Below are 144,179 nucleotides of genomic sequence, written 5' to 3'. Positions count from 1 at the left end.
TAGCCTCTCCTGTTGCGGAGCACAGGCTCTGGACGCGCAAGCTCAGCGGCCACGGCTCACGGGCCCAGCCGCTCCGCGGCATGTGGGATCTTCCCGGACCGGGGCACAAACCCGGGTCCCCTGCATCGGTAGGTGGACTCTCAACCACTGCGCCACCAGAGAAGCCCCGAAGACACTGTCTTTTAATGAAGTTCAATTTAATCATTTTTTCTTTTATGGTTCATAATTTTTGTGTCCTATTTAAGAAATCTTTGCCTAACCCAAGATCGTTAGGGTTTTATTCTATATTTTCTTCTAGAAGTCTTTTAGTTGGCTCTTACATTTAAGTCTAGGATCCATTTCATGTTAATTTTTGTATATAGTGTCACATAAGGGTCAAGGATTGTGTTTTTGCACAATATCCAACTGTCAACCCTTCTATTCTTGAGGCTCCTGATACTGAAAAAAAAGAAGCTACACCAAAACAGAATCTTAAAATATTCTCAAGTATTTTAAGTGGTCACATTTAATAAGTTAGTACTCTTAACCTCAAATTATGATGAGACAGTGATTATATGTAAAATCTCATTTGCTCAAATTATCTCGAGGTCCCTGAAGACAGGCCCCACCCACAAGCCTTCTTCCATCAGTCAACCTGTAACTCCCCAGGGCCTGAGCTATTATCTTCACACTCCCTACACTCTTCAGAAGGACTGAAGGGCAGGCAGGGACTCACAAGAGATGGATAGATGTGTTACCCATATCCATATTACACAGCATGTACAAATGGAAATAACATGCTACTGTCCTCATTTTACAGTTGCAGAAACTGAGGCCCTGAAGTTTTAAGTTCCTTAGCCAACGTCACTGAATGATGAAACAGCAAGGGAGCTGGGATTTGAGGCCAGATATGCAGAGACTAGAGCTCTACTCCCCACCCCTAACCATCTCTCCACAGATCCAGGCTTGATACTTGTGATCCCATTCATGTGGCTTCCTGAACCCCTGCTCACGTGATCATTTCAGTTGGATGGAAGTGACTTTTGCCAGTTTTATGGGAATAAAGGGAAGAGGGTGTTTCTTCAATAAATGAAGGATATAAAACCAGGCTGTAAAAGTAATCTTCCTTCAGACTTTTTATTTTGAAAAATTTCAAACAGAATACTGAATGAGGATGACTGTCGTGTTATACACCTAGATTAACAACTGTTAACATTTCGCCACATTTGCTTTACTTTATAGACTTTTTCTCGGAATTATTTGAGAGTAAGTTGCAGACATCACCCTTAAGACACTTCACCCTTATATAGTTCAGCATGTATCTCCTAAGAACAAAGATGTTCTTCTACAGAATGATGATACCATGATTACACCTAAGGAAATTAATAATTTCTTGGTGTCTAATATCCAGTTCGAGTTCAGATCTCCTCAAATGTCTCCAAAATGGCTTTTATAACTTTTTAAAAATCAGGATCCCATCAAGGATTGACGCATGGTATTTTGTTTTATGTTTTTACGACATTGACTTTGTAAAGAGTCCAGGCCAATTTTCTTGTAGAACATTCCACACTCTGGATATGTCTTGATGTTTCCTGGTGGTATGCTTTCACTTACTCCTCTCTCTGTAGAGGAAAGAGTTTTCAGCTTAGACGTCCTGGTTCCTTTAACCAGCCTCATCTGCATTTGAACCATTATTATGTGAATAAGAAATACATTGTACTTACAAGAGCTCTGGCTGTCCACACCAGCTGAAAAATGAGATGATTTACTTTTATAGTCATATAACAGCAACAATAACGATAACCTAAAGGTTTACCTTCCCAAACGATTGACTGCTTGCCAGGAGCTGGGTAAGACGCAAAGAGCCACCAGAGGCCAGTCCTCCATGGCACTTGGCTCCAGGAGTTGTCAGGCGTAAGTGGAGAGAGAGCCCTGGCTCCCAGCCTCCCAGTGACAGGCTGAGCCCTGGGAATCAGAAATGGGAGGGATGCCTGGGATTACATGAATTTCTTGGTAAACGAATGCTGTGAAGTGCAGAGAGGCAACAGGTCCCTTGGCAGAGAGCAGGACAGGCATTCAGGAGACCTGGCTTCTCAATCCAACCACCCCTAACAGCAGCCTGCCTTCTCGGACCTTCCCCCCAGTGTATGATGGGGTATATGACCAGGTGATCTCCACGGTTACCAGATATGACCTTATGGGAGGGCTCAGAAAAAAATGGGGCACGTGACAAGACACACCACCAACCTGAAGGCAACCCCATCGGCCAAAACTGGAACAAAATGAGAAATAAGCAAGGACTGTGTCATAATCCATAAAATAAAGTAAACATCCATGATTCCATACTGATATAAATTTTCAATTGCATAAATAAATGGGGAAGAAGGGACAGCTCTTCCTTAAAGAATTCCAAGAAATAAATGTAGAAGAAATGAGAAATGTAAACATTCATGATTAGGCAAACACCACAGTGATAGTTATCACACGCAAAACCTACAGAAGGATGCTCAAATTAGGATGAGAAGGTTTGAGGAGAAACAGAATAGTTGCAGAGTTTCAAAGTATTTCCCCCGAGATGTTTATTAATTATAAAGGGAAAATAACAATTTTACAGTAGAGAAACCCAGCAGACACCACCTTAACCAACTGCTCAAGGTTAATTATCACCAGTAATAAGGCATATTGACATCATCTACCCCCACTATGTATGCTGAGAAGGTCACATCCCTCTGAGATAGTCCTGCCAAAAATCCTTAACCTCAATCTAGTAGTGAGAAACATCTAACAAACCCCAATTGACAGATATTCTATAATATAACTGACCAGTATGCTTTAAAACTGGCAAAGTCACCAAAGTCGAGGAAAGACTAAGAAACGGTCACAGGTTGGTAGAGACTAGGAGATGCGGCAACTAAACGCAATGTGAGAGCCACATCAGTGGAAGAACTGGTGAAATTCAAATCATAATAGTGCTAATAATAACATTCATAGTACCACTGTTAATTTCATGGTATTGATCACTGGACTACGGCTAGGTAAGATGTTAGCATTTACTTCCAGAGGAGCTGAGAGATGGGTCCTTTCGGGGCAACTTTTCTGTAAGTCAAAATTCATTTCAAAATAAAAAGTGAAAGAAAAATACTGCTGTATACTTAAGTGAAGTAAAAGTTCCCTTAGACACTGTGGTCTGAGGGACACAGGTAGGAGTCCCCTGCTTTCACGTTTTCCTCTCCAGCCTGTCAAGATGTCTGAAATTCCATCAGTCAAGACGCATGCCTTTCAACTAAGGTCCAAATAGTCATGCAACAGATATTTATTGAACACTTTCTACGTTCAGGCAACTGTTAGGTACTAGGGATAGGCGGAGAAAAAGACAGATGAGACGCCTCTTCCCCCGGAGCTTATAAACAGTCATTAGCATCTTAGTATGAATTAGTTGGTTTGCTCCATTTTCTACAGCAGCTACAAATCAGGCTACTAAGGAGGGGGAAATTTCAACAAGTAAAAGAGGGAAGGTTTAGAGCATGGGGCAGGTGCCGTATGCAGAAGGTAGGTCTGCATAGGGACTTCTAGAAGTTCCAAATCTGAGCATGGCACTGAGACAAACAGGTTGGGGCACTGGGTGGCAATACAGCCCCTACCCTGGGTGTGAAGGCCAGCGAAGAGGTGAATGCACATGAGTCCTGAATTGAACCTGAAATAATAGGAGTAGCCAACACCTGCAGAGCACTAACTATGCAGCAGGTACTCTTCTCATGGTTTTAGAAATGATGACTCATTCGACCCATCTAACAACCCTATGAGACAAGGTACTATTACTATCCCCTTTTATAGATAAAGAAACTGAGGCACTAGGAGTTTAGGAATTTGCCCAAGGTCCCACAGCGGATATGTGGTGGAGCTGGGCCACGGACCGGGGCTGTTTGGCTCCTGAGTCCATGCACTTAACATCCGTGCTCTAATGCTTCTCCCAGAGCTAAGGGGAAACACTTTGGCACAGGGCAGGAAGAAGAGTGCCACAGAGCCAGGACAAAGGCCTTCTCTGCCTCTAAAGGAGCAAAAAGAAAAAACCCCGAATCTTGTTTTATATGAGTGCCTGCTATTTGTTAGACGATGCCCACGGCTTTTCATGTATTCGACATGTAACACTCATACTTCTGAGGTCCTATCATTCCTTTTTTACAGATGAGGAAGCCGAGGCTTAGGGAGGTTAAGTGTTTTGCCCAAGGTCACATAACTCTAGTATTAAGTGAATCTAGGATTTCGTGGATTTGTGGAAAGAGACTTGGAGGCTATCAGTCTCACCCATGGCCTAGTACTAAATAAGCCCCCCCCCCCCGTCTCTTTCTCTCCTCCTCTCTTCTTCTCTCCCTCTCTCCCTCCCCTTCACACGATAAAGTTTATTATTTGATGCCCACAATATAGATCTTGAGTATGGCATTTTGCAGCCCTGAGCTTTAACAGTGCATGTTTAAATGCATTTAATCCAATGAATATTTCAAGGTAATTAATCTCCATGCAGTGAGAGAATGCTCAGGTTTCCCAGCACATCATAATACATCTGAATCAGCAGAGGGAATGATTTGCTCACTCTGCAGTAGGTTGAGAAAGAAAGATTCACTTAAAGGCTTTTAGAGCTGACTCCCTGGTGTTGACAAGCAAAAATGCTGCCACTGAGGAGAACTAAAGCACTGTCTAGTGGCTGAAACTATTTATGCAGAGACAGAATATGGCTAACAATTGTAGGACAGGATACCGGCTTGTTTGCTTGGGGTTTTTTGGAGCGGATGCCCTGCAAATACCTGTTGAAAATTATATATATATATATATATATATATAAAATGTATCAAATAACATGACCACTTTTAAAAATAAATTTACTTATTTATTTATTTATGGCTGCGTTGGGTCTTCATTGCTGTGCGCGGGCTTTCTCTAGTTGCTGCGACTGGGGGCTACTTTTCGTTGCAGTGTACGGGCTTCTCATCACGGTGGCTTCTCTTGTTGCAGAGCACGGGCTCTAGGCGTGCGGGCTCAGTAGTTGTGGCTCACGGGCTTAGTTGCTCCGCGGCATGTGGGATCTTCCCAGACCAGGGTTCGAACCCGTCTCCCCTGCATTGGCAGGCTGATTCTTAACCACTGTGCCACCAGGGAAGTCCCCATCACCATTTTTTATGGAGATGAGAATGGGATGGGGATAAGAGTAGGTGAGAATTATGGTCACACACCCACATGTCCCTGCCTGGATCCTGTAACCCTTCTGTGAGGCGTTGAAATGACTGTGTTTGTTGAAGGTTGAGTTTGAGGCCACAGAATTCCATGGAGTTTATAGACCTTCAGTGATTTCCAACCCATGACATTAGTAGTCGTAATAGCCGCCAGCAACTGAAGGCTTATGGCTGTGACCATGTGTGTATATAAGTATGTTGTATGCCATGTATATATATGGCTCAGAACTTAAGCAACTTGCCCAAGGTCACACAACCTGTCAAAACCAAGCCTACTAACTCCTGAACGCATGTTGTTAACCTCCATATTACACTGCCTTTGTGGCACATATTACACGGCAGTGAGCTTGTGTTACCGGCATCCAATCAACTAATATTGTATGTCCACTTGATGCATGGTACTGTGCTTGGTACTGTTGAGAGAACACACATACACACACATACACACACACACACTCACACACAGAGTATGATGCCCATCCTTGAGAATTAAATAGTTTTATTGGATAAGGTAATGCATAATTGGTTAAGAAGTTAAGTAATCTCAATGTATATATGCATATGTATTCAAGCCGACAGAACAACCTTAGAAGATAAGACATTAAGACAATGCTTGTTTAATTGCCAAATAGTATTGACAAGAATTGTCATGATAAAGTTTAATTCAGGGGACATATGGGGGGGTGGATTTGAAAGCTGGGTAAGATTTAAGTGGGCTGCGGGAGCAGGTAGTGCTTTCCCAGGTGGAGGCTACCCCAGAGGGTCATGAAATGTGGTGAAGTAGCCAGAAAACACTGGGATGGGGGCTCAGAGACCCAGAGACTCAGTCACTGGCTTGCTGGGCACGCTTAGACCAGGAATCCTTCTCTATTTGTGCCTCAGTCTCTCCACTTGTAAAATCTTTAGGGTGTTGGCTCCTCTAGGAACCTCCTTGGTCTGAAATTCTATCATTCCACAAGCCTGGAAGTCTGAGTCCCAGTCCATAAAGAGCTGCAGGGTGTTAGGGAGTTTTGTTGGTGGTGAACTGGCTGAGCTGTCCCTTCAGCGGCTCATCACTTGGGTGAAGGAGAGGCAAGTCGCCCCACCCACACTCATAAACGTGCTGAGGGCGCCCCCTCATGGTCAATGGCAGCACACCCTCTGGGATGGTCTGGAGAACCAAAGACATGCAACACCATTGTCCAGATAGTAGGTATGGCATTTCATAAAAAAGATGTTCTTCCTGGCATCACAACTTGGTGCATTGCACCCATGTCACTGTGTAAAAGAAGTAACACAACACAGTATAGATAAGAACCCCACTTCAATTTTGATGAAGTCCAATTTATCAGTTTTTCCTTTTATGGATTGTGCTTTCGGTGCCAAGTGTAAGAACTCTTTGCCTAACTCTAGATATGAAGATTTTTCTCCTATTTTTCCTCTATAGTTTCATGTTTTACATTTAAGTCCATGATCCATCTTGAGTTTATTTTTATGCAAAGTATGAGACTTAGCGTGAGGTTCTCTTTTTTCCCTCTATGGATATTCAACTGCTCCAGTACCATTCGTTGAAAAGCCCATATTTCTTCAATTGAATTGTGTTTGCACTTCTGTTAAAAATCAGTACAGCATCTATGTGTGCATCTATTTCTGGATTCGCTATTCTGTTCCTTTGATCTATGTGAATATCCCTCTTCCAATACCACATGGTCTTGTTACTGTAGCTACATAATAAGACTTAAAAAGACTATTCCTCTCACTTTTCCTTTCAAAATTGTTTTAGCCATTCTAGTTCCGTTGCCTTTCAATATAAATTTTAGAATAATCTTGTCTATATGTACAAAATACTTTTCTGGAATTTTGATAGGAATTGCAAATATGTACAAATCTCTGCATCAATCTGGGGAGACTTGACACCTCTACTATGTTGAGTCTTCTAATCCGTGAACAAGAGCTGTCTCTCCATTTATTTTAGATCTTCTTTGTTTTATCAGTATTATGCAGTTTTCAGCATACAAGTTTTATACATGTTTTGTTACATTTACATCTAAGTATTTAATTTTTAAAGCAATTGTAAATGGTATTGTATTTTTAATTTCATTGTCTACATGTTCATTGCTAGTATATAGCAATAAATTATTCTTGTATGTTTATCTTATATCCTGCAAATTTGCTAAACTCACTTATTAGTTATAGTTATATGGAGAATACTTGAGATTTTCTATGTAGACACCCATGTCATCTGTAAATAGGAACCGTTTTATTTCTTCCTTTCCAATATGCATGCTTTTTATTTTTCTTTTCTTGCCTTATTGCATGAGTTAGAACTTCTATCACTATGTAGAATAAGAGTGATGAAAGTCGACATCTTTGCCTTGTTCCTGATCTTAGGGGGAAAGTATTCAATCCTTTGCCATTAAGTATAATGTTAGCTAAAGGTTTTTATAGATGCTTTGTAGCAAGTTGAGGAAGTTTCCCTCTATTCCTACTTTTCTGAGAGATTTTATCATGAATAGGTGTTACAATTTGTCACCTGCTTCTTCTGCATCAACTGATACTATCATGTGATTTTTTTGGCCCATTGATGTGGTGGATTACACTTTTTTCAAATATTGAAGCAGCCTTGCATTCCTGGTAAATAAACCCCACTTGGCCCTGGTGTATAATTATTTTTATGTATTGCTGAATTATATGTGCTAATATTTTTTGAGACTTTTTATTTCTAAGTTCATGAGGGATATTGGTCTGTAGGGTTTTTACTTTTATTTTTGGTACTATCTCTGCCTAGTTTTGGTATTAGGGTAACACTAGTTTTATAAAATGAAGTGAAAAGTTCTCTATTTTCTTTTCTGTAGAAGAGACTGTGTAGAATTAGTGTTAACTTGTCTTTAAACATTTGGTAGAATTCTCCAGTGAAATCACTGGGGCCTGGAGAGTCTCTTTGGAGAGTTTTAAAATTATAAACTCAATTTTCTTAGTAGTCATAAAGCTATTCAAATTTTCTATTTCATATTAGATGAGTTGTGGTAATTTGTGTTTCTTTTAGAAATTGACCCATTTCATCTAAGTGGTCATATTTATGTAGAGTCACTTGTAGTATTCCTTTATTATCCTTTTGATGTCTGCACAGAGTCTGTATTCATTTCTGTTATTGGTAATTTGCGTCTCCTCTCTTTTTTGTTCCTTTGTCAGTCTTGCTAGAGATTTGTCTATTTTATTGATATTTTCAAAGAACAAGCTCTTTGCTTCATTGATTTTCTCTATTATTTTTCTGTTTTCATTTCACTGATTTCTGCTCTTATCTTTATTACAGTTGACCCCTGACCAATGCGGGGGCAGAGGGCGCTGACGCTTCGCACAGTAAAAAGTTCCCATATAACTTTGCAATCGGCCCTCCACATCTGGGTTCCACATCCACAGATTCAACCAACCACAGATCGCGCACTACTGTAGTACATACTGATTGAAAAAAATCTGGACCCACGCAGTTCAAACCCATGTTGTTAAAGGGTCAACTTTTTTTTCTTTCTGCTTAAGCGTTTTGGGTTTATTTTGCTCTTCTTCTTCTAGGTTCTTGAGACGGGAACTTAGGTAATTGATTTGAGATTTCCTCTTTGCTAATGTAGGCATTTAGTGCTATAAACGTCCCTGTCAGCACTGCCTTAGCCGTGATCCACAAATTTTGATACGTTTTATTTTCATTTTCATTCCTTTCAATGTATTTTTTTCTTTCCCTTGAGATTTCCTCTGTGATCCATTGATTATTTAGATGTGTATCATCTAGTTTTCAAGTGTTTGGAGATTTTCCTGTTATCTTTCAGTTATTGATTTCTAGTTTGATTCAATTGTCATCAGATAACACACTCTGTATTATTTAAATTCTTTAAAAAATTTTTCTTTAGAATTTTTGTTCTATGGCCCAAGATATGGTTTATCTTGGTGTATATTCTGTGAGCATTTGGAAAGAATGTGTATTCTGGCATTGTATGGTAGAATGGTCTATATATGTTGATTAGATACTGTTTGTTGATAATGTTGTTCAGTTCATAGAGTTCTCTTATGTCCTTGCTGACTTTCTGTCTAGTTGTTTTTACCAGTCATTGAGAGAGGGGTGTTGAAGTCTCCAGCTATAATTTGTTTAATTCTCTGTTCAGTTCTGTCACTTTTTGCCTTACATAGTTTGTGGCACTATTTTTGGTACATACACATTTGGGATTGCTGTGTCTTTTTTATTGCTATTATCATTATATAATTTCCCTCTCTGTCTCTGGAAATTCTTTGCTCTGAAGTGTATTTAATATAATATAGCCATCTATGCTTTCTGTTGACTAATGTTTGTATGATATATCTTATCCCATCCGTTTCCTTTCAATCTGCCTGTATCATTATATTTGAAGTGAGTTTCCTATAGATAACACGTAATTGGGGCAGTTTTTAATCCACTCTGCCAATTCTTGTCTTTTAATTAGTGTATCGATAGTCAGACCATTTACATTTAGTGTAACTATTGATCTGTCAAGACATAAGTTTGTCATTTTATTTTTTGTTTTCTATTTGCTCTGTTTTTCACTTCTGTTTCCTTTTTCCTGCCTACCTGTGGGTTACCTAAACTTTCTAAAGAATTCCATTTTAGTTTATCTATAGTTTTTTTAGCATATCTCTTTGTATAGCTCTTTTAGCAGCTGGTATAGGTATTACACTATATGTATGTAACATCAAAGTCTACTGATATTATTTTACCAGTTCGAGTGAAGTGTAGAAACTTTATCACCCTTTACATATTTTCACCCTCTCTCACCTATGATACTGATATAATTGTCTTAAATATTTCCTCCACATTCATTAGAACCATATTAGACAATGGTATACTTTTTGCCTAATTATTAAACATAGTTAGAAAACATAACAGGAAAAGGAAAGTCTATTGTATTTACCCAGATTTTGCTTTCAAGTTTTTGTTTCACTCTGATGTTTCAAATTTCCTTCTTTTATCATTTCCTTTCTGTTTAGAGAATTTCCTTTAGCCATTCTTTTAGAGCAGCAGTCCCCAACCTCTTTGGCACCAGGGACCGGTTTCATGGAAGACAATTTTTCCATGGAGTGACGGTGGGTGGGGCGGAAATGGTTCAGGCGGTAATGCGAGTGATGGGTAATGATGGGGAGCAGCAGATGAAGCTTTGCTCACTTGCCCGCTGCACACCTCCTGCTGTGCAGCCCGGTTCCTAACAGGCTGAGGACTAGTAGCAGTCCATGGTCTGGGGGTTGGGGACCCCTGTTTTAGAGCAGGTCTACTGGTGACACATTTTCTTAGTTTTCCTTCATCTGCAAATGTCTTGAGTTTCCCCTTCAATCTTGAAGGTTAGTTTTGCTTGATACAGTGTTCTGAGTTGACAGTGCCTTCTTTCAGCATATGAAAAATATTATGCTACTTCCTTTGCCTCCATGGTTTCTGATGAGAAATCTGCCATCCAGATGGTTTTCCCCCTATAAGTTGCATTTCTCTTGCTGCTTTCAAGATTTTTTTCTTTGTCTTCAGTTTTCAAAAGTTTGACTATGATATAGTCTTGGTATGGATTTCTTTGGGTTTATCAGGTTTGGAGTTCTCTCAGCTTCTTGAATCTGTTGGTTTATGTCTTTTGCCAAATTTAGGAAGTTTATGGTTATTATTTCTTTGAAGATTTTTTCAGCCTCATCCTCCTTTTCCTCTCCTTTCAGGACTCTGATAACACAAATATTCTTCTTCTTATATATTTTGTTTCTTTGCTGAGACTTTCTTTTTACTTTTCATTTATTCAAGCATGTTCATAATCCCTTGTGAATCATTTTTAAGATGGCTGCTTTAAAATCCTTTTCAGATAATTCTAACAATTCTGGGATATTGGTGTTGACATCTACTGATTGTATTTTCCCCTTCAGTTTGAAATCTTCCTGGTTCTTGGTATGATGAGTGATTTTTAATTGGAATCTGGACATTTGGGGTATTATGTTTGACTCTTGACCTTATTTGAACCTTCTGTTTTAGCTGACTTCCTCTGACACTGCTCTAGTGATAGGGGGAGAAGAGGGGCATCTCATTGCCAGATGCAGATAGAAGTTCACGTTCACTATGTAGCCTCCTTTGACACCTAAAAGCAGGATGGGGGGAGATCCCTGTTACTGTTAGGTGGAGGGAGGCCCCACTAAGCCTCCAATGATACCTCTCTATCTGGGAGGGGTAAGAGTGTCTCATTGTTTTTCCCCACGTGGCCTCCACTAACATCCCAGTGGGGGAGGGGAAGGTGGTCTCCTTACTGCTAACTCTCCACTGATATCACTCCAGCAGAATGGAGGGGTACCTCCTTACTAACAGGTAGAGGGGGAAGTCCAGGCTTCCCACATTGTCTCCACACTGTGGAGAGCTGGGCCTCCTTATCATCCAGTGGGGATGAAGGATCCAGCTCTGTGCTGGCCTTCTCTGACACCACTGCAGCAAGAGGGTTGGGACATCTCATCATAGTCTGACCAGGGTGGAAGTCTAGGCTCACTACTTGGTCTTTGCTGTCATGAGTGGGGTGGGGCAGCATTTTTTTCTGTGGTGTTTGGCTAGAGTTGAGTGTTTATCATCTAAAAGCTTTCTGTCTCTCTAGACTGCCTCTTTCCTGGTCCATTGATTAGTAAGAACAGGCTCTTATTTGGGCTTTTTTGTTTGTTTGTTTGTGCCCATCAGTGTTTCCAGATTGCTGGCTTCTTCAGCTCCAATTCTGGGATGTATAGTAAATACAAAGAGAGAAGCCAGGGAACTCACCATTGTGCTGTTATTTGGGTCTTGGGGTCCCTAGCTGGTGTCTTACACTTAGGGAGAAGACTAGGGAAAAATCCATCTATTTAATTTTCCTGGAGGTGGAAGTCAAGTACTGATATTTACAAATTTTAAAACATCCAAATTGTTGAGTTCTATGATCTATGCCCTGTGTCCTTTCTTTTCTCATCTACACCTACTCAGTGACTAAAAGGGACTTCTGTTTTTATACAGTACATCTCATCCCTGTGGTAGTAATCATATGAAAAAGGGGATGGGGGTGGGGAATTTTAGCACACACAGAAAAAGGAAATATGAGGTGCAAAAAAAATGAGTTAATATTTTTAAAATGGTATCCTCATTTCAAATATATTATCTTTATAACTCTTGCAGCAATCCATGAGTTAGGTATTATTATCAGTTTACATTGAAAGGGCTGAGGTTGCTAGAGGTTGCGAACTTCCCCAAGTTAAGAAAAAGATGTGAAGAGACAGAGCCAGCTATGTCTGTCCCCTTTATTAGTAAAAGCAAAGGTTTTCCCAGAACCTTCAGAACCTGGCAGACTTCTATTTGCATATCACTGGTACAATAACTATGTAACATGGCCATTGCTCACTGCAAGGAAATCTGGAAAATCTGGTCACTGTTTCAAGTGGATGGCTATAAGGAGAAGGTTGAGAATGGCTGTTGGATCCCCACCCTGCAGGTCTGCCATAATCCATAACTGTTAACCAAGGGCCTCTCCCTATGCTAGCGGACCCAAATCTCCAGGGAATCTACTTCATTTCTAAAAGGCATATTCAATATGCTTCCATATTTGGGAAGTTTTAAAATAAGTGATAGGTTTAAAGAAAATTAAACTTAACATCTTCTTCACATCCGGGAATCTGTGAAAGATGTAATGACCAATATATGGTATGGGAGAATTTTTATATTTAACCAAAGAGGGCATGAATTGAAGCAGGTTAAAAAACACGATATCAGGAAGTAAGCACTATGGGCACTATTAAGAGACACCACCTGTATTAGGGTCCTTCATGAAACAGAACAAATACGTGTGTGTATGTATATATATATATATATATATATATATATATAAAATGAAATTTATTATGAGGAATACAGTTATGGAGGCTTAGAAGTCCTGTGATCTGCCATCTGCAAGCTGAAGACTCAGGTAAGACAGTGGACAGTGGTGTAATTCAATCTGAGTCCAAAGGTCTGAGAACCAGGGAAGCCAAAGGTCTAAGTCTCAGTCCAAAAGCAGGAGAAGACTGATGTCCCAGCTCTAACAGGCAGAGAGCAAATTCTCCCTTCCTCCACTTTTTTGCCCCTCACTGGGGAGGGCCATCTGCTTTACTCAGTCCAACTCAAATGCTAATTTCATCTGGAAACACCCCCGCAGACACCCCCTCCCCCCAAGATAACATTTAATTAAATAGCTGGGCACCCATGATCCTGTTAAGTTGACCCATGAAATTAACAATCACATTACCCTACCCTGAAAGTTACAGGAACTCTAATAGCCATATACAGAGATGAAGTGACTTCCCTCTATGTCAGCTTCAACACATCTATTGAAAGGGGCCAGTGTGTTCTCTGGACCTGTCTAGAGTCAAGCTGCAAGTTGTCACAAATAGTTTGGTGACAGTGTCACCTGTTCCTAAAGTGCAAGGAAGATCCACAGGGGTAGGGAGAAAAGGAGACACCTGCTGTAAACCACGGCCAGGGCTAAGTGCCTTGTTTGGCTATGTTCTCCTTCAGGGTCACTTGGCATAGAGAACGGTCAAGCTCACGATTTGAGGAAAAGCTCTTCCACTCTACATGATTTTGCTAATTGTCCAAGGAGAAAATCACAGTAGAAATAACAGGCAGACACAAGACTCCAAATAACAGGCAGACACAAGACTCCAAATAACAGGCAGACACAAGACTCCAAATAACAGGCAGACACAAGACTCCAAAAGTTGGTGATAACCGTATTTAACCTTTCCTAAAGGAACGTTAGAGGGGCTTTAATACTTTGGTTGGGGGAACCCCAATGTGTGAAAAAAGAAACAGCAATGGCTGACAGAGTCACTTTCCACCTGAAGGAACCATGCCAGAACCAGTTTCTAATAGGAGGGAAGGGTAACGAGAGTGCATTGTGGATAACAGTCACATTCAACATCACGTTCTACATCTCTAAAAGCTTCTCTGGACAGACTGTAAATTACTCTGACCTTGCAGAAAATGTTCACACTAAGGCTTTGGTTTTTATGAACATTCCACCTGGACAGTCTGACCTGGCTTCTGATAAAATAAGAAACCAACCAAGAAATCAGCTGAGCCACACAGAGCCGAGGGTCAGGCCTGGTTTGATGGTTGATTCAGACTGTTTTCTTACCACCCATATATCTAAGAGAGAAAAGAGCATAATTTCCATAAATGATAACCAAACCCAGGGCTAATTTGGAATGGCTACTTGCTACCCCAAACTTGCTTTGGCTATTGTTAAAATCAACGTGACATCTGGGGCTTTCTTTCAGGTTTCAAAACTACAGTTGAGAGGACCATACCATCTTTTGTTTGTGGGCAGGTTATTGGATACTGTACTACGCAGGGCTCTTTATTGAAAACAACAGACACTAACTCTAGGTTTGTATCAGATGCATATTTGCTGGGGAACAAGGCCCACCCATGGTTCCACCAAGGATCTGTGTATGCAGCATAGTGCCATGGGCACTGCATAGGCATCATGGTCCTGCATCCTGTCCATTGGTGCTACTGCAGCTTATCACCCTGGACACGTCCTCTATACTGTTGGATTCCACTGTGAATTATCACCAGCTGACCAGTCTCTCAAGATTCAGCTCGGACAGGAACACTCTGACAGTTTGTACCGAGGCCACATGGCCATGCTTAAGTCCAAGCTGCCAGGGGATGGGGAAATACCCCGCATGGGAAGGACGTACTGAGCAGACAAACAATAATGCTCACTGTAGATGAGTTAGAAAAAAATAAAAATAGCTACTCTCACATGATATCCAGATAGATAGATAAATAGATATGGTGTATTAGATATATACCATATATTAGTGTGTGTGTGTGTATTTTTTCTGGAAATCAGTCAACAAATATTTATAGATAGTAGGTTTAGGTGTCCTCGTGAAGATCTTATTTTCAACTCCTTAGCAATAGAAGACCAGCTAGAAACCTTTACATGGGATTTGCACTGGGTCCTCTTCCAGCCTGCCAGGCCCCAATGATTTGTACCAGTTTCCTGCCCTACACACCTCAACCCCATCCTCCAGCCCATTTTTTCTTGGTCCTTTTCTTAAACATTTACTTCTGAGCTAGATGCTGTAAAGGGACACAATATAGAATGATGGGAAGGGAACTAACATTTACCAAGTGCTCGTTTATTATTGAGTGTTCTGGGACCTGGTTAAGTTAACATTATCCTTATAATAGGTAGGGCCGTTACCTTCCAAGACGCATCTGGATTTGAGGCCCAGCTCTTTCACATACTGTGACCTGGAGCAAGTTATTTAACCTTTGCAACCACCAGATTTCTCATCTACAAAATGGAGATACTTTCAGGATTGCTGGATGAAGCGCCAAACCCTGTGGCAGATGGCCAACTGTTGTTACTAGCCAGCAGCTGAAATCTGGACTATGCTTGCTTAAGTGTCTCCTCCTCCCAGAAGCCTTCCTCAATCTCCCAAGGCAGATGGTATCCCACCCTCCTCCTTTTGTCTTTGGTTTTCACCTTCTCGGTGAAGCTCAATACAGGCAGTTAAAACTATTGAATACCAGGCATCTTCACCAAATCCCCAGCAGCACCTAACAATGCTTTGCACACAGTAGGTCTTCTATAAAAAGCCATTGAATTGAAATAGTCAAACTAAATTCTTCATGGCAAGCTATCCTTTTAGCAACCTAAATGTGCTAGTTAGTTGTCTAAATTGCTCTTTCTCAACAAAAAAAGGAGACGTTTCGCACTTAGAGTCACACCAGCAAGGTTTGGATTCCACATTTAGCATATTATACAAAATCATGACAAAATAACCCTTAAACACATCCTTAGAAAGGAGCCATGCTGGAGACTGACATATGGCCTTTCCATAAATCCAGCATAGCCATTTTCCACTTTGATTACTGTCAAGTACTAGAGGACACAGATGGATTGCATTTAAGGACAAGTGATAGGAATATCACCTGTTTTTAAACCCCAGGCTCTCATCCAGTGAGGGAACAGGTTCTCATCATGGGCGGTACAAAGGAACTGAGGTGTTTGGAAGGAAAGGCAGATTCACTTCTGGCTTGTGTTCATTCCAAGAGGAGAGAGGTACTGCTAACATCATTTAAATTATTTTTTTTATTTCTGAGATCAAATAGCTGAATTTGTATAAATTTAAGTGCGTGATGCAATTTCACTATGCAGTCACAGACTAAGGAACTCACTCTGTCTTAACTCACTGTTGAATCCTACTCAGGGTTTTGTTGTACACATTAACCTTTCAGCAAATTGCAAAGAAAATGGTAGAGAATAAGACAGAGGGAACATATTTGATCTGAAAATGTCCTAAAGCTTCATTAAGAGCCCTCTTCACTGTAATCTTGACTGTTGGAAGGTGTGGCTAAATTCCTAGTCTTTCTGCCTTCTCCCCTAATATCAAATACAAGATTGATGCTCCTCCTTATCCAGGGCTCTTAGGGGCTGTGTACACCTTGCATTTCTCGTTGGTGTCCCATGGATGCCCTCTTACCACTGCCATTGGTCCCAGCTCCGTATGGAACATGGCCTTCCATGTCCAGGGTACAGTGGGGAGGAGCCTCTTGTGTAAGCACTGCTGATTCCTGCAGTGTGACCACTGCACTGTGTCCTTCATTCTTTCCTTGTTTAGCCATGTGGCTACAAGCCACTAAAATCTGTAGCTAGCCCCCTACTCTTTCTGCTGTAATTGGAATTTATAGTGCATCCAATCTTCCTGGGTTTTGGCGTTTTTTTTAAGCAGGCAAAATAATTGTATAAAGTCCTTTAAAGAGTACTCCTCCTGGATATGTTTGTGAGGACAGTGTTTTTATTATATTATCGCAGTAAGCTCAAGCACCTTTAGGATAGGACTGGTGTCTCTTTTATCTAGATCTAGAACTCTGCATGATTCCTAGCACATAACAGGTCATCAGGAAATGTTTATTGAATTTGATTGCATTGTCTGCATCATAGTCTTGGTGCTTGGATTTTTTACACGGTTTCCATGAAATCTTGAAACTGTATGAAAAGTACATGTATATATACCTTTTTTTCCCGTTGGGAGAATATTCTACTGTAATCTGGGAATTCTAGTGACTGCTGTGAACCTTTCCCTCATATTCTGACCCAGGTAAGAGAGGCAGCAGTGGTGGAAAGAATGGAGGGAGAACCTGAGACAGATGATTGAACAGAGGTTGTTGGAGAGTCAAGGCTGAGAGATGCTGGCAGAAAGTAGGCACATGAAGGAACGTGGGGAAAATTCTCATCAAATATGTCAAAATGTTTTCCTGCCACATCACCCATAGTGGGGTCAGTTTTCAGGAGTACTGTGAAGGGTTCTATCTCACCTCCTTTAAAAGCATAGAGTTGGCATATGCTCCTTGCCATTTCAGCCTAGATCTCTTTCCTCCATTCTAAATCGGGATAATTTCTCATCGTTTTTGTTTTTCATGCTCAAAATGCCTTCATTAAGACCCAATTATAAACTCTCTCGAGGCTTCTGGTTTCTGTTAATCGCAAGCTGGTTTACTCAGATCAAAACTCTTGCTGAAAACAACAGTAAAAACTACTGCTAAAATAGATTTAAATAAACACCACTACCTTAAAATAATCAAAGATTTGAAAACACAATAAAGAACTTCCAGGTCAGTATCTGGATGAAAGCCTGCTCTAGAAATGGCGGGAAGACTATTGGATGATCAAAACCCCTAAGATCATCTGTCATTACTGCTGTGGCCACAAGGGGCTAGATGGGCACAAGTCAAGGCCTGGAACCCACAGAAACTGAAGAGTCTTATAGGACATAAGTCTTATAATTTCCCCAAATTAATAGACACACAGATTGAGGCTAAACCAGATCTAAATCTGCCTTCCCTACCCCTCAACATCAAGGGACTGCAGGAAAGCCTGCCATGGCAATAAACAAGGCAAAAGAAAAGGGACAAAAAGTCTTCAAGAATTTGTAGCCACAGAATACCCTGTTGTGGGTTTGTACTGTGGGTACACTTAGCCTGGGTGGGCCAGAGGCGTTTAAGCCATGAATTCGCTGTGAAGAGATCTAAATTGTTATCAGGTGCCTGGAAAAACCAAAATGAAACCTCTCTGGAGGGGGACACATTCAAACTAGGCTTCAGAGTACCCCCCAAAATAATTGAAAGACAGTGACCAGTTATCCAATCAAAGATAACTAAGCATAAAGGGAACAAGAACCAGCAAAACGACAGACAGAAGAAATATACCCGCAGAGACTTCTGCTGTTAGAGCCAGGTTTAAAAACCCAGGTTTCCATGTTTATGGAAATGACAACCTTGAAAAGAACTGTAAGGAGACTATGAAAAGTTACATACTATATCTGAAAAAAAGAACCAAACTAAAAATAAAGATAGTAATTGAAATTTAAATTAATCACATTTGCAACATACTGACACTATAAGGGAGAAATAATGAACTGGAAGGTGGGGCAGAAGACCTTATACAGCATGCAGGACTGAGAGAAGAAAATGGAAAAAATACACAGAAGTGTGTAGAAGATGTGGAGAATGCGGTACAAAGTTCTAACTTTGGCGTGCCAGGAAGAGACAAAAGAGGGAAAAGAGGATAGGGGTTGGGAATTTCTCAGAACGGATGAAAGATACCTATTCACAGATTTAAGACACTCAGTGGATCCGAAGCAGAATAAAATAAAACCCATGCCTCAACAACTCATAATGAAACTTAAGAAAACCAAGACAGAGAGAAAATCTTAAAGCAACCAGAGAAAAAATTTATCATCAAAGGAGGAACTGACAAAGGACTTTTAACAGCAAGTCAGAAAAGGGTAGACTGATACAGCTTCAATGTGCTCAAAGAAAATTAGTGCTAACCTAGAATTCTATTATACAACCACAAAAAAAAGCACCATTCAAAAATGAATTTGGTCCCCTTTCCTACAGTGTGGTCCCCTGTAAAATTCTGGACACTCTGAGAGAGGCTTGAAAAACCCATGTTGATTGATTGCACTTTAAAGTAATGGGCTAGGTGATGAGTTTATCAGTCCGATATTTGAGAAAGTCATAGAGCAATCCTCGTAACCACACACAGAGTTGGTGGGAAGGGAGAAGAGGGTACCTGAAAGGTTGGAAGTGGTTGCCAAAGACCAATTACGCTTATTTGCCCTACCGTGAAGATAGCTCGTCAGCGTAAAATACCTGCCTTCTCCTTTCATTGATTCCTCAAATAGATGCATCAAGGACCAGTTCATTATCCTTACCTCACAGGCAGGGTTGATGCTCAAAATACTTAACAGTACTCAGGCACCAGCACTCATCAATCAGAAGAGTTGTCTAATCTCAGACTAGATGCTGGCTGTTGCACAAGATCAGGGGCCTGGGGGCCTATTGCAGTGTAAATTGTTATCCCTTTCGTGGCCACAATAGGGAGAAACCCAGGGGAGAGACCTGATCCGCTTCAGCTAGGATGGTGGAGTCAGTCAAGGTAGCAGCTATCTAATAACTGGTACATGAATACATTTGTCGACATACAAATACATACCTGCTGAACATGAGCCCTTCCAGCCCTTCCACCAGTCTCCTTAGTGGGTCTCATCCTTCCCCTGCTCCCTGATCACTGCCTCACCTTTCTCCCTTGCAACTTTAAACCTTTCAACAAAGCTGCCTTCTTGTCTAGTTTTACCAGGAACACACCTTACCAAAAAAATCCTTTCTCAAAACCCTCAAACAGGGATTGCATGTTCTACCTTGGTAACTGTTCACTCCTGGATATGACCATACCATTTTGTTGCACCTCAAATGGGCTTTATAAAATGAAAATCGAGATTTATGCAGAAAATAAGAGGTATTTCTTTGCTTTATAGTCAGATTCAAACTAAGCTTCCTTTAAATGACAAGCTCCTTTGCTACATTTTATATTTGCATAAAGTAATTTATTTTCTTTATTATAGTATATGTTTATAATAGAAAAGTTAGAAAATATAACCAAAAGCACCTGTAACCTTTTTCTACCTCCCTCAGATATTGACTTTACCTATATATGTATGTCTGTATGTCTGTATGCATGGATATATATATATATATGATCCAATTAACATTCACTTTATGTATAAATCTTTTCAGGATAAAGTTATCTCTGTATTCATTGTCACTGTCAGATGCACCAAAGTATGGCCATATTTAGCAAAGAAAACACTTTCTTCTTCCTATATTTGGATTTTAATGACTGGATCAAGCATTATCAATATGAAGTTGCTTTGACATCAAGTGAAAAGTCCTGTAGCAGCACAGCTCAGTATAATTTGGATTATCATCTTCAGGTACAAAACCATATCATGAGTTCAGAGCTCAAGGACTTTAAAACTTGGAGCTTGAACTACATTTGAATTCAAACTCAGTAATGCCCTTAGATCAACTTGGGCTGACAAATTCTTTAGAAGACAGTGGAATAAGGCAATTTGATCGAAATTATACTGTGCAGTGCCTTGTCACTCCAGATATTTCACTTTTACATTAAATTTTTTTCAATTAATTTAAAGGTAACTGCTATGTGCCAGATATCCAGGCTATTTGTCATTATTATTCATTTATTTATATGCAGCACTATCATTTACAAGCACATAATTCTTAAGGAAACATCATTGCTCTAAACCTCTCAATTTGCTTATATAAAACTTTGTAAAGTCTTTTCTCTGGAAAGAAAGTTAAGCATTGATTGTCAGAGAATGTCCCCCCAGGACCTCTGCATACCATGCACACTTGGGCCTCTGTCGCTGGTCGCCTCACACCCACCAGGCTCCTTGCCCTGAGTTCCAGGACCCTCAAATTTATACAGCACTGTTTCAAGCATAATAAAGCCTCAACAAACATTCGCTGATTTAAGGTGGTTTCCTGAGAAAAAGAGCAATGCATACTATAAAATATGCAGGAAGAACTACTTCACTGGCACATGAATGAAGTAAAAAATGTCTAATATATCCTGCAGCCACTCCCTTTGCCCATTGCATTTGACGAAAATATAGAATCACAGACTCAAAATTCTAAAGAAACTTGGAGTAGAAAGGGACTTCAGAGTTCATTTTTCCAACATTATCTTGTAGGTAATGAAACTGAGACCCAGAGAGTTCATTCCACAAGACAACCCTGAGTCAAAGAAGTCTCCAGAACCTGCTGGGCATGACTTAACCACAGGTTGTCTTAGCACTCCACATGTGAAGAGTTGGATATAGAATGTCCAGGGTGTGGACCCTTATGGAGGTCACTAAATGACCAAGTCCCAAAACTCTGCTGCCATATTTACAATGTCCAGCAATTGCTACCTATGAAATCACTGCCTTCATTCATTCAAAGCTCACTTTAAACCCTGCCTCCTCTAAATAGGTTTATTAAAAAGACATAGAGTGAATGCCATTTTTAAGAAGGTAAAGTATACTCGTGTCAAAAACATGACTAACAATCTGGATATTTACACTTTCAAGTACACAAAAGTGAACATTCCCTCTATCCCAAATCCCACGTCAAACTCACACGGAGTAAATTTAACAGATTTTAAATTCTGAGAACGTAATCATACAAAGTGTACAGCACATTGTAGTTGATCAGTGCTTTTCAATCCATCAAAGCTTTGCCTCCGTCAGGCAACCTTATTAAGCTTCATTCTTCTTGGAAGACAACTCAGTGGTTCTCCAATTCAATTCGGTCTCCTGCTGGTTAGTATGTGATTATGTGGTCAAGACTCCCACTTTCATTCACTTCATGCAGAAATCCAGCTGAGAACCTTAACATTTCCTTTAATAGGGAAAGTAACTGACATGGAATGATGAATCAATAATAGAGCATGAAGATTACCCCACTTAACATTCTTCAGTGCTTCCCTAGGTCCTTCAGGGTAAAGTCCAGACTTCTTAAACTGGCAATCATGGACTTTCAAGGATCTGAGCGTCATCTATCTTTCTAGTCCCATTTCTCACTCCTCCCCCTTCTTACTCTCTGGTCCAAGCATGCCAAACTACTTTTAGTTCTCTGGAAAAATCGAACTCTCAAGTCTCTCCACTTAAAATGCCCTACATACACCCTCTTGACACTTGTCTGGCTAGTTCCTAACTCATACTGTAAAGGTCCATTCAGTTGCATGCATCCATGTGGAGTGTCATCATGAAGTAATTAACGTCAACTATACCCCAAATATAGGAACAATCAATCCACTTTCAGTAGGACATCAACATTTGTCTTTCCATGACTAAACTTTTGGTAAAATAGTTTATACCCACCACTTCCACTTCTTTATCATCCAATCCTTTCTTAATCCCTTGCAAACCTGCTTCCCCTAGCATTACTCAACTGAAAAAAAAAATTTTTTAAGGCTACTAGTGTCCTCATAATTATCTAATTCACTGACAATAGTTTTTTTTCTCCAAATACCAAGTTTCCTTAAGTTCTCTAAAGCCATCTAGACTGCTAGTCACCCTATTATATTCTACCTCCCTTCCCTTCTGTGGCACACAGTTTTCCTTGCTGCCTTATTCAAATTGTTCCTTTACTGTGTCATTTACTGGCTCCACTTCTTCCTCTAATTAAAGATATTCCTCTGGGTTCACTATTTTCAAAACATGAGCATTAGGATGCCTCCCAATTCCCTAACTCACAAAACAAATGCAAATTATTTGTGTACCCTGTTGATTCTAGCTTCTTAGTGAGAAAGGAAGAACTCACAGTCCAGTAAAAAGAGCATTCATTTTGGAGATAAACTTGGGTTCAGATCCCAAGTATGTCACCAACTCTTGAGCAGTGTGGCATGGAGCATATCTACTCAACTCATTTGGGCCTCAGTGTTTCATCTATAAGTTGAAGAAAATAATGGCTATCTTTCAGTATTACTATATGAATTGCAGTATGCAAAGTGCATATTTCAATGCTGGGTACAAAATTGGGCACTCAATGAAATCTATTCAATATTATTATTTCCACACCCAATTCCTCCAAACTTGTATAGTATCTCACTGTTCCAATCCATTTCTTCATACGCATCAACAAAAGATAAATCTTATAGAGGGCATATATGAACATGTTTTTTTTCTGGCTTAATTGTTCCCGAGTGCTTACTGAATCAAAGCCCGATTCCTCCCTATTAAAGTAAATTTTCAGATTTTAGCCCCAGCCTTCTCCCTCACTGCCATTCTAAATGAATACCATTTTCCAAACAAACTGGATTTTTGTGGTCCAAAGGTCCACCTCAAATTCTGCCTCCTTTATGAAAATTATCTCCCCAGCTGGTTATTTTATCCTGAGTATTTTATTGGTACTTCTTATAAATTGTAACCCTTTTGAAGGGAGAAACTAGGTTCTTATTCATTCTCCTACTCACCACTTTGCTAAGTGATGAGACATGTATATATTTTAAAAATACCAACTAGACTTTTCCTCAAGGAATTATTTTCACTTCCTCAACTTCTCATGAAAGGGTGGGAATAGAAAAGGGAGGGAAGGGTGTATGTAGAGTACTGACAGAGACACTGCTGGCTGAACTTCCACTTGGAATTCTCCCAGCAGCAGCAAAAAGGCAGGGTTGAAACAGTCATCCTAGAAACTGACCAGGTAAGACTTTAAGATCTGTTAATCAATTGCACTCAAATTCTTGGGAAACCCTTTCCCAATTTGCTAAGCTTGTCCATATTTCTTTTCTTTCCCAGACTTACTTTTCTACCTTCTAGTCTTCTCTAACCTGAAGAGTAAACAAAAGATTTTATTTTAAACCCACAGTTGAACACACAGGAATATAAACACATATATTTAATGTTATTTTATGTATTAGTTCATATTTGAGAATCTTATTTCTTTAAAGTGAAATTTCTTTCAACCCAAATCCAAGACTAAATTTTTACAGGTATAATCTTCAGGCAGCACCTAGTATAGTGCTTTGGATACAGTACAAATTCATTATGTAATATCTGAAAGAAGAATGAATTTATAATGCACAACTCCAGAACTTAATGTTGGTTAACTGCCATGGAAAAAAAATGAGAAAATATATAGTCAAAGTGAGTGTGATACTTCGGGACTCAGCATCTTGGGTGCCTAGCGGTGTACAAAGATTTTTTTTTTTAAGATGAGGAAAACTAAGACCCACAAAGAGGTCACATTGGCAACAAACTCCTGCTAAAGGCAAATTACTGAAGGCAAATTACCTGATGCAGAGTCCATATGTCTCCCTCTGAATATTACTTTCCACACACACACACACACACACACACCTTTTTTTTTTTTTCTTTCCGATAATCTAGAGGTCTAAAAAATCCCCAAGGCTACTCTCAGGCCTGAGGTACACGTTTATATGTAGCAAAAGGGCAAGTGTTACTTGGCCCACAGTGTTTAAAAAATAAAATTTTAAAATAAATAAATTTATTTTAAAAAGTGGGAAGGGATTTCCCTGATGGCGCAGTGGTAGGATCTGCCTGACAATGCAGGGGACACGGGTTTGAGCCCTGGTCTGGGAAGATCCCACATGCCGCGGAGCAACTAAGCCCGTGCGCCACAACTACTGAGCCTGTGCTCTAGAGCCTGCGAGCCACAACTACTGAGCCTGCATGCCACAACTACTGAAGCCCGCGTGCCTAGAGCCCGTGCTCCGCAGCAAGAGAAGCCGCCACAGTGAGAAGCCCAAGCACCGCAACGAAGAGTAGCTCCCGCTCGCCGCAACTAGAGAAAGACAGGGTGCAGCAACGAAGACCCAACGCAGCCAAAAATAAACAAAATTAAAAAAAATAAAAATAAAAAGGCGAGAAGAGGGTGCGGGTAGGCAAATGCTCCAGCACTTTACTTTGCAACCGCTATGGCTCAGGCCCTTATTCTAGAGTTCAACTACCTTAATGAAGATATACTTCGGTGTAATAGAGCACAGGACTTGGAGGACTTATCAGTCTGGTATCAAATCCTGACTCTACCATTTAGTGTGGCCTTGGCGGGGACCCTTAACTTCTTTGAGCCTTAGCTTCCTCATCAGTAAAATGGAGATAATTCAGATTCGATGTGAAGATTTGAGAGGAAAGTATTCTGGCACACAGCCGAAGATCAATAAATAGTTATAAATGAATGAACAACGCGGTCGACGCTCAATAGAAGGAGATCCTGCAGGGTCGGATACTCCCATATCCTGGGGAGCTCCAGAGCTGAAGACTCTTCGCAGCCCTCAGACCACCAATGCCTGAAGCTCAGGCCAGAAACCGGCCCACATCCTTCCAGCCTCAATCAGGGCCCCGAGCAGGCCCCGCAGAGGACTCTCTGGGCCTCGTTCTCAGGTCCACCAGAGTACAGTAGGCTTAGAGCCTAGCTTCGCCTTCCCTTCTCTTCCCCGCCCTCTCCTCAGAGCCAGAATCAGAGGAAGCTTCACAGCGCTTCTCAGCCCCTGCGACACAACTCCACTATAGGGGAGTTTCTCCGGCCGTTAGCATTCGGATGAAGCATTTCGGTTTTCCTCATCTCATTTAACTCGCGGTTTTCTGATTCTCGTACAAGCTCAGCAGCCCCAGGACACTGCAGCGGATAGTGGAGGCCACACCCCCACTTCCCCAGCAGCGGCAGGTGGGCTCGAGGCCATTTAGGGGGCCCTGTTGCTTTGGAAATTGGGGCGGGGCTTGGGAAACGTCAGTCCCCCCGCGCCGCGTTTGCGCAGGCGCTCGGGCCCTGGACTCGAGTTCTATCGCGAGAACTCCTCCCGGAAGTTCCACGTCAAGCAGTCGGCCGGTCGGCTGGTCGGTGGGTCTCTCCCGGGCTGCTTCGTCCGCAGCGAGTAAAGGCGCCCGGGCTCGGACCAACGGAGCCATGGTAGGTCCAGGCCCTGCAGGAGGGAGTGGGGCCCCTGCGGCCAAGGCCAATTCCTGGGGCTCCTGGCCTGAGGACCGTAGTCAGCAGCGGCCTGGGCTCCCGCTGCGGCCGCCGCCTCAGGCCTTGCGGGGTCTTGGTCCAGTTTGAACTCTGGGAGGGAGTGGTTTGAGGAGGCAGTGCCTGGAATTGAGGGGTCCCTGACTCCTCCGGTGCTTACGGCGTTTGCCAGAGGTCGTGCGGTCTGCAGCGGGATCCTTGGTGTAGGGAAATAGAAGAGACCGAAAACGTTGAACTCCGTAGAAGGCTTTGGCGAAACTGCCTCATTGTGCCTTTAAAACGACGACAGCTGATTTTGCAGTCATGTTGGGTTTGTTCTGGTATAGTATGTGCTGACCGCAAACTACGAACTTAAACAGGCAAGCCCCTCCCCAAAAAAGTAAATAAAATGCATAGAGAGTCAAGAGTGGAATTTCAGATGCTTTGGGACCCCAGCTTAAGTTTCTAGGGAGAAACGAAGAGTTGGGGAGTTGTTTATAAAACTGGTTGGCGTGCTTTTCTTCATTTGCAAATATAGCGGCTGATAAGAATGACAGTCATGACAGCATTTTTTATTATCACCCCCAAATATGCTCTAAAATACTTTTGCACAAAAAGAGTTATAATAGTAAGAAAAACAGTATGATAGTGTGAGAATTTCTTTCCAAAAAGATGTAAGAAATTCAATATTTTGTATTTAAACATTTTCCTGCTTTTCTTCACTTGTTAGGAAGCACAGGTTCGAGGATTTTGGAGCTTGAAGACCGTAGGGATTAATAAGTCCAAGTTCCTCGCCTTGCTGTTAAAGGAAAAAAAATAAATAAAAACTTAAAATCAAGTTAAAGGCTCATTGCTGCAGAGTTTTAACTACAACAAGTTGATTTCCTGGGGAAACTTGTGAACATTATGGATACTTCCAGAAAAATGCATAGAGAAGCACGCTGTGTTTTAGTGGGTTCCCTCACAGATACCGCCCCCCCCCAATCCTCATCCATGAACTTTATTGGGTTCCCAGGTTAAGAGCCTCTGAACAATACTGAAGTCACTTAATTATGCCCCCTCGTATTACCAACCACCTGCTCTGGGGTGTGCTGTGCTTTCAGCACTGGACATTTTTGGAAACAGCCCTTGCATCTGCCTAATTTAGTTTTCTTTTGCAATGTTTAAGAGTATTTTTATAATTACATATTTCATTCTTTAACACATTTAAAATCTTTTATATAACTACAAAATGTGAATTTATTTATTCACTCATTTACCATAGAGTGTTTGCTATGTGCCATGGATTTTGCTAAACATTTGCCTCCTAATTCTCACAGCACCTGGGAGAGTGAATTATAAATGCTTATGGAGTGGTTACAATAGGCCAGGCACTGTTCTGTTTAACACTGAATTTAATTCTCATTATACTAAGCGGTAGATAATAGTCAATGGTTTTACATTTTTCAAACCTGAGAGTTAAGTAAATTTACCCACTGTTGTACGTTTGAAATGAGTAGTGGAACTGAAGTTTGAGTCCATCATGATTCTTTAGACCTCGATTATACTGTCTGTACTTAAACCTCTATACCCAAATATATAAGATGCTGTGGAGATAAACACATGAATAAGCAGTGACCCTGCCCTTAAGTAGCATCTGTTCTAGAAAGCAAAAACAGACATGTGCACAAATGTTAAATGTTAAAATTAAAACCTGTAAGATCCCGTAGGAAAGGATGCTTCTGGTAGGGTAATCTGAAAGATCATAGTAGTGGCAGTAGCATTTAAGCTGAGTCCTAAATGCATCCAGCTTTTGGGAGATATAAGGAGACATTTAGAGTTAAGGCTGCAGTATGAGTACCTTACTCATTTTGTATTCCACAGTGCCTAGTACAATGTCTCATTCAAAGTAGGCACTAAAATCTTGGGAGAAATACAGCAGGAGCTCTTGGCTGTGCTTTTTGAACTGAGATTGTGCATTGGGGGTATGTAGAGTTATACTGGGGTTGCTCAGTCCCCTGGACCACCTTCCTGAAGCATCACTTTTACTCAGTAATCAAGCATTTAAAATATTTTTAATGGTAAAATATACATAGTTTATAAGTGTACAGTTTCCTCATTTACTAGAGGAAAAAGCCTCCACCGTGCTTCCTGGCATATAATAGACACATAATGTTTGCTGACTCTGAAGAGACCAGAAAAAAAGAGTTAACATTTGTGATGATAATTAATGGGACAAAATTCAGAAATGGGTGAAGTAAGAGGTCCTGCTTCAGCAAGGTATGTGAAGATGATGGTTTGAAAGTAGCAAGTTTGAGATGGAGAAGAAGGTAAGACAGTGGAAACATTTTTGTGGCTATTGAAGAGAAGAGCCAGAGAACTCGGATCTTTTAAAGGGAAGTAAGAGGTGTAGGTTGTTGCCAAAAGTGAGGGAGGCCTGTATAGAAGTCAGAGCAAGGTTCGAAGCAGTCAGTGACCCAGATTTGATAGAGATCCAAAACGATGAATAAAAGCCTTGTGAGGTGTTTGCTTTGTCTCAGGAAATTATCTCTGCGGAAATTATGTAGCAGTCTTCATTTGTGTAGAAAAGTAACGTTAAATTTCTGTCCAATTCATGATCATCATGGAAGATCGCAAAAATAAAAATTGGATGATAACGCAACTTGCCAAATAAACTTTTAGGTTGTGTGTAAAACCTGTTGAAGGAGAAATATATTTTAAATCAGTCTTCCTCAGGTCTGCTTCCAAGAGAGAATTAAGACTACTGCCCTAAGCCATCATTATATATAATGAGTTAACTTTTCTCCTAGAGAGGTATCCTTGGGAGAATTGAGAAAGTAGTTATTCAGATCATTTTCTTTCTGTGGTTTAGATGAGGAATCCAGGTTGAAAAAGGCTGTTTTAAACTATTAGTATTTTATGACTCGAGAGAGTATTTTAGCTTCGGTTTAAAATTGTAATTTCCGTTTGGTTCTTGTAACTTAAATACATTAAAACATTATAAACATTCCCATTTGGCTCCAAAGCCCTTCATGGACATGGATATAACCCCTATTGATCCCACATTACATTGCCTAGCATTTACTGATATTATTGCCAAAATAAATCTAATACTTTTCTCTGAAGAACTCAATTTTTTAAAAAAATAATTGAGGTATAATTGACATATGACATTATATTAGTTTTAGGTGTCCAATATAATGATTTGATATTTGTGTATATCGTGAAACAATCACCACAATAAGTCTAAACACCTGTCACCATACATAGTTACAAAAATGTGTTTTTTCTTGCAATGAAAACGTTTAAGATCTACTCTCTTAGCAACTGTCAAATATGCAACACTGTATTATTAACTACTGTGCTGTACATTACATCTCCATGACCTACTTATTTTATAACTGGAAGTTTGTACCCTTTGACCCCCTTCACCCATTTCTCCCTCTTCCACACTCCACCTCTGGGAGTTACCAATCTGTTCTCAGTATCTGTGAGCCAGGTTTTTGTGTTTTGTTTTTTTTTGGTTTTTTTCATATACATCAACCAAAACAATATATCACAACATATTGAGGGCCGAAGCAGATATGGGAAAACAAATGTCCTCTATTAAGTCAGAATTTAAAGAGTTTTGCAAAAATGTGAAACATTGCTACTCTTCTCACTAAATTTCTTTTGAAACTATAGTTAGTTTTCATAACAATATCTTACTTAAGTTAACATGTAATGGGTTTAGTTCATTTTTGAAAATGAATTAATACACAAATATTTTAATGTCTCAATTTTAATTTTTAGCATGGTAAATATTAATAAATATAATCTACCTAAAAAGAAGCTTTTTAGTGTCCTCAAAAATTAAGACTGTAAAGGTGTCCTAAGACCAAAAAGTTTGACAAGTGCTGCTACAAATTAAAAATTCTTAAATACTCATATTTTTTGTATATATTAGTGAATAAGTAGGTGCTTTAGACTTCAAATTGTGTCTGTAATTTAGCAAAGTAAAAACTGAATTGTTTTGTAGGCATGTTAATGCACTGTTTTTAGTTAAGATCTCAAGCATGTTTTATTTGGCATAGCAATTTAATGTTTGTTTTTTTATGTTTATCCTTAGCCTCTGCGACTGGATATCAAGAGAAAGCTAACTGCTCGATCTGATCGAGTTAAGAGTGTGGATTTGCATCCTACAGAGCCGTGGATGTTGGCGAGTCTTTACAATGGCAGTGTGTGTGTTTGGAATCATGAAACACAGGTAGGAATTTTTAAAGACTTTATTAGAAATACCATCTTAATCTGTTTACAATGAAAGAGAAGAAATATAACAGAGTTCAGTAGTATATGCCTACTGCTTTCTTAAATAAAATTAGTACGAAGTATTTTTAATAAACTAACATTTTTGAGGGTAGAGCTTGTGGGAAAAACTGTCTGGGCTCATTATATCCAATATTTAAGTGTTAAGTTCTGAGATAGGTAGTATTAGCTCTACTTTGAAATTAAGGAAACTGACACCAATATAAGATCACTTGCTCTAGATGAAAGTATTTAATGGTACTTAATTTTCCATTCAGTGAGTATTCTAACCATCTTAAGAATGGGATTTTTACTTTTACTAAATTTTCCCCAAGTGCTCACTGTAATGCATGATGCAGGTAACTTCCAGTCAGCCATACAAATTATAGATTATATCAGAGAGAGATTTGTAGTCAGCTTTTCATTACACATGAGAATGTGCCTTTTACAGATTATTTCCCTTAAATGCTTTCATCTGAGTAAATAATAGGTCTTTCAGCTTCGTTTGTCTTATCTTTTCCAGTCTTTGTTGGCCATCCTTAATCTTTTTCTTTCAAAGTACAGAACATATCATAGTTTTGAGTCTATTTATACAGTAATTATCCCCAACATCCAAGGTTAAGTTCTTAAAATCCAGATAAAATTCACATTTGAGGGACTTAAGATGGCAAAAATAGGCCTTAGGGAACCAAGTTCAGGAGTAAACCTAAAAACACCCTTACAGCTTATATCACTCTAATGAAACAGTAAGGACTATACAGTCAGCCAAGTCCCACCAGTGACATTTTATTCACATCAACACTTTGATCTCTGCTGTATCCCAGTGCCTATGACATTACCTGACACACAGTAAGGGCTCAGTAATTATTTGTTGACCTAGTGAATAATAAACTTTCCTTTTATCAGTATATCACTAATTCAGAATTTCTGTCCAGCGACTTCAAATCTTTATCTTGTGAATTCCTTTTGCCTTGATGCGGAGAGTATGCTTGTTAACTGCTTTTGTGTGGGTGGGGTAGGGGGGAGGATCTACTCTCTCCGTGTGTTTAAAACCTTTCAGATTTTATGCTTAGCAGATACACTGGTACCTGCTCCACCGCCACCTTGCTTCCTGATGCTCCCTGGAGTCCCCTCTGTCAGCTCCATTTAACCATTTCTCAGCTCTGTCATTTCACTATAGTTGTGCTCTAAAGCCCTGGTGTACTTCCCTTATCTTTCTCCAGGCTTTACTGTAACATAACTGCTTTATCTGGGTCATCTACTTTGCTTCGTTTTTCTTTCTGTACCCTTCTGTGCCCTCCTGCAGGGCCACCTACTTCCCCTTTCATAATTCATCTCATTGGTAAGTTTTTGTTTAATTTCCTTCTTTCCTTCAAAAATGGAGGTTTTATGAGGACAGGGATTATCCTAGAGTTAATTCCCATTGTTATTCCAAGTGGGTACCTGGCAGACAGGCTCATAGTAGATACTCAGTAAGTTTTTGCTGAATGGTTGATCTATTTTTGGTTCTACCTGCTTTTCCTCCTCTTTTTATCACCAACAGAAGTTACTTGCCACTCGTGTATTGAGAGCAAAATTCTTGAAAGAGCCAAAAAATGTTTTTGGAAGTAAATTCAAATGTACTTGAATTTCAAATAAGGAGATATTATACTCTTTGAGGTGATGGGTGCAGCAGTTAAAAAATCAGTATGTTATATATACAATGGAATATTTCTCAGTCATGAAAAGGAACGAAACTGAGTTATTTGTAGTGAGGTGGATGGACCTAGAGTCTGTCGTATAGAGTGAAGTAAGTCAGAAAGAGAAAGACAAATACTGTACACTAACATATATATGGAAGCTAAAAAATTGGTACTGAAGAACTTAGTGGCAGGGCAGGAATAAAGACACAGATATGGAGAATGGACTTGAGGACACAGTGGGGGAAGGGGAAGCTGGGATGAAGTGAGAGAGTAGCATTGACATATATACCCCACCAAATGTAAAATAGACAGCTAGTGGGAAACTGCTACATAGTTTCCCTGCTAATTAAATGATGTGGGCAAGCCTTTTAACCACATTGAGGCTCGGTTTACTTACCTAAATGAAGATGATATGTTGCCTTCTTTACTTCGCAGGATTGTCAGAAGGATTAAATCAAATTGATAAAATTGTGTAGGAGACCTATAAGGCCCCATACAAGTGTTTCTTTCTTTTCTTATATTTCGCTGCTGGTTTACATGTTGAGTGTGTAGCGTTTCCTCCTGTTTAGCTTGTTTAGCTTCTGGAGTGGGAAGACCATCCCTTAGGTCATTTGTATCAGCCACAGCACTTAACGTGGACCTGAAACATGACTGTTAGTTCTGTAGCTGCTTTATTTTTTATTGCTCAGCAGATCCCTGAATTTGTTGGCTCCTCACGAGCTTTCGTGGATTTGTCTGTCATCTTATAGGTTGCATGTTCTACCTGTTTGCAGTGTCTGTATCACAGTCAGCTGCTAGTGGTTGTGCAGGTTGGAGCTTATGTCCCCACTCATTCAGTCTTTGACTGAAGAATCTTTGAAGTCTTGCTCAGGAAGCCAGAGTGGGCTCAACAGTTCTTGTGAACCAGTCCCTATTTTTAAATTTGGTGCACATGGTTAATCAATCAGAATATGCTCTTTTCATTATTCTCTCGTACAGAAAGAGAGATTGAAAAGTGATAGTTTGATTTTCAGAATTTTAAAGAACAAAGCATCAAAGTGGGAGGACAAAGAGATGCATTCATCCCTGCTCTTTCTAGCAGGGTCTAGTTTTCCACCTTTATCCTGTGTATATAATTCTATTCTGAGCAGCTTTAAGGGACATCTGAATCACTGTGTTCTCGTACTTCACTAAAAGGAAATGGCATCTGTATGGAAGCATATTGCTGAAGTGTACAAAAAAGTTGTATCTTGTTTATAAATTTATTTTACGAGTTTATGGGTTTAATTTTTAAAAGGAGAAAACTAGGGGCTAATTCATTCAACAAATACTTATTACACATTCATTGTTTTTCAGCAGCAGTTCTAGGCTCTAGGTATACAGTGGTGAACAAGATTCCTGCCCTCAGGGGGCTTAGCAGGAAAGATTGATGTTAAACACGTAATTATGAAGGTGCTATGTTGTGAAAGTGGAGTATAAGGTCCTCTGGGTGGGTTTTCAGGCAGAGGGAACATGAGCAAAGAAGGCACTGGGAGTAGCCAAGGATGAAGCTGGAGCACAGAGGATGGGGAACTTCATCTTGTTGACATTTGCTTTCTTTTGTCATTTATAAGTATTTGCACTTTGAATCTGTTAAAGAAAAGATCTTTGGTCTATTGTTTTCATTTGACTGTTGCACTTTTATATTTTAGCCTGAGAACATTTTATGATTAGTAGTGATATAAAAAATCGGATGTTTTAAATATAACAGGATAGATTTTTTCAGTTATTTTCTCATGACTCAAAGTGTATTCTTGTGAAATTTTTAAGACACTGGTGAAAACATTTGAAGTATGTGATCTTCCTGTTCGAGCTGCCAAGTTTGTTGCGAGGAAGAATTGGGCTGTGACGGGGGCGGTAAGTAATTCCCTGCGCTTCTAACCCATCCGTGAACCTGTCAGTGGCTTCTTTGGTGGCGGCAAGTCAAAGAGCTTTGGCTCTTGCTTTGTTTTAATTAGTGCATTGTTTTGGAACCTGGGCTTTATACCCTGAGCCTATAATATACTTTTTTGTGCAGTTTACTTCGTAACATAATGATGGTGTTAAACTTTCCATTTCCAGGATGACATGCAGATTAGAGTGTTCAACTACAACACTCTGGAGAGAGTTCATATGTTTGAAGCTCATTCAGACTACATTCGCTGTATTGCTGTTCATCCAACCCAGCCTTTCATTCTAACTAGCAGCGGTAAGAGATGACCCCTTTTGGTCCTGTGCATCTCTTTGAGTAATTCATTTTCATTCAGTGAGACATGCAATTCTTTTACTGCTGTTACAAGCAGAGTTCTAATTCCAAGCAGCCTTTAAACTATTTAAATCCATTAACGTGCTATCAGTGCTGCTTACTTTTGTATTTTAATGAATAACAGTTCTACTTAGGATTTGTATAGCAGTTGCTCCAATTCCCGTCAGGGAAGACCTGAAGGTCTAGATGCTGAAAAGTCTGCTGAACAGAAAGCTAATTTACATGCTGATTGAGTGAGTTTTTGGCAGATTGCCATATACCCTAGTCAACTTTATCTTTATACTCAGATTAGTTTGCTCCTTGGTATTATGTATAAAACAGTGGCGCTTTTGGAAGGCATTTAAAACCAGTTGCACTGAACTGGTAATAGCTCTTTGAAACATTTTAATTTAGAGATTGAGAAGTAACTCAGAACTTTTTTTTTTTTAACCAATCTTGTATTAAAAGAGAAATGCTTATTTCTGAAATAGTCATTGCCATCATTATTCATTCATACTTCGACTCTAATCAAACTTGTTCCTCTTTCATCATTCTGTAAAGCCCATTGAGTCTGTCTTAAATTTTTTTCCATGAAATTTGTATATTTGCTATTAGTAATCTCTCTCTTTTATCTCCACTCTTTAGAGAGTTAAATTTATTCTTAGAATAAATAAGTATATTGAAAAATCTGTTCAATTCCGATTCTGTTTCTTTAAGACATGGAATATATGCTTTGTGTTAGATTTGCTGCCTTAAAAGGCACAGAGACTCTGCACCTTAGTTCTGAATGAAAGAAATAGAAATTGCAACTAACTGGAGACTTTCTTTTGGTCTAGATGACATGCTTATTAAACTCTGGGACTGGGATAAAAAATGGTCTTGCTCACAAGTGTTTGAAGGACACACCCATTATGTTATGCAGATTGTGATCAACCCCAAAGATAACAATCAGTTTGCCAGCGCTTCTTTGGACAGGACTATCAAGGTAGGATGTCTACTGTTGGTGTCAGTTATGATTGTTGGTGACATATAGTTGTGTCAGGTATTTTACTACTGGCTGCCCAGAAAGTTATTCCTGAGAAGTTTCTCTCAAAAGCTCACTTTGAAGCAAAATAGGACTTCTCATTTTGAACCAGAAGGGCATATTCTGTTGAGAAGAACAGTGTGGCAGCTGTGTTCTTAATAAAGGAGTGGTTTTCCACGTGGAAGCAATATGGTGTAAGACTTCTTAAACCTCTGCACACCCAGAATAAGAAAATGCCTGTATCTTCTCTAGGTCACTGTTTCCTCTCCTTTAGTATACTTGTTGTTGACTTCTGATTATTAATCTGTTTTATATTTAACTGTCATCTGCCTCCATTCTTTTTCTTACTTCATTTCTCCATACTGCTTCCAGTTATCTTTCTAAAACATGGATTCCATCTTGTCAGTTCCCAGTCTAAGGGTAAAGTCCAAATGCCTTGGTGTGGAATACAAGTGTTTCCAAGACTAGCCTTAGCTAATGTTATGAGATATCTCCAGTAACCCTGGTCTACTCACCATTTTCTAGAGAAGCCCTGAATGTTCACAGAACCTTATCTAATTCAGCTGGTCCTTCTGCCTGCAGTATTCTTTATTCTGCCATTTTGATTTCTTTTCCTCTGGATAATTAATTACTCATCTTTCAAGGCTTATTAGCACAGTTATTTACTCTGAGAAGCTCTCTTCAGACATACATTTCACCTCTAGACAGAGCCAGTCATTTTCATCCCGTTCCTTCCATCGCTTTTTGACTCTATTATGACCTTCATGTTGAATAATAATGAATGTGTCTCTGGAAATTTTTATCCCTGAAATGTTGATGTTTGGGGCAGGAACTGTGTGTTACCCCCTCCCCCAGACACACGTTAGCAAGCAGCACAGTGCCTTGCCTATACTAGATGCTTAATACATGTTGCAGTGAGTGTAAATACATTTCTTTTCCCACTGTAATATTTAAATTATTTCTGTATGCATAGATATAAAATATACGTTACATAAACTTTTGTTTGCATGTATAGGCTTACATCTATATAACATTTTTATTAGTTTTCCTTTAACTTTTATAAAATGTTATATGCTGTTTGTCTGACAATTTAATATTAAATGTTATATGTTGAATATCTTAGGACTTCGGCCTACTTTATTTTTTTTCCTTTCACTGGATTGTCCTTGCTTTTTACATAGGTTGAAACTTTGAAATTAGTTTTAAACTTTCTTCACTAAATTAGGTGTATCTTGAAGACAAAAATTATCTTATCTTTGGCTCTAGTAAAGTTTGTTTACACATCTTTATACTCCCCACAGGGCCTCCCATGTAGTAGGCATACAAAATAAATATTTGTAAAGGTAAAGCTCAATACCAGTGCTGTAGTAATATTTGACTACTTTTCCATACTTTTAATTTTTTGACTAAGCAGTAGTTTTCTCCTTTTAATACGTCCTACTAACTCCACTTTCATTAGCTTTATATTAAATCTCTCATGAAGTCATTTCCTGCCCTTAAAGTAGTGTTTCTCAAAGTCAAGACATCTGGGGTGTCTGTTAAAAAAATCTAGATTCCTGGGCTTCCTTGTAGATCCATTGAGTCATAATCTCTGGGGATAAAGCCTGGAAATTGGCATTTTTCAGAGAATGCTATAGCGATTCTGCCCCCTGGAAATTCAAGGAAAGTGAGAAAAAACAAAAACAAGTGGGTGAAAAAATGAGCTTTCTTCAGCTCCCCCCGCCAGCTTTGGCATTTACATGACCTGTCGGGGGTGTGGTGGAGCTGCCTTCTGAAAAGCAAGGCCCCATATTGACTGGCAGATGCTGTTGCTCTCTGAAGGTGTGGCAGCTGGGCTCCTCGTCACCAAACTTCACTCTGGAGGGACATGAAAAAGGTGTGAACTGCATTGATTACTACAGTGGGGGCGACAAACCATACCTCATTTCAGGTGCAGATGACCGTCTTGTGAAAATATGGGACTATCAGGTACCGTTTTTTCATAACTTACTTGCCATATATTAGATATGCTTCTTACTGTTTCTTACAGGACAGTTAAAACTTGGGTTGTTGCACTCTGTTTATAGCATAATAACTTAAGGCATCAGAATTTGCACCTAAAATGTGGTCTCAGACTTTCATTTATATTTGAAAACTAGCAGACAAATGAATAATGTCATGACATCACCATGGTACAATCATTTTGCCACAAAGACTCTTGTAAACCTAGGTATGTTACTATACTTTTTTTTTTTTTGCGGTACGCGGGCCTTTTTTTTTGCGGTACGCGGGCCTCTCACTGTTGTGGCCTCTCCCGTTGCGGAGCACAGGCTCCAGACGCGCAGGCTCAGCGGCCATGGCTCACGGGCCCAGCCACTCCGTGGCGTGTGGGATCCTCCCGGACCGGGGCACGAACCCGTGTCCCCTGCACCGGCAGGCAGACTCTCAACCACTGCACCACGAGGGAAGCCCTGTTACTACACTTTTTATCTCCAAGAGTATGTTAAATTTTTATTTTTTTGTTTCTCACATCAAAATTTCAATAAACAGTTAATAAAATGAGGCCTAGAAACCAGTTGTACTGAGATACTCAAATTTGTGTTTAAATACAGGATAAAAATATTAAAGACATTATCTTAGGAATTTGAGGGAACGATACTTAGATGAAGACCACATCTTTCAGGGGTGTGTTGTGTTTTCTTCTTTACATGTGATAGTTACATTTACATTTGCCTGTACTATCAAATAATTAGAGAAAATGTGTACACGGTAAGATGGTTCTATTCCAAAAATCTCTGTATTGAATACTGTTAAGATGTCATAACCACTCTTATTTATTATGTATCTGTGCACTGGGAAAATTAAGGATGAGTTATTGTTTGCCACTAATAAAAGTGTTTTCTGTGTACTGATTACAGAATAAAACATGTGTACAGACGCTGGAGGGACACGCCCAAAATGTGTCTTGTGCCAGTTTTCATCCTGAGCTGCCAATTATCATCACAGGTTCAGAAGATGGTAAGTTAGAAGTGAATATTTATTCCTGTGTTTAATAGCATTACTAAGTGGATATTTAAGCTGGCTAGTGCTCTGCATTTTCATTGGAAGTTTTAAAGGATTTTGATATTTTTATTAGAGTAGACTACTTAAGCTGTAAAAGAGTAAAGGGGCGTTGTTACCAGCATCATTCTAATGTGTTTTGACTCTGTTACTTAAATAAGAGGACACCCAGAAGTGCTAGAGAAAAGCTGAAAAAGCCTGTGCTTTGGAGTCTAAAAGCCCGGGGTCAAATTCAGCCTCTGCCACTTCATAGATGTGTGGTTTGGGTACATTATGAAATGGGCATAGATACATCTGCCTCATAGGATTACAGTGAAAGGATGTGAAGAAATCATGTATAGAAAGCATCTGGCACATAGTGGGCACTGTACCCAGGAATCCTGTCATTATTTCACACTTAAGATCACATTTCTTAGTTTTAGTTTCTTATAAATTTTCTATTACTTATTTATGTTGCTTTATAAAATCACAGACTATAGATCAAGAAATTAAGCTGTCAGGAAGTGTGTTCTGTTTGAGTATAAAGACTTCCATGTGGCTGGTTCACCTGACAGTTCATTCTTGGATGTTCAAATCAAAAGGGCATATTCACATGGTTCTTTTCAGGAACCGTGCGTATTTGGCATTCAAGCACCTATCGCCTTGAGAGCACGTTGAATTATGGCATGGAGAGGGTATGGTGTGTGGCCAGCCTGCGAGGGTCCAACAACGTTGCTTTGGGCTATGATGAAGGGAGCATCATTGTGAAGGTAATCTCTCATTACACTGTCTCTGAATAGATGGACATAGGGGAAGCAGTTATCTTCCAAGTCACCAGTTTTGTTAAACTGGCATTTCTGTCATTAAGCTCAAGAGATTAGCACCAGAGATTTAAAGTGGAAGGAGCCCTCCATTAAATGAAAACAGAAAATGTTTATTTTGTCGTGGTTTTATTTTGTTGTGGTTTTATTTTGTTTTCCTTTTCATTGCTAAGAGTCATTTGTCATTCCTCCAGCTTGGTCGGGAGGAACCTGCCATGTCCATGGATGCCAATGGAAAGATAATTTGGGCCAAACATTCAGAAGTCCAGCAGGCCAACCTAAAAGCAATGGGAGATGCTGAAATTAAAGATGGAGAAAGATTGCCACTGGCAGTAAAGGATATGGGCAGTTGTGAAATATACCCTCAGACTATCCAGCACAATCCTAATGGGCGGTAAGCCACCACCAAAATCTCTCTCTGGGCTTCTGTGTATGTTTGCATATCCACAGCATATCCCACCCCTGCCCTTTGGTAGGCATTCCTCATTGAGCTTTTGCCGTGGCCTCACAGTCCTCAACACAGCAGCAGGCAGCCATGCTTCTGATCGGGTTGGCATGCAAGGTGAGGTATAGTTGCCTTCCTGGCCTTATCCCACCACGCAGTTTTGAACAGTTGAATAGTTTTGTGTTGACTCTTTATTTCAGATGTGTTGGTATGTGTCCTTCCGCTCCTTCAAGGCATAGAATCATGTCTTATCCTGAGACTTAGTAGGTGCTCTCTAAATACTTGCTGACTCAGTGCTCTTAAGAAGAAGAGTTGTGAGGTCTTTGTCTTTTGAAAACATTTGGGGACTGCTAATAATTCTGCTTCCTCTCTGTAATTTGAATCGTCAGCTCTGTTTCTCCCTTAAGATTTGTAAAGCACTGAACATCTTGTGAGAGGAGAGTTTCTAGTACAATAAGTTTAAACCTGTGAGTTTTAAAAATTATTTTACAATAGATCTTGGCATTTTATAATGCTGTTGAGTATTAAAAAAGACAGAGTATATAAACCAAGTATGCTGCCTAGTTCAGTAAATGGTATCCATAATTACTTGTAATAAAATTTTCTTATGAAGATTAAGAACGCATTGCATTTTTTCCCCTTAATATCATAAAATGTTTCTTGCTGAAGTTTTACATTTCACCTTTGGCAATCTAATAACAGCCAATATGTCTACTGAGAAAATTTTGACTATGCAACATTCTTTTTTGCTTATATTTAAATGTTAAAATATCCTGTTTATTTTGATAAATTTAACAGTCATTAAAAACTGGGGTAAGATATCTTTATTCATTTGAATGATCAGCTTTAAAATGAAGATAGCCTTGCAACAAGGTAGTGCCTCCCTATGGTGTAAATGTAATGAGCAAACTGCCAAGCATCTTGGTGCTCAACAGGTGCTCGTTGAATTAGGGGAATCTTCCCCTGGTGCCTCCACCCTTTCTCATCTTCCTGACCCTTTGTTTATAAGAGAGGCCACTGCAGTAACATTTTCAGTAGTAACCCCCTCTTCATAATCTGCTTTTGATTTGTTGGGTGGAATATTTATGTCTAGCTCCATATTCAGAGAAATATATAACTTTGAAAGGTAATAGGTTCATTTGTAACAGTCAACTGAAATAACGTTTGTTATTAGAAATATTTCACCATAAAGATGAATCATTGTTACTTAAATTTTACATGTCATTGGTCCTCTGTACTTCCCTCCCTGGGTTCTATAATTTCTAGGTTTGTTGTGGTGTGTGGTGATGGCGAATATATCATCTACACAGCAATGGCGCTGAGAAACAAGAGCTTTGGGTCTGCCCAGGAGTTTGCGTGGGCCCACGATTCTTCAGAGTAAGTTTTGGCTGTGTCATATCCAGCTTGCCCTGATTGCCAATGTGTGTTCTCTGTGCAGCTGTATTAAAGAGGTTTGCAAGGCTCAGTGTAGGCTGTTCTTCACCATGTTAAAGAACAGTTCTCACCAGAGCTGTGTTGGAAGATTGGTCAGGGGCAGCTATGCAGCCTGAGCTGCCTCTGCCTTTTCTGTGTTCAGTATTGAGCGGGCACTCAATCTGATATAATAATCACATTAAACCGGGGACCCAGCACCTATTTCCTTGGTGGAGCCCATGGCAGGGCCTGGTACTTATGGGCTGAAGGCAAAGTAGGCCCTCAAATCAAGACCATGGCAGGCCCTCCCCAGGACCTGGCATCCTGAGCTGCAGCTGCCCTTTTCTGAGCTACTGGGGAGAGATGCTGAATTCTGATGTAATCTTGATGAAAACCTCAATGAATCTTTTTTTTTAAAATATCTTTATTGGAGTATAACTGATTTACAATGTTGTGTTGGTTTCTACTGTACAACAAAGTGAATCAGCTATATGTATACATATATCTCCATATCCCCTCCCTCTTGAGCCTCCCTCCCACCCTCCCTGTCACACCCCTCTAGGTGGTCACAAAGCATCAAACTGAATCCCTGTGCTATGCAGCAGCTTCCCACTGGCCATCCATTTTACATTTGGTAGTGTATATATGTCAGTGCTACTCGCTCACTTCATCCCAGCTTCCCCTCCCCACCGTGTCCTCAGGTGAGTTCTCTACGTCTGCGTCTTTATTCCTGCCCTGCCATTGCAGGTCTGTTTACAATAGCCAGGACATGGAAGCAACCTGAGTGTCCATCAACAGATGAATGGATAAAGAGGATGTGGCACATATATACAATGGAATATTACTCAGCCATAAAAAGAAACGAAATCGAGTTATTTGTAGTGGATGGACCTAGAGTCTGTCATACAGAGTGAAGTAAGTCAGAAAGAGAAAAACAAATACCATATGCTAACACATATATATGGAATCTTTAAAAAAAAAAAAAGGTTCTGATGAACCTAGGGGCAGGACAGGAATAAAGACATAGATGTAGAGAGTGGACTTGACACGGGGAGGGGGAAGGGTAAGCTGGGACGAAGTGAGACAGTGGCGTGGACATATATACACTACCAAATGTAAAATAGCTAGCTAGTGGGAAGCAGCTGCATAACACAGGGAGATCAGCTCCGTGCTTTGTGACCACCTAGAGGGGTGGGATAGGGAGGGTGGGAGGGAGATGCAAGAGGGAGGGGATAGGGGGATATACGTATGCATATAGCTGATTCACTTTGTTATACAGCAGAAACTAACACAACATTGTAAAGCAATTATATTCCAATAAAGATGTTAAAAAAAAACTCATTTTCTGTAATGTTACCTCCCATTCTTTTTTTTTTTTTTTATTATCTTAGGATCCATTTAATTTTATTTAAATATATCATCACCCTCCTTGAGACTCTAAATCAAAGACTTGGGATCCTAATTTGAAAATGAAACAGAACAACACAGAGGAACCTGTTTCCTCAAAACAGTAATGGGCTTACAGAATGCCTTCTAGGAACTTATACCTAATTAAGTCTGTTCATTCCTTGCATAAACTTTAAGCATCCTCAAATTTTATACATCTCTAAATAAAGTGGAGAAAAGGGGAAAAACCACATTTAGCTGCATAATTCAAATAAAAGTATTTCTTTACTCACGTCCCATTCTTAACAAATTCTGTCAGAATTCAAAATGTTCATAAAATAGTCTCATTAAAAACAGGAAAAATTTACGTCTCAATTATTATAGTCACTGATCGGTTCCATTTTGATTCCTGTTTGGTGCATGTAATAAACTTCGGGGCTTACACGTTTTTTTCAGACACTGAATTACATCTTTACAGTTTTCTTAGTTTTGTTTTCCCCATATTTTGTGTTGCCTCTTCTGCCAGCAGTGGGTAACGTAAGCCTCGGTGTTGCATAGTAAGATGCATGCTTTTTATTTTTTAACAAAAAGGTCACTGAAAAGGTAAGATCTTTTCATAAATTTCCTAAATAAACTCATTCATGCACAGTTCCATATACTAAAAGGTACTTTGTAGGTACTTAGTTACCATCTTAAGCATGGTCGCCTTACCTCTCTCAACATAACCTCTCTCTCTGTTTTGATAGTTTCCTCTTTTCAGCTTTATCCAGCCCAGACCCTGTTCAGCATCTTTCCCGTCTTGAGCAAAGCACTTGTCAGATCACTTCCTCATATACTCCCAAGTATCCAACCACAGCCCCTTTTCAAGGCAGAGGCCCGAGTATATATGATTTATTAAGTTGTTGCCAAACATGGCTGACTAATGAGCCCTTTATAATAAAAGTTTTATTTTTTAAGTTACTTTTATTGAGGTATCATTTATACCAAATAAAATGCACTGTTTTAAATGTATATTTCAGTGAATTTGGACAAATGGATATAATCCGTAACCACCAGCACAATCAAGATATATAGAACATTTCTGTCATCTCAAAAACAATCCCCTTGTGTCCCTTAACAGTCAGCACCCCAGCCCCTACTCCCCAGTAGATTAGCTTTGTCTTCTTTAGGGTTTCATGTCAGTGGAGTTGTGTGGTATGCACTCTTAGTCTGGCTTGTTTTGCTCAGCATTAATGTTTTTGAGATTCATCCATGTTGTTGCATGGATGGGTAATTGGTTCCCTTTTTTGCAGAGTAGTGTTCCATTGTATGAACAGACCACAGTTGGTTTAGTTATTCACCTGTTGAGGAACATTTGGATCTTTTCAGCTTCTAAAATAGTTTGTAAGCCCTAGTAATTTGTGTAATAGACCTTGTGAAACCCATTCATTATTTGTCCAACTGTAAGCAGGTCACTGATCTCTCAGGAAAAAATATAATATTGAATTTTCAACTATTAATTTTATATTTTTGCATAATTCACTACTCACATATATTTGAAGATATTTGTAACATTTGGTGGAATTGCAGTTTAGTATATACATAATATGCTATGTTTGCTTTTCTTTTTTTTCCCACCCCCCAGGTATGCAATAAGAGAGAGCAACAGTGTTGTAAAGATATTTAAGAACTTTAAGGAAAAAAAATCATTTAAACCAGATTTTGGAGCTGAAAGTGAGTGCTGTTTATATATGATACAATTTTAGAAGCTTTGTAATGGCTCAGAAACATCTAAAGATCTAAAATTTTTTTTGTTCTTTTTAGGTATCTATGGAGGCTTCTTACTGGGAGTCAGATCTGTAAATGGCTTAGCTTTCTATGACTGGGACAATACAGAACTCATACGCAGAATTGAAATTCAGCCCAAACACGTGAGCTCCCTCTATTGCTGTTTTTGGAGTGTACATCTTTGTGACAAGCTCTGAGTCCCTGAGGCCAAAAAACATCCTTGTACCCTGCTGTCCCTGTTCCATTGTGCTGGACACAGTGCCATGTACCTCAGGATTGCTTAGAAAAGGAGAGTCGTGGTATTTGAGTGAGGCAGTAGATGTTGGGCTTTTTGAAAAGTATAAAAAGTTATACAAATGCGAAGTGCTGTTCATATTTTAAATGGCTTTAATGCTTTGAAGATAAGTAGCCAGGGAGTTCTTGACCTGGAAGGGCCTACAAGTCTCCCACTCAGTTCAGAAAGCCTTTTCATACTTTACCTGATAATGGCTGTTTAAAATTTAGGTAGCCATTCTCCAGTGACAAAGTTTTCAACCTTTACATCTGCCTGCTTCTTTGACAGCTTTAACTGTCAGGAAATAATCTGTGGAGGCAAATCCACCTCCCCAGGGTCCTGGTTCTGTCTTCTAGAGCATGCATTTTCAGCAGGGGGATGTCGTCCCCTAGGGGGAAGAAATTGGTTCCTGAAACCAATTGATGAAAAAAAGTACTCTCTTTATCTATAAAGCATAGATGCTCATATGTTTATACACATTATGTGTTTGTGTACCTTATGTATATGTTTATGTATTAATATATGTACAGACATATAGTATCTGTGATACTAAAACTTCAGGGGAAGATGATTGGGAAAAAAATGCCTAAAAAAAGTTTGGGGTGGGGGTCATAATGGGAAAGAAAAAAAAGAGTGAGAAACACTATTCTAGAGCAATAGGGAACAGGCTAGTGCTCCTCTGAATCTCAGCACACCTGGCACTTACTTCCCGCGCTCCTTGCTGCCTCCTTTAGGTCTTTCCATTTCTATGAATGGAACAGTACTGCCCTGTCCACCCTCCCAAATATGTGTGTATGTACATGACAAAATTGTTAAGTGTATACTTAGTATCTTAATGTAGGAAGATAAATCTTGTAGGAAACAAAGTGTATGCAGTTTGTCATACCCACTTAGAAATCCGAAATCATTTATCTGTGTTTTTGTTTGTCATGTTGCAGATTTTCTGGTCTGACTCTGGAGAGCTAGTCTGTATTGCCACTGAAGAGTCATTTTTTATCCTTAAATATCTGTCGGAAAAAGTTTTGGCTGCACAGGAAACACATGAGGGAGTTACTGAAGATGGCATTGAAGATGGCTTTGAAGTAATTGCATCAGCACAACTTTAGCTTTGTTTTTAAATGATTTATATTCTTATAGCAGAACTTCACTCATTGTAACATTTTACTATAAAATAGGTTTGGGGAAACTAATAAGCATTTCAGGAGTTACGGTAAAATGTGAAAATTAAAATCTTGGCTCAGAGATCAGGGTCTGAAAGTATTTGTTCAAAAGAAATTTGTGCTTTGATTTTAGGAAACCTTTAGACTAACTTTGATTATCTCTCAGTAAGGAAATTAGAAGGTGTTTTGGTCTTAAGATAGTTTAGCCAGAGTTATTTGAAATGAGCTCTCAAATGTAAAGATAAATCGTCCATTGTGGAGGTGTCTTGGAAGACATTTTGAAATACTTATTATGCCAGTCTCATGTATGTTAGGAGTTTAGATCAACACATTCTTAGATTACAGCTTTGACTCAACAGTGAGATTTTACAGTACAGATACTCATCAGGAATCTGTTCTTAAATGAAGAAAGTAGAAATTCCAAGGAAAGATTTTCTTTCTTGAAATAGGATTCTTTCTTTGCATTTCTTATTTTACGTATCACCCCTAATTATATTCAGTTTTTTGTCATTGACAGGATTCCTGATGCTGAATAAGATAATAATAGACTTTATTCTTTTCCTGCAGGTTCTTGGTGAGATTCAGGAAATCGTGAAAACCGGGCTGTGGGTAGGCGACTGCTTCATTTACACAAGTTCTGTGAACAGATTAAATTATTATGTCGGAGGAGAAATAGTCACCATTGCCCACTTGGACAGGTAGCTGAGTATCGTTTTGCTTTTGTCTTTAGCATCCTAAATTTAAAAGCATACTTTTTAAACATAAAACCAGTTGCTGGCTTTTAACAATGATAGGCCTGATTTTTCAGTGTTATCCTTTTAATAGATGGCAATTGCTAACCAAAATTGCATCAATCAAATGGAAAGATTTTGAGCAAGAGGCAGAGTGAGTGAGTGACTGCAAGAGAGAGAGTGTGTGTATGTACTAACTTGGGCTTAGTTCTAAATTAGTTTCCGTTTCTCTTACAGGACGATGTATCTCCTGGGCTATATTCCTAAAGACAACAGGCTTTATCTGGGGGATAAGGAACTCAACATCGTTAGCTACTCCCTGCTGGTTTCAGTGCTGGAATACCAGACAGCTGTCATGCGGAGAGACTTCAGCATGGCTGATAAGGTCCTTCCGACCATTCCCAAAGAGCAGAGGACCAGAGTTGCTCACTTCTTGGAAAAGCAGGTAAGGGGGTGGGGGTTGTTTGTTTGTTTTGTGTGTGTTTTTGAAAACCAGCAATTTGAAAGAATGTTAATACAAATTTGAAGAACTTTATTTCTTAACTGCCACTGATTTCCTTATGGCAATGGAATTTCTCTTGTAAATTTAAGTCACTTGTTACACTCCTCCTCCTCCTTTCTCATTGCCCTTCGCATCCTCTTTAAATGTTGGAGGTGATTACTAGTCTTCCCTTTTTGTAGACTGCTTTTCTGTTCTATCAATATTTTCATTTCTGTGCTGCATTTTTCTCTATCCTAGCTGGCTTCTCTCTCTGTCTCTGTCTCTCTCTCTTTGTAAAATATACATAAAATTTACCATTACTGATAAGCCTTTTCCTTAATGTAGCACTTTTTAGTATAAATTCAAAGTTATATGTGCACAAAGTACAACGTTTTGCAAGGCTTAGGAAAAAAACAGCCCTCCCTCTCTCATTTCTCCTCCCTAGCGGTAATCACTTGTAATTCTTTTAGCTGACTCTGTTGGCATTTATTTTCACATGTCTAACATGCTTATATTGCTGTTTCTCAGCTTTAGGCATTTCTTGGGACTTTCCACTCTATACAAGATGAGGAATTTATCTTTCACTCCACCTGCTTCTACCACATACATGCCACATTCCTGTTCCTTATCCTCCGAATATAGTTACATCATAATTTTGATTAAATTGGTATTCATTGTTTATATTGTTGTGGCTGTGTAAACACTGTTCATAGCAGAGCCATGTGATATATTATGGCAATAGCTTTCTCTTCTTGCAGTTGTTTGTTTTCCTTGGAGTTAATAATTGTTTCTTTTTTAAAACTTTGCTTATTTTTCTATGTGCTTAGGGTTATTCTCCCTACTCTGATGGTTCTCCAGATTTCCTTGAAATCTCCTTTCAGTATGTTCGGTCTGCTTCAGGCTAAACTGGTTTCTGCCCTCATCATGGATATCCCCTCACCATCGTGTTGAGGCTTCCCTTTGGCTCTCTTGAGTTGGATCCATTGTTTCCTATATTCCCTATCTTTCCTGGTTTACTCCCGCATTTTGCTGGAGTATGTCCTTCAGTAGTTTCCTGAGAAAAGGGTTATTTATTAATAGCAAGTAAATTTTTTTGTGACCTCGATTATCTGAAAGTGCCATTGTTCTACCTTAAAACATATTTGGCTATTTAACTGGATATAGAATTCTAGGTTGGAGATGATTTTCTCTCAGAATTTTGAAGACGAAACTCTTATTTTGCCTTCTGCCTTCTAGCTTCTAGTTGTTGAGGTCTAAAGCCATTTATATGCCTGATTCTTGGTACCTGATCTGTTTATTTCTCTTTGGAAGTTTTTTGGGTCTTGTCCCTATTGTTCTGTGATGTTATCATGATGGTGGGCCTTGGTGTAGGGGTCAATTATTGTTCATTCTGCTGGGTATTAGATGAGCTCTCTTAATTGGAAACTCATTCCTTCTTTTTTTTTTTTTTTTCTGATACAGTGCCTGTGAAGTTGGCACTATTTTTATTTTTTATTTTTTTAACATCTTTATTGGAGAATAATTGCTTTACAATGGTATGTTAGTTTCTGCTTTATAACAAAATGAATCAGTTTTATATATATACATATGTTCCCATATCTCTTTCCTCTTGCGTCTCCCTCCCTCCCACTCTCCCTATCCCACCCCTCCAGGCGGTCACAAAGCACCGAGCTGATCTCCCTGTGCTATGCGGCTGCCTCCCACTAGCTATCTACCTTACGTTTGGTAGTGTATATATGTCCATGCCTCTCTCTCGCTTTGTCACACCTTAACCCTTCCCCCTCCCCATATCCTCAAGTCCATTCTCTAGTAGGTCTGTGTCTTTATTCCTGTCTTACCCCTAGGTTCTTCATGACATTTTTTTTTCTTAAATTCCATATATATGTGTTAGCATACGGTATCTGTCTCTCTCTTTCTGACTTACTTCACTCTGTATGACAGACTCTAGGTCTATCCACCTCATTACAAATAGCTCAATTTCGTTTCTTTTTATGGCTGAGTAATATTCCATTGTATATATGTGCCACATCTTCTTTATCCATTCATCCGATGGTGGACACTTAGGTTGTTTCCACCTCCGGGCTATTGTAAATAGAGCTGCAATGAACATTTTGGTACATGACTCCTTTTGAATTATGGTTTTCTCAGGGTATATGCCCAGTAGTGGGATTGCTGGGTCATACGGTAGTTCTATTTGTAGCTTTTTAAGGAACCCTCATACTGTTCTCCACAGTAGCTGTATCAATTTACATTCCCACCAACAGTGCAAGAGGGTTCCCTTTTCTCCACACCCTCTCCAGCATTTATTGTTTGTAGATTTTTTGATGATGGCCATTCTGACTGGTGTGAGATGATATCTCATTGTAGTTTTGGTTTGCATTTCTCTAATGATTAGTGATGTTGAGCATTCTTTCATGTGTTTGTTGGCAGTCTGTATATCTTCTTTGGAGAAATGTCTATTTAGGTCTTCTGCCCATTTTTGGATTGGGTTTTTTTGTTGTTGTTATTAAGCTGCATGAGCTGCTTATAAATTTTGGAGAGTAATCCTTTGTCAGTTTCTTCATTTGCAAATATTTTCTCCCATTCTGAGGGTTGTCTTTTGGTCTTGTTTATGGTTTCCTTTGCTGTGCAAAAGCTTTAAAGTTTCATTAAGTCCCATTTCTTTATTTTTGTTTTTATTTCCATTTCTCTAGGAGGTGTGTCAAAAAGGATCTTGCTGTGATTTATGTCATAGAGTGTCCTGCCTATGTTTTCCTCTAAGAGTTTGATAGTTTCTGGCCTTACATTTAGGTCTTTAATCCATTTTGAGCTTATTTTTGTGTATGGTGTTAGGGAGTGATCTAATCTTATACTTTTACATGTACCTGTCCAGTTTTCCCAGTACCACTTATTGAAGAGGCTGTCCTTTCTCCACTGTACATTCCTGCCTCCTTTATCAAAGATAAGGTGACCATATGTGCGTGGGTTTACCTCTGGGCTTTCTATCCTGTTTCATTGATCTATATTTCTGTTTTTGTGCCAGTACCATACTGTCTTGATTACTGTAGCTTTGTAGTATAGTTTGAAGTCAGGGAGCCTGATTCCTCCAGCTCCGTTTTTCGTTCTCAAGATTGCTTTGGCTGTTCGGGGTCTTTTGTGTTTCCATACAAATTATGAAATTTTTTGTTCTAGTTCTGTGAAAAATGCCAGTGGTAGTTTGATAGGGATTGCATTGAATCTGTAGATTGCTTTGGGTAGTAGAGTCATTTTCACAATGTTGATTCTTCCAATCCAAGAACATGGTATATCTCTCCATCTATTTGTATCATCTTTAATTTCTTTCATCAGTGTCTTATAATTTTCTGCATACAGGTCTTTTGTCTCCTTAGGTAGGTTTATTCCTAGATATTTTATTCTTTTTGTTGCAGTGGTAAATGGGAGTGTTTTCTTGATTTCACGTTCAGATTTTTCATCATTACTGTATAGGTCATTCCTTCATTTTTGAGAGATTTTCTTGAATCATTTCTCTGTTGATTTCCTTCCTTTGTTTTCTATATTCTCTCTGTGCAACTGTTATTCAGATGTTGGACCTCTTGCACTGGTTTTCTCATTTTGTTATTCTTGGACTTTTTAAATTTTGTTTATGGATCAGAGTTTGTCTTCATACCCTCTGTAAGGGTATGAATGATAGTTTTTGTTGTTGAGTTTTCTTTTCCCCTTATGTGGTATGCTTTCTTCAGATTGCTGTTATTGGTTCATTTTGATCTCTGTCTTTCCTTTTAAAGATTTTCCTCAGGTATCTGATGATCTTTGGGCACTCATTTAAGAGTGGAGGTCTAAGAAGCAGGTCAAAAGATCTGAGTTTATGGGTGAATTTATTGGCTGGACTAAAAATATGTGATGTGGCTGGGCCTTTTGATTGGGGAGCCTCAATCAGTATCAGTATCTTCATCTAATGAATTTAATGACTCTTCACTTATTCATTTAGTGAATTTAATGAGCACTTAATATTGTACCAGGCACTGTTCAGGCTGGCATATGGCCCTCGTTGACATTTTAGCATTTTTAAGTCTTACCCCTTTGACTCGTTAGTTTACAGAGAAGCTCCCCAATCACCATCCTTGTGTGGGCTGAGCAGAGTATGACTTGGTGTCTCAGTATTTAGTATTTCAAATATTTAGTGTCAACATCTATTCTTATAATCTCCTGTTTTCCTTTTGCCACTCAGCACTCCTTCTGGGTGTGCAGGGATCCCTCAGACTGGAGACCCTCTAGTTTACTCTCTCCAAAGAACAAGATTCCTGTCTTCTGTGTGTGTCGGGAGGTCGGGGCAGGGGGAGGAGTGGGGACCTGGGGTATCTAACGGCTTCTTATATAGACTTTCAGGCAGTTTTGTTTATTTGCTGGTTTTAGCACTACCCTTCACAAGACACCTCTGGGGATTCTGAGGTGTGAATCAGGTTGTTTCTATGCTGTCTTCACTCCTGATTTAGGGATTAGTCCTCTCTCGTGTTTTAACTTGAATGTTTGTACTCCTCCACCAGCTTTCAAGCTTCCAAAATTGTTACTCATGTCTCTGCTGCCTTTATGTGTGTCCTTGGGAGTTTATGCTTTTAAAAAAGAACCCCCTAAGTGTCATTTCAGTGGGGATTTGCAGGAAAGCAAAAGTAAGTGTATATAGCCCACCTCATTTCATCTGCTTTGCCCTCACCTATATCTGACTAGTTCTATAGATCTTCCATCCTCCACTCTTGGATTTTATATTGTCTACATCAGTGCTAGGGAAGAAAGGGAGTAATGCAGATTATTCAGAATGCCTTGTTACATTGTACTCCTGGGAGAATGGAGGGAGGGGCAGCTTGTATAGTCTGGGAAGTCATTTTAAACACAGTGATACAGCAATGCTGAATATCTACCCAGACAGAACTCAGACAGCTGTCCAGCTTCTCCCTCCTGACCACCCCCTAACAGAGCATTCACTCTCAGTCTGAGGAAGTCTCATATACCACATCCCTGGAGCTGAAGAACTTACCCATAGGGCAGACCCCATCAGCCCTGTTTGTCTTGGGGGAGAGGCTAATATAGTAATTACAGTAGTTGGTTTAAAAGCTTGTTGCTGATGACTGGAGCATGGGAAGGCAGTTTTAGATTTCTGTGCTCTGGAATACTTGCTCATGAGTAAACTGGACATGAGACCAACAGTAAAGGCATAGGTAATGACACCAGATCAATATCAGGACCTGAAAGCAAAATGTTTGCTAAATGACCTGCAGATGATAGAAAATTGGAAGGTTTTACATTCGACTTCCTTTTCTCTGAAGCACTGGACTAGATCTCTAAGGCCCAGCTCGGAGATTACGGACAGCTAGGTTTACACCACTGTGTCTGTCTTTCTCTTTTTGAAGTGGCTCTTGTTCAGTCAACTTTCCAAAATCCTTTTCTTTTTGACATTCGTTTACTTTTACATTTCTAAATTTTACTGATTGTTGTTTTACTTGAGTTTATCAAGCATTGGTCAGCTCCCACTGCTTAGAAAACAGTAGATGTTGTGTGACTGAATTTTGTCTGCCCTGTTTTTTACCAGTTAATTTAACAACTCCTTAATTTTTCTGTCTTCTAATTGAAGAGCATTTTTTATTTGTTACTTTGTTTAAGTAATGGGGCTTCCAATGTCAGCAGCCTATTTAGTTTGAGAGAGCAATGGATTGTTTGCCATGTGTGTGCACTGTATATGTAGACTACACACACAGGTTTTTCTGTACATAAACACGTATTTTATCTGTTTAGGGCTTCAAGCAGCAAGCTCTTACAGTATCCACAGACCCTGAGCATCGCTTCGAACTTGCTCTTCAGCTTGGAGAACTAAAAATTGCGTACCAATTAGCAGTGGAAGCAGAGGTATGTACTAATTTATGATTTTTTGTAACTGATGGAAGGGTCAGTAGGTACTTACATGTGTTTACTATAAGTTGTGTTTTAAAGTTTTCTGAAATGCAAATTAGTGACTCATTTTGGTGAGGTTGTTGCCTTTCTTTGGTCTTCTTAAAAAATGAATTACGTTTATCTTTGCATAAATTAAATGGATTATATTGGAGATATATATTATTATATTCTTATTAATATATTCTTAGCATTCTAATTTAAGAAAAAGTGGGGTTTTTTTAATCTTACATGAGATCTGTTTTGGAAGAGAAGGAAAGCTAGAAAATAGTAGATAAAGGAGTCTGGAACTCTAAAAGGATGCAGACACAGCAGTAATTTGCCAATATCCCAAACTAGTGAGGAAGATGTTGGTTTTAAAGAAGTGTTTTGACATTTTGAGACAGTTTGATGACATTTTTATGGATCGTTGTATATTTTGTGTACTGAGGGCTCCCAGTTGTGGTTTAAGTCTAGCATTTACTGGTAATTCATTTCAGATGTACTAAATAAATTTTAGCTATGTTAAGATCATCCAAATGAGCAGTATTTGATTTCTGAGAAGCTACAAATGACAGAAATAATATTTATTATTAAATATTTAAGGACATAAAAAGTTTTTTCTGCTTTCAAAAAATGGTATTAAATCGTTCCTTAAAATAATTAGTCTAATTACCTTAAAACTCGTTAGTTTTAGTTTCACTGTGTAATTACAAAATAAAAATATAATGGGCTGATGATTATTCACATGCAGCATTAAATTTGTGTTTGAATTAATCTCATGTATGTGAATAATTTCAATTTCCTCATTATACATTTTGTCATTCCGTTCTTAATTTGATAGAACCTACTTAAGCACAGCTCAGTATACATAAAATATGTATTTTATAATTATAGAAAATATAAAATTGTTATTACAGTAATGTTCAGACTAACAGAATAACGCTGATGTTGGAAATTCAAATGTTTATTTAAAAGATATTTTAATGTGGAATCTCTTTTCTTACAGTCAGAACAGAAGTGGAAACAACTTGCTGAACTTGCCATTAGTAAATGCCAGTTTGGCCTAGCCCAGGAGTGCCTGCACCATGCACAGGATTATGGGGGTCTGTTGCTTTTGGCCACTGCCTCTGGAAATGCTACTATGGTGAACAAGCTAGCAGAGGGTGCGGAGAAAGACGGCAAGAATAATGTGGCATTCATGAGCTACTTTTTACAGGGCAAGTAAGTATTAACCCAAGGTCTAAAAGAGGTGGGCACAGTAATAAAGCACTGACTTCAGGGGTGGTCTTTGGAGAGGAGCATGAAGAAGGAACCCTGGAGAGAGCGCTGATGCCTGGCCAAGTGGTGCCGCTGACGGGAGCAGGCAGGAGGACAGTGCTGCTTTGGAGGAACTCAAAGGATGCTCTTCAGCAAAGGATGCTCTTACCACTAACATTAGGTCTGATGTTCGAGCAAAAGGAGCTGCTCAGGGAGGCTCAACTGGGAGAAGTGGTAAACCCCTTTCTCAACAGCCCTGCCACTTACTGGCGAAGGTATTTTATTTAATGAAGGCAGGAGGCTGTTGGGCTGCTTGCTTCATTTGGTACCTGAAAGGCAGGTGATTTTATCCAAGTTGAATAATTCTGATCTGCTTACAACAAAAATAAGGCGGATGAGGATGCCAGTTACTTTTAGATTTGATTTCAACTGTAAAGCATAAAAATGTCATGTATTAAAAAGTCTAGCAGTTAGTGCATATCAGATCACTAGTTGACCATATGATGAAATAAAACACAAAAGTATTCATTAACTTTGCCCTACATACTTTTTAAACCTCGCACTTAATCATAGAAACTTTGAATGTGTTTTTTATAACACATGTATGTGTAAATTTATATACCTGTAAGAATAGGTCCACTATTTCTTATCAATAACTCAAAAACCCAAAAACATTCTGAGAATATTTTATTTGGTGGCAAAACTTGGCCTAAACGCTGAAGTGTTACTATTAGTTGCTTTTATGCCACTTGGTTTGTTTTTATTGCATTTAGTGTTCATGTGTTATAGCAGAATACTGATGTGTGTGACTCTGATGCTGAGGGTATTATGGAACGTATGGTATATGTATTTCCTAAAATCCAAAAAATTCTGAGTTCTAAAGCATGTTATCCACTTTATCAAACTTACCCAAGAAAAAGTTAAAAAAAGAAAAGGGACACCTGGATATTTTCCTACTGGGCACCACTGGATTGTCCAGCACAGTCCATGTTAGAGATGCTGCCCTCAAAACTGTATTTGTGAAACCAAGTTTCTGCTCTTCATATTCTGAAGCCCTTAAATGTGCTCATCTAAGCTTCCTTGTTTTAAAAAGCCCCTTTAGATTCTTCTTAGGGAAGTTAAGGAGATTGAAAAATCTCTCACACTCCTGGAGTCCGTTATGTAACACACTGGTGATGACAAGTTAGTGGCTCAGTGACAGAAAAGAGGTGTATGTGTGAGAGTTGGAGAGGGAGTGCTGACTTGCCAGCACTAAACCCACATTTCTTTAATGTGTTAAGTGCCATTATTATAGCGTTTATTCTTGGTAACAGTGCCTCTCCTTTTTAATCTTTAGGCTTGATGCTTGCCTGGAGCTCTTGATTAGAACTGGACGACTGCCAGAAGCTGCCTTCCTGGCACGGACTTACTTACCCAGTCAGGTTTCAAGGTACAGACTTTTCATTTTAGGAAGAAATGTTTCAGATAAAAACAGAGCCCCTAACAGTCTCCCAATGGTTCTATGATATCTGTAATAGGGTGGTGAAACTCTGGAGAGAAAATCTCTCAAAAGTCAATCAGAAAGCAGCAGAATCCCTTGCTGATCCAACAGAATATGAAAACCTTTTTCCTGGATTAAAAGAAGCCTTCGTTGTAGAAGAATGGGTGAAGGAAACACATGCTGACCTGTGGCCAGCCAAACAATACCCACTTGTCACGGTGAGTGCCTGGGGTGCCTCATCCCGTGTGACTATGGGGTGGAAAGGCATTCACGACTTAAGGTTTTGAACTGCATCACATACATTATGGTTCGACTAGGAGCTAGTATCTGGGATTTAGGCCAAGTTTATAGATGAATTACGCTTTCAGAATATCTCATTTCATCATTGCTTTATTCTCTGATAGCCAAATGAAGAAAGAAATGTTATGGAAGAGGCAAAAGGCTTTCAGCCCTCAAGATCTGCATCTCAGCAGGTCAGTCAGACATGAGAAAGTCTGGCTGAGATTTGGTGATTTTAAGTACCATTTCCCACTTCCTAATCCTCGTCTGCCTTCCCTTCGGGAAAAATTTCAAATTCCTAAACAGATTCCTTTGTTTTTATGTGTGTTTCTACTTGGGTTTTCAGGAACTTGATGGGAAACCTGCTTCTCCTACTCCTGTTATTGTGGCCCCCCACACAGACAACAAAGAAGAAAAGGTACGGACATCATACCCAACTTCCTATTGGACCCCAGCCTCACCCTCCCTCCTCGCAAATGTCTGCAGGATGTGCAGGCCTCTGCGTTTTAAGTGATGTGATCAGTTTCAGAGCAGGGGTTCTGAAATGAGAAAATGCCCCCTTTTGACTGTTGTTTTAGTTCTCTTTGGTTCATGAATCACAGATAACTCTTCTTTAATAACTTTGCTTTAACACAGTACTATATAACTTTGCTTTAACACAGTACTATATAACTCACCCTCTTCCTTTTCTTTGCAGAGTTTACTTGAACTGGAAGTAGATTTGGATAATTTGGAATTAGAAGATATTGACACAACAGATATCAACCTGGATGAAGATATTTTGGATGACTGAATAATGTTTCCCATTTACTCAACTAAACAGATCATTATTATGGACAGGTATTGATCATCACCCTGACCACAGTGCTTTGGACTCTGAGAAACTCCTTAGATTTTTATATGCAGATGCTGTGGCCCACTGGGAGCACAATGCCCTCATCTTCGGAGGAGTTTATGTGCAGCATCTAAATCACAATGTTTCCTTGTTAACTAAGACTGCTGTGCGCTTTGATTTTTTTCATACTGTCATTAAGACCATATCTCATAAAATCTTTTGAATTAATGAAGATACTTCAAAGTTTCCTTTCTGCATAATGAAAATAGGATTCTAGTTTTAGAAGGCTGAGCCAAAACTACACCTCACCTAGGGATCAGCCCGCATTCTCTTTTCTTTGAATAAGTATTTTCAAATACCATCAATCACATTTTTCTTAGAACTGAATATCCGTGCTAAACCATTTTCCTTGACCTCATGGCATTATTCCTCTCTATGTAGCTTTCTTATGCCTTGCCCTGACTTTGTCTGGTAGGTACCCGTTTCTGGAATCAGGGTCTGAAACTCCAGCTCCTCTGACCTCATTAAGCTGGGCTCTACTTAAATTACCGACTGACTGGCCCATTTGGTAACACAGAGAGGCATAGTACTTTTTTTTTCCTTTCTTGTTACACTACTCATCTGACATGATTAGAAAAATTCATAACCAGGCACTAAGATGTACTTCTCAGTTATCCCCTTGTAGCCTAGGAAAGTGAGCAGAGTAACAAGTTTTTCTTTGTATTTCTGATAGAGGCACTACTTGGAACTTAAAAAACAAAAGAAGTAATTTTATAGGGAGGGAACTCCCAATTTTGACATTTTTAAACCACTCAGTATTAACAGAGAAAACTAGCCAGTATTTAGTAAAATGAAATTTATTTAAAAAGTATTTTTAGGAAGCTGCAGAATTGCTAATGAATGCATCTTGATAAGCTTGCAGTGTTAATTCTATATATGCTCCCTTCTGTGCTTCTGTTTCTGCAAAGACCTGTTTAAAAAAAAAAAGTTTGAAAATAATAGAGCATATACTATTGATAGTTTTTAGTTTTGAGACATCACTAACATTTCTGTAGCAGCAAAGGAAAGTCCCAGTTTAAAAAGCCTTCCACATTTCCAGTATTTTTCTGATTACCAAACAATAAGCATACTACATGGACAGAAAACAGTATCACAGTTAAAGCAACACTAATTCTAAACACCAGAGGTATCCAAATATGGATGCCATCTTTCAGAAAAAAATTAAGAAACCTGACATTGCTGGATCAAAATAAAAACCATTAGGTTCAAGAGAAATCTGGAGGATAAGAGTTAGCAAACTGATTTTTCACTTTAAAGAATGGTTTTTTTTTCTACCCCACCGATGATGTCATCATCACTGGTTGTTTTTATCCTTAGTAAGCTTTGTAACTGCTTTGAAGTATGCATGAAGTAATATTGGGATAGAAGCCAGATCCACAAATACATGTCTAACCTGAGCATTAGAATCTAGAGATGAAAATTATACAATGGTCTCCCCTTCCCTTCCTGAAAAAAATCGTCTCTCAACATTTACAGAGACATCTATGTTAGCCCATAGTTTTGAGAGGTATGCAATTCCAAAATGATAGCACAACTAAGGCTTGGTATTATACAAGCACTACCCTCCCAGCTTCTGGACACCTGAACAGGAATGTGACCGAACTGGAGGACAGGAAGCTGCACTGGGGACGTGTACTACCCAGCAGTCCTCCACCATGCCCTGCTGGTGACCTGACCACTTAGTTGCCAGTACTGCAAAAAACAAGGGGGCTACTGCCCCACTGTGTGAACTTCTTGGACTCCAGCAGCAGCTCTGTTTCTACTGTCCAGGCTAAAGAAATATGGTAGCTCTGATCACTCTGGTTCAAGGCCACAAATCTGTTTAGTTACCATTAAATATGACCCACTTAAAAATTCTTTCCAACTCAGTCACCACACAGTAGCTAATGTGAAAAAAAGTCCCTTTACCTTAACTAAATGTAATCCCTCAGCCGCCTGCTTTTTGGCCTCTTGAGCTGACTGGCCATCTGGATGGAGGATGTGATAGAGCTGGACCAAGCTGGTGGCATCATCGACTCTAGAGGGAAAGGGTTTACTGTTAAAAAGGTTTATTGTTTTCTTCTTTTTTAATTTTTGTTTGTACTGTTTTCTTCTTTTGCTTCACAGTCCTATAAATCTGCCAAACTTTAAATTACATTTCAAACTTCCCTTGGGCCAGAAAAAATTTTTTATGGCCTTCAGTTTCATATTTTCAAAGGCACTTTCAGGAATACTGTCTAATTTAGGCTTCATTTCAACTCTGAGATAGGTAGGGCAGGAGTCAATACAGGCAGGGCCCAATTTATGACAGTGAATATATTCTAAATGTGGCTGTATCCTTTTTGGAAGCAGAGCATCATTTCTTGTAGAGACAGCATTCTAATGGTAGATGATTTCCAAGCCAGCCCACATCATCAGCAGATAACATAATCCAACTCAGGGGGGGTGTGACTGTACCTTCATCCTACATAAGCTGGAGGCTGGTGGTCATGGGGATTGCTCAGTGCCACCACTGCAGTGACATCTGCTAACAAATTTTCATTGAGACAGATGCCTCTGTATGAAGCATTTTACGAGTCCAAGGCAAGACTCCCAGGCCTCCTGTATTCCCAGGAATCCATCAGTTAAAAATCAGCATCCTAGGGAAGCAAATGTGCAATTATGCATACCAAACAAAAGGAAAGTCAGGTTCTACCTCAGCAACCTATCTAGTGTCACACAACTATCTATGATGAAGCCATAACAAAAAAGCTCAATTCTTACAGTTTGTACTTACCTTTTGTGAAACCTATAAACAATTTTCAACCTTAAAACTTACCTAGCCTTCCCCAAACTAAATAATCTCTGTGCTCTCACATAGTCAATACCTTCCTACCATTTGCCACCTCAAAGCTGAGAGGGTACATAAAAATAACCCTTCTAATGGCTTCACAGGAAAATTCTATCAAACATTTAGAGAAGAGCTAACACCTATCCTTCTCAAACTCTTCCAAAATATAGCAGAGGGAGGAACACTCACAAACTCATTCTAAGAGGCCACCATCACCCTGATACCAAAACCAGACAAAGATGTCACAAAGAAAGAAAACTACAGGCCAATATCACTGATGAACATAGATGCAAAAATCCTCAACAAAATACTAGCAAACAGAATCCAACAGCACATTAAACGGATCATACACCATGATCAAGTGGGGTTTATCCCAGGAATGCAAGGATTCTTCAATATAGGCAAGTCAATCAATGTGATACACCATATTAACAAGTTGAAGAATACAAACCATATGATCATCTCAATAGATGCAGAAAAAGCTTTTGACAAAATTTAAACCCATTTATGATAAAAACCTGCAAGAAAGTAGGCATAGAGGGAACTTTCCTCAACATAATAAAGGCCATATATGACAAACCCACAGCCAACATCGTTCTCAGTGGTAAGAAACTGAAACCATTTCTGCTAAGATCAGGAAGAAGACAAGGTTGCCCACTCTCACCACTATTATTCAACATAGGTTGGAAGTTTTAGCCACAGCAATCAGAGAAGAAAAAGAAATAAAAGGAATCCAAATCAGAAAAGTAAAACTGTCACTGTCTGCAGATGACATGATACTATACATAGAGAATTCTAAAGATGCTACCAGAAAACTTCTAGAGCTAATCAAGGAATTTGGTAGAGTAGCAGGATACAAAATGCAGAAATCTCTTGCATTCCTATATGCTAAAGATGAAAAATCTGAAAGAGAAATTAAGGAAACACTCCCATTTACCACTGCAACAGAAAGAATAAAATAGAAACCTACCTAAGGAGACAAAAGACCTGTATGCAGAAAACTGTAAGACACTGATGAAAGAAATTAAAGACACAAACAGATGGAGAGATATACCATGTTCTTGGATTGGAAGAATCAACATTGTGAAAATGACTCTACTACCCAAAGCAATCTACAGATTCAATGCAATCCCTATCAAACTACCACTGGCATTTTCCACAGAACTAGAACAAAAAGTTTCACAATTTGTATGGAACACAAAAGACCCCAAATAGCCAAAGCAATCTTGAGAAAGAAAAATGGAGCTGGAGGAGTCAGGCTCCCGGACTTTATACTACAAAGCTACAGAAATCAAGACAGTATGGCACTGGCACAAAAACAGAAATATAAATCAATGGAACAGGATAGAAAGCCCAGAGATAAACCCACGCACATATGGTCACCTTATCTTTGATAAAGGAGGCAAGAATATACAATGGAGAAAAGACAGCCTCTTCAATAAGTGGTGCTGGGACAACTGGACAGCTACGTGTAAAAGAATGAAATTAGAACACTCCCTAACACCTATGCAAAAATAAACTCAAAATGGATTAAAGACCTAAATGTAAGTCTAGACACTATAAAACTCTTAGAGGAAAACATAGGCAGAACACTGTGACATAAATAAAAGCAACATCTTTTTTGACCCACCTCCTAGAGAAATGGAAATTAAAACAAAAATGAATGGGACCTAATTAAACGTAAAAGCTTTTGCACAGCAAAGAGACGATAAACAAGATGAAAAAACAACTCGCAGAATGGGAGAAAATATTTGCTAACGAAGCAACTGACAAAGGATTAACCTCCAAAATATACAAGAAGCTCATGCAACTCAATATCAAAAAAACAAACAACCCAATCCAGAAATGGGCAGAAGACCTAAGTAGTCATTTCTCCAAAGAAGAAATAAATATGGCCAAAAAGCACATGAAAAGATGCTCAACATCGCTAATCATTAGAGAAATGCAAATTAAAGCTACAATGAGCTATCACCTCACACCGGTCAGAATGGCCATCATCAAAAAATCTAGAAACAATAAATGCAGGAGAGGGTGTGGAGAAAAGGGAACACTCTTGCACTGTTGGTGGGAAGGTAAACTGATACAGCCACTATGGAGAACAGTATGGAGGTGCCTTAAAAAACTAAAAGTATAACTACCATACAACCCAGCAATCCCACTACTGGGCATATACCCTGAGAAAACCATCATTCAAAAAGAGACATATACCACAATGTTCTTTGCAGCTCTATTTACAATACCCAGGACATGGAAGCAACCTAAGTGTCCGCTGACAGACGAATGGATAAAGAAGATGTGGCACATATATACAATGGAATATTAGCCCTAAAAAGAAACGAAACTGAGTTATTTGTAGTGAGGTGGATGGACCTAGAGTCAGTCATACAGAGTGAAGTAAGTCAGAAAGAGAAAAACAAATACTGTATGCTAACACATATATATGGAATCTAAAAAAAAAAAAAAATTGGTTCTGTAGAACCTAGGGGCAGGACAGGAATAAAGACAGACACGTGGAGAATGGTCTTGAGGACACGGGGAGGGGGAAGGGTAAGCTGGGACGAAGTGAGAGAGTGGCATCGACATATATACACTACCAAATGTGAAATAGATAGCTAGTGGGAAGCAGCCGCATAGCACGAAGATCAGCTCGGTGCTTTGCGACCACCTTAGAGGGGTGGGATGAGGAGGATGGGAGGGTGATGCCAGAAGGAGGGGATATAGGGATATATGTATCCATATAGCTGATTCACTTTGTTATAGAGCAGAAACTAACACAACATTGTAAAGCAATTATACTCCAATAAAGATGTTAAAGGAAAAATAAAAACCCTTCTAGAGTGGGGTAAAGAATTTCTCAAGACATGGTGACCTTTGAGAGATGCTCTGGGCTCATTCCAAGGCCCAACCACCCTAAAGGCCATGTCTTGGTAGAACTGAGAAGCCAGAAGTGAGAAAGTAAAACTTTCCAGAGGAAAAATATTTTTTAAACGTTCAGTATAAATCTGTTGTGTTTGTTGTAATCTAATAGTCCAGTAAACGTGACAACAAAAGATAACAGTAATTCTCTTTAGAGCATAACCATGTGAACCCATAAAGAGCTTAAATGGGTTTCTATATCTTAGTCATGCTTAGGGCTTCTTTACGTTCATGCTACGGTACAATGCCTGTGTCTCACAGAATAATTTAGCTTCACACCCAGCCCATATCTGAAATTTAAAAAAAAAAAAAATTTACATGTAAAGATTTTAAAGGCATCTCAATTCAAAACCAACAGTGGAACTTCAGTTTAAAATAAATGTGCAGAATCTCAATTCTGGCCTGGGCTCCGTTCACTGAGGACATGCACCCTCTACTGTTTAGCCTGGGATTTGCAGCAAACTGTCCTGTTCAGCATTCCCACAGGAAGTTTTACTTAAGCAGATCAGGAAATTCAGGGAACTCAAAATTCCCTCCCAGTATGCAAATGAACTGCTTCAGAGGTAAAGCATACATGTGATGAGTATTACTATAATATTGCTTATTAGTACTCCTCGATAAAGAACCTTAATTTTCAAAGAAATACATTTTTTAAAAAAAACTTATTCCTTTTTGGCCGTGTTGGGTCTCCATTGCTGTGCATGTGCTTTCTCCAGTTGCGGTGAATAGGGGCTACTCTTCACAGCGGTGCGCAGGCTTACTGCGGTGGCTTCTCGTTGCAGAGCTCGGGCTCTAGGCAAGTGGGCGCAGTAGTTGTGGCTCGCAGGCTCTAGAGCGCAGGCTTGTGATCACACACAGGCTTAGTTGCTCCTCGGCATGTGGGATCTTCCTGGACCAGGGATAGAACCCGTGTCCCCTGAATTGGCAGGTGGATTCTTAACCACTGCGCCACAGGGAAGTCCAGAAGTACATTTCTGTGTTGCTCTAATTTCTTATAAAAAATGTTAAATTCGGGCTTCCCTGGTGGCGCAGTGGTTAAGAGTCCGCCTGCCGATGCAGAGGACGTGGGTTTGTGCCCCGGTCCGGGAAGATCCCACATGCCGCGGAGCGGCTGGGCCCGTGAGCCGTGGCCCCTGAGCCTGCGCCTCCAGAGCCTGTGCTCCTCAACGGGAGAGGCCACAACAGTGAGAGGCCCGCGTAGCGCAAAAAATAAAAAAAAAAGTTAAATTCTTTTTATAATAAAATAATTTCAGAATATTTACATTTGAGAAGCTTTATAAGAAAATTCATTCACAGGAGATGTCACTGCTAATGCACCTAAAGGCAAGTCATTTTTGAGCATCCTCATGACCAGCAGCAGCCTCTTGCTTATGTGGGATGAAGGTATATTTCTGCCCTCTGAATTGGATTACACTACATATGCTGGAGAAGAGGGCTAGCCTGGAAATCACTTACCATTAGGAATGATGTTTCTATGAGAAATGACACTGTTTCCACATGGGCTGTAATTCTTACACAATATGGAACCTTCTAGTTCCAAATGCCTTACCTTTGTGTGAACGATTCAGATTACACGGAGGATAGTCTGAGTCAAAACTCCTTACATTCAAGATGGCAATAATCACTAAGCTCTCTGGTGACTTTCTTACTACAGCCATGTTGGTTTCTTTTCCTTGTTATTTTGGCCTTTCTCTAACTCAACCAATGGAAAGATACTCGAAAACAATCTCCTCAGTTCATCACAAGTTGTAAAGTATTATTTCAGCTAGAAGGCTGGGTGCACACCAGTTGAATGCTAAAATACAACAGACATTCTTTGTTTCACACAACTTTGAAAAAAACCTGTAACCTTTCTAATGCCTTAAAAATCTTGCAAAAACAAGGAGGATCAAAAGCAAGAGTATTTTCATAAATTAAATGACTTTTACTGAAAAGCACCCATCAGAGCTTATGTCTACTTCTTTACATTTCCTATTTAATCCCCTTTAAGTATATGGAAAGTTCACTGGTATCCAGGAGCACCAGTAAGGCCAGGGATAAGTCAATATCCAGCGTATACAGTACAGATCCAAAGCCATTTAACTCTTTCAAAGAATCCAGCCCCGTTTACACAACACAGAAGCAAAGACTGAGAAAACTGGATTATACTGGAAAAACAAACCCATAAACAAACTGAGGTAAGTGAAATCTATCACTGGACAGTACATTGTTATCACTGGAAAAATAACATAGATTAAATACAAGTTTAATGATAATAAGAATTTCTTTACTTACTAAGATCATACTTACAAATCTCTCTGAATCTGGTCAATCAGTAAACCATCAATCTTTTTCTTATTTACAAAATACCAAGCCATTCCACCGAAGTGTCTTGTTGAACGTAAAACGTCATACTTTCCATATTTATCTATATCTTCGTAGGTCTGATGATGAATCTATCCACACAAAATGCAACTTTTCAGAGATATGAAAATAAATAGAAGTGAGCAGCATTACTGGGTATACATCTACTAGCATGTGAGCTGCCCAAGAAAGTATCAGTAAACGAGGTCTACTTATACCGGCCTCCACTATCACTAACCAGCAGATATGATTTAGACCAGCCTCTACTGTCAAAGTATATAGGGCCTGGAACAAGTCTGCCAAACATTTATAGCCAGATCAATTACTCTTCAGCAGCCACGCTCTATTTTTTTTTTTTTTTTTTTTTTCGGTACACAGGTCTCTCACTGTTGCGGCCTCTTCCCTTGCAGAGCACAGGCTCCAGATGCGCAGGCTTAGCAGCCATGGCCCACGGGCCCAGCCGCTCCGCAGCATGCGGGATCCTCCCAGACCAGGGCACGAACCCGTGTCCCCCACATTTGCAGGCGGACTCTCAACAACTGCGCCACCAGGGAAGCCCAGCCACGCACTATTAAGCTCCTATTACATATATATATATATGGACCACTGGAAATAATGGGCCACCACTCCCTTTTTTCCCTATCCAATCAGCTACCCCACACTAACTTACTAACGAATGTTCCTTCAGTTCTTCTAGAGTGATCTTCCTAAATGAGGACTTTGATGAGGGCATTCTTGTGTTCAAAAGGCTGCTGACTGAAGTCCAGATTCATCAGCCTAGCATCTGAGGTCACCTGTGATATGGCCCCATCTACCTTTCTAGCTTAATCTTGAACCACTCCCCTACATATACACTGCATGTACAAGCAAACCAGATGACTGGCCATTTCTCAAGTATACTTTGTTTCCTGCCTGTTGTTCATACTTTCCCCTCTACCTGAAACACCTCTCCTCACCCAACTCCACCAGCCATAATGTTCCCTGCCCTTCCAGAACCCTCTTCAAGAACCCTATGGCCTGAGAGCACGTTGTAACCTTCTCTTAGCACCTAACACCTTAGACCTGCAGTGCTAATTATCTGTATACTTAACTAGCACTCTTCCCCACAATCATTTGTGGACTCTGACAGGGCTCCCTATCCTAGTTCATGCCATAACCTACACCTCCACAACAATACCTTATACATGGAAGGTGCTATATGATTATTTATTAAACTGAACTGTAAGATACATACACTGCATTCTGGCAAATTTCCGTGAACAACTGTTTTCCTGTGTGATTAACTGAAAAAAGAATAGTCTTTGCCGTCAAGTTTGGGTCTTACCTCTACCACTGACTAGCTGTGCAACTTTCAACAAGTTACTTAACTCTCTTAAATTCTCTCATCCTTCAGTCAAGGGTTGTGAGGATGAAAATATCTACCTGGTGTACATCAGGCACTTCATAGGTGTTCAGGCATTTCCCTTCTCTTCCCCCCGTATCAAAGCTTATAACCTAACTCATTGTGCTGGATTAAAAAAATCATACTCTTAATCATACTTAAGCCCATACTTTAGAAACTGTAGAATATACTCACTTTGATATATTCAGCAGAATCTGGCTCAAACTGGGCAACGCAGAGATTGAGGACATCAGCATGCCGGTCCTGGCTGTACATGGTCTAAACCAACACACACAGAATTAGATGAGAAGAACATGAGAGTGCAACACCTGTCCTGACGCCATGCCGGACCTGCCCATCCACACACAGGCCACATCTGTGCCCAGCAAGAGGGATGCAGAAACAACACAGGCTTCGTAACTGTCACACCTGGATTCAAATCCTACCTAAGCCAATTACAAGATAAATAACCCTCCTTATCATTAGAAATGTCTGTTTATCAAAGCAAAAGGCCCAGCAGCACCAGAGCCAACTGTTCAACAAAGAAACCATCAGCGCTACCTCTATGAAACCAAAATCACCTTACCTGAAGATTTTCTTCCTTAAAAATTACTGGTGTTAAAACTCTACGACCTTCTTTTGGGAAATAAACTTGAATCATCCGGTCCCTTTCTTCCCAAGTGGCTTTGCGTAGTGTGCCACTTGGTTCTCTGACGACAATAAAACGCTCCTGAAATAGAAAACGTAGTCAAGGATGAGGCCGTGAGGACTTAATTTTTAGTTCCAGTGTCCCACTAAGCACCATTATAAGAATAACCTGCAATCAACAATATAAAATGCAACCGGGAAACATAAGATGCAATCATCTGTATGATTTCAACGATAATTGTAAGCCTCAAAGACCTGGCGAGATTTGATACTCCCTTCACTAATCACTGCCGTGCCTCTGACAAGCAGAAACCTAAATCAAAGTATGTACTAAATGTGATCTATAGCCTTCAAGTGGGTTCAATACATAAAACGGTTCAACTAAAAAAAGGTGACCTGAGATTCATCTAAATCCATTTCAGAAGAAAGAAATGCTATAAAACCTTTCTGAATTATTTCATTTCCCCATCCTAAAGTCTCACACAGACAGACTTTACTACTTTATGATTTATGTTTAAAGTCCCGGGGATTGAAGGAACAAACCCAAAGGTGTGGAGTCTTAATCCCACACCTCTGCGATGCCTCATACTGGAGACAAAAGTGTCAGAGAGACTGGCTGGTCCGCCTGCCAAATCCCAGGCCACAGGACTGCTTCCTCCACTGAATTCCACCCACTGTGTGTACCACCCAACTGGCAATTTATCACGTGCAGGATTCTTAACACCTCTCAGATATTGTTAATATCGTTACAGAACTGGAAGAGGTCAGGAACTGTGGATTACAATTCTTTGCAACACCCAGAGTGACTTACACAGAGCCTTGCACATAGCAGATAAATGAGACCCATCTGATTAATGTTTAAATTAACCAGATGGTACTGACACTCAACTCTTCAGAGATGTTAAGAGTCTCTGAATGTGTTCTGAGGATAATATAATTAAAACTTTCATCAAGCACTGCAAATAGAAAAAAAAATAGCAGATGGCAAAGTACCACAGTTGTTCCTCAAAAGGATTTTGGTAATTTGAATTCCAAGTTCCTTTCTCCCTCTCAGGTTATAGAATGCTCCCACAACCAGCCTGCACAGCACTGCAAACATATATAAAAGCAAAAACTCTAATTAAAAATGAAACTCTGATCCCTGTTCATTATGTCAGATATACAGGTGATTGATGTACAGACATGGACATTGCTCAAATCATGTCTTCCAACCAAAATCACATATGATAGAAAGATTAGTACAGGGTGGCCCTTTTCCCAGCCCTATCACTAGGCAATATTCTACTGCATTTTGTGGGCTGAACTGTAAATTACTCTTTTACTCTTTACTTGAAAAGGCTCAAACAACAACTAATATATTTTGTAAGTGCCAGAGTGTTCTTTTGGAACTGGCAATCAGAGGAAGAGGAGCTAGACAATAAAAACTACAACAGATGAAGTGGTGCCTGAAAATTATCTGGGGAAACCTGCCATTTTTACTGCAAATTCTGAACAGTGAAAATCCTTCAGGAAGTCTGAGTTTTTTGGGCATCAGCAAGAATTTCCATCTTAAAAAGCTTCAGCTACGGAAATCAGTCTAACTTGAGCAGAATCTCCCTTCTCCTATATTGCCTTGAAGATACTTTCCTATTTGTGGTTTGAGGGTAGGTTTCTGTCTTGTTCTGTCTCAGCACACCTGTCTCTTTTTCTGCAGTCAATCTGGAAATACTGTGTCCATAATCTGTAAGGAAATGGTGACATGATGATGTGGTGCTGGTTTGCATTTTTCTTCTTTATGCTGTATCTGCCAGGTCTCACTCAGTCGCAGAAATTCTGGTTTGGAAGATTCAGAGACAGCTGGGTCACACGATGTTGACCCTCGTCCCTCAGGCCCATCTCTACACAGTATTTCAAATAAAAATCATTTTGCAATTAGACATACACTTACCCGGTGTGGTATGCTATATGATATATCAGTAAACACATATTTGGCTGTTTCTGTTCCTTCCAAAATCTTATCTTCAGCTAACACGTCATTTATTGGCGCTCGCTCTTCCAGAACTGGTGGCATTTTTAATCGGACTTTAGCCGCCTCGACTGCCTGTCTTGTAGCCTAATGAAATAAAATATTTCTTGGGAAAGCCGCAAGGTTACAGACCAAAAGGATCACCTGACAAAAGCAGACACTAATGAAAAATGCTAAAGACTTCAAAGAGAAGAGGCTGTAGCCATGAATAAGTGGGCTCCTGGGCCCTGGTCTTTGCCTCTGTGGTGTGGCTGACAGCACTAGCTACAGGCTTAACCACTCTCAAAACAGCAAAGGGATGCTCTAAGACAGAGCCAGGCCACAAAAGCTGCCTGAAATAGGACAAAGGATTTCACTTATTGGGTGCTTACTATGTGTTTAAATATTTTGTATTAAATTTGGCTCATTTAATGCCCACAACTACCTTATGAGCTAAGTGCTACTGTTATGTCATTTTATGAGACAGAAAATAGAGGCACACAAACGTTAAGTAAATTGCTAAGAAGCTGCAGCACTAGGATTTGAACCCAGGCAACTTAACTCCAGAGTCCCTGCCCTTAACCACTGAGCACACTGCTCCATGCCATACTGTTAACGGTGGTTACCTCTGAGAGGTGAAAGGGGCCCTTCGTGTGATATGCTATTGGGTATTTGAATTTTTTGCTATGACTCTTAATTATTTTTGAATTAGAAAGAAGAGCTATTGCTCTTCACATATTCATACATCAAAGCATTTTCCACAAAGCACTCAATACTCACGACTCCAGGAGGACTCTTGCCTGGAGTTGGACGCTGTCCAGAAGGATCTCATAATCTCACCAAAGCCTCAGCCTCAAAGTACTCACAACAAATGTTCCTCTAGGAAGGAAGCTGGAACAGGCAGCACAAAGGGAGGCTGATCAAGCTGGTTCTGGAGCAGAGGCGGCTCTGCCGGACAGCCAGGCCTGGACCACACGCCCAGTCTGCCTAATTTTGGCCATACCCCCTGCTCCTCTCTGCCTGCCTGCTCACATTTCTTTTCTCACTTCTGTGCCTGCAACTCCCCCTCACTAGCACCTGTGGAAGAGCAGCTACCAGCGTCTGAAGGGGTCCTGGAAATCTTGTTTAATCCTTTAAAGGAAGGTATTATACCAATATTCTTACATTCACATACCTCTTCCAACTGTGCCTGGGTCATTAGCTTATACGTTGGTGGCTTCGCTTCTTGTATAGCTGGCTTAAAAATCTTCTTCAGATCTAAGCCTGTCATCTTGATGAGTATGCTTTGGACTTCCTCATCCATAAAGGTAGGTTTCTTGATCTTTGAGCTACTAGATTCTGTTAAAATGAATTTTTAGTAAATAAGATGTCAAAAATGACAAACCAATAAGACCTCTAAATAGAAAAGTCAACAATAAAAATTATTAACACAAGGTCTACCTCAGTATGCATAATACTAATACCTCCAAGATTCCTTCATTCATTCATTTAAAATTACTGAGCATTCACTATGATAAAGATACAGTTTCTGTCAAAAAGGCACTGAAAGTCTAGTGAAGAAAGCAACATGAAAAAAGTAGCTAATGCAACATTAACAACAATCATGGTTACTACCATCTACAGAGTTGTCTCCTATATGCCACTCATTACATACATTTTCAGGAATGCTTACAACAACCCACAAAATACTGATATCCCAGTTTTGTAGATGAGGATATCGGATATTGGAGTCTTCCTAAAGACAACTAGCTATTAAATGATAGAGCCAGGATTTAAACTGCAGTTTATCTGATGCCAGAGCCTAGATCAATTCCACTCTTCCATTACATTCCTTAGAGCAAGTGCTACATAAAAGGAAGGTACAGGGGGTTGTGTGATTACAGAGGCAGAAACTAAACATAGCCTGGGAGCAGAGAAGGGCATGGTAGGGTCAAAGAAGGCTTCCCAGGCGCCTGAATAGAGCAGAGAAAAAGGGAAGGAAATTCTAGGCTGAGGGGATCCAGCTAGGAAAGAGGCCCGGGTCACTGGACATGACACTGAAGAGGTCATGTGGCATCATGGAAGAAAGCTGGACGGAAGAGGAGGAGACTCAGATCTCAGCTCTGCCTTATGCAGCTTGCCTATCCCTTTGCCCAACCTCCATTTCCATTAAAAAAAAAAGCCATTCCTTCCCAACCACCTCTTCCTCTGCTAGTCCTATAAATGCTGGCGTCCTGGTGTCCCTCAGGATTCTGAACTACATTCTTCTTTTCTCCCTTCTCACAGTCTTGATGGATGATCTCCTAACCTCCTATAATTACTTCTATATGCTGGAGACTCTACAATCTGAATCTCCAGCCAAGATCATCTTCCATCCAACTACCCAATGGATATCTCACATGCAGTTCAATGCTGCCAAAGCAGAACCCATAATTTCTCTCCTGTCACAAACCTGCTTTTCCTATTATCCTTAGCACCATCCAATAGGTCACGTGGGCCAGAAGCCTACAGTCATTCTTGATTTCTCCTTTACCCTCCACATCTAGCCAACAGCAGGAGTAATGTTAGCAGCTGACACTTGTTAGATATTTACTATGTGCCGGTACTAACTACTTTACATACTTGGCACGTTTAATCCTCCTAACGACCCCACAAATACTATGATTATCCCCATTTTACAAAAAAGGATACTGACACAAAACATACTGCCTGTTACACCTCATAAATCGGTCTTTAAGCCTCCATTTCCCACTGCCACTACTCTAGTCAAGGCCATCCTATCTCTTGCCTTAGCCTCCTAACCTATCCCCCTGCCTCCATTCTGACCGTTCTCCACAGAACAATCACAGTCATCTCTTAAAAATGTAATTCAAACAACAGAAAAGATTAACAAAGAGTTCGTTCATTGAAAAGATAAGCAAGATTGACAAACCTTTAGCTAGACCAAGGAAAAAAGAGGATCCAAACCAACAAAATGGTAACTGAAAAACACATTACAACTGATACTACAGAATTTCAAAGGATCATAAGAGGCACGAACAACTATATGCCAACAAACTGGACAACCTAGAAGAAATGGAAAAATTCTTAGAAATATACAATCTACCGAGACAAAATCGGGAAGAAATAGAAAATCAAAACAGACCAATTACTAGTAAGAAGACTGAATCAGTAATAAAAAATTCTCCCAATGAAGAAAGGCCCAGGACCAGATGGCTTCACAGATGAATTTTACCAAACATTTAAAGAATTAATGCCCATCCTTCTCAAACTCTTCCAAAAAATTGAAGAGGAGGGAACACTCCCAAACTCATTTTATGAGGCCAGCATTAACCTGATACCAAAGCCAATAAAGGATACTAACAGAAAACTACAGGCCAGGACTTCCCTGGTGGTGCAGTGGTTAAGAATCCGCCTGCCAATGCAGGGGATATGGGTTTGAGCCCTGGTCCAGGAAGATCCCACAAGTCGCGAAGCAACTAAGCCTGTGCACCAGGACTACTGAGCCTGTGCTCTAGGGGCTGCGCGTTGCGACTACCGAGCCCACATGCTGCAACTACCGAAGCCTGTGAGCCTAGAGCTCAGGCTCCGCAACAAGAGAAGCCACCACAATGAGAAGCCCGCGCACCTCAACGAAAAGCAGCCCCCGCTCGCTGCAACTAGAGAAAGCCCGCGCACAGCAACAAAGACCCAACAATAAATAAATAAATAAATAAATAAATAAATAAATAAACAAATAAATAAAAACTACAGGTCAAACATTCTCAATAAAATACTAGCAAATTGATTCAGCATAACATTAAAAAGATCAGTCACCATGATCAAATGGGATTTATTTCTTGGGCTGCGAAGACGATTCAACATACTCAGGTCAATCAATCAATATTCATAGAATGAAAGGAAAAAAACATGATTACTTTGACAGATGCAGAAAAAGCATTTGACAAAATTCACAATTAAAAACTTCTAACAAATTAAGTACAAAAGGATCACACCTCAACATAATAAAGGCCATATATGACAAACCCACAGCTAACAATCTACTCAATGGTGAAAGGTTGAAAGCCTCTCCTCCAAGATCAGGAACAAGACAGGGCCGTCCAATCTCATCACTCCTATTCAACACAGTACTGGAAGTTCTAGCCAGAGTCCTCAGGCAAGAAAAAGAAATAAAATGCAACAGAATTGAAAAGGAAACTGTCTCTATTTGCAGATGACATGATTTTATCTATAAAAATATCCTAAAGACTCCATCAATAAACCATTAGATCTAATCAACAAATTCAGTAAAGTTGCAGGACACAAAATTAATATACCAAAACCAATACCATTTCTGTACACTAACAACAAATTATCTGAAAAAGAAAGCATCAAAAACAATACAATGTTTATGGCTTCCCTGGTGGCGCAGTGGTTGAGAGTCCGCCTGCCGATGCAGGGGACACGGGTTCGTGCCCCGGTCCGGGAAGATCCCACATGCCGCGGAGCGGCTGGGCCCGTGAGCCATGGCCGCTGAGCCTGCGTGTCCGGAGCCTGTGCTCCGCAACAGGAGAGGCCACAACAGTGAGAGGCCCGCGTACCGCCAAAAAAAAAAAAAAAAATTTAGTAATAAATTTAACCAAGGAGGTGAAAGATTGCTATACTGAAAACCACAAAACACTGCTGAAAAGAAATCAAAGACGACACAAATAAATGGAAAGGTATCCTGTGTTCATGGATTAGAAGAATTAATATTGTTAAAATGTCCATACTACCCAGCATCATCTATAGATTCAATGCAACCCCAATCGAGGGTCCAATGGCATTTTTTTACAGAGGCAGAAAAAACAAACCTAAAATTTGTATGGAACCACAAAAGACCCTGAATAGCCAAAGTAATCCTAAGAAAGAACAACAAAGCAGGAGGCATCACACTTCCTGATTTCAAGCTATATAATCAAAACAGTATGGTACTGGCATAAAAACAGACACAGAAACCAAGGGAACAGAATTGAGAGTGCATAAATAAACTCATGCCTATAGAGCCAACTAATATTTGACAAAGAAACCAAGAATACTCAAAGGAGAAAAGACAGTCTCTTCAATAAACGGTGCTGGGAAAACTGGATATTCATATGTAAAAGAATGAAACTAGACCCCTAGCTTACACCATTCACAAAAATTAACTCGAAGTGAATTAAAGACTTAAATGTAAGACCAGAAACCATAAAACTCCCAGAAGAAAACACAGGAAAACAGCTCCTTGACATTCGTCTTGGCAATGATTTTTTGTATATGACACCTAAAGCACAAGCAACAAGATTAAAAATAAACAAGCGGGACTACATCAAACTAAAAAGCTGCTGCACAGCAGAAGAAACAACCAACAAGTGAAAAGACAACCTACAAAACGCAAAAAAAAATTGCAAACCATATATCTGATGAGGAATTAATATCCAAAATATATAAAGAATTCATACAACTCAATAACAAAAAACCAAATAATCCAGCTAAAAAATGGGCAAAGGGGCTGAACAGACATTTCTCCAAAGAAGATGTATGAAAGGTACATGTAAAGTACTCAACATCACTAGTCATTAAAGAAATGCAAATTAAAACCACAATGAGATATCATCTCATACCTGTTAGAATGGCTATCATCAAAAAGACAAGAGATAACAAATGCTGGTGTGGATGTGCAGAAAAAAGGAACCCCTCTGCACTGTTGGTGGGAATGTAAACTGGTACAGCCACTATGGAAACAGTATGGAGGTTCCTAAAAAAAAAAAAACTACCATATGACCCAGCAATTCCACTTCTGGGAATATATCTGAAGGAAATGAAAACACTATGTTGAAGAGATACCTGCATCCCCATGTTAATAGCAGTATTATTTACAATAGCCAAGACATAGAAACAACCTAAGTACCGACTGATAAACGATACATATTTACATACATACATATTTACATACATACGTATATGTTTATGTGTACACAAGAGTGAGCTGTTATATACCTCACATCTTTATATACACATAAACACATATACATACACACGTGTATGTAAAATATATATATGTAAAATATAGTGAATAACATACAATTTTGTTACAGATACTTCTGAATTTTTCCAGAAAGAAAGTTTAAAAACATGTAAAAGGTGGTTCTGTTAGAGTAGGCACTCCTGATAGCATCCTGTCTTTACAGTTACTAAGAAAGAATATTATTAGTGAGAAGAAAAGCATCCCAAAGATCACGTCCTAGTAGAAAATCATAGCTGTCAGAGAAGTTTAAAATTTAATATGTAAAATAATACACACACACAATTTTTCAGCCACAAAAAATGAGGAAATCCTGCCGTTTGTGACAACATGGATGGACCCTGAGGGCATTACACTAAGATAAGTCAGGCAGAGAAAGACAAATACCATATGATCTTTGTGAAGTGCAAGGTGCTGGGGGGGCGGGGCGGTCAAAAGGTATAAACTTTCAGTTATAAGATAAATTCTAGGAATGCTGTATGGTATACATGAAAGTTGTTGAGAGTAAATCCTAAAAATTCTCATCATGAGAAAAAAACCTTTTTCTTCCTTTTTTTGGATCTCTATGAGAAGATGGATGAGAAGATGTACGTTAACTTACTGGGGTAACGATTTCACGATATACGTAAATCAAATTATGTTGTACACCTTGAAGTTATACACTGCTGTATATCAAATATATCTCAATAAAACTGGAAAAGAACTTTTATCTTAACAGTGTAATCAAGGTCACTCCCATACTTAAAACTCACCAATGGCTTTCAACACCATTTAGAAAAAAAGTTAAGGTGATCTGCTTACTGCACGGTGTCCCCACTAGACTCTGTGTTCTCCCAAGGCCACAATCCTGTTTTGTACTGGTCTCTGGCACCCAGGGTCTCTTACAGTGCCTGGCACACAGTCGTGCTCAGCACTACTCTCCCCTCAGACAGTCCCTCCCATTCCGCCAGCTTCGGTTAACATTTTTACTCCAGTACTTCTCAATGTCTATGTAACTGCATACCCAACACCTCCACTTGAATCTCAAAGGCACCTCAAATTTAATGCGTCCAAAACAGACGTTTAACTTTGCTTCCCTTCCCATCTCCTTACCTCATCTACTCCTGCCTTTTCTCCCCGATTTCTCCTCCTCTCATTCCCATCTAAAAAACTGCCCTATAATTAATCTTCTCTGTCTTGGTGTAAATGGGACTACTCTCCACTCAACTGCTCAAGCCAGAAACTTGAGAAGTAACATTGATTTCTCCTTTGATATCCAGATTCAAAGTCATAACCAGCCTCATCAATCCTACCTCCAAAGTGGGTTCCCAAACTACCTGTGTTCAGTCTCATTTCTGGACTTTTGCTTATGCTGTTTCCTCCGCGTGGAATGCTTCTTGTTTTCTCCCTGGCACGATTAACCAGGTCTCAGCTTTGGCCATATTTTCCAGGAATCCTTCCTTGCCTTTTCAACCTAGTCTGAGTGCCACTCTTCTCTGCGACCCCTATCACAGTCCGGGTCACAATGTACTGCCATTCCCCACTGGGCCGCCAGTTAGCTCAGGGCAAAACCCATGTCAGTCCTAGTCCACCGTATCCCCTAGACGTAGCTCTGTGCTTTACAAAGAGCGGAGTCCAGGCACTGACGCTTAAGTGAAGGAATTAATGAACAAACGCGGTAGACTACAGACCCCGCGGGTACAGGAGAGAGACGACTGGGTCTAAGGTCGCGCTGCAGGAAGAGCCGGGGCCCCCGTGTGGGTCTCGCCAGCCTGAAGCAGGCTCTAGATCTCCCAGGAGAACGCCCAAGCGGACGCCCCGCAGGTCACTTACCTGCCTCGGAGCCGAGCCCACGGCATGGCGTTCCCGCCCCGCAGACCCCGGGCAGAGGCTGGAACAGGGAACCGGGCCGGGGCCGAGTGCGGGCCCGGAAACAGACCCGCCAGGTGACCCGAGAACCTGCCTGCGGGGTGAACAGCGACACAAACGCTCTGAGGATCGCCATACTTATCCGGGCCACTTACGCCGGAAGCGTCTGAGAGCGATCCCGGGTCTCGCGCGGTTCTTAGGGCATTCTGGGAAATGTAGTGTGGAAGAGGGAGGAGGGAGGAGGCTGCCGGAAGCTACTCAATTTCTATTTATAAAACAACAAATTTCTGCTTATGAAGCAATAGATTGTTTCTTGTAAACCGCTTGTTCACAAGTAGAAGGTGTTTATGTGCTCTTTTTCCTAGACCTTTCCTTCGTTTCCATGGCTCTCAATAACAAATTTCCTGCCCAAACCTTTTCTCCCAGCCCCAGGTTTAAATCCAACTGCCCATTCGACTTCTCCGTTCAAACTTCTCACGGGGCCCCACCCCACCAACCCCGCCAAATAACACCTGATTCCAAGCTCTGATTGCCACCACCATTCCCCATCAACTCACGCACAGTTTGCTGTCTTGGAATCTTAAGTCTCTTCTGTAGTAGCTCTTTTCTCAATTTGTGCTCAATTATTTTGCTCATTTATCTGCTTGCTTATTTTTCTCATGCCATGAAGACAATGACTTTATACACTGTATTATAATATCACCTAGCCTGGTACATATGTACACAGCAAACATTTGTTGAATAAATGACTAACTGAACAATGAAAGGATCCCGTTAAGTTCTTTCCAGCTGTCCAGGATGTGCAGGTTTTGCCCTCCACGAGACTATAGGCTGGTGCCTGTACTAACTTGTCCCAACACCTGGCTAAAGAAGGGTGTTAAGTAAACGATTGTTTGAATTAGCTAGACAGATAGACTCATCTTCTAACCTCACCTCACCCACTGCCCAGTAAGAGCTCTGTTTATGAACACATTCCCTATTCAGGCAGGGAAGGAGAGAGCCCTAGGCTTGGTGATGCATTCAGGCATGACTGCTGCCCAGTGTGTCCCAACACTTCCTCTCACACCTATCGGATAAAAGGTGTCAGGGAGTAGTAGTGGGATGCATACAAGTGTCTCCCAGCTATGTCCTTTCTCTGAGAATATACCAACTACTTTCCCAGAGGATAGGCCTCTGTGGTGGTTCATTTAACATCCCCCTGGATAAAACTAACTGATTGGACAACGAGTGGACACCTAACGCAGGAGAAGTGAATCCATTGGCTACTGTATTAGTTCCCTGTAGCTTCTGTAGCAAATCATAACAAATTTGGTTACTTTAAACAACAGAAATGTATTCTCCCCCAGTTCTGGTTGCCAGTAACCTAAAATCAGTAGTACTGGACTCAGGTCAAAGTATTAGCAGAGCTGTGCTCCCTTCAGAGGCTGTAGGGGAGAATCTGTCTCTTCCAGATTCTTGTGACTGCAAACATTCCTTGGTTTACGGCTGCATCACTCCAATCTCCGCTTCATATCACCTTCTCTTCTGTCTGTGCCCAATCTCTCTTTGCCTCACTCTGTAAGGTTATACACACGATTGCATTTAGGGCCCACCCAGATAAACCAGGGTAATTTCTCCATCTTCAAATCCTTAACACTTCTACAAAGACCCTGTTTCCATATAACATTCACAGGTTCCAGGGATTAGGAAATAAATATCTTTTCAGGAGGGTGGACATTTTTCAGCTGACCCCAGCTGTCCAGGTACCAAGCAGATTTTATCTCAATATTTCAAACTAAGAAACACAGAAACTATAGTTGATGGTAGAAGCTTGAAGTGAGTAACTATTTAGAGTTAGGTTTGGAACAGCCTTTTTCAGCAATATGCTCACTAATGAGTGAGCAAAGAAAGCCAGTCTACAGAGAAAGGCAGGAAAATGGAGCAGAAGCAGAAATGGCAGAGTAGGAGGTCTGAGAAAGAGAGAGATGGAGGGAGGTGCTATCTTGGCCAGAGATGCTCCCACTTTCCTTCTGTTAACCTCCTTTTCTTGGGCTACACTAAATTTTACTAATGGGATGACCAAGTTTCCTGGTCCCAGCTTTAATACTCGGCAGATGCCCACATCTTTCAGAGCCTCAGTCTCTCACCTGAAAAATGGGTATGATGATAGTACTTATCTTGCAGACTCTGAGGATAAAGTACTTTCAGGATCTAATGCCTGGTGTTTCCAAAGAGGGTACAAGAAGGTCATGTGGTAGCCAAGTCGGTGGCTTTCTGAAGATCTTCAGAGGGAGAGCTTTACAGAGGTATATGCTTATCAGTTAAGATTCTCTGGTTACAAGCGACTAAAATCTTTCCTATAAAACAGAGATGGAAGTGATGGGAAGGATGCTTAATATCTCACAGAGTTAAAGGGGAAGCTGAACAGCCAAGCCTCAAGAAGGACTTGAAGGATGCAAGCTCCAGGCAAGAACTGAAGAGAAATCTCTCCAGGAGGCTGCTGTCAGAATGACGTGGTTCCAACTACAGTTGGCCCTTTGAATCCACACATGACACATCCACGACGTTTTTTTTTTTTTTTTGGCTGCATTGGGTCTTCGTTGCTGCATGCGGGCTTTTCTCTAGTTGTGATGAGCGGGGGCTACTCTTCGCTGCAGTGTGTGGGCTTCTCATTGGGTGGCTTCTCTTGTTGTGGAGCATGGGCTCTAGGTGCGCGGGCTTCAGTAGTTGTGGCCCGCAGGCTTTAGAGCGCAGGCTCAGTATTTGTGGCGCAAGGGCTTAGTTGCTCCGCACCACATGGGATCCTCCCGGGCCAGGGCTCGAATCCGTGTCCCCTGCATTGGCAGGCGGAATCTTAACCACTGTGCCACCGGGGAAGTCCCCACATCCACGACTTCTGCATCCATGGGTTCAAACTGTGGATTGAAAATATTCACAGAAACAAAATTCCAGAAAGTTCCAAAAAGCAAAACTTGAATTTGCCATGTGCCAGCAAATATTTACGAAGCATTTACATTGTATTTACAGCTATTAATATAGCATTTACATTATATTGGGTATTATAAGCAATCTAGAGATGATTTAAAGTGTAAGTGAGAATGTGTGTAGGCAATAAGCAAATGCTATGCCATTTTATGTAAGGGATTTGAGCATCCTTGTATTTTGGTATTTAAGGAAGTCCCAGAACCAATCCTCCATGGATTCTGAGGGATGACTTTACATGCTTGCCATCAAGTTCAAGTTCTGGTGAAAGAAGCTGATTGGCCTGGGTGGGGTTCTATTCACCCCTGGGAAGTGGAGAGAGCTGGTCCTCCGACTGACAGTTTCAAGACAACTTGGCTGCATCTACTGGTAGGATTCATCAGGTCAAATCTGGGAGAGGGATGCCTAGCTCTGTGCAGCAAGAATGAGTCCTATTATTTGTAAAACAAAAGTGATGTTTCAATTACTCAACTGCCAGTGATTTTACAAAGTCTGCACTTTTCATGATTTCCCTAAAGGGACTAGGATTTTAATTCAAGATGAGGGTATGAGGATAGATGTCAGGGAGAGGGACGGAGACAGAAAGAACAGGGACTGAGGGAGAAGGGTGACAGTCTGGACAATCTAAGAACCCTTGCAATTTTCAGCAACACCCTTGCAACTTCCATAGAATCTTCAAAACCTTATCTTTGAAGCCTTTCCCAAGGGCCACACCTGCTGCATTTTTGTCCTCACCCAGAGTGTTTCCGCCCTGTTCCTGTTCACGGTCCAAACCCCCAACAGGTTCCTACAGACACAAATTCCTTGGTCAAAGCCCCGTTGTGCGCCGAGAAGGGACCAGTAGCAAGAGAAAGAGTAAAGCGAGAAGGGATACGTGATGAGGGGAGGTCCCCAAGGAAGTATCAGGAAATAAGATTCTAAGTGGGGACGCTGTCCATTGATGGGAAGGGGCCTCTGAACCAGCAGGCAGGGAGTTAAAGATGGGTAGAGTGTGGATAGGTTCTGAGTAGAGAATCAGAGGGCCTTCCTGCCTCTTGGCCTCTCTCTTCTCTGAGCAATGGAAAGCAAAGTCATTGGCTGAGAAAAGGTAGGGTTGTGTTGGGAGCTGCAGGAGTGAGAATTCTGAAGTAGCTGCTGGGGGCTGTGCATGTGGCTGTGATGCTAGAACTTGAATCCATGCAGCCCACCGAGTAGTGGGACGGTCTGTAGCACTGCAGGGCAGTCCTTCCTGATCACTCAGAGCACAGTCTTCTCATTAGCCCTGTGTGTCCTCATGGCAGACTGGTGAAGTAGACAAGGCAGGCACTGATAGTCCCACCTTCTATATATAAGCTGAGGCTCTGGAATTAAGGGTTTTGACCAAGGCCACCCAATTTATTCAAAGCAGAGACGAGGCTAAACTCTGTGGTCCCTGGCAGCTGTTACGATGGAAAAGCTCTGTTTCACTTGTGTTTCATGGGGTAGGAAAAACACTGAGACTTGTGAAAATAATAGAGACTGCCTTCCGAGCCCAGAATGTGGCCCAAAAGAGAGCAGGCAGGGAGACTGTCCTCCACCACGAGATGGTGCGGTGAATGACTCAGTTCTTCCAACCCTGGAATTATCAGCTTATCCCCAATTTTCCACATGACACTCTGTCTCTTTTCTTCTGACAACACCTACTGAACTACAATTCTACCCCAAACTGAACACTCAAAACAGAAAATAACTGCCCAAGGCTAAGGCTACATCTGTCTGTGATGACAGGCAGACTCTCTGCCCTATAGCACAGGGACATAAATGTCAAAGACACTTGGGCCGGCTCCTTCCTGCCATCCCGGATGCCCCCACTGTGACGCAGGCCCAGAGCAATCATCCCATGTCACAGCCACTGTGGACATGATCTATAATAGCTGACACTTGGCTCCCCTACTCCCCAGAGCTGGCTGCTGTCAGGTTTGGTATGTGGAACATTTTATCTGAGGGACATGCTGGCCTGGGTTGAAAGTAATTCCCATCAGCTCAGAACCGGGTGGTCTGTCACAAGGTTATTTTTCAGTTTGATCTGGACTCAGGAGGTCTTTGGGACTGAGAGCTGGTATTTTCAAAGGTTAATAAGCACATCAGAAATTTCTTTCATGAGAAAATGTGATGCATCTGACTGCCCTGACTTGCATGCAGTTCCCAGATCAGAGGCCTGGGCGTTATTTCACTTTAGACTCAGGACTGCAGTTTCCTGAAGATTCCTGGGGCCTGGGCTGGGAGAAGCTGGCAGTGGGATGCACTGGCCACTACTAATGGGAAGCCAGAAAGGACAGAATGTATGTTCTTAGGATGCCCTAAGTGTGTGTCTGCGTGTAGGTGCACATGCAGTGCGTGTTTGGCTGTGTGCATCACACAGATGTTTATGTGCATGTTTGTCTGTCTCCAGGGGACATGTGTTTGTGCATATGTGTATGTATGGGTGGTCAATTGGTGTGAGTGTGCATGTGTATTCAAATGTGTGTGTATGTATGTACACATGTGTATGTGTGTTGAACATGTGTGTGTGGTCCTGTGTATGCATAGATGGACATGCATGTGTTCACACATCTATGCTGGCCTGGGAATGGGGCGGTTTAATGGTAAGAGCTTTGGAATCAGACAGATATGGGTTCAAATTCTAACTCTACAATTTATTAGCTATATGAGCCCTTGCTACTCACCACCTTGGCTTCCTCCTCTCCAAGATGGGATGATACCACCTTTCTCATAGGAGCAGGGTGAGGGTTAACAGCCATGAAGTAGATACTGCCCTGGCACATAGTCAGTGCCCAGCAAGTGGTAGAAAATATTATTACTATGACTCTCATCACCACCATTATCATCCTTCTTGTCTCATCTTATTTTGTTCCCTGGCTGTGTGGCATCCGTTCTGTCTCTTTAAAACCCATCCAGGGGGCTTCCCTGGTGGCGTGGTGGTTAAGAGTCTGCCTGCTGATGCAGGGGACACGGGTTTGTGACCCAGTCTGGGAGGATCCCACATGCCGCGGAGCGGCTGGGTCCGTGAGCCATGGCTGCTGAGCCTGCACGTCTGGAGCCTGTGCTCCACAAAGGGAGAGGCCACAACAGTGAGAGGCCCGCGTACCGCAAAAAAAACAAAAAACAAAAAAACCCATCCAGGGCTGCAAACATTTCAGATGGAAATGAACTAACTTGAACTAGCAGTCCAGAGAAATGGGTGACCACACCAATTCCCCTCACCCACTGTGACTTTGGCTACATCAGTGAATAATAATATCCCCACCAACTAAATGACATGAACAACCATCCCTGCTCAATGAGTTTTCTTTCTATGCTGGTACCTCCTGTAGGGATGAAAGTAATCAAATGGTTGTTGGCCACTTTCTGCACACCCAGGCCTGGCATAGCTTCCATGGAACATAAGAGAAGAGAATACACATATCCCTGACCTTAACAATTTCCAGTGCAGTTGTCTTGTTGTTTTTAATAAATAAACAAACAGGCTCATTCAGGTATAATTGGCATACGATAAACTACACACATACAAAGCATATGATTTGGTAAGTTTTAACCTATGTACACACCATATAACCATCACCACAATCAAGATAACGAGCATGTCCATCACCCCATCCCCTCCTCCCACTCTTCCTGGCACAACCCTTCCCCCCAGCAACCATGCTTTCTTTCCCTGCAGACTGGTGTGCATTTTCTAGAGTTCTATAATCTTCAGATTATAATCATAAGCATGAATTCTGGGGGGCTTTCTCACTAAGCATAATTATTTTAAGCTTCATCCATGTTGTCATGTCAGTTTAACCCTTTTTATTGCTGAATAATGTTCCATTATATGGATGTACCACAATTTGTTATCCACTCACCTGTTGAGGGACTTTTGGGTTGTTTCCAGCCTTTGACTATTACAAATAAAATTCCTATGAATATTTGTGTACAAGCTTGGATGTATGTTTTCATTTCTCTTGGGAAAATATTTGGGGTGGGATGGTTGAAACATATGACAAGTGTATATTTAACTTTTTGGGCTTCCCTGGTGGCGCAGTGGTTGGGAGTCTGGCTGCCGATGCAGGGGACACGGGTTCGTGCCCCGGTCTGGGAGGATCCCACGTGCCGCAGAGCGGCTGGGCCCGTGAGCCTTGGCCACTGGGCCTGCGCGTCCAGAGCCTGTGCTCTACGGTGCGAGGGGCCACAACAGTGAGAGGCCCGCGTACCGCAAAAAAACAAAAAAACAATATCTTTTAAAGAGAAATTTTAAATTTATCACTGTGCTCTTTTATGGCTTGTGCTTTGCCTAATCCAAGGTCACAAAGGTTTTCTCCTATGTTTTCTTCTAGAAAGTTCATAGTTTTATGTGAAATAAATGTGAAATCACATTTAGGTCTATGGTCATTTTGAGTTAATTTTTGAAATATAGGGAATTCCCTGGAGGTCCAGTGGTTAGGACTCTATGCTTCCACTGCAGGGGGTCCGGGTTCAATCCCTGGTAGGGGAACTAAAATCCCACAAGCCATGTGGCATGGCAAAATATATATATATATATATATATATATATATATATATATATATAAAAAATGAGGTACGGATTGAAGTATATTTTTGTATATATATGCCAGTTGTTCCAGAATCATTGTTTAAAAGACTATCCTTGGGGCTTCCCTGGTGGCGCAGTAGTTGGGGGTCCGCCTGCCAATGCAGGGGACACGGGTTCGAACCCTGGTCCGAGAAGATCCCACATGTCGCAGGGCAACTAAGCCCATGCACCACAACTACTGAGCCTGTGCTCTAGAGCCTACGGGCCATAACTACTGAGCCCACGCACCACAACTACTGAAGCCCACGCACCTAGAGCCCATGCTCTGCAACAAGAGAAGCCACCGCAATGAGAAGCCCACGCACCACAACGAAGAGTAGCCCCCGCTCGCCGCAACTAGAGAAAGGCCACGTGCAACAACGAAGACCCAATGCAGAGAAAAATAAACAAACAAAATTTTTTAAAAAAGAATGTCCTTTCTGCACTGAATTGACTTTGCAACTTTTTCAAAAGTCAGTTGTCTGTATATGTGTGGGTCTATTTCTGGAAACTGTTCTATTGTGTTGATCTACTTTTATATCTTTATGTCAATACTATGCTGATTGTTACTGTGGTTTCATGATAAATCTTGTAGTGTTAGTTCTCCAATTTTGTTCTCTTTTCTTTCAAAGTTGTTTTGGCTATTTTATGTCCTTTGCATTTCCATATAAAATTTAGAATCAGGTATTCAATTTCTATAAAAATCCTTCCTGGAATTCTGATTGAGATTATATCATATCTCAGATCAAATCTAAGATCTCAGGTCAAATTAGACCTATTCTCTCCAATAAATCAACTTGGAGAGAATTTAGGTCTTAAAAATATTGAGTCTTCCCATCTGTGAACAAGGTTTATCTCTCCATTTATGTAGATCTTATTTACTTTCTCTCAGCAATGTTTTGTAGCTTCCAATGTACAGATCATATCTTTTGTCAGACATACCCCTAAGTGTTTTTAACCCTCATACTAGTCTACACTGAGCCTCCAGCAATTTGTCAATTACAGTTCAAGTTTTCCCACCTCTGTGCTAGTTCCTGCAGAAGTTGTGACTCTATGTATCCACCTATCTGTCTCTCCAATTTGGGGGCAGCAGTTTGCCCTGTGATCTCACTTCTCTGACAGACCTAAGAAGGTCTGCTGATTTTCAGTTTGTCCACCCATTTAATTGTTAGGATAGAGTGATGACTTCTAAGCTCCTTACATGCTAAACCAGAAACCTGTTTAGGTTTTATTTGTCCAGACTGTTCATGATCGCTTTTCCTTAATTTTCTGCTTTTTCCCAAAGTGTTCATTTTTTTTTCATGACCCACTTTATGTCCTTTGTTGGCTTATTGTATTCTTATCTTAGTAATTATTTTAGGATAGTATATATCTATAACACATTTGGTGTGATATTACACACCATAGTATACGTCTGTTTTTTCCCCTCCAGTATTTACGCTATTTTATCATACCTTTCACATATATATCGACATATATACATATATTTTACATACAGATATTCTAGACCCCAGAGTGGGTGGTTACTATTTTTGTTTGAACAGTCAATTACCCTTTACATTTTTAATACTTTAGTTTTTAGAGCAGTTTTAGGTTTACAAAACCTAAAAAGTACAGAGAGTTCCCATATACCCTCTCTCCTGACCTCCACCCCAGTTATTAACATTTTGCATTTGTTGCATTTGTTACCAATGATAAACAATCTTGATACATTTTTTAAAATGCTAATGTTCATAGTTTACTCTAGGGCTCACTCTTTGTGTTATACATTCTATGGGTTTTCACAAATGCATGAGGTCAGGTATCCACCATTACAGTACCATCCAGTAGAGTTTCACAGCCATAAACATGCCCTGTGCTCCAGCTCGTCAACCTTTACTGCTCCCCCAAACCCTTGGCAACCACTGCTTTCTCCAGGATGTCCTATAGTTGGAATCATAAAGTATGTGGCCTTTTTAGACGGGCTTCTTTCACTCAGTAATATGCATTCAGCATCTCTCCATGTCGTTTTGGGGCTTGATAGCTCATTTCTCTTTGTCACTGAAAAATAATTCCATGGTATGGATGTACCATAGTTTGTTTATCCATTCACGTAATGAGAGACATCTTGATCGCTTCCGATCAAGCGTTCCAATATAAACATTCATATCCAGGTTTTTGTGTGGACATAAGTTTCAACTCACTTAGGAAAATACTTAGGAGCATGATTGCTAGATAATATGGTGAGAATATATTTAGTTTCGTAGGAAACAGCCAAACTCTCACAACGATTACATTTTAAAGATATTTAAGTAATAAGAATATACATATAGATAGATAGAGATAGACAGATACACACATACCCATATATGCCATTTCTAGTGCTCTTCATTCGTGTAGATCCAGATTTTCACCTGGCCCGTAGGACGTGTTCTGGGTTCCTGTCCAGCGCCCACCTCTGCAGGGTGAAGGGACGCATGTTATTCTGGGACGACACTAGGTGGTGCTGTGGGACCGCTGTCAGCCCCCAGGTCCCAGGCAATGGGTCCTGCCGGCTGGCTCAGCCCTTGGAGGAGCCCTCTCCCACCTGGTCCTTCGTAAAGCCAGGGTGGCCCCTCTCCCTGTTCTCCTTCTCTCGGAATGATATAGTTGTGTCCTCCCTTTTCATGCAGCTTCTTGGTTCCCTTTCCAACGGCCCTGTGGGCAGAGAGAATCCTCACCCTCCCTCCTTCCCGCAGAGAGAGACACAGGGTCTCCGAGGATGGAGGAGGAAGTAGGGAGCAGACAGCAGCACCATTCTTGGGGGAGACAGAAACCTTGCTACAGAGACCAGTCTACCTCCTAAATGCCCAAAGCCCACATCCAGGCACGCTAACCCCTCTTTCTAATTTTGGAAGCTTGGTGATAAATCTCTGCAACCCTGTCTTTGGGGAGACTTGCTTTTCTAAACGGGCCTGTTCAGGAGAACCAGAGGACCAACGCTCCTCGCATCTGGCACTGAGGGACCCCACTTGTGCCCACACGGCTTGGCTGTGGACCTTTCAATGTGGGATAACAGAGAGAGTGTGGGTCAGGAAACGTCAGCCCCGGAAGCAAGCTCAGCCTCACAAACTGGGTGATTTAGAATCAGTCAGCTTCTCTGAGGCTTGTCTGCAGAGTGGGGAGAGGAAGCCCTGTGTTGGAGGGCTGCAGTGAGGAATGAGCGTGTCTTGTGGAGGTGCTTCGTCCACTGGGAAGCTCTGAGCACCTGTGTGAGGTGCTTATCACAAAATGATAACAAACTTGGACAGCCTTGGGACACGTACAGGATGGCTGGTGTGGGCAGCAAGGGCCAGGGAGGCCGGAGGAGGGTGGAAGGGAGAGACGGGCCTTGAGCCAGGCGGTTGGGACGAAGGATGGGGGTTGGGTTCCCAGCAGCACGGGGATTGCAGAGTGCGGGGTGAGTGGGGCTTGGTCCACAGGCTGGAAGGAGAGGATGCAGTCTGAGACGGGGACCTGAGTGCCTGACTGCTGAAGCTGAACCAGTCCTCCAGCCATCAGAGAACTTCTACCCAAGAGGGGCAGCCCTTGCAAAGATCCCTCTGGCAGCAGTGGGATGAGAGGATGGGAAGGCAGCCTGGAGGCTACGGAAATCAGCGTGCTTTCACCCTGTTCTTAATTGTGATTTTGGAAGCACTGTTCCTCCTCTAACTTTTCCTGACTACAGTATTGAAATGGGCTTGAGAGTCGAGGTTTGCCCAAGGACGGGACTGGCCGGGTCGAGGCAGGCAGCACTTGACGGATGACACAGGGCTGTTCACACACGTGTTCCCCTCTGCACTGACACCACAGAAAGTGTCCCTAAGGCTTCCCCCGCTTCTTCCCAGCGAGGCAGGGAGCCCAGCTGAGGCCTATCTGGGTTGTCTCAAAGAGAGAGGCTAGGGCTTCCCTGGTGGCGCAGTGGTTGAGAGTCTGCCTGCCGATGCAGGGGACGCGGGTTCGTGCCCCAGTCCAGGAAGATCCCATGTGCCGCGGAGCGGGCCCGTGAGCCATGGCCGCTGAGCCTGCGTGTCCGGAGACTGTGCTCTGCAACGGGAGAGGCCATAGCACTGAGATGCCCGCGTACCGCCACCAAAAAAAAAAGAGAGAGAGAGAGGCTGGTCACAGAACCCATGGCAGCACCATCCCAGCATGCACACACACGCACACGCACACACACACACACACACACACACACAGAGCGGTGGGGCGGGGGGATGAAATGTATGAAGGACAGGACTAGCTCTGCTCTGAGGGAAAGCCAAAAAAACACAGGGCCATGAGATGTGCCCACACCTCTGGGCTTCATCTCCTCCGCTACCCACCAGAAGGAGAAGGTGCTGCAGGACCTACTTCCTTGGTATCTCCTCCACAGCAACCTTATCGCTGAGCTGTGGAACTGTGGGTCAGGAGGCCTTGGCTGGCCAGAGGTCTGGGGCAGTGGGCTCTTCTGCTGGGGAGGAGAGGGGGCACCTGAAGTCGCTTGCCTTTCCCAGCCTGTGGCTGATAATCTTTCTGAAATCCCAGCACTCCCATCACTGCTGGTGACTCTGGGTGAAATGTCCCTTGAATGTTAACTCTGAAGCCCCAGCAACACAAGGACTTCAGAAAGGGAAGGAGCTGGGCTGGCCTGAGGATGCATTTGAGGACTCCTTCCTTGGGGGGAAGCTCGAATCTCATTTCCCTCCATGCATTCATGGAGAAGGCAGAGGAAGGCGGTGGAATGTGGGACAATGGGAGACTTGGTTTGCTGGGTCCCGCCTTAGTGAGATTTCTGTTCTGAGCTCTCGGAGCAACTCCCCATGGCACATGGCTTCCCCCCGCCCCCGCCCAGGGGAGCCAGGAAGACCTCTGATCCAGAAAAGAGGCAGAGAAGCCTTCTATGTGCTCTGGACAGCCCCCTACGAGCTTTGCGCTCAATGTTTCCATCTGTAATATGGGGACAACAGTACACAAAGGCACTTCGTGGGGTCACTGTGGAGATTAATGGATGTAAAATAATTTGGAAAAGGGCCTGGCACCATTTAGTGAAGGTGGCATTTTTCCCCCCAGTGTGAAAAAGAAGCAATATCTTCTCACTACATAGAAGTAAAACCTTAGTCCCCAGAGCCAAGCGAGTCCAAGAAATGAAGCCAAGAGCAAAACTGGAAGGCCGTGGCTGGAATTCTCAGCGAGGAGGCCTTTGAAGTGAGGCCTCTCCCTCCCTCCAAGGGCTCCGGCAGCTCCCCACTCCGCTCTTGATAAAAGGGAAGACAGGCTCTGTTGTGGTTTGACACATGCCCCAGATGTCAGGTTGCAGCTCCACTTGGCAATTAGCTCTCAGAGGTGGCAGCTGTGTGGAGTGGAAGGGACCCGGTCTTGGAATCAGGGTGCGCGGTGCCAGTGCCAGCTGTGCCCCACACAACTTATCTGTGCCTCTATCCTTTGTGAATAAAATGGGGGTGACACCAGCCCACGCCACCTCCTCTGAAATTCAGATCAATCTGAATTTCAGATAATGAACATATGATCTTTTAGTACAAGTATAGCCCATGCAATATTTGAGACATACTTACACTAAAAAAAAACATTATTTGATGTTTACCTGAAATTCAAATTTTCCTGTATTTTATTTGGCAACTGTATTCCCTCGGAAGGCTTTACAGGGGTCATCTGGGTGAAAGGGCTTCAAACTGTAAATGCTTTGAAAGTACAGGCTGGGAGGTATTCTGGAAAGATGGTGGACGGTAACTTTGGCAACCAAAAAGGCCTTTTATCTTGAAACGCCCAAGGCCCTCCCCCCCCCCCCCCCCCCCCCCCGCATCCATACCCACTCCCACTGCAGTGGAATCTCTTCATCTCTAAAGGACTCCCCTGCTCTTCTAAGCCCTGCTCCCCTCTGGCTCGCACACCTCCTCCACCCCCAGGTCCTGGAGAGGCTCCCTGGGTTCTTGGAAGCTGAAATCATCCTCTGCTCTGGGTCCTGCGCACTGGGCTTAATCCACCTTGGGTTCAACGTGACTTTGGCCTTCATGGAGTGTGTGATGCAGTGGGGAGGCTCCCGGGTCCGGGCAACAGCCCTGGCTGGAGCGCGTGCTCTGCTGTGGGAGCAGAGACCTTGGACAAGCTACTTCTGTCTCTGAGCGTCAGAGTCCTCACCTGCACGATGGGAAGATGCTAACCCTAGCTCATCTTTAAGACAAGAAAAGAAGACGATGCTGGCAAAGCACCTAATATGGAGCCAGGCGCACAGAGGACACACAGTGGGCCAGTTCCAGTTCCACCTGTTCACCCCGCCCTCCGCCACACCAGGCTGGGCTGCTGGCAGTCCCCCAAGTGTTGTCTAAAGGAAGGCTCTCCCTCACCGTTGCCTCCCCCTATATGTTCCCACACTCTCAGGATTCCAAGCTACTAGCTTTGCCAGCTTCCAACTCCCATCTGTCTGCCCCTCCCCAAACCGCACTGGATACCCTCTCTTATGATGGGAATCTGGTCACTGTCATTGTCCCCCAAGTGCCGCAGAAAAACAGACAGACTTAGCTCACACTGCCTCAATCACACCACCAGCCTGTTCCCTTCCCTGCCCAACCAAGACATCCCAGAAATCCAGCCACTTGAGGGAAGCAGGGCAGGTGCCCAAGGTGGGGCTGTCTGCTGCTTCCCTGTTGGGACCCCAAGTGGCTTTCAGGACAAAGTATATTGGGGGATGGGGGTGAGCAGAGGACAATTACAAGAAGCAGGGTTTGGGGGGCTTCTGCTTTTTTTTTTAATTTTTTTTTAACATCTTTATTGGGGTACAATTGCTTTACAATGGTGTGTTAGTTTCTGCTCCATAACAAAGTGAATCAGTCATACATAAACATATGTTCCCATATGTCTTCCCTCTTGTGTCTCCCTCCCTCCCACCCTCCCTATCCCACCCCTCCAGGCTGTCACAAAGCACCGAGCCAATATCCCTGTGCCATGCGGCTGCTTCCCACTAGCTATCTACCTTACTGCGTTTGTTAGTGTGTATATGGGGGGCTTCTGCTTTTGTTCCCTCAGCCCCAAGTGCAGCTGGGGCCAAGTGTCCCACCGGGAGGGGCAGGGTTAAAGGGTGGGGAGCCTCTGCTTTCCTCCACGGAACCCTGGCCCATTCTTTTTTTTTTTTTTTTTTTGCGGTATGCGGGCCTCTCACTGTTGTGGCCTCTCCCGTTGCGGAGCACAGGCTCCGGACGCGCAGGCTCAGTGGCCATGGCTCACGGGCCCAGCCACTCTGCGGCATGTGGGATCTTCCCGGACCAGGGCACGAACCAGTGTCCCCTGCATCGGCAGGCGGACTCTCAACCACTGCACCACCAGGGAAGCCCCCCTGGCCCATTCTTTATCTCCACTGGGCTGCAGCGTCTCCAAACGCATGGACAACCCCCCCCCCCGAATTATTCATTCATTCCCCCAACACACAGACTTCTCGTGGGACCGGGGGACACGGCGATGAAGACACATCCCTGCTTTTGTGGGGCTTCCAGGCCTGAAAGAGGGAGGGCCTGAAATGAGGCAGATGCAATGCAGGTAGGAAGAGCTAAGACAGAGGGAGGCTCGGGTCACTCAGGATAGCATGGGGGGGGCAGGCTCCCAATGGTGTGCAGACCAATGGGTGTGCAGGATAACAGAGGAGGCACACATGCATCTACAGCTTGGCAAAAATGTTAAAGTTGGCCATCGCAAACGTCAGCAAAGACGGAGCAACAGGAATGTTCACACCCTGCCAGTGGGAAGCTGATTTAGTGCAACTACTCAAAAACCACTGGAGATGCCCATTCCCTGTGACCGTAGGAGAAAGTCTATGCCCAGGTCTGTGCACCAGGAGGGCTGCTCGAGCCCACTCCCAGTCTCACTGCTCGCCATAGCCTGAGACCCAAACAGCCCCCAGGGCCACCAGTGCTAGGATGTGGGTGAGTAACGTGTGGCAGGGTCACACGATGGAAGGCTGCACAGCTACGAAAATGCACGGGTGGCAACAACTACAAGCAGTAGCAGGGACGAATCTCACAAACACAGACACAAAACAGCACATGCATGATTCCATTTTGACCGAGTTTTAGAACAAGCAAAACAAAACCATGTTGCTTTAAGAATGCGCACGTGGGTGTTACAACTCTACACATCAAAGCCGTGACTGTCACCAGTCAGAGTAGTGGCTTCCTCCATGGCAGAGGTGCTTGGAGAAGTATTTGATTGCCACAACTGTGGGGGACAGGGGAGTGTGCTACTGGCCAGGGGTGCTGCTAAGGCCCCTCCCCCCATACACACCCCCCATAGTATTATCCTGTCCCAATCTCACAGTGCTGCCCTTGAGACACCTTGATCTAGGGGACAAGGAGGGTGGCTCTCACAGGGCTTCTAAAACCTTGGCAATGTACAAAGGTGGTCATTTTATATATATCCCGTAAACCCTACGTGATGTTTTATACGTGCCAAAAATAATTCCAGAGCATGCAACTGGGCATTTCGGTGATGAGGACAGAGGCGCATGAGATGAGGTCAGCCTTGGCCTCCAGCTGCAAGGGGAGGCCAGGGACCAGTACTGTTGCTGGGACAACCCTCAGAAGGCATTTCAGAGACCTGGGCAGCCTGACACGTGTCCTCAACACTCCTCCAAGAAACTAGAACACAGAGGGGCTCCCCATGCCAAGGACAAGTGCCCTGCCCAGGGAGGTGAGTTCTCTGGGCTCTGCTGCACTGTGTGGCACGGCAGGGTCAGTGGAGGGCCAGGTGGACCGACGGCCTGGCCAGCCGCCTCCCCTCCTCTCTGCTCAGGATTTTGTTGAACCTCAGCTTCATTATGTGTAAAAAATGGAAATAGAGGTGCCTCGGTCATAGTATTCGCAGAGGAAAAGATGTGCTAATGTAGGTAAGACGGCCAGACAAGCTTCAAGGGCATAGTAGCGGCCGTTACCGTGGCAGCTGGGAACCACTGCTGCCATACTGAGTAATACAAAGGTGATGGTTGCTGTGGGCTCTCAACCTGCTCTGTGTCACCCGCCGTGGTTCAGGCCTCTTGCGTCCTGTTTCCCTGCTAATGTCCCTTGGTATTGACTCATTTAAAAACTAACAGCCCCTTTAGGGAAGGAAGGAAGGAATCTGGTTCCAGGCCTGGGCCAAGGCTTTGGAAGAAGACTGGGGGTCAACCCCAGTGGGTGATGACTTGAGAACTCACACATTAGCAGGAAATTTAGGGCCCCTTGGCTCTGCCTTCACCACCTCCACCTGCTCCCCAGACGCTCTTGCCAGTGTCAGAGCCTCTGATTTGTTTTACCAAAGAGATCATGTGCTCTATGAGTCAGGATCCCAGCAGGCAAGGTATGGCACACTCGAATTAGGATGATTTGAAGGGGTTTAACCAATGGACCGTTCAAACGTTGTGCACAAGTGTAGGGCCTCCTCAGGGACAGTGCAGACGCTGAAAGAGTGGGAGTATGGAAGGGTCACCAGAACCTGGAAGGGAGAGTGGTCCAGACAGGACTGCCTTGAGGGGCCTGTGACCTACAGTCCAGGAGCACCGGTGGCCTGCAGCAACCCTACAGGATCTGCTAGAGGAAGAGATACTCCTACTAACCTTCCTCTTCCTTCGAATCTGCTGGTGCCTGTCATTGGCTGAATTTAATAGGAAGACAACTGGCAAGGGGCTGTCCATGCAGCCCATTCTCGTCAGCCTGCCGGAGTGGGGAGAGGGTACCCAGAGATACCCAGCACAGGGGTGTGAGGAGTACGTGAGGGGTGCTACTTAGGGGCTCTCTCTGGTGATGGGTTCCTGCCTGAGTGATATCTTTAAAATCAACTTTCTATGGGACTTCCCTGGCAGTCCAGTGGTTAAGACTCTGCGCTTCCAATGCAGGGAAGATCTAACACAGGTTAGATCCCTGGTCAGGGAACTAGATCCCACATGCCTCGCGGTGCAGCCAAAAAAAAAAAATCAGTATTAAAATCAACTTTCTTAAGGTATAATTGAGACACAATAAAATGCACCCATGTTAAGTGTACATTGTGATGAGTCTTGATAAATTTATACACCCACGTAACCATTGCCATAATCAACATACAGAACATTCTCATCACGCTAAAGTACTCCGTGCCCCTTCCCAGTCAATGCTCCCTTCCACTTTGGCTCTAAGCAACCGCTGGTCTGCTTTCTATCATTAGAGACTCCATTAATCTTTTCTAGAGGTTCATATAAATGGAAGAATACAGTGTGTAATCTTCTGTGTCTGATTTCTTTCCCTCTGCATGATTTTGAGATGTATCCGTGTTCCTGTGTTCAGTTGTTCGTTGATTTCATTGCTGACTTGTATTCCATTGTACTAATATGTCACAATTTATTCCTTCACCTGTTGATGGACATTGGGGTTGTTTTTAGGTTTTTGCTGTTGTGAGTAAAGCTTCTACAAACATTTGCATACAAGGCTTTATAGAGACAGATATTTTCATTTCTCTCAGGCAAATGCCTGGAGTGGGATGGCTGGATCATTTTGTAAGTGTTGTTTAACTTCATGAGAAACTGTCGGAACTTCCCTGGCAGTCCAGTGGTTAAGACTCTGCACTTCCACTGCTGGGGTTCAATTCCTGTTCTGGGAACTAAGATCCCACGTCCCACATGCTGTGCAGCATGGCCAAAAAAAAAAAAAAAAAAACCTGTCAAACTGTTTTCTAAAGTGGCTGTATCTTTTTGCATCCCATCAGCAAAGGAGGAGCATTCCAGTTGCTCCATATCCTTACCAACACTTGGTATCGTCAGTCTTTTTAACTGTAGCCATCCTCGTGGGGGATGCAGTGATATCTCACTGTGGTTTCATTTGAATTTCTCTATGGCTGATATCCAGCATCTTTTCATGTGCCTGCTGGCTATCCAGATACATTCTTTTGTGAGGTAGCTATTCAAATCTTTTGCCCATTTTTTTAGGTTGTTTGTATACTTATTAGTGAGTTCGTTGTTCCCTGTCTATAGTTTGCTTTTTTGCTTCTTATCAGTGTATTTGAAGGTCAGAAGTTTTTGATTTCTCATTGAGGCCCTTCTTAAACGTGGCTTTGGTCTGGGTAAGAAGGCGGGTTTCCCTCGGCCCCCACCCCACTCCACGGTGGAGAGACACGCAGGTCCGGGTCTGTCTTTTATTCCGTCAGTTCTCACAAGAGCTCCTGGCTGGAAAGAACTGCCTCTTTGTCAGATGAGAGGAACCCAAGAGAGCACTCTCCTTCTTCCTTCAGCTTAAAACAGACACAGGGCGCTGCACTGGGGCCCTCGGCTGCTGAGGCTTCAGGCACCCAAACCAAGTCCTCCCTGGGCGCCAGACCTCGGTCCGTGATGCCCTTCACAGGCATCTCGTCACTGAGCCCTCATGACCACCTGTGTGCGTGGAGTCCCCATTGGACAGATGCAGACTCTGAAGACTGAAAAGGTGTGTCCATCAGAAGATGGAAAATGTCTTTTTGACAGAGCTAATTCCACGTAAGCATTGTTAACCAGGAACTGCAGAACTAAAAAGACAAAAGGGAACACAGAGATATCACAGAAGTAGTAACAGCAGGGATGTGGAAAGGACTCCTGTAACTCAACAACAAGAAAGCAATCCAGTTTTTCAAAATAGAAGATTTCAACAGATATCTTAAAGAGAATATAGGAATGGCAATTAAGCACATGAAAAGATGCTCAATAGTGGTAATAGCTCCCAGGGCTGGGGGAACAAAGGTGAGACTCGGGGGTTATAAAGACCTAGACACTTGGAGGAGGGGCCTTTGAGGCTGGGACCCAGACCCTGAAGGTACACGGAGGCCTGTGGAGGACACGGACAACTGGAACCAGCAGCTGCTGCTGGAGTGCAAGGCGACTGCTGGTGGGAACAGGGAGCAGGTCCCTTCTTCCTTCTCCAGGCTGGCGGGCTCCCTCTGGTGTCCCCTCTTGGTGGAGCCTAGAGAGTCCCTGGCAGGGCATAAACCTGACTTGTAGCATCCCACAGGGCGGGTCTGGAGCTGAGAGATAAGAACTCAATAACCAGTAGCACAGATAAAGTCTCTTGCCCAGGGAATACAGCTAGTAAGTGATGCAATGTTGATCCAGGAGCGTGTGGCTCTGAGGCCAACGCCCAGCTGGAGGTTGGCCAAGTGCCAGCCCTGGAGATCAGAAGAGACCCTGAAAAGTCTGATGTGTTGGGCACAGGGGCCGGGGCAGAGGGCTGGGCAGGCACTCCACAGAGCTGCCAGTGGGTACCAGCGACCGGCCCTGAGTCCTGAAGCACAGAGCCGGGGCTGTCGGGGAAGCCAAGCTGGAGCTCAGTTACGGGGCTGGGGTATGTGAGTTACATGCTCCTGAGCTAGCCCCCATTGCAGCCCAGAGGAAGCAGCAAGGCAGCCAGGGTGACCGCATGCCCTGGCTCTGGGCTCTGCATCCATGAGTCGTGGATGGCCCTGCCCAGGATGTCCTGGTGGCCTGAGCCAGGGCCTCCCACCAGGGAGCACAGTGCACAGAGCTGGACACCAGTGCCTCTCCCCTAGACACGGCACCCTCTTCAGCTGAAGTCTTCCCGAGGCAAGGCCATTAGGATCCCATTTGGAACATCTCCCGTCTTTTTTTTTTTTTTTTGCCGTACGCGGGCCTCTCACTGCTGTGGCCTCTCCCGTTGCGGAGCACAGGCTCCGGACGCACAGGCTCAGCAGCAATGGCTCACGGGCCCAGCCGCTCCGTGGCATGTGGGACCTTCCCGGACCGTGGCCCCTGCATCGGCAGGCGGACTCTCAACCACTGCGCCACCAGGGAAGCCCCATCTCCCGTCTTTATTTGCAATCTTCTCCTGAGACTAGCCTCCTTGTCGTAATGACCATGAGCCAGCCACCACTCCCTCCACCTCTGTGAGTCCCTTTTTCTCAGAAGTTTCTAGCGGGTGGGGCCACTCCCCAGACTCCAGGGTGCTGGGCAGAGCTGTGAGCTGGGGAGTGTGGGCTGCCCTCCCCAGTCATCTCTGGGCAGGGCCAGCCCGGGCGGTCACCAAGCAGGACACACCACACACGCATTTGCTCTGCTCCTCCCCTTGCAGTCTTCCCGGGCGGCGCAGCTGCAGAGCTGCACACGTGGCGGTGCTCAGAGCCAGCCTCCCACTGCAGAGCCCTGCACCCCAAGCTCTCAGGCCCTCTGACACCACCTCTCCTCTCTGTGATGAAGCCACGTCCAGTCTGATCTCTGAACACCCAGGGGTTAGGGGCCCCAACTTTGGGCTCAGCGGCTACGGGTTCAAATCCTAACTCTGCCGCAAGCCAGCCGCGTGAAGGTGGGCACGGCACTCGGTCTCTCTGTGCGTCGTTGCGGTATTTGTCAAACCGGGTGACACGAGGATGCCCAGCCTTGCAGCCTGGTGGGAGGACTGCCCGAGGCCAGGTGCGAGAGCTCTGGTGCGGTGCCGGGCGTACGGCTGGGTGCTCACGCAAGGGCGCTGTGGTAGGTGGAGCTAGCTTCAGATTTGGGGCTTCCGGGGCCTCCTTTGGCCCTCCGCCCACCGCTGGGGTATAAACACCAGGTATAAGTGCTTTCCAATTTCCCACCCAGCCCTGCTCATCAGAGAACCAGATTAATTCCCCAGCCCGGCCCAAGCTGCTGTGGTCAGCTTCAGACAAGAGGAGTCACTGACCCGACACAGACACCTTGGGCGCAGGGTCCATCCAGGTGCCTAACTGGTCAGCAGCGGCTGGCCATCCCCGCTCCCCTCCACAACTAGCAGGGCTATCGGCCTGCAGTCCCAGCTGGCTCCTCCCCCGTTCCGCTCCAGCACTACCCATGGGCAGCGGACGTCTGCTGCCTCCACTTTGATCAGGACGGGGGGGTGTGCAGCGGTTGGTGTGGGACCATCTCTGTGATGCATTCTGACAGCCTTGGCCAAGCATGTGCTTTAAATCCTCAAGAGAAAGGGTCTTTTTAAGTGGAGAGGAAGCCCACTGCATGCAGCCTTCAAAGGGCTCTCTGGACAAATCGGGGTGCATGGAAAAGATCCCCGGCTCTGGATCACCCTGCGGCCCACGTGCAAGATCAAGGTGGCCTGAGAGAGAAGACTCCTGGCCTGTCCTCAAGTCCAAACGGCAACAGTAGAGTCGAGTCATGGCCTCGCTCAGTCTCCCCTCCCCAGGGGTCGTCCTCCTGCAACTTTCCCCACGTTTTCCATGCCCAGCTTTTTTACAGTCCCTCTAAGCAGGTCTCCCTTTGCTCTCCTTCATCCGCCGCCTTAAGCAGAACCTGCATTCCTTCTAATGGCTTCAGAAGGAGTTAGAGGATTTGTCACTGACACACCTGGAAAAACGTAATGAGATTTCAACTCAGTCCTTTTCAAAAATCAGTGATATCCAGCCACAAGAACTTGGGCAGCAGAAAGAATATTGCCAACAAAAAGATTTCACCCTTTCCTTCTTTTTTTTGTTATTAGTCCCCCTGTTCCAGTCGATATGAACATATCACCTAGATGCAATGCCACCTGGGGGTCACAGCTCCCCAGCTGACAGCAGGGTCAGCCTCTCCCCCGACGGTGTTCATAGCCAGGCTGGGCCTCCAGGAAGGCAGGGAGGGAACCTCCCTGGAACTGGTGTGTCCTTCTGTGTTTAATTTTCCCACAAGTCAGCTCTGATTAAGGGGGATGGCCTCATGTTTCGCGTATTCAGAGCTGGGTTCTGAGAGCACCTTGCGAAGGCGGGGGAAGCCCCCTGGCTGGCGGGTGGGGGCAGAGGGGTAGCTGCTCGCCCGGTCACCCCCCCCCCCCCCCCCCCCCCACCAGCACACACGTCTGCTACCTATCAGGTCTCATTGGAGGAATGATCCTCTGGACGCTGAGATCATCTGACAGCCTCCTGCTAATGAGACCCAGGGCTGCTCCCAAGCTTGTGTGGGAGGCCAGATGGAGAGGAAGCCCCACCAATCGGGAGAAACATCTCCAGGGAAGGCGAGATGTTCTCCTCTGAGCTTGTTTTCTGTGTGAAATGGTGGACCCAGCACTTCAGAAGCAGATGCCTTCGTGCTCCACTTTCTTCCAGGGACCACGGCTTCTCAGGTCCCTCCAGGTCAAGACAGAACTTTCAATATTTCCTCCTGACATTTCGCATCTCTGTCGCTGGTTCCGTCCTGATGGCTTCAGACGGCTGCAAGAGGAGATGAGTTCAGTTCTCACCTCCAAGAACTTGCAGTCCTCCTGGGGAGACACGATGGATGCCCACGGAACAAGAAGTGTCAATGTCACCACGGAAAAGGGGAGTTCTGTGCATAGGGGCACCCATCTAAAAGCATAATCATGCATCCCGCCGCTGAAGATGCTCTACTGTATCTCACAGCACTTGGGAAAAAATCCAGACTCTTCTCCAAGACACTCCAGTCCCTGCCCAGCTGGGTTCCTGCCAGGGTGGTTTTCTTTCATTTTTCAAATGCAAACTACAACCCTCAGGGCCTGCGCCCTTGCTGTTCTATTGCCTGGAATTCCCTTCCCCCAGATCATCACAAGGCTATGCCATCTGTCATTAAAGTTTCGGCCCAAATGCCGTCTCCTCAGAGGGCCCTTCCCAGACCAACCCGTATAAACGAGGCTCTCTCCCCAGTCACTCGCAGTAGCACCAGCTCATCAGAATGGCCTACTTAGCCTTTACCATGATATATTTCCTACTGATTGCTTTCTGAATGATCTCCCACACTTCCCACTAGAACGTAGCTCCGTGAGAGCAGGGACCTCATCCATCTTGTTCTCCACTGTATCCTAGAATGCGAGGATGTTTGATGAGTGTAACAGAGGAGACTCATTACATATCTGTTGAATATGTGATGGAAGAGGGAAGAAGGAATCTACAGACAGCAGCTGTTTCGAAATGCTCCCAACAACCGACATCAGCACCCAGAGTGGTGCAAAAATGACCTCAGTTCCACCACCTGCCAGCACATGGGAATGAGCCTCAATTCCCTTGTAAGTAAATGGGACTGTTTCAGGATTCAGCATGGACCACTTGGTAGGGATCCAGTGTGGCACACAGTAAGTGTTCCATAACTTGGAGTTTCGTCCCCACCACCACCATCGTCATCATCCCCAGCATGCCTGTCATCCCACCACCATCATCATCACCATCATCTACACTGCAGTTCAGCATCGATCCACTTTAAATTCTCTTTGTTGTCTCCTCTTAGCTTTTGCTACATGTCTTCGTGTCCTGGCTCCCTCTCCTTGCCTGGTCTCACTTGAACCATTGGCAAATACTGTTGGTTTCCTGGCCCAAAGTCATCCCAACCTTTATCCCTGCTAATAGAACCCTGATTATCTCATAATAGATGTCTTGATCTTAGGGTAGGTGGGTGCAGAACCTGGTCTGAGGAATGGGCACATGAGCCATCCCAGGTCAAGCTTCTGGAAGAAGTTTTCCTACCAGAAAAGAGAGGTACATGAGCTAGACTTGAATAAAGTTGAATGTGATGTCTGGAGTTGTGGCAGCTATACTGTAATTATGAGGCAACACACATGGGAACAAAAATGCTAACAGGCTGAGGATAGGGAAATAGACAGCTAGAAAGAGCCTTGCTCCTAGATGACATCCTCGAGCTACTGATCTGACTCTGGATACACCTTTCTTCAGTCCTCCTGTAAAGTATCTACATTTTCTAAGTCACCCTTAGTTAAGTTGTTACTTGCAGCCAGAAGCTAAGACAGCGAACGTGGTTTCAGGCCATCTACAAAGCTCTGATCTAGCGGTCCTTGCAGCAGTCTATACTCCAGTGGCCACACACCCTCCCTATGAGACACCAACTAAGCTGGGCCTGCTGGAGAACACACCCCTGCCCTCCCTCCTCTCTCTCCCACCGAAGAAGGGGAGCATACTGGAGAGTAAACAGGAATCGGAATGGGAGAATAGGGAGTACAGCAAGAAGCTTCCCACTTGAAGAGAGGAGGATGTGGGGTATAATGGTCTTCAAAGCCCTCTGTTTCCGGGTACTTAAAATGATAAAATGATTTAAAATAATAAATGGTCAATTCTCTGAGAGAGAAAAGAAAAACAACTTCACATGTGAGATACTGTGTCTTAAGCATACACTTATGGCCAAATCTGAGATCAATCTTGTTTCATGTTTAAGAATTTAACACGTTACACACTGAACTATGCCCAAAGTGAGGCTTTCTTTTATATTTTCTGTAATATATCTCCTCTATCAGGATAGTGGAGGGAAACAGGGGCGATTGAGTTTAACAATGAAAGGAATTAGTCCTCTCAGGTATAAAGTCCTTCCCCCTCTTTCTTCTTTCTTCCTAAAGCAGCTTCCAAGAGTAGGAGAAAGCGTGTGTCCTCTTTTGGTGGAGGGAGAGTCCTCAGGAAAGTGAGAGATAAGCCCCGGAACTGTTCTCTCCACCTACTCCTGCCCTCCTCTGATGGCACTGAGGCTGAGAACTCATGGTCTTTCTTTCAGCATGATCAGTGCCCCCTGGGCTCCCCCAGCGCAGCCCCTGGTTCCATCCTCAGTGATGCTGTGAGCCCTGTGTCTTAGCCACATGCATCACGTGGCCCAGCTCAGTCTCGCCATCCTGGTCTCTCATCTGGGGTCACCTTGGCCCTCATCACGGTGGTCCCCTGGCTGCCCCACTCCCAGCCTCCCACGTCTCTCAGCGGGAGCTTGTGAACAACTCCAGATTCCTCCGGAGGAGCCAAAGGAGACCGTCCGCTATTTGTGTAGTCCCCCGTCCAGCCGCTGCCGGCTCTGTCTTCTGGGCAGTGACGCCATGTTGGATGCAGTGCTTCTCTAAGAGGGATCAAAGTTCTCTCAGTCTACCTCCATGGGAACTATAAACAAGCCCTGAAATCAGAAATACCCTCAAATTTATCTGTATCTTCTCTTCCACATTTCTGTATCTTCTGTATTTCTGTATCTGTATCTTCTCTTCCACATTTCTGTATCTTCTGTATTTCTGTATCTGTATCTTCTCTTCCACATTTCTGTATCTTCTGTATTTCTGTATCTGTATCTTCTCTTCCACATTTCTCTTAGGTTTCACAGGAGGGAGCCAGATGACATAGTCCGACCACTTCCCCAGCCTTCCTCCCAACACTGGGGGAGACTTGTCCTCCTTTGAAGCCTGACAGGATTCCTCTACTCATTTCCCCTTCCTTGCCCCAGGGATCTCCACCTTCTAGGCTACACCTGCTCTCTTCTCTCCTGGAGCACCAACCTCATGGCTTTGCCTCAGTGGGTAGGTGGGATTTCAGAGGAAAAAAAAGCCAACTTGCCCATTTTAGAATATATGTTGAAAGGCATTTTAACAACAGTATCAGGCTTTCCTGGTGGTGCAATGGTTAAGAATCGCCTGCCAATTCAGGGCACACGGGTTCGAGCCCTGGTCTGGGAGGATCCCACAGGTCGCGGAGCAACTAAGCCCGTGCGCCACAACTACTGAGCCTGCGCTCTAGAGCCTGTGAGCCACAACTACTGAGCCCATGCACCACAACTACTGAAGCTCGTGTGCCTAGAGCCTGTGCTCCGCAACCAGAGAAGCCACCGCAATGAGAAGCCCACGCACTGCAACGAAGAGCAGCCTCTGCTCGCCGCAACTAGAGAAAGCCCGCGCGCAGCAACGAAGACCCAACACAGCCAAAAATAAATAAATAAATATTTTAAAAAATAAAAATCAGTATCCTGGTTATATTCACCTCTGTACACTCTTCAAGGAACTGCTTAGTTGCAACTCTTTGAGTAGAATTTATTTCCAAATGAGAACCCATTGAAAGCTCCCTCCCACTGGGTTTGTTCAGCAGATGACAACGGCTCTTTCCCTCCCCTCCCTCTCCATTTCAGGGGGCCCCAGTTTTCTGCAGGACCTCCAGGTGGTGGTGTTTCCACCCAGTGGAGTGCTGGGGTTGGGACACAATTATCCTGCACACAGGCCAGGGCAGGCCACCCTGAGGGTACCATCAACGCGACTGAACTAGACAAGAAAGGCTTCCTGGGAGAGGTGGGCTTGGAGCTAAGCCCTGAAGGGTGGGTAAGCCTTGGCTTTGCTCAAGGACTGCAAGGCGGGATGAGCCTGGTGAGAACATGCCCTTGCCCTGGAGTCTCCCTGATGAGCCTCTACCTGACCTCTAAGACTCAGATCCAAAGGTCTCTGACATCCTGTCAACACTGCTGACACGAACTCTGTGCCAATCGTGGGAAAATACGAGCCCTCCTTGATCAGAGGCACTGGGCTCCCCGACCAGCTTAGGCCTGGCAGCCCCTCATGTCCATGCTGCAGTGGCCGTAATGCCTTGTAGTGGAGGCCTGATCCCTTAGTCCTGAGTAAGGAAGACCTCCCGTGGCCCTTTAAGACCCATCCCCTGGGCTTTAGATTGGCTGCCCTTGCACCACTCAGGAGGGCTGTCGGCTCCAGTCGCTGGAAGTCACGCCCATCCTTGTCCTGATTCATGTTCATCTCTCTGCTGTGCGGCCTAGACAAGCCTCTTCACCTCTCTCAAGCCTCATTCCTCACTCATGATGTATCCCTTGCAAGGGTCTGAGGACTACAAATGTTCATGCGTGTCACACACACAGCACATAGTAAGTGCTCAGCTAACGACAGTTATTACTGTATCTTTTCATACCTCATCATTGAGACGGGTCCTTGTCCTTTTTTTCCTATGGGTCCACACAAGCCTGTGCCAGGCTGCCCAGCGTCCATGACAAATATATCACACAGGAGAGCGTCTCCCTCACAGAGGCCTCACCATCTCCGGGCCTCCAGACCCTCTGCACCCCTGTTGGGCCTCCCCTGGCTTGCTCCGCCTTTGTCCCTTGTGGGGAGCAGCAGGGCGCTCTGGGAACCCTCGGCCCGTCTTGTCGCCCAGAGATCTGCTCTGCCCAGCACCCTAAGGTCCTTCTGACTTGCCTCCCAGCTCTCATCTCCCATCTCTCCCCACCAACATGGGCACACAACCGCAGGCGCACCTGCTCTCGTACATGTACACAGACGCACATGACTACTGGCTCCCTTGTGCGTGGAACGACCTTCCAGAAACCACGTGCCGAGGTCTGGCCACACTAAGATGCCTCAAACACACAGGGAAAAACGGGTTTAAGTGGCACCTGGAGATGAAGAGGCCAGTCCCCTCACACCTGGGGGTTTGGCATTAACTAGGAGGCAGGGCGGGAGAACGAGAGCTGGCCGTGTGGGTCGCCTGCACACAGAGAGCGCAGAGGTGAGGGACGCGGGCTCTTTACCATACAGAGGAGGGGTTCAAATCGCAGCTCTGTCATCTCCCAGTCGTGTGGCCTCCAGCAAGTGACTTAACCTCCCTGAGTTTCCGCTGCCTCATCTGAGCAAGGAAGACAAGAGGACCCACCTCTGAGCAGGGCTGGGAGACTTAATGCAAATAATGTGTACAAAACGCTGAGCAGAGCAGGCATATGGCAAGCAATCAATAAGCAGGACAGCTTTTTATTATCAGCATCAGGCCCTCGGAGAACAGGAAATAAACGAAGGCCAGAGGAGCCCAAGGGGGCTGGGTGGAGGGCGTGGACGCTGACCCGCCTTGCAGAGGGGTCAGGGAGCTGGTGGAAACAATGCGTGTCCAGGAAACGCAATTTACACATGCGCGGTCCAGGTTGGCAGAGGGTCCGTCCAGTGGGTTGAAGGGCATTCAGAGGACGCTCTGAGCCTGGAGCGAATCTTATTTAAAATCCTCTTACCCCAAACGCCTTTGGAACTAGTGCGAGACCTCGGTATCAGTCAGCATCCCTGGGTGTGTGACAAGGAAGAGCGATCTGCAGCGAGAGGCAGCTCAGGCCCAGGCCTCAGGTCACAGTCCCGCTGAAAGGCCCAACACTGCCCACATCACAGGGCAATCCAGGACAACCCACCCTGGAACCCACAAACCCAGCCTGGATCCCAGCTCCCCACTCACTGGCCACGTGCGCTTAGACAAGGCAATTCACCTCCTTTATGGGACAGGCAAACAGCAGGTGCTCAATGACGGTGCTCAGCAAACACCACTCCAGTACCAGCCTGCCTCCCAGTTCTGCTTCCTGCCCGAGATTTAACCCCCTCTCTGAGGATCCAGGCCACGTGGTCACTGTCCGTGGTGCGCCCCCCTCCACGTGAATGCTATAACGTTCCTCTCCTCTCCGGAAGAATTCAAAGGGCCCTGGAAACTTGTTTATTAGGAAAAGCTGTGGGAGTCTGTCCTGCTTGGTGGATTTGCTGACCTCTCCCATCCTTCCCTGCATATTTCTCCCCAGCGACATCTTTTCATGTTCCCTGGCTCACTTGGGTGAGTCACAGATCTGTAAATCCTGACCACAGAAAGCTTGGCAAAGTATGTTAGGTGTTTATTGGACGGGGGAAGGAGGCAAACGATCAAAACATTGGCTGTGGCTCTCGTCTCTGATATTTGCAAGAGCAAGTTTTAAAATCTGTGTTTGAAGCATCGAAACAGACTCATGGAGCATTTTTTTTTAAGCCAAAATGAGGATAAGACTGTATCTACTCCTTAGTTATAATCAGATCTTTAAGCTGCCTTTGTATAGTACCAGATATATGAGTGAAAACCAAGAAATACAATTCCGTTTTCAGTTTCCCTATTTAGACAGCCTGTGTTTGCATCAGCTCTGCTGATGCAAACACAGGCTGTAGTTCTCTGTACACTCCACCCCCATGCTGAGTCGTGCCTGCCTCCATGCCTTTGCACATGCTGTTCCCACTGTCTACAACTCTCTTCCACTCATACCCGAGTGGAGTGTTTTTACTCCGTTTGTTGTTACTCTGTGCCAGGCCCTGGGCTGGGCCCTGGGACACAGAAATGAACCAGACACAGTTTCTGACCTCAAGAATTAGTGAGGAAAAGAGGCTAACAGAGGAGGAGGCCCAAGCTCGGTCTTGAGGGGTGAGCAGAAGTTCTCCAAACCAACGAAGAAGGGAAGACCCTTCTCATGCAAGCACATCTGCTCATCCTCGAAGACCCTGGTGCTGTCTCCTCTGGGAAGTGTCCCCGTTTGTTAAGTTGGTGACTCCTCTCTGTGTCCACACTGTACCTGGTACACTCCCTCTCCTGCCCACCCTTTCCTGGGTTATTTATCTGCCTGGTGATCTAGTCTGGGGGTTTGGAGAGTAGACATTATCTCCCCTCTGGAGCTGATGGCGGCTAGGTGTTTGGTGGTGTTTGGTGGTGTTTCTAAGCTGAGCTTCACCATTATTATCAGGGGGCAAGAACTGACATGGCCACAGGGTATTATGAGAGTGCTGAGTGCTGTTCTGAATCCACACCTGAACCTCACCCACTGAACCCCCATTGCTCCAGGCATCTGAGCCCTGAAGGGGTCTGGGTGGGATTAACCCCTGGATCCCAGCCTCATTCCAGCATCCGTGGTTTGGTGGTGGTAGTGGGAAGGGGGAGCTATTCAATCAAGGAAGAAATATGCTTTGAAATGAAAACACTTCTCTTTCTGATCTGCCTGGCTCTCCTTTCTCCTGCCTCCTTAGTATGCATGAATTCAGCCCCCATTTCAAGATGTACTCTCAGCATCTTCTCCATGCGGATGGGGCTGGAGTGGGCTCCCTCCCCTCGCCCCTCTCCAGTCCTCTCCAAAGACAAATTGCTTACATCTGTCAAGGCTTTTCTGATTAATAGAGGAATACGCCATGGGATGTCATCAGGGGTTCAGAGGCTTTTGATCAAAGAGGGAGGGGAGCCCAGCCACACATCCGCGTTGGTTCATTTATCAGGTCAGTCTGGCACCTTCTCTCCTGAGTGCCCCCGGCAAAGGCCTGCCCACCAGGCCACCATCAGCTCCCACACCCCTTCTGGAGCAGAGAGGGAAGCAGAGAGGAAACAGTGCTCCAGTGAGGGGGCAGCGGGGGGCCAGATGCAGGGAGAGAGGAAGAAGAGCGAGTTCGGGGCAGCCGGGGTGCTGACTGGGGCAGCAGGTCCAAGTTCTTCCTCGTTTCTGGGCAGCCACTGGGATGAGCATCTACCAGGCGATTCCCCAAAGCAAGGGATGAAAGGGAGGGAGGGAGGGAGGGAGAAAGGGAGGGGCCAGTGGATGAATGAATAAATCAGCGAGAGAATGCGGGATCTAAGAAAAGAACAAATGAGGGGGGGGGGGGGGGGGGGGGGGGGGGGGCGGCTGGGTGACTCGTGCCCAGGCAGGGGCAGCACGAGACCCGGGCCCGCCTCTTGGCTCAGTTCCCTCCCCATGGCCCGGTCCCCGAAGAGCGGCTGGTGTCCATCCCAGGCTCCGAGCGGCCTCAGCTGCAAGGTCACTGCCCACCGTTCCCCCAAAGCTCACTCCTGCTGAGACTCGGCAATGGCAACTGCAGAGAGCCATGTAGGGTAAGGCTTCGGTTGGCCTCGGAGGCTGCTAAATTAGGCTCTGAGGATTTAGATTAGCCTAATTCAATGACACGGATGAGTGGCTGGATTGCAGTGCTCGCTACAATTTTTTTCTTTCAACTTGCTCAACAATTATTTCCCTCAAGTTGGTTGCAGATGCAGCCTGCCCAGGAATTATAATCCATTCCTTACTGAACAGCAAGGAGACCCGAGATGCTGGCCACGTCCACACGCACACCACCCGGGCAGGGGGCCGTGGCTGGAGGGAGGGCAGTGCCACCATCTGTGTCTGTGCCATGACAAAGAACTTGGAATGGAGAGCCCAGAGCATCTTGCTGGGCTGGGCTGGCTACCCTGGAGGCTGGTAGGCAAGAGGCGTAGCTGCCTGGCTCCTGACTAGGTGGTGACTGTCTCTACCCCCTGCTCTCAGCCCAGAAGGAGCACCCCCTACAGACACGCAACACACACAGGCACGCAGTCACAAAAGACATATGGACACAGCCAGGAAGAGACAGCCACGGACACTCAGTCACACACACAAGCACGCAAACCTGTATGACACAGACCCAAACCACAAGGTGTGACACAGAGACACACCAAACCCCCTACCCTGATATCCCTCCTGTCTTAAGCCTAGTCAGCGAGGCACACAGGTGAACAGGCTAGAGCATCACCACATGTCAGGGCTGTGACGGAGGGGACTGTGGAGTCCTGAGGAGCCCGGGGTGTCTCCAGGTTCTTCCCAGAAGAGGGGATGCCTAAGGCCAGGGATTAGGTGAAAATGGTAGGATGGACATTCCTGGCGTAAGGAGGAGCCCAGGCCAGGACCCAGGGACACCAGGGAGAAACTATGTTCAGAGAAGGGTGGCTCACACAGTGCGGCCTGGCCACAAGGAGGGGCCGGGAGCATCTGAAGAGAGTCAGACCCCGGTCCTGCTGCCTCAGCAAGTCAGCCTCAACCTAGAGGCACTGACACTGCTGTGATTCACATTAAAAACACCTTTTCCCTCTGAGCAGGGGGTCATCTGGGGACTTCCCAGGGCTGGCCAATTGCACTGGCCACGGCGGCAGACCCTCCTCACCACCACTGGTCTCCAGTCCCTCTAGAGGCTGGCCCAGCCTGAGCAGGAAGGGTGCTCTCTGGAACCACTCACTGCTGTCTGTGGGGCCACTGCCTGGGCCCAGGGCCTGGCTGCAGACAGGGTTTCAGAGCCTGCGGTCTTGATTTCGTCTGTCCTGGGCAGATGCAAGGGGCTCTGCCAGCTGTGAGGCCCTATATGACAGCCAGTTCTTAGAGAGACCTGTCACACACATGCAAAGCGAGCGAAGCCAGGTAACTCCCTGACAGCCACGTCCCAGGGGTTCGGCCCCTGATCCAGGTTCTCCGTGGAGTGTCCCATCCCCACACTCTTTCCTATTTCCCGTCTTCCCCCTAGATAACTCTCAGTTGCCCTTCCAGACCAAGCTGAAGTGTCATCTCTTCCAAAATGCCTTTCTGAACCCCCCCCACCCCCGCGTCCTCACTGTCCCAGGGGAGTTCGATACATTTCCTCAGTGCTTCCCTCTGACCGGCCTTATCAAACAACAGACTCATTGTATGGTTCCTTGGAGATCTCCCCAGAGACCCTGAGAGCTCTGCCTCTCTGTGGGGTCAGCTTCCCCCATAGGACCTACGTATTAGCTATCTAGGGCCACATCACAAACCCTCCCAAAACTTAGTGACTCAAAACAACAACAGTTATTTATCACCTGCCAGGTTTCCGGAAGTCAGGAATTTAGCACAGCAGGGACATCTTATCCACAGCATACGAGGCCTCAGCTAGGGTCTGGAACTGTCAAAGTATCATTCACCATGACCGGTAGTTGATGTTGCCTATTGACTGAGGACCAGCTGGGTGTCTCCACGTGGCCTGGGCTTCCTCTCAACAGGGTGGCTGGAGCATCCCAGGAGAGAGAGACAGAGACAGACAGGAAGAAGCTGTATCATTTTTATGACCTAAAATTGGAAGTCATATAGCATCGCTTCTGCCGTACTCTGTTGACTGAGGCGGCCACGCACACCCATCCAGATTCAAGGGGAATAAACATAGGTGCCCACTTCTTGGTGGAAGGAGTAACAGTCACCTTGTAGGAAAGGCATGTGGGTGGGATAAATACTGAGGCGTAGCTGTGTTTGGAAAAGGCAATCTGCTGCAAGCAGTTGCCACCAGGTGCTAAACGAAGGGGTGATGAGTGAACGAATGAGTGAAATGAATGAATGCGTGAATGACTCTTGTTCTGCACCGTTCATCTCTCCTCTGTCCTCACACAATTCTCAGTTAAGACTCTAACCCACTGTGACAAGCCCCAGGGCGAGTCACAGCCCCTCCTTCCACTCTGGAAGCTAAGAGGCCATGAAATCCCTTCCAGGTTCCGAGTTCTTGGAATTGTCCCCTGAGTCTGAGTGGTTCTCACTGTGGTTTCAGGGCACAGGGGCATGCTGAAGGGAGCTAGAGAGGCCGACGGGGGAGGCAGTTTCCTTGCTGATTCACAGACAGGGCTTCAGGAAGCAGATCTATGGAACTAAAATATTAGAGGAAAGTCTCCTTTAAAAGGTTTTCAAGGTTTAAATAACTGTCTTCAGTTCCTTAATATTCTTAGGAGAAAAAGTGCTACTTGTACAAGCTGATCATATTTTACTGAGCTGCAACTTTTGAACAATTACTATGTGCTTCCACAGCTTTTCTTATTAATAACAGAATGCACTGAACTCTTAAAGGGCCAGGCTCTACGTGCCTTATAAGCACTACTTCTGTAACAGGGAAGCGTGATTCATGTATGAGCATTTAGAGGCTCCCTCCACTTGCCATATTACGATGGTAACCAGTAGGGAGACAACAGAAAAGCCCTTTGCTGAGGGAGATTTTTTGGAGCAGGTTACGGGAGGACTGAGGGGAAGAGGAAAGCGACCTTGAGAATCATTCTGGTGAGCTACGGACTGGATCTCCGGTGACATTCTTCAAGAAATGCAGTGGAGACTGAAATACTTTTTAAAGTTACTTTTAGCTCTTGGAACGAGCTTCTTTGAATGTGTGCACAGAGTCTGAGCCACAGGGACGCTGGAACTTATAAGGGCGGCATCTCGCTTGGTCCACACGATAATGAATGAAATAGAAACGCCCATCCTCTCTTTTCAACAGCTGAGAAAAATCATATGCAGACCTTAAACAACATGCCTGAGGTCACAGCACTAAGGAGTGGCCGAGCAAGGGCTACAACCCAAATCTCTCTGATCTCTTAGTGACATGACCACTGTGTGATACCACCTCAGTCTTCACAGAGAGGAATTGGAAGAGCACAGGCATTTCACCAGAAAGCAAGGCCAGGTATGATTCCCCAGGTGGGAGAGGGTGGGCAATCCAGTTCCTACCCTACTCGGGTGCCACTCCTCCAGGGGGTCACCTGTGAGCACCCCAGCCCACAGTATATGGAAACGGGTGCCAGTCTTCTCAGCTCCGCCTAGACTGTAAGTCCCTGTGCGCAGGGACCACACCTGCTCCCCTGTCCCACTCAGGAGCAGCTAGCTCAGGCTAAGTGTCCACTAGAACTCTGGACTGAATTGGGCAGTGGGGGCAGGGATTAACCGGAGTCTTAGAGGGCGCTTTTTAGAAAGTCAAATCTAGTAAGACAAATCTCACGATCGCAAATTCAGTCTCAGCTGCTCCTATGTTCTCGGTTCTTCCTTTTGTGTTTACTCTGTTGAATGCAAGTCTGGGGAACCTGCAAAATGGACTAGGGTCATCTGATAGATCCAGGGTTCCTGCCTCTTCCAGACCCAGGCCCCCTCTCAAACAACAAATCATCACACACACACAGACACACACACAGACACACACACACACCCCACTTGTTCTAAATCGTGTTTCCGAGGGCCCCATTCTCAGTAGCAATCCCCAAAGTTGCCGGCCTGATACACACACAGCCGTCCCTGGATCCGGACCCACTTCCACCTGTCTTCCCTCCCCTCTCATCACTCCTTGCCTTGAGCCCTCAGTCAGTTGCTTAACCTCTCTGAGTCTCTGTGACTGCAACTTAGAATAGGGGTGATGAGAACGCCTGGCATATGGTAATAACTCATTCAAGAGTCGAGGAATGAATGAAAAATATCTACTTTGTAGGGCCATTGAAGGGGCAGAGTACACAGTAAGCACTCAATAAAGAGTAGTTACTATTATACAAGAGGTGGAAGGACCAAAACATTGCACTGAGAGTTTGCATCGCCTCGTGAGCCTTCACGCCATTCACAGCCAACACTCCTTACTTTTTTTGCATAACCACATCTCCGTCTGATCTAAGCATTATGAAGAAACAGTAACAAACAAACAGAACACAAAACCAAAACAACCAGCACCGAGTAACTCCGTAACTGTCCCCTGTGACCACACACGAGCCAAGCATCGCTTAGCGAGGCCAGTCCAGCCACCATGGAGAGGGAGAAGTCGTGATGAGATCCAGCAAAGGAAACCCGAGACCACTCCTGGGGGTGAGTCAGACTCCGGAGTGGAGACCGAGTTAGCCAGGGCAAGCGGGGTGCCAGTGAGGCCCGTGTGCACATCTGTCCAGCTCCGGTGCCATGGACAACTGTGCCCCACACACTGTGGGTGGGCGGGGAGGCAGCTTGGGAGTGAGCTGAACACGGAACCCCTGGAACAGAGGAGGACCATGCGGAGCTCAGCTTTCCACCCAGTGGAGCCTCACCGTCAACCCGCTACACAGAGGCTGTCGCTCCGCTGGCTCCTCAGGGGCCTTTCTCAGCACCTGTGGCTCTCCTGGAGGCCAGCCCTTCCTGCCCACCCTGCCCCACTGCTCACGTTCAATTCCCCCAGGCGGCAGGCCTAGGGCTAGGGCAGGTCCCAGGCAGGGTCCTGCTGACATCTGTATCCACATCTGAGCAGTTCTTGGGGCAGGGCCCACCATGGCAAGACAAGTGCTCAATAGATGGGTGCTACCATTATTGCTGATACAGCCCGGCCTCTCCGGAGCCCACTCAGCTGCGGGCCACAACCTCCGGTGTGCTGCACGCTCGGTCCACTCACTCCCTGAGCCAGTGGCCTTCCCGGGGCACAAGCATTTGGACCCTCAGCCCCATAGGAGGTGGGCATCTAGTGGGGGCTTTGGCCTGGATTTGATGGACCCGCCCAAGCCTGGAGCTCTAGGCCCCGCCCAGTGTCCTGGACCTGCGTGCAGGAGGCTTCTCCCGACCCTCCAGCCGTCCCAGTGGATATCAACCCCGAACCTGAACTCAGGCCGCTTCTAGCCTGGAGGCTCTGCTTTTTCCTACCTACTCAGCACAGCACTTTGCAGGCAGCACAGACTTTGTCTGGCGCTGCAGAGGGGACAAAGGGAAGTATGACTCTTGGCCGGCAGGGTCACCCTCCTGGTGGGCCTGCTTCTTCCCTGGGCATCAACTAGGAGGCCTGGAAGGGCTGGGCCCTCTCTCTGAGCAACAGGCAAAGTCGGCTCAGCTGGCTGTGTGGAAGAGTACCCATCAGAGAAGTAGTGCCCCATCACCGCCCATTCGCACACTCCTCCGTCCAGGGAGGGCGGGCTCCGAGCCCCACCGCACCCCAGCAGAGGGCTTTCAAGGTCAATTCGGGCACATGGGTCCCCCTGACAGTCCCTGAGCCCCATGGGAGTGGAGAGGGCTGAGGCTGCCCCTGTCCTCCCAGGCTAGAGAGGCACCAACCCCTGGAACGTTCACTTGTATTTATTGTTGTGGCTGGTTAGTTGGGTTTTTTTCCCCCAACTACACAAGTAGAGCTAAATCTGCAGAAATTTGTGCAAACAGAAAAGTGCAGAGAGAGGCAACCAACATTATGGGATTTTTCCTTCCAGTCTTTTTTCTCCCCGTTCATTTATTAAAATGCAATAGAAATCCTAGCTCCCCCTACCCACCCTCGGCCTTAATCTTGTATCAGCAGGATTCTCCCCACCTCACCAAATTCTCTTTGTAAACACCATTTTTAGAGTCTGCATAGCCTTCCACCACTGGGCTGAGTCAGGCTTTGTATGAACATTCCCCGAGCGTAAGCTTTGTTCGTTTGTTTTGCGGTATTGCAAAAGTAATGACATGAAAAGCTTTGCCTGAATTCCAAAATATTTCCTTGGGATAGATTCCTAGAAGTGGCATTGTCGGGTAAGGTGTAAGAACATTTTTAGGGTTCTTGGTCTCTGTTGCCCAATCGCCTCTGGGAGGACTGAACCAGTTTACCCTTGATAAACAGCGCCTTCGACACACTGTGCTCGGTGCTAGTGACAACGGGCCCCCAGCCACAGACCTTGCTGCTCTGAACCCGTCATCTTGCCACCACTATCAATTCTGGGATTTCTAAGCCCCAAACAGTCTCCCTCCTCCCATACCCCCAAAAGCCACCTTCCCCACAAAATGAAAAACTTTAAACATCTTTGGAAAGAGTTCTGGGCCCAGGAGATAAGGACAGCAGGTTCCAGACCTCTCCGTCACTGGTGAGCTGGGGAACTCAGGCCTTAGGTCTTCATTGGCCAAGCAGGGCACCTGAACTGGATGGTCCCCAAGGCCCCAGGCCAGGGGCACAGGCTGGCAGTATAGGAGTCAGGGGTCCCAACTGGGGTGTCTAAGGGCCTTGGCTCATGTCCCAGCTTTCACCACTTACCAGCAGCACGACCTTGGGTAAGTTATTTGACTAGTTTAAGCTTCAATCCTATAATCTTTAAAATGGGAAGGAAGAAAATTAAATTACCTATCAAGGTATCATGATGATTGAATGTAATTATATATTGAAAAATTATACGTTGGCGAAAAAAAAAAAAAAGGCAGTGCCTGGCACAAAGTAAATACTACGTGAAGGGTTTGATGCTATTGCATTTGCAAACATCAGTACAACTGAAGGGGGTCCTCTGAGGTTGATATAACCAGTTGGGAAAGAGGCAGTGTTCCCAGCCCACAGCGGCATGGTAACCTGGCAGCTGCCTTACCCATCTCGCTCTGACTAGGTCTGGCTGTGCTGCACCCCTCAGGCTCTGAAACATGATGCTTCCCAGGGAAGGGAGTTGAAGGCCGCTACACCAGGTGGTTATCAAGGCCCAGGCTGCCAGGAGGCTTGGGAACCTAATCTCCACAAAGAGATTGAACTCACCCACTGGGGAACGAGGACACTGGGCTCTCATAAGCCTGTGGAGCAGATGAGAGGAATTATACCTGGGGGCTTGGGGAGGACCCAAGGCTGACTCAGCCTGCAGACACTTCCTCCGGGCTTCACTGAGCTGGAAGCCAGATCCGTAGACCTAGGTGATAGAGGGCGGCAGAGAGATGGGGACAGAATCCTCTCTGTGGGCTGAGGATGGAGAGAAAGAGCCATGATCAGAAACACGTCTGTCTTATCGCCAGGGGCCAGGCCCCAGCCCGGCATCCAGCCACAGGGCGCGGCCAGGGCCTCTGGGGTGACTGGGGGCTGGCCCGGGGGCTGTCCAGGCTCTCGGGAGGAAGGGGTCACAGCTCTAAGCAATGGATGTCCTTAGCAGTTTGCTCAGCAGCAACAGGAATGAACCTCTGCTTCCAGGACAGGATGTTCTCACGGAGGAGCCTCGGTGGCAGTGACCCTCGGCATTTTGCAGCTCCCAACCAGACGCTGAGGTTGAGAGCAGTCAGAAAGGTGCCTGACCTGACAAAGCGAATCAGGGGCCAGGCGGCACGTGGACACAAGTCTCCTGGGCCTCCTTTCCCTGAGAAGGGCTCATAGGCTTCACCAGCCTTGCAGAAGAGGTCAAGAACCCCTGAAGCACATTTCGAGGTGTCGCAGTCACTGACAGAAACTAAGTGAAATGATTCTAGGTACTAGGAATTAAGTTTCTGCAGCAAACTCTGTTCCTTAGTCATTAATGTCCACTTCAGTAGACCCTGTTACCTATGCAGCTGCCACTCTCTCTCTTTCTCTCTCTCTCCCAACAGGACCCTAATTTTGCTCAGGTCTCTATGGCACTCATGCCTGGCTCCATAGAGGCACAATCATTACTCTAAGCCAGTGGTTCCCAAATCATGTACCAAAGCACCACAAGGAGGGCCAGTGAATTCACTGTAGCCCAAGGGATAGCTTACATTTCGAGGGAAACGCAGTGACGTCTGTCAGAATCACGAGGACTGCTAGCTCAAGGCACTTCACAGTTTTCACATCAATAACGCCATATCTTTGTAAAGCCAGGTTTTCAGTGGTTGCCATCATAAAAAGCAAGTACCGCCTCTTCTCTAACCATATACACAGTGGAATATTACTCGACCATGAAAAAGAATGAAATATTGTCATTTGCAGCAACATGGATGGACCTGGAGATTATCATACTAAGTGAAGTAAATCAGACAGAGAAAGACAAATGTCATATGTTATCACTTATATGTGTGGAATCTAGACCAAAATGTTACAAATGAACTCATTCACAAAACAGAAACAGACTCACAGACTTCCAAAACAAACTTATGGTGACCAAAGGGGAAAGGCGGGGGTGGGGGGAGGGATAAATTAGGAGTTTGGGGTTAACATATACACACTACTATATGTAAAATAGACAACTAACAAGGGCCTACTGTATAGCACAGGGGACTCTACTCAATACTCTGTAATAACCTATATGGGAAAAAAATCTGAAAAAGAATAGATTATGTATATGTATAACCAAATCACTTTGCTGTACACCTGAAACTAACACAACATTGTAAATCAACTAATATGCCAACGTAAAATAAAAGTTAGAATAAAAGAGGAAATACCACACAGAAATCCAGGTAAATAGGAAAAAAGGGTGTGGCATCCAGTCTAACTTCAGGTTTGAGAAGTTGTGCAGTGCCCATCAGGCACGCACCTCCCATTAGTAAATAGTTGTGGTTAATTAGGAATAACATAAAAAGATTTTTTTTCAATTTATTTTTCAAACAGCCACTAAGTTGTTAGGACATAAACTCTTATTAAATTGTTTGTACCTAACTAATTAATAAGGAGAACTGTTAGGTATTTCTTTTGCCTTAAGATGCCATGAAAAACTACTGAGATACTTAGGATGCTATAATTGAAAAAGTTTGGAAACCTCTGCCCTAAGCTAATAAGAACAGGGCATTTCCCTGGCACCTGTCCATGGTCCCTAGTGGGCCACTGTCCCTATCAGACTGAGGATAAGAACACATGCGGCATGGCTGCAGAACTGATTCTCTCACTCTCTCGTGGGGTGAGAACAGAGTGGCACACAGACCCAGGTGCCACTGGTGTCCACCTTGTGATCTCAGGGAACCGCCCTTAGCATGGCACCAATACTGAGGACGGCAGAGGGACAGGAGACCTGGGTCCCCGATACCGTCACTGAGCTGCTGGATCTATTGCCCCTGCCTCCAGGCTTCCTGTAGTGGGTAACAGGACACTTCCTATTGACTGAAGTCGTGTGAGTCGGCCTGTGCTGCTTGCAGCCCAAAGCATTCCACGGTATAAACGAACTCAGTGTGATTCAGGCTGTGTTAGGAGAAGCTGGGTATGGAGAGGCGCCCTTGAGGAGTCATGGGGCAGGGGAGTCACCAGGACTCCCTGCGGCCGAGGTCTGTACAAAGCTCTCCTGGTACGGGGCCTGGAGGACTGGCTCTCCCCGGGGTGAGGGTGAGGGCAGTGGGTGCAGGAGACTTCTGGGGGGCGCTCTCCCCACAACACATCACCCAGGCAGCATGCATGCACTTGTCACACTGCGCCAGAGCTCACTGTTCCCACGTGTCTCCTTCACTCGCCTGAGCTCCTTGAGGGCAAGAACTGAGGACCCACCTAGTCCAGCCGTGGCCAGTAGGCATGAAACCAGGCGCGTTCCCACTCCCCAGACTGCTCGGGCTTCTCCGGGTAGGCAGAGCAAAGCTGCCCTGCCCTTCTGATGGCCGGTGGGATGGAGGCGGTCCCTCACAGAGGCAGGGGGCCCTGGCTAGCTGAAGGGTGGCCTCTGCTCTCCAGCGGCCTCCATACTTTCCTACAGAGGGAGGACTCAGCTCCGGGAGCTCCCAACTCCACAGATCAAAATGGGCTCTAAATGCAAATCAAGAAGGAAATTACAACAATGTGAAGCAGAATTGCCTTCTATTTCTGGCACCTCGGTAACTTTAGAAAGTCCTGAAAGATTTACATGGTTTTTCATTTAAGGAGAATTCCATCCCCCTTCCAGAGCGAGGCCACGCCTGCCAAGCTCCTGCCCAAACAGTCAGGCATTTCAGACATGCATTGTTGCCAAAGAGGGTGCAGATGGGAAACCACAACTCACTGCTTACTGCTGAGCCTCAGAGCCAGGGGTCCCTGGGCCGGGCCAGTCCAGCCCCTCTCCTCTCCCTGTGGGTCAGGGCTCACGGCTGGACTCCAGCTGCAGCAGCAGTCGCAGACTCTGATCTAGGATCCAACAGGGGGCACCAGAGACTGCTCAGGACAGTGAACACAGAACAGCCAGGAAACTGGTGAGACCCAGAGTCTTATCCCAGGAGCAGCAAAGGTGAAGATCCCTGTACATTCACAGTGGGCCCTTTCTCCCTTTCTGTCTTACGATAAAGAGCAGAAATATATTCAATACATGCTCTCAGATGACTGTGAACAAACTCAGCCGGCACACATCTTCATCCCCACATACACAGAATATTATAACAGCTTCCAACTTGTCACCTGACTGAGATTGATTAGCAATGTCTGCTATGGGCACAGGAAAAGGGGGAATGTGCCAGGTTTTACCCATTCATGGACTGCACAAATCTTCTTGGAATACATATGTTATAAGTGTTCACTAGTTCAAAGAGCTACAGTGGTCCCTGCTGCCTCCAGAAAAAGCTAAGCTAGGTATTGAAGGCCCTTCACAATCTGTACCCCACCTCCCTGGAGACCGTGATTCCCACTAGTTACCCACTGGCCTGGCGGCCTCACTGTGGGCCTCCAACATGCCCTCAATAGGCCCAATGTACTTTTGCTCACTAGGATCCACCTGACGGGAATGTACTCTCTTTGCCTTTCCAAAGTCCACTGGCCTCAACTCAAGGCCAGGGACCCATCCGTGATCAGAAGGTCTAAGCAACCCACTTTCTGCTCGGCTTCTGTAGCATCTAAGCCTTTGTGGCTTTTGTTAGCCACCACTTTGTTAAGGCCTGGAAGAATCAACTGTCTTTTGTGCACATGGAGTTTGCCCATCTAGACTATAAGTTCCCTGAAGACAGGGATGTTGCCTCGTTCGTCCCTTAAGAAAGGAGGCAAAACACTTACTCTGTGCCAGGAACCATCCTGGAGAGTTTCACTCATTCTTTCACTCAATAACAATCTCGTGATGTATGACCACCTTCATTTTGCAAATGGGGAAATAAAGGCACAGAGAGGTTAAGTGACTTGTCCAGGGTCGTACAGCTAAGAAATGCCAAGGGCATGGATTCAGACTCTGATCTGCCTGATTTCAAATCCAGGCCTCTTTTGGCCTGTTCTAGGATTCCTCCCACAGAGAACCACATTTTCCACAGAGGACCCTGAAGAGGGCAGTGCTGACCCCCTACAGAGGTGCCTGACACTCCAAAAATCGTTATGGTCTGACTGATAAAGGTCTAATGGTTGAGTGTGACGTGTGGTGGCAGATGGTGGAGGGGCTGATCAGGCAGTGGGATGTGCCCAGCTCTCCACCCATCTCACCTCCCAGGTGACTGCTGATTCCACCTGTCGAAGCCTAGCACAGCCGGTAAGCCACACAGACCATGCCTTCCCTGCCTTTTTACTTTATGCCCGCCCCTCCCTCTACCCACAAGAGTCAGTCTTCCACCATCCCCGGTGATTCAGCCTTGAACTGCTGAGGCTGCCACACCGACTGCTTCAACCACATAGAGAAGTCAGAAATTGCCGTCACTTGTGCCCTCGGTTTATCTTTAGAAGAATGGCTGAAAGGACCTCCACTGCCCAGGATGATTGTTTTGACAGTTTTTTTATTGTGCATAAAATTGCATCATTGTTTTGTTTAACATTGAAAGGAGTTAAACTGCTATGAACTTAATGTGCCACCCCCCAGTAAACCATTAGGTCCCTTCTGTGTTCCTGACTTTATAAGTCTGTTTCCCTCAGAGGAACATCTGTTGTATACTTAAATGACCTTAGTTCAAAGGCACGATCAACAAAAAATTCTCAACTCCACTAGGAAGCATTCGAGGGTATCCGTTACTCTGCGCTGGTTGCGGTATTAGGGGCTTCTCCGCCAACAGCTGTGCACATCTGCCCGCGCGGGCCGAGGCCCCTCTCTTTCTGCACATCATTAAAGATGCTCAGGCCTGCTTTTCAGCCTCATTCCCGCTCTGACCCATGCAAGTGAGTCTCGCCAAAGTCTCCATTTTATGGGCATCGATAGCCAGGGTTCCACTCAAATATAATTTCTACCCTGCGTGCGGAGGGAGTGTGATGAAAGACGAGCAAGGGGTGTTCTGCTAATCCTTGGAAAGAACATGAATGAGCATCAGGAATTTCGAGCAACTTGACAAATGCAGGAAAAACAGATTGTCCTGAGCCAAACGCAGAGGAATTTGAGGAGAAAAACGAGCCCGTTGCCGAGAAAGATTACAAGGAGACACCATCTTGGAGGCCATAAAAATCATATTGGAAACAGAAATGGCCAGGCAGCAGGCTTTCTGGCTTTCACCTTGATTAGCTCATCCAGATGTTATCCCCATTTTCCAGATGAGCCGACAGACACTGAGAGCTCCTGACTTGACCAGAGGAGGGCCCAGGCGTCCGCCTCCTGCCATCCTGTTTACGGGTGGCTGCTGCAGAGGTTAAAGGGAACCCGACCAGTCTGGAGAGAGGAAGACGACAGCAGGGACAGTCAAGGGGAGGGGCCTGAAACGTCTCTTTCCCCAGCTCCTCTGCTCTGCGCTTGGTTCCCAGTGGGTCTCCATGAAGTTAGCCGACAGTTGCTTTTTTTTCTTAGTGTTTGGTCAGATTTTCCAGGGGATGTGACTTTTTGAGGACGCTCTGATGTCCGCTGCACCGAACATCGGGGAAATGCAGAACTGAATTTCTCCAGGAGGTTGAGGACAGGTGGGCTACCCTAGAGCAGCAGAGCCGAGCTCGCTCTGGGGCTGTACCATCCAGCCTGGCTGGCGAGTCGTCCTGGGGATGGGGCAACCAGCTCGGGTTTCGTGCTTTGTCTGGGGGCCCCTCCCTAAAAGGGGTCATTGGGTTTTCACGCACATGGGAATCTTTATGAGCTGTTGAGACATTTCTGGAAGATGGTGGGTTTCTGCAAGGCTGGTTCACGGAATTGTGCCTTCTTGCAGTTGGGAAAATCACTACTAAAAATAAAGGGAAGTTGGGTTTTGCCTTATTTGGAGAGGACTGGCCTGCACTGTCTCCCCCTTCCTATGTTATCTTTTAGAGAAAGTGGAAGATACACACACAGAGTGTTTTTTTTTAAAGTATAGGTCAAATTCCATTGCCAAGAGTTTCAGAGACTGCTAGAATCTCTTTGTTGGACCACAGGGTTGCAGTATCTATTCGATGGTGCTGGTAACGTGTGGACCCATCTGGGTCTGAGGAACCTCAAGGGGTTTGTCTGGTTTGGTCATTAAAATTCTAGTTGAAAGGGGATGTGACCCACAGCTCTGCTATTCTTTCATTTGTCCATTCGGTCCGTCAGCCGGCCAGCCAAAGATGATCGAAGCCAATCTGTGTCAGGCCTCATGATGGGCTTTAAAGATGCAGAGAGGAACCGAGTCAGCGTTCTGCTCTGAAGGAGCCCTTGGCAACAGTGACTGGCAGAGGCGGGTGGAGCAGGGAGGGGGTGGGGAACACGGAAGGGCTCCTAAACTGGCCTGGGGATGAGGGAGGGGCTGCCACAGCTGAGTTTCACAACGATTTTAAAGGATCCTGGTGAGAACAGAGACAGAAGACAGGAAAGAATTCCAGGAAGAGGGAAGAGCCCAGCAAAGGCCTGAGGTGCTCAGCGGATTGTAAGCAGCTCCTCGGGCTCAGCTGGCTGATGCAGGATGAGGTGGGCACATCCAGGTACATGGCCAGCACCAGGGTGAGGGAGTGAAGACCAGATAAAGACGGGATCTGACCCTGCGCTTGCACGAGTCACCTCACTTCCCTCACTCGAATCCTGGCCCTGTCTACTTCTTCGTTCAACGTTTTATTTATCATGGATTTTTTTTTTGCATTAATTTTGATTCTAAAAAAGATGGCACTAAAACATTATTTATCTTGATCACTGAGCTTTGGGGCGTCCCCTTAAATTTTGTTCCAGAGGTGAGCATCTTTCTTTCCTCTCTCTAGTCCTGGTTCATTCAAGAGAAGAGGCTTGGGAAGTGGGCAGGACAGGGGGCCCGGGGGTGGCCTTCTCAGCTCAGAACTTTGCCTTTCACCCTGAAGACAGCAGGGAGCCACAAAGGATGGTACAGCAGGGAAGGAATGCCATCGGATGTGATGTAGAAAATCTCCCAGCAGGAGCAGCAGGGTGGAGGCGGGCCCGGGGTGGAGGGATTAGAAGCAAGAAGATCTGTGAGGAGTGAGTCCTAGAATCCTAGGCGAGAGCTGATACGGGCCCAAGTGAAGGCTGGGAAAATGGGGTTCTAGAGGAGGACCTGGAGGGGGGCAACATACACTACGGACTCTCTACAGCAGTCCCAGTGCCCAGCCTCCCTGGGTTCCCTTTGGCAAAGAACAGGAAGAGAACTCCCGGACTCTCTGGTGGGCAGAGGAAGACGCGGGGGGTTGGAGAGGTCAGACGACCTGGCTGCAGCTGCCTAGGACATGCTGAGCCCTGCCATGCCCCCCCCCCGCCCCCGCAGGCGGGCTGCCCTGCCTCTTGCAGAGTACGGGGCCCCCGCAGGGCTCGCACCCCCTCCCTGGACCCCACCCCCCAGCCTACCCAGCAGGAGACAGTGGGCCTGGGGCCTGCAGGCAGTACAGGGGTCCCAGGGGCAGGACTCTGAGCCCCGCACACAGGCATGCAGACACACAGGGCGGGCAGGTGGGAGGCTGGGAGGAGGTCTGGTCCCCATTAGGGGCCATTTGCCTGTGGTATCAGGCCAGTGGGGCTGCGGGCTGGTTAACAGGCATGGCCACTGGCTGCCTTGAAATTGCACTGATTGGCTCTAATTTCCCCTGCTCCACGCAGGGGGCCTGAGGACAGCCTAATGTAGGGTGGCAGCCGTGGCAGCCCAAGACTAGACATCTCTGCTCACTAAAAACACACGGAGTTTCTTCCCTCCAACCAGTTCTTACAGATAATGCAATTTACTGTCCCTGACATCTGATCGAATTCCACCTCCTCCAAGAAGCCTTCCTGCCCTACCCTGACCCCTGGGCTCGGGCATCAGACACATCTGGGTCCCTTCCTTCTTCGTCTCTGCCCCTTCCGCCACCACAAATCTCTTAGCCTCTCTCAGAGTCAGTTTCTTTAGCGGGAGAGGACCCCCAGGGCAGACAGGGGTGACAATGATGGGGTGACATAATGGTACGGCACCTTGCTCGGGACAGCCCTTCCCTTCCAAAAGCAAGCCCGGCCTTCACATCCAGACGGTCACTCCACTCCACACCCATCCCCACCCTCGCCCTGCCAGGTCTGAAGTATTTCTCTGAAGCTACAGAGGAGGAAGTTCCTCCTCCCCCTACAAAGAGACCAGCCTCATAGTTCCCACCATGCCCACTGCAGAGGAGCATGGAGATAAAGCCCGCCGGACTGGGGATGACCTCGACGGTGCTGGTACTTGGGTGGCGGTGATGGTGGCCCGCGTTTCCAAGGTGCCCGTCTGCAGCTGGAACACTTGGGGGCAAATCTCCCCACCCTCCGCCGGCTTCCCTGCCTCCTGGCTCTCTTCGCCCTCTCCCTCCCCATCTCCACTGACCTCCTGGGTAGAACCTCACAGCAGGCTGGCCTCCCCTCTTCGCCCTTTGGCATTTTTCTGGCCGCTGCTGCTTTATCTTCTTTTTCTCCACCAACCCTTACCCCCCAAGCTTCTAGCTCTTTCCCTCTTCATTCAACAATACTTATTAAATAGTCAAAATACATTTTTTTAAGGGCCTGCTGTGTGTCATGGGCTCTGCTAGGCACTGGGCATGGAAGGGTGGGCTGATACAGGAGACGTTCTAGTGGGTGACTTCCCGCCCTCTGTCAGTTTCCATCTTCCCTTAGGGGTCTTTCCTGAGCTAAGAGGGAGGTCAGGGCTGCCCTGTAACCACAGAGGGGGGCAGGCCCTTGGAAGACCATCCTTTCCTCTCTCCCACGCCTGCCCCAGGATGCAGAGGCCCCGCCTGTCCTCCTCCCCCTCTCCATCCTCCAGGGGCTATTCCTGCCCCCATAAGACTGGGGAGTGAATGGGGAGGAAGGGACCTCCTTTCTCAGGCAGCTGCTTCGTTGGGCTAGGATGCTGAATCGCCACAGAGGGACAGAAGGAACGAGAGGCCAGGTCACCGCTGAGTCAGGTCCACAAAGCACTGCTTCCCCCACTGGCCTGGCCGCCAGCCCCCGACCATTTCAAAGGGCTTGATAAACAGCTTGGCGGCCTTGTCTCCCCCACGTGCTGCTCAGGAGCACGGCTGGGAGAGGCAGCACCAAGGGTAAGGTGTTCCTCTGCTGGGTCAAGGTGCTCCAGGCTCCTTTCTGGGCCCCCAGAACCGGCGCCTTCTAGCAGCCAAACAGCTGCGAGCCCCGCCTGGCCCTGCGAGGCACATCTGTTCACAGTTAGGGGTCAGTGCCCATCTGGGAAGCACGGCCAGGCAGCACATGCTCAGACCCCCATGCATGCGTACCCGGGCCTGGGTACATCAGGGTACACACGTGACACCACAGTCACCCACATGTGCCCACGGGTCCCTGTGCACATGCAGAAACACATATATATGCTCACATCATTGAGAACACGTTCAGTCCAGGAATTATACAGCCAAGTAGATTGGAGGAGGCAGGAGAAGCGCTTTCAACTGAAAAATAAAATATAGGCTAAGGAGGTTCAGAAACAGCTTTGAAAGAAAAAAAAAAAAAAATGGAAGGAGCTAAGCCAACATCTTAGCACTCCTGATGCTATCGGATAGAACTGAGTCAACACGCGCTCAGCCCCGCTCCCCGGAGAGATGTTCCCTCAGGGGCACACCGGCCATCTACCATACAGGGCCCAGCAGTGCGTTCTGTGAAAGTCAAGGCCTGGCCTCAGTCCCCACTTCCTTCTAAGGCCTGTGCCCCTGACCATGCATGCAGTGGATTGGCTCCAGGGAGAGGCCCAGGGCTGTCATGAGCCTGCCCAGCCCAAGGCGGCTAGTGCAGCCCCTCTGGGTATTAGGGCATGATGGGGCCCGCTCCAGCCCTCGCCAGCCCCTCGTTTCCCAAATGCAGAGGCTGGCCCAGAGAGGGGCAGAGACTGCCAGTGTAGCCCAGCAAGCCAGCGGCAGTTAGGATGGTAACCAGGGCCTCCTCACTCCTCACTTTCCTCCCGCTACTTGTCTGCCCCATGATTCAGGCCAGTTCAGCTGGACGCAGGGAGACCCTGGTCTGGGTCAGCAGCATCGTGGGGCAGAGGCAGTCCTGCCACGGGCATGCCCAGGCCTTCCCTGTCCCTTCCACGAGAAGGCTCTGAACTGATCCCACGGTCGGTGGCCATTTACCTGTGCGTCCTGAGGGGCCCGGGTATATGGCAGCCCAGCAAACGGCCTCTGGGGCCAGACTGCCTGCATTCAAGTCCTAGTTCTGCTACTGGCCAGGGTGTGACCTCCACCCTGTCTCAGTCTATCCTTCTCTAAAATGGGAGTGATCGTTCCATGTGGCAAAGTCCGTGTACGAATTCAAGAGGGAGTTCCCTGGTGGCCTAGTGGTTAGGATTCCCAGGCTTTCACTGCCGTGGCCCGGGTTCAGATTCAATAAGATAATGTAGGTAAAGTGACTGGGACCCAATAAAAGCTCAAACGTTACTACTCCTCCAGTCAACCCTGATTCAATTTCGAGGCCCCCTTCACTTCCTTTAGTGCAGCAGCCTGGCTCTTCCTGCTTCCCAGGGGGTGGGGATGAAGGGGACTTCAGGCAGTGGTTTTAAAGTGCGATCCCCAGACGCGCGGCAGCAGCATCGCCTGGGAATTACTCAGAAATGCAGATTCTGGGCCCGACCCCAGACCTACTAAATTAGAGGCTCTGGCATGGGGCCCAGCACTGCGTTTTAAGAAGCCCTCCAGGTGACTCTGATGACTCAAGGGGGAGAACCCCTGGTGAAGGCTGGTGCACGCCACTTAGGCAGTAGGTCCGACACCTGCTTTCTGTTAGCTTTCTACGGCCGTTGCCCAGAAATGCTCAACCCTGGACTCTGGGGTTAGGACCTGAGCACTATAGCACCTGGGCTCCACAGCCAGTGGCGGTCTGGGCCCCTCCTGGTTACCACACCTGCTCCCATCCTGCTTGCCCCAGGCCGGCCCCTCAATCTCCACAGCCCATATGCCGGCGCCCTCCCTGCTCCCGCCTCCAGCCATGTGCACCCTAACCTCTGCCCTGCACTCAGCCCGTGTCCAGCTGGGCCTGGCCCAACCCCGGAGGGGGAGATCCAGGCACTTGACTTCAAAGCCTTGTCAGAGGGAGCCTGGTTTGCAATGGAGGTCAAAGATAAACCAAGGAACAATTCGGCCAGAAAATGTGTGTCGGGGGAGGCTGCCCAGAGCTCCAGCGGAGGAAGGGGGAAGGGGGAAGGGGGCTGGGCTTGTCCTGCAGCCCTTCCTGCAGGAGCCCCACCTTCCAGCAGCCTGGGGCCACGCTGGGCACCCTTCTGCGAGGCAACCTGAGGGGGAGGCTGGCCCCAGCCGACCCACTCCCACCCAACCCCTGCCTGAGTCTGAACTGCATTTGTTCTGGCCTGATCTCTTGCATCTCCACTCAGTAGAAACATGTGCTCAGAGCTGGGACCGACACTTGCCCGGACCCATGAGCAACCTGGAGGAGGGGGAACACAGCCAGGTGGGAGTAGAGCAGAGTCCAGGTGGGACCCAGGTGTCCAGTGAGGGTGCTGCTGTTTAGACCGCATGGAGCTGCTCACGCCTCCACGTGCCCTCCCGGGATTCAGGCGAGGTCTGCAATCCCCCCTCTCCAGCGGCCACAATGCCCTGTGTTGCCATGGCCAGGCCCCAGGCCCCCCATCTATGCGCATCTATGTTACAGGGGTGCCCCTCAGGAGCACGTGAGCGGGGTGAAGGCCTGTGAACTCCATCCTACACTGGAGCAGGGGCACGGCGGGTAGTGTGGGAGAACAACATGCTAGGGTTAACCCTCCAAATCCAGCTTTCGTGACGATGGCCGGCGGGCATGCTGGGGGCTGACCAGGACTCGGGGCCTGGTGGGGTCACCATGAGAAACAGGGCGGGCCCCCAAGTATCCGTGGGGAGGGACGGGGGCCCAACCACGTTGGGATACCACCGTGTGCTAAGCACGTCCACGTAGATTATCTTCCTTAACCCTCGGGGTCCCTTGTCAAGGTAGGGGCTGCTGTCCCCGTCACAAGGAGGAAAGTGAAGCTGCATGGGGCCCCATGTGGCAGGGTCAGAGAGCGGCCAGAAGTGGAAGCCTCAGTGCTCCCACCAGCCTCTGCTGTGGTCAGGGGGCCCCTGTCCTGCCCCTGCGGGACACCCGCTTGGCCTGCGTCCTCAGTGTGCGGGGAGCTGGCCCTGTCCTTGGCAGCCACGTGGAAGCACTGGATTTTTGGTTGCCCACAAAGCCCACATGTGACCATCACGTCCAAGGTGAGCCAGAGGTTATCATCACCATTGTTCCCACTTTCAAATGGGAAAGCGGGTTCAGGGAGGCGCCCTGCCCAGGTCTGCCCCACTGGCAAGTGGGGAAGCTAGAATGGGATCCCGGCTCAGATGGACAGATGCCCTGATTTCAGATGAGCTGAGGTGTGAGTAGAGCCAGGGGTCCTGAGGTGGCGGGGAGTATGCTTTTTGTCCTGAGGGTGTTAACCAACATTATTTTAAATAAACTACAAACCGTGCAGTGCAGCATAGAGCATGAGACACACATGCCCCTGGCCAAGTCTTCTCCCCTCTCCAGAGGTGACCCCCGTCATCAGAGGCCGTGGCTCTTTCCAGAGCTTTTCTGTGCACTTACAGACATCTACAAGCACCTGGACACTAGGTTGGGGGTTCTGTTGCTTCTTAACAGAAATGTTTCACATATATATATTCGTACATATATGTTGTTGGTCTATGGCTTGCTTTTTTCACTTAACATTTCCTTTTTGTTTTTTTTTGCGGTACGCGGGCCTCTCACTGTTGTGGCCTCTACCACTGAGGAGCACAGGCTCCGGACACAGCTCACGGGCCCAGCCGCTCCGCGGCATGTGGGATCTTCCCGGACCGGGGCATGAACCCGTGTCCCCTGCATCGGCAGGCGGACTCTCAACCACTGCGCCACCAGGGAAGCCCCTCACTTAACATTTCTTACAAAGGGTTCTACATCAGTACCTAAAGCTCCCACCACGTTCCTTTTCAGGGGTGCAGAGGCTACCCATTAATGCGAGTCCTGTGGTCAGTTTACTCTCAGAGACCAGCCCTGGGCAGCAGCCATGGCCCATGTAGCTGTGGGCTAACGGAGTGACAGCTGTCCCACACTTCAGGCAAGACCTGAGGCCCAGGCTTCCCTCGTGGCCACGCTAGCCCTGGTGTCCTCCTGCCTGGCCCGCCTCACCCCCTGCCCAGCCTCCCAGGACCTTCAAGCCGGCTTGAGTGTCCGCAGCCCAGTCCCACTGACCCCCGTGGAGGTACGTGAGGCCTGATGCACTACCCCTTCTGGGAGCACTGGCGTCGCGAGAGGAGGCAGTGCCTTAAGCCAAAGGAACGAGGCCTGCGTGGGAGCCCAAGGCACCATGACGGGGGAGTGAGAGACAGGTGGGGCGCAGGGGCCTTCCAAAGTTCACGTGGCCCTGCACAGGAGACCCAAGCCCCCTGCCTTCACGCTTGTGCGGCCAGACTCCTGCCCTGTGTGAAGATCCCTGATGCCCCCGGGTAGGCTTCAGCAGGTGGGATGGGGATGCTCAAAGCCCCCCAGTCTGGGCCAGGCTCCTGGCAGGTGTGCAGAGGAGGGCTTGGATGCAAGGGGCCCTCAGGCAGGCCCGGGCAGCTGCAGATGCCAACCTCACCTCTTCATCCTTCTCCCACTCCTTGCTCTGGGATTGTGGGAGCTGGGCTCCCATACAGCTTCTCTGACCCTGAAGTGCTCCACAGACTCCTGCTTCCCTGCCTTTGTCCGTGCTGTTCCCTCCACCTTGAACACCCTTCCCGCTCATCAAGCCTGTTGAAACTCTACTAGTGGCCCCAAAGCCACCACCAGCTCTCCCCACTCAGGCCGTTCTGACGTTTAGAGCCATCTGCGATGGTCGTCACACACCGCCTGGGGAGACCCCGTCAGCCCAGCTGCTCTCCACCCCACCAGACTGCATGTTCCCCAAAGACGGGGACTGGGCCATACTTGCTTCCCACCCCCAAGGCCCAGGCGGGTCTGGCACAGAACAGGCTCCCTGTGGTTTCTTGGCCAGGTGACCTCAGCCACGGGGTCACCCCTGCTCCTTCACCAGCAGGAAGTCCTTCCTTGAATCACAGGAACCCCTCCTGTTACAGTTCAAGACTGTCCTGATCACAGTGGGGAAAGGACAGTGTAGCCACTCGCTGGCGATTCCCTCATCAGCTCCCCGATATCTACTCGGTCGACGTTTACTGAGTGTCTATGTGTCACAGACATCACGCTGGTCAAACGTCACTCCCTTCAAGGGGCTCACAGTCTAGCTGGGAGACAGATGGCCTGACCCGACACAGGGAAACCGGCGTACGCGTGTGCGTGCACGCCTGCCAAGAAGGGGCTCTGAGGGCATAGCAGAGAGAGAGGTGAGGAAGGCTTCCTGGAGGAGGCGAAGGTGAAGCTGAGTTCTGTAGGCTGAGTAGAAGCTCTCCAGGGAGGCATCGGAACAACACACATGAAGTCACCCAAAGTGGAACTACATGAGGTGCCTGCTCTGCTGTGACGGCCTCCCCTGCCAGGTCCCAGTCCCCTGAGGACACAGACGGCCTATGACATGCCCAGTCCTGGCCCAGGCTCGTCGCTCAGGAACATGTGCCGAGCCAATAAGCTGAACCGAGGAGGCCTGGCTGCTGGGCGTTGCTAGCTCCTCTCAGCAAGGGAGCAGGCCACATCTCCAGGCCAGGAGGGCCCCCGGTGCGGCCCCACTGGAGACGCAGGCCCTCGGAGAAGAGGGGGAACAGCCAGGGGGACCAGTGGAAACAGCCCAGGGCTGCACGTTTCAAGCCCCTTGTTCTATGTTCAGCTCTTCCTCTACTTTTCTGGGTGGCAGTGTGTACGTCACTTTCCCGCCTCTGAACCCTAGTTCCCCCAAACTGCAATGAAGTCCTTTCTGATTGAAGACTGTCACAGATATAACTGGAACAACCACCTGCTGCCTTGAGAGAACTTTTCTGGTTCCAACATTCTGCGCTTCTGATCTCATGGACCACGCTTAGCAGCCTGAACCACCTGCTTCCCTGCAAGACATTCTGCCCCCTCCCTGCATGGTCTCCCCAAGGCAGGGCTGGGCAGGCAGGCGCCAAGCTAAAGGGCCCCAAGTCAGGAGCCGAGGCCCTTTTTCTCTCTCCTCTTCGACGCCTGCTCAGTCACTGACTTGGATCTCGCCCCTTCTGGCTGTGCGCCTCCCAAGCACGCACTTGCACGCCTAGCACTTCATCATGAGTCAGGCGCCCTCTGAGGACTCTGCCATCTCTCACTCCTCAGAACGGACCAGCGGACAGAACAGGGAGACCAGCTAATTGGCTCAGAGGCCCCGCCCAAAGTCCCAGACCAACTGTGTCCAGGTCCCCAGCTGAGAGCCTGTCCCAGACCTGTCTGCATTGGGCACTTGCCTTAAAATGCCCACAAGCCAGGGGAGAGACGGGCCCTCAGGCCCATCTCCCGTCCTGGCTGCCAGAGCTCCTGGCAGGAAAGCCATCCAGAGTGGATGCCGTACACTCAGAGCGGCGGCATCTGCCGGTGACGTGACCTGGCCCACGTTCCCCCAGTGAAGAAAAGAGAAACAGCCCCTATCCTCACCCGCTCTAGCTGCTTTCCTGCGGCCCCGGAGAGGGAAACTGCCACGTTCTGCCAGGATACTGCCTCCGGGAGGCTCCCAGGATCTTCCTCCAGGGGGGATGGCTTCGTCTGGCAGGGCCCGCGGGGCAAGGGTGTGTGATGCACGTCGCAGACAGAGCGGCTGCCGCGGGGCTGGGGGTGGTGAGGGGACACAACTGCCGCCCCTCTGCTGCGGCGCTGGCGGTGAAGAGCAGGCGTGCAGATAATTGGGGTGACGTCCTGGTACACTGACGAGACCCACTTCCAGATGGCGCTGAGGGCCCACTTAGAACAATTAGCCAGGGGAGATGACTCCACCTGCTATTTTTAGAGGGTACCACATCTGGAGGTGGTATCTTTTGGCTGGAGATGTCCTCACCAAAGGCCGGGGGATTTGCATCATCTTCCGTGATCAACTCATCAAGACTTCTCCACGATGTTTTCAGGCCTTCAGATGACAAGTCATTCTGGTGTTTTATGCACGGGGCCTGGATCTTGAGCAGACTCCAGAAATATCTTCCGATCAGTGCTCAGTGTTGTGTTGGGTGGGGAGAAAAGGGCCCAGGCAGACTTGCTTCCTGTAGCCATGATTTCCAGCTCTGTCCGCAGGCCGTGGTGCTGAGCAGCTTGGGAACCAGGCCTCAGGCATGGGCTAGGGGTGCTTCTCTGGGTTCGTGGGTCCGTTCACCGGGGACGCAGCTGATATGTGGTCCCAGGATCCCCAGGGAGCAGGCCACAGACAATGAGATTCCCACCTGTACTAGGGGAGGAGACCTGCCTCGGAGTAGAACTAAGCTAAACACACTGCAGGGGAAAGTGTGAATTTACACGCCCGGACCCCAGGGGACAAAGTTGTGCCTTTCTTGAGCTCACAATCCAACTTAGCTCTTGGCGCCTGTGTCCACAGCTGGCAGGCAACCATCCAGCCATTTCACAGGAGACCCAGTCTCTGCAGGACTTTCTTAATCAACTGTCCCTCGACGTAGCACTCCTTCCCTCTTTCTCCCTTCTTTGGCCCCAGGGGAGATGAAAGCTGCAGGCATTAGAGGGAGGGACTCTTGCCTCTCCCCCTGGCTGCCTCTGCCCGATGCTGGTACTGGTCCTGGACGTTCCTTGTCTGGTTTTTGTCCACTGGCTTCTGGCCATGCTGTGACTGCTGTAGCCACTGGTCTCAGCTCACCAAGTACACGTGGTCACTCAGTGTCCTTCCTGTTCTGATGCGGGATGTTCTGATGCCCACCCTGCTCTCAGCCACTCCCTCACCCCTGCGGGGCCCAGCATGTTCGCAGATGCTCCCTCGTACCACGCCTGGAGTCTTTTGGTGTTCCTTGCCCCACATCTCTTCCCTGTCCCCTCATCACCCTGCCCACCCTCACCCCTCAGACCCTTGCTCCTGGAGGCCTGCCCTGACTACCAGTCTACTCCAGACAGCATCCCTTCTCCGCAGCAGCCCAGCAGCAGGCCCCACTTGGACAGCCCACCAAGCATGGGACTCTGGGCGTCTGTGGGTGTCCTCTCATGTTTCACACTGCTGGGAGGTCCCTGAGGGTGACCACAGTCCTCTCCTCCAACTTTCCAGGACTGGGCCCCCAGCTGGGCCTCCCCACGCCGGGCTGCGTTCCCCTGTGGCGGGCGGGGGGCTCTGTTTCTGTGACCTTCTTCACACCCTCTGGTATTCTCTAAGGTTTATAAATCAACTCATAACTCAATTTTAATAAAAGTCTTTCTGATTTTTATTAAATAAATTAGTCTTTGATGAACAGCTATCCCCTCATCCCCTGGCCAGAAAGGTAGGACGGAACAGTGACTAAAAGTGGGGGATTTTACCAAAGTTAGGAGAAGAAAGGAAAAACAAAGATCAGAGCAGAAATACATGAAATAGAGATGCAAAAGGCAATACGAAATATCAGTGAAACTATGAGCTGGTTTTGTGAAAAGACAAACAAAATAAACAGAACTTTAACTTGACTCACCAAGAAAAAAAGATGATAGGACTCAAATAAATAAAATCAACAATTTAAAAGGAGAGATTAGAACTGATACACAGAAAAACGGAGGATAAGAGACTACTATAAACAATTATATGACAACAAATTGGACAACGTAGAAGAAACTGATAAATTCCTAGAAACATACAAACTACCAAGACAGAATCATGAAGAAATAGAAAATCTGAACAGACCAATTACTAGCAAGAGATTAAATCAGTAATCAAAAACCTTCCAACAAACAAAAGTCCAGGACCAGATGGTTTCACTGATGAATTCTACCAAACATTTATTAATACCAATCCTTCTCAAACTCTTCCAAAAAATAGAAGAGGAGGGAATATTTCCAAACTCATTTTACGAGGCCAACATCACCCTGATACCAAAACCAGACAAGGACACCACAAGAAAAGAAAATTACAGGCCAACGTCCCTGATGAAGATAGATGAAATAATCCTCAATAAAATATTAGCAAACTGAATTCAATAACACATTAAAAGGATCATACCTCATGATCAAATGGGATGTATTCCAGGGTTGCAAGGATGGCCCACATCTGCAAATCAATCAATGTGATATACCACACTGAAATAAATGAAGGCTGAAAATCATATGATCGTTTCAACAGATGCAGAAAAAGCACCAGACAAAATTCAACATCCATTCATGATTAAAAACTCTCAACAAACTGTGTCTAGAGGGAACGTACCACAACTTAATAAAGGCCATGTATGACAAGCCCACAGCTAAAATCATACTCAATGGTGACAAGCTGAGAGCCTTTCCTTTGAGATCAGGAACGAGACAAGGATGGCCACTCTCACCACTTTTATTAGCCATAGTCTGGAAGTCCTAGCAAGAATAATTAGGCAAGAAAAATAAATAAATAAAAGGCATCCAAATTGGAAAGGAAGAAGTAAAACTGTCTCTATTTGCAGATGACATATTATATATAGAAAACTCCAAAGACACCACCAAAAAAATGTTAGAACTAATAAATGAATTCAGTGACATTGCAGAATACAAAATCAATATACAAACATCAGTTGTACTCCTACTCATTAACAATGAACCAACAGAAAGAGCAATTAAGAAAACAATCCCATTTAAAATTTCATAAAAAGAATCAAATACCTAGGAGTAAATTTAACCAAGGAGGTAAAAGATATGTACAGTAAAAACTATAAGACAGTGATGAAAGAAACTAAAGAAGACACAAATAAATGAAAAAATATTGCATGCTCATGGAATGGAAGAATTAATAGTTAAAATTTCCATACTACCCAAAACAATCTACAGATGCAATGCAATCCCTATCAAAATTCCCATGGCATTTTTCACAGAAACAGAACAGACAATCCAAAACTTTGTATGGAACCACAAAAGACCCCCAAATAGCCAAAATAATCTTGAGAAAGATGAATAAAGCCTTTCCTGATTTCAAACTATATTACAAAGCTATAGGAATCAAAACAGGATGGGATTGGCATAAAAACAGACACATAGATCAATGGAATAGAATAAAGAGCTGAGAAATAAACCCATGCATATATGGTCAGTTAATTTACAAAAAAGGCAGCAGGAATGTACATTGGGGAAAGGATACTCCCTTCAAAAACTGGTGCTGGGAAAACTGGACAGCTACATGCAAAAGAATAAAACCAGACCCCTACCTTACACCATACACAAAAATCAACTCCAACTGGTTTAAAGACTTGAATGCAAGGCCTGAAACCACAAAACTCATAAAAGAAAACAGGGGGTAAGGTCCTGAATGTTGGTCTTGGTGATGATTTTTTAAATTTGACACCAAAAGAAAAGGCAACAAAAGCAAAATTAAACAAGTGGACCTACATCAAACTAAAAAGCTTCTGCACGGCAAAGGAAACCACGAACAAAATGAAAAGATAACCTACTGAATGGGAGAAGATATTTTCAAATCATATATCTGATAAAGAATTAATATCCAAAATATAAAAAGCTTATACAACTCAATAGCAAAAAAATAAAAAATAAAAATCCTGCAAAACAAAAAACAAATGAATTGATGAAAAAATGGGCAAAGGAACAGAATAGACATGTTTCCAAAGAAGACATACAGATGGACAAGAAGTACATGCAAAGGTGCTCAATCTCACCAATCATCAGAGAAATCCACATCAAAACCACAATGAGATAATCACCTTACACCTGCCAGAATGGTTGTTATCAAAAAGACGGGAGATAACAAAGTCCTGGAGAGGGTGTGGAGAAAAGGGAACCCTTGTGCACTGTTGGAAGGAAGGTAAATTAGTGCAGCCACTATGGAAAACAGTGTGAAGGTGCCTCAAAAAACAAACAAGCAAACAAACAAAAAGCTATCATATGATCCAGCAATTCTACTTCTAGGTATATATCCAAAGAACACGAAATCATTATCTCAAAGAGATATCTGCACCTATGTTCACTACAGCATTATTTGCAATAGCCAAGACACTGAAACAACCTAAGTGTCCATCAACAGATGAATGGATAAAGAAAATGTGGTACACACACAATGGAATATTACTCGGCAATAAAAAGGAGGAAATCCTGCCATTTGCGACAAAACAGATGGACCTTGAGGGCATTATGCTAGGTGAAATAAGTTAGACAGAGAAAGCCGAATACTATATGATCTCATTTATGTGGAATCTAAAAAATAAAATAAAATAAAAAACTGAATTCACAGAAGAAGAAAACAGAAGCAGTTAGTTGCCAGAGGCAGGGGTCAGGGGAAATGTGGGTAAAAGTGAACAAAAGATACAAACTTCCAGTTACGAGATTAAGTTCTAGGGATGTAATGTACAGCGTGGTGACCTTGGTTAACAATGCTGTATTGTATAGTTGAAGGCCATTAAGAGAGTAAATATTAAAAGTTCTCATTATAAGAAAAAAAGTGTGTAACTCTGTGAGATGATGGATATTTACTAAACTTATTGTGGTGATCATTTTGATCATATATATATCAAATCATTATGTTGTATACCTTAAACTAATGCAATGTTACATGTCAATTATATCTCAAAACTGGGGGAATCAAACAGGTTATTCAATAATCTCACTTTTACGGAAGGAAAAAAAGAATATATTAATTACACTGAATCTGAGGTATCATTGATGATTAAATGCACCATTCTTTTTCACCATGAAGAAACACACCAAAAAAATGCCCCCAATGAAACCGTAATGAGCCACAGATTATAGGATACATCATGATTTCAGAGATGTTACAATGACATAGGTATCCTCAAACTGCTAAAATACTACATTGTGTCATTTTCCTTTCATTGTAAAATAAACTACCCACCACCACCACCTGCAAAACAAGTGGGGGCTTCTGGTTCAAAGGGTGGGTTCTTACCCCTCTTTAGCTTCAGTGTATCGAGTTTAAATGGGAATAATAACCATGCCTCCCTCCCAGGACTGTTGGGAGGGTTAACTGCCCTCAGCACAGCACCCTGCACAGAGCTAAGGGCTCAGCAGAGGACAAGAGTCGCTGTCACTACTATCGTTGTCGTCTTTGTCCCACTGACAGAGCCAAGTTGGATGGACTCATTCCCAGGAGAATACGGCCTCTCACACTCCCCCAAGCTGGGCCCCTGGGCACTCTCCATCCATTTCTCTGTGAAAAATGCCATTGTCCCCCAGATGAAATGGGCTACTTTAGGCCAGGGGTTTGTCTTTGCAGGAGTTAAAAGGGAGACATGAGTTCAGAAGTACCTGCTTCCCAGGCCACCAACGTGGGAGCTGCTCTGGGGGCACATGACCAGGTTGTCAGAAGCAGCCTCCTGGGGCCTCAAGACCAGAGGCCTTGGGCCTCCAGGGTGGCAAGAGGGAGTGTCAGGCAGGCAGCAGTGGGATGTGTGCCCCACCAGGCTGCCACCCATGGTGGGTGCACAGCTGAGCCATCTCTGGGAGTCTGGCATCACCCAAGCCAGGGCCTGGCCCAAGACAGGAGGAAATAAAGAGCTACGTTCTCACGCGAAGCAACTGGAGCTGTCAAACTTGGGAAAGAGAAACCCAGAAGTGAGCAGTACAAAGTGAAAGGAATTTCCACACCAGCTCACACTCGCCAATCACACCTGATCTAATATCATCCACTCGGGGGTAGGTAGGGGCTTGTGAACCCTGTAATCAGATGAAAAATTGGAAGCTCAGAGACACTCAGTGATTCGCCTGTCACACCACAAGTGGGGGAGGGAACTGGAGCCAGTGCCCATGGGCACACTGGCCTTCGGGTCTAGAATTTTCCCACTGAAAAGCCAGTCAGTAATGTGTCAGCAAGAAGGTGGGCGTTTACTAAGTGGAACATATGAGATGGCCATTTTTGCCAGGCAAAAGTTGAAAACTACCCAGTGGTTTTCTTATGTTTCAGCCAATATTTAAGGTGATGTGCACACTCTGGGAAGGTCCCCTGCCTCCCCGCAAATCTCTCCCTGCCCTGGGACCTGCTACTCTACCATGAGTAGTATGCTCTTTGGCACCCATCTTTTACAAAGTGCAGGCCCCTCCGAGGAGTAAACAGAAAGGCAAGGAGGGTCATTCACACTCTAGTGTAAATTAGTTCATCAGGCCAGTCAGGAGGAACAGAGCTGAGAAACAGAACACTGCGGGAATGGAAGCTGCTAAGGAGAGGGTGAAAGTGGTGATTTGAATGGAAGCTGCTAAGGAGAGGGTGAAAGTGGTGATTTGAAAGGGAAGAAAGAAGGCAGGAGTGACCATAAAGGAAGGGTCCAAGAAGGCTGTTGAGTCTGACTGTTTCACCATTATACCCACAATCCTTAGCGATAAAGATTTGCCGCACGCCTCTGAGAAGCCACCTAGCCTCTCTGAGGCTGAGTTTCTCCTCTTCTGGTGGGGACTAATGCCCCTGCCCACTTAGCTCAGACAGGACAGTGTACAGGCGGCCTTGGGAAGCCTGTATTCCAAGACTCCTCCCAGCTGGGACCTTGTCCTTGTGGCAGTTGGGATGTTTTGCCCCAAGGGGAGGCAGCAGGCCATCCAGGACCCTGAAGTTTTCATGAGTGTCTCTGCTCTCCTCCAGGGGGCTTCCTAACCTTCAACAATCAAAGCTCCCACTGACTGCACTTACTGTATACCAGGATCTGGCATGGAGATCACTCTCCCCAGTTGACAATGAGGAACGAGGGCACAGAGGAGGGAAGAGGCCCGCCTGGGGTCACACAGCCTGGGCAGAGTTAGAGCCGAATTCTAACCCTCATGTGGCTGATTCCAAAGCTCCCGCTCCTACTCTTGGTTCTGCCAGCCAAGGCACTGTGGCTGGGGTCCCTGGGGGGTGAGAAGTGGACTAGGGACTCCTTCAGGCCTCTGGGTATACCCAGCTCTGACCCCCTGGGTGAGGCTCCCTGGGCACCCAACAGCACAGAGGGTAGGCTTTGAATTCTCACAGACCACAGTCTCACAGAACAAGCTGGGTCACATGACGTGGGGCAAGGGCCCCGGAACATGCCTCAGACCTAAGCTTCTGGGCAAGGCCTTCTGAGAAATGGCAGGATGGAGTCCAAATTCTGAATGATCACAGACCTGGGCTGGAATTCTCACTCTGTAGCTGCACAGTTTGGGGGGAAGTGGCTTAGCCTCTCTGGCCTCCAGCTTCTCCATTTCAAGTCCTCCTTTGCAAAGCTCTTATGAGGAAAAGTGAGGACATATGCAGACAATGTTTAGCATTGGGCCTGGTTCCTAGCAGGCACTAAGTAGACAGTAATAATTTTTACAGAGCTTCAGGGCAGGTATAATTTGGCTCGGCTGAGAAGAGAAACAAGGGCATGGAGGCCTCCCGAGAGGGCAGAGGAGGCAGGGCTCCTGGTCCCTTTTGTGAGAAAGGACTTTGGCTACACGTCACTAAGGTCTCCCTGCCCAAGAATTCTTTGAATCTATAGCATCTCCTAAACACATCAAAAAGTGAATATTATTATCCTAATCTTATAGATGAGGAAATATACTAAGAGAGGCAAAGTACCTTGCTAAGTATCATACAGTTGAGAAGTAATAGAACTGAGCTTTGAAATGAGGTCTTCTGACTTCAAATTTAAGTCCTTCCCAGTACACCACACTGCCCTGGGTGCTCTCAAACTGAATTTAGAGATACTTCTAGCCACCTCAGCTTAGCCACATCTTTTCAGAAGCTCAAAGGCACGGGAAATTCTTTATTGTGAAATATACATACAAAAGAGCGTATTAACATAAGTATTTAACAAAAGGAATAAAAATGAAATGTATATACTTAAAAGTATTGTCTTTGATGTTCTGCAGTTTCATCAAAATTTATGTGGCTGTGAATTTCTACTTAACTTGTCTGAAATTTGTTGTGCTTTTTAGATCTGAGTTTTGGTGTCTTTTAACAATTCTTGGAAAATGTTTCCAAGCCATTATTTCTTTGAAGACTGCCACTGCCCCATTATGTCTACAATTACCTCCTTTTGGAACTCCACGTAAATACGTTAGATCTTCACACTCTACCCCTCACGTCTCTTAACCTTGCCTCTTGTTGTTCATATCTTTGTCTGGACTTCATACTAGACAGTTTCTTAAGAATTCTCTTAGTACATTCATTTTCTCTTCAGCTGCATCTAATCCTATTGTATCTACTTCTGTGTCTATTGTATATGCATCCACTGAATTTTCCATTTCAATTATTATTTTTTCCTAGAAGTTCTTTCTGGTCTTTTATAAATCTGCATTAAAAAAAAAAAAGTGTCCTGGGAATTCCCTGGCTGTTCAGTGGTTAGACTCTGTGCTCTCAATGCCAAGGGCCCGGGTTCAATCCCTGATCGGGGAATTAAGATCCCACGTGCCACATGGTACAGCTAAAGATAAAAAAAACTAAAAGAATTAAATAAAATAAAATAACCATTCTTCTCAGAAAAAAAAAATAGTGTCCTGTGCTGTTTTAATATTTCCAAACCTTTCTTCTATTTCTTAAAAGACATTAGGCATAGTTATTTTTCATGTCTGCTCATTTTAATATCTTTAGTTTTTGTAGGTCTGCTTCTGCAGCCTGTTGTTTCTGCTGATTCTTATTCATGGTGCCTTGTTTCCTGGTATGATTTTGTGACCTTTTGACTTGAACTGAAATGTTCCTTGGAACTATACATCTATAAGAAATCTTTGAGTCTGGGCTGAATTTGGCTTCCTGCAGAGATAATCTGCCTTTGTTTCTGCTGGTCACCTATGGGAAGCATTAACTCAGGACCATTTTAAACTAGATTCTCTACTTAAGGATTTCAGACTACACATTACTTTGGACCACATATCCATGTGAGAGCCAGCTTTTGATTACCACAGGAGGTATTTTTGCCCATCCACACAGGGCCAAGTTGTCCTTGCTCTCTCTTCTATGGAGTGGAATTTATTTCTTGGTTACTCTTATACTGATGGTGTAGCCTCTGGGGCACAAGCTTTATGCAGGGCTCCTTTAAACTGCCCACTTGGGCAGGCCCCAGGATTTACCTATTTTCTCCCATTCCCAGCACAGCATCAACAGGGAGGCTTAAGGTCACCACCAGGTTTGGAAGATCCTGGAACAAAAGCCAGCACTGTGCTCCATCCCCATGTCCACACTCTCCATTCAGTTTCAGTCTCTGTGATTCCCTACTTTCTTGCCAACTCAGTAGTATATTATAATTTTTAAAACATTTTATCTGATATATCATTGTTTTCATTTGAAAAGTTGTTCAGGGTATTTAAAGCATCATTGGGAATTCCCTGGCGGTCCAGTGGTTAGGACTGCGCACTTCCACTGCACGAGGCGTGGGTTTGATCCCTGGTCGGGAAACTAAGATCCCACATGCCGCAGTGTGGCCAAAAAACTATTTTGTAATTAGAAAAAAAAGGCATCATTGTTTCAGAAATGAGTCCTCCACAGACATTTTGGGTAAAATATAAAACATTTCCTGTCTCAAAGCTAGATTTAAGCAAATTTGGGCTGCCGGCAAATATTTTTCTAAAACACCATTTTCCATTTTCTTTCTTCTTTTCAGTAACTCTCCCCCATCCTTAATTCTCATTGTTGTTCTCTCCCTCCCCTTGATAGAAATAAATGAATAAACTAATTAATGCTAATATATTAATGACTAAAAACAGTTGACCCCCATCCCCTGGTATATCACATATCGTACTTATTATGTTACATATTAGGAAGCTTCTTAAATTTTTCTCTTCCTTAAAGATTTACATTTTGAAGGATCCTGGAGAGGACAGCATCTGAGTGAAGGAGTGACTCTGATTTAAATTCCAGGATGCTGTCAGGCAGGGACTCCCCTCCCCCTGCCCACAGGCTGGACTGCATAAAGACCCCTCCCTTGAGAAAGCCCCCTCTGTACTCCAGACACCAGGCTGTATAACGCAGGCCAAGGAATTAATACATTCAGTTGTGAACTGGGCAGCCACACCCACAGGTTCCTGGGGGCATCCAGACCCCTAACCCAGCAGACCTGCCATGGAACTGTGAACATTAACACACTGGATCTCGCCAAACCTGGTGGACGCTGAGCTCACAGCAGATGACTCTTTACAAGCGCTCACAGCTTACTTTCCTCCCCCAGCTCTCACTAGCACTTCCCATCCTCTTGCTCCTGGAAGGGAGTGGGGTATTGGGGAGGTAGAGTCACTGACGGATGCAGGAAGAAAAATGGATTCTAGTGTTTTCAGCACGGAAAGCTTTTAACTCTAGCTTCTAAGTAATGCTTAAAGTACACGTGTGAATGTGAGATCCTGGGAGCATGCACAGTGCTCTCACACAACCTCTGGCCCAGACAGCGGTAAGAGCCCCAAATACCCTCTGCCCATCCCCGTGGGGTGCTGCCCTCTCTTCCATCCTGGCTTCCAATACGAGACAAACTTCGGGGCTCTAGACAGCTGGCCTATCTGCTCCTTCCCCTATAGGAGGGATCCAGGGATGCAATGTGGGCAAACTTCCAGCATTCCCTTGAGGGACCTCAGGTAGCACTTCCTCTCACGCATATCAATGGTGTTCTAGTTATATATTGCTGCATAATGAACCACCCCAAAACTTACTGGCTTATCACAACAACCATTAATTTTGTTTATGAATATGCAATTTGGGTAGAGCTTGGTGGGGAAATCTCGTCTTTGCTCATTAGCTGGGGCAACTCAACCAGGGCTGGAGATAACCAGACCTTCCAAGATAACCTACACGGCTGGGAAGCTGGTGTCATCTGTTGACTGGGGCTTCCTCATAGCATGCCGGTTGGGTTCTAAGAGTAAATGTTCCCAGATATCCAGGCAGAGACTGCAAGGCTTCCTATGATCTAGCCTCAGAAGTCCAGGACATCATCTCTGCTATATCCTAAGTCACTAATGGCCAACCCAGACTCAAGGAAAAGGCAATCAGTGCCACTCTCAATTGGGACTAAGAAAGAAGATGCGGCCATCTTTAATTTACTACACATGAGTCTGGGTGATCAGGACCGTATTAAAATTTCAGAGTGTGTGTGTATGTTGGGGATGGGCAATCATTTACCCATTCCTTCAATAAGCACTTTTGCGCATGTCCACAGGGTTGTTCAAGACACGTTCCCCACTCTCAAGGAGCTCCCAGTCATGTGGGAGATGCAGACACAGATGGATGAATGTGGATATTTATTTATCCACTCAACCTACATTGTCTGAGCACCTATTAAGTGCCAGGCCCAGTGCTGAGGCACAGGGTGGCCAAGCTGGGCAGACCCTGTCCTTATGAAGGTCACAGTTTGTCAGAGCAGTCGGATATCAAAGCTGGTATCACAAGAGTGCGGTGAGGGCTCAGAGCACAGCTGCATGGATGGAGCAGGGAGGGTCTCTGGCAGGCAGATGTGTCACTGTCTCCCTAGAAAAGAGGTATTCAAGCAGAAACCTTCAGTAGGAGTTTGTGCAGATGGAGGGGAGGAATGAAGTGTATTGCTGGTTGGGAGAACCATCCATGTGAAGGCTCAGAGGCAAGAAAGAGTGAGAAGCTCTTCTGGGCTTCAAAGATGTTCAGTTTGGTGTGTGCTTGCATGTGCACGGGGTGTATGCGCCTGGGTGCGTGTATCTGCGTGTGCACATGGGAAGTATGTGCGAGTCTATGTGTGTACATGCACATGTGAGTGCACGGATGCATGTGTGTGTGCATGTTGTTTGTAGGAACACCAGAACCTCCTCTGCACCTACCCTAAGCTGATGAAGTGTCCCCACTCTGCAATCCGGAGGTCTAGGGAACAGCACCCTCACCCCTGCTGCCACACATCTCAAGGGCACCCATGGCCCATTCCCTTTGGCACTTTGGCCGGGAGTAGACACACACCACTAGCTCCCCATGCAGGCATGTGTTGACATGGCTGTGATTGGTGTGTGGCACTGAGGAGGCATGCTCCAGGCCCAGCCTCAAGGCAACCAGTCCGCCACCTCCTCCAGGCTGCTGGGGCATACTTGGGACCTCCTGCCTCCCCTGCTGGAGCTGTGTCTGACCCAAGCTCAGGGTGACATGAGAGAAGGGTGCTGGAAGGGACCCTACCGCTGATCAGACTGGACTGCCAACTGCAGCCTAGACCAGCCCTTGCCCATCTTTGGGCTTCAGAATTCATTGTGAGAAGGGGACCCACCCTGTGAAGAAGAGACTCCCTCCCATGTGAGTCAGGGAACCCCACCCCAAAGACATGTACACAAAACTCTTCAAGACCCACTTTCTAGTTTCAGGTCTATTTCCCCGTTAGTGGGGTTAGGAGCTGGAAGGAGTAGGCAGAGGAGGTGGAGAGGTGAGGAACAAGCTGGGTCTTCCTGTGCTCAGTCTGGAAGATGGTCCCAAGGGAAAGCTGTCCTAGCACCACATCTCCACTTCGCCTACTTCCCAGCAGCACACCAGGAAGAGAAAGAAGAGGGGACAAATACTAATCAGAGTAGTAATAACAGTCTCAGGACTGTTTTAATCATTCTCCTTTTGCCCTCCTATTGCCCTACAGGCATTTTCCTTCTGTCAGGACTTGGTTCATTTGCACATGATCAACAGCAACAGCAAAAGCTAACAATGACTTTCACAAGGTAAATGTTTCTCTTTCACGTAAAAGAAATTCAGTGTCCAGCAGTCTAGGTCTGGTAAAATGACTCCACGAAGTCTAGAGGGACCCAGGATCCCTCTAGTTCACTGTTCTGCAATCATCTTCGTGTCCAAGATGGCTGCTAGAGCTCCAGCCATCACGTCTGCAAACAAGGCAGCTTTCTTTCGTATTTTTTAGTTTAAAAAGTTTTATTGAGGTACAATTTACCTAAAATAAAATGCACACATTTTAAACATAGAGTTTTATGAGTTCTGCCAAATTTAAAACACCCATGTAACCACCACCTTAGTTGAGATATAGAACATTTCCACCTCCCTAGAAAGTTCTCTCTTGTTCCTACAGTCAATGCCCCCCTTTGATATTATTATAGATTAGTTCTCCTGTTCTAGAACTTCGTATAAATGCAGTAATTCAGTATTTACTCTTCTGTGTCTGGATTCTTTCATTCAGCATGATGCTTTTGAGGTATATCATGGTGTTGTTTGTGTCAGTGGTTTGTTCCTTTTTACTGCTGAGTAATAACCCACAGTATGGATGGGCCACTGTTCACCTACTGATAGACACTCACCTCTTTCTTCTCCTTCCCTTTTAGGAGACTTTCTACAAGTTCCATGTAACATTTCCTTTGGATTTCAATGGCCCAAAATAGTCACGTGGCCACACCTGGAAATGT

General features: G+C 44.9%; 2 protein-coding genes across 5 annotated transcripts; one reads left to right on the top strand and one right to left on the bottom strand.

The window, feature by feature from the left end:
- Positions 1-25,888: 25,888 nt before the first annotated feature.
- COPB2 (coat protein complex I subunit beta 2) lies at positions 25,889-56,741 on the top strand. The gene is made up of 22 exons (XM_027091728.1): positions 25,889-26,010; positions 30,134-30,271; positions 33,780-33,866; positions 34,071-34,197; positions 35,070-35,218; positions 37,079-37,225; positions 38,155-38,254; positions 38,903-39,045; positions 39,291-39,490; positions 40,808-40,918; positions 43,965-44,053; positions 44,144-44,250; positions 45,320-45,463; positions 46,109-46,239; positions 46,510-46,717; positions 52,520-52,630; positions 53,661-53,875; positions 55,248-55,340; positions 55,429-55,609; positions 55,796-55,864; positions 56,017-56,088; positions 56,368-56,741. Exons 1-22 carry the CDS (start codon positions 26,008-26,010, stop codon positions 56,461-56,463), a joined length of 2,721 nt encoding a protein of 906 aa, XP_026947529.1. The 5' UTR covers positions 25,889-26,007; the 3' UTR covers positions 56,464-56,741.
- A 603-nt stretch (positions 56,742-57,344) lies between these two features.
- Positions 57,345-86,396, bottom strand: MRPS22 (mitochondrial ribosomal protein S22). Of its 4 annotated transcripts, none has more exons than XM_027091730.1 (8): positions 86,369-86,396; positions 69,821-69,984; positions 68,590-68,754; positions 66,601-66,744; positions 66,210-66,293; positions 64,580-64,725; positions 58,474-58,582; positions 57,347-57,475 (listed from the first exon to the last, which is right to left on the bottom strand). In XM_027091730.1, the coding sequence occupies exons 1-8, from the start codon at positions 86,379-86,381 to the stop codon at positions 57,380-57,382; spliced, it is 921 nt and encodes a 306-aa protein (XP_026947531.1). In that variant the 5' UTR covers positions 86,382-86,396; the 3' UTR covers positions 57,347-57,379. The 4 variants fall into 4 exon arrangements, with proteins under 4 accessions (XP_026947532.1, XP_026947531.1, XP_026947530.1 ...); XM_027091729.1 differs by lacking the exon at positions 86,369-86,396 and adding an exon at positions 76,460-76,644; XM_027091731.1 differs by lacking the exons at positions 68,590-68,754; positions 86,369-86,396 and adding an exon at positions 76,460-76,637 and having other exon boundaries at positions 57,345-57,475.
- Between the last annotated feature and the right edge of the window lie 57,783 nt (positions 86,397-144,179).

Source organism: Aethalodelphis obliquidens, unplaced genomic scaffold, assembly GCF_003676395.1.
Source record: "Aethalodelphis obliquidens isolate GAN/ISIS:26980383/991018 unplaced genomic scaffold, ASM367639v1 scaffold72, whole genome shotgun sequence".
NCBI lineage: Eukaryota > Metazoa > Chordata > Mammalia > Artiodactyla > Delphinidae > Aethalodelphis > Aethalodelphis obliquidens.
The sequence above is the reverse complement of the archived record's forward strand: the minus strand, read 5'-3'. Positions and strand labels throughout refer to the sequence as shown.

Bases quoted from the DNA above. Each gene is read 5' to 3' on its own strand.
- COPB2 (XM_027091728.1), top strand. The intron at 55,610-55,795 runs GTGAGTGCCTGG...ATTCTCTGATAG, and splicing joins AACAATACCCACTTGTCACG to CCAAATGAAGAAAGAAATGT. The intron at 55,865-56,016 runs GTCAGTCAGACA...TTGGGTTTTCAG, and splicing joins CAAGATCTGCATCTCAGCAG to GAACTTGATGGGAAACCTGC.
- MRPS22 (XM_027091729.1), bottom strand. From the start codon at position 76,631: ATGGCGATCCTCAGAGCGTTTGTGTCGCTGTTCACCCCGCAGGCAGGT. The intron at 69,985-76,459 runs GTAAGTGACCTG...TCATTTTAACAG, and splicing joins TGGGCTCGGCTCCGAGGCAG to AATCTAGTAGCTCAAAGATC. The intron at 68,755-69,820 runs GTATGTGAATGT...TTATTTCATTAG, and splicing joins CCCAGGCACAGTTGGAAGAG to GCTACAAGACAGGCAGTCGA.